Source organism: Macrosteles quadrilineatus, unplaced genomic scaffold, assembly GCF_028750875.1.
Source record: "Macrosteles quadrilineatus isolate MER2022 unplaced genomic scaffold, UCM_ALF_1.0 Scaffold_5__1_contigs__length_97177068, whole genome shotgun sequence".
In the NCBI taxonomy this organism is placed as follows: Eukaryota; Metazoa; Arthropoda; class Insecta; order Hemiptera; family Cicadellidae; genus Macrosteles; species Macrosteles quadrilineatus.
In genome coordinates, this window is record NW_026542598.1 from 63,676,717 (window position 1) to 63,798,682 (window position 121,966).

The 121,966-nt window shown below is 35.8% G+C and overlaps 3 protein-coding genes and 2 long non-coding RNA genes across 5 annotated transcripts; 3 read left to right on the forward strand and 2 right to left on the reverse strand.

The window, feature by feature from the left end:
• The first annotated feature begins 255 nt into the window (after positions 1-255).
• LOC128994759 (uncharacterized) lies at positions 256-1,402 on the forward strand. Its single transcript, XR_008490914.1, has 2 exons — positions 256-308; positions 972-1,402. It is a non-coding gene; the product is annotated as an uncharacterized LOC128994759 (long non-coding RNA).
• A 1,975-nt stretch (positions 1,403-3,377) lies between these two features.
• LOC128995652 (titin-like) lies at positions 3,378-89,844 on the forward strand. The gene is made up of 37 exons (XM_054420669.1): positions 3,378-3,393; positions 4,216-11,889; positions 31,989-42,908; positions 44,438-44,488; positions 45,626-45,739; positions 47,986-48,138; positions 49,535-49,707; positions 52,195-52,388; positions 54,008-54,323; positions 55,144-55,432; positions 56,060-56,575; positions 57,526-57,652; positions 59,528-59,707; positions 65,461-65,608; positions 66,234-66,342; positions 66,694-66,806; positions 67,000-67,156; positions 67,869-68,144; positions 69,089-69,200; positions 69,892-70,046; positions 70,579-70,730; positions 71,157-71,292; positions 71,543-71,787; positions 72,844-73,013; positions 73,607-73,773; positions 74,604-74,758; positions 75,521-75,650; positions 76,148-76,302; positions 76,633-76,780; positions 77,499-77,657; positions 78,040-78,180; positions 79,461-79,535; positions 85,161-85,265; positions 85,974-86,168; positions 86,796-87,001; positions 87,505-87,604; positions 89,232-89,844. Exons 1-37 carry the CDS (start codon positions 3,378-3,380, stop codon positions 89,432-89,434), a joined length of 24,435 nt encoding a protein of 8,144 aa, XP_054276644.1. The 3' UTR covers positions 89,435-89,844.
• LOC128994760 (uncharacterized) lies at positions 79,761-81,647 on the forward strand. The gene is made up of 2 exons (XR_008490915.1): positions 79,761-81,045; positions 81,537-81,647. It is a non-coding gene; the product is annotated as an uncharacterized LOC128994760 (long non-coding RNA).
• A 3,290-nt stretch (positions 89,845-93,134) lies between the features above and the next one.
• On the reverse strand, positions 93,135-96,874 carry LOC128994758 (exosome complex component MTR3-like). Its single transcript, XM_054419522.1, has 5 exons — positions 96,559-96,874; positions 94,981-95,234; positions 94,261-94,407; positions 93,474-93,602; positions 93,135-93,322 (listed from the first exon to the last, which is right to left on the reverse strand). Exons 1-5 carry the CDS (start codon positions 96,716-96,718, stop codon positions 93,158-93,160), a joined length of 855 nt encoding a protein of 284 aa, XP_054275497.1. The 5' UTR covers positions 96,719-96,874; the 3' UTR covers positions 93,135-93,157.
• Positions 96,875-99,132: 2,258 nt separating this feature from the next.
• Positions 99,133-120,507, reverse strand: LOC128994757 (negative elongation factor D-like). The gene is made up of 14 exons (XM_054419521.1): positions 120,250-120,507; positions 118,396-118,477; positions 117,620-117,735; positions 110,835-110,944; positions 110,426-110,535; positions 109,438-109,545; positions 109,031-109,180; positions 107,329-107,459; positions 105,441-105,628; positions 104,335-104,572; positions 103,110-103,320; positions 101,374-101,514; positions 99,786-99,915; positions 99,133-99,268 (listed from the first exon to the last, which is right to left on the reverse strand). Exons 2-14 carry the CDS (start codon positions 118,450-118,452, stop codon positions 99,234-99,236), a joined length of 1,725 nt encoding a protein of 574 aa, XP_054275496.1. The 5' UTR covers positions 118,453-118,477; positions 120,250-120,507; the 3' UTR covers positions 99,133-99,233.
• Positions 120,508-121,966: the final 1,459 nt, after the last annotated feature.

A 121,966-nucleotide genomic window follows, 5' to 3' on the forward strand; every position in this document is an offset into this window, starting at 1 on the left:
GTTTAAAAAAATAGCTTCAAAGAACGAGAGAGTAAAAGAAAATACATAAAATGAACTTCTTTGTGGAACATTCAACATATCTTATTATGAAATAACTGGGTCTGGGGATGGTGGTCTGGCATCAAACTCCTCTTTGCTTGTTGCAAGTGATAGATATTTAATCTATTGAGAACTGAGAAGGCCTCTTTAAAGCCTCCATAGAATATTATTTTCTTTATACAAATGTTTGATGTTTGTCGGGTATTTCAGGTGGTGTAGAAGAGTCATCTGTTACTCACACAGCACTGTCACAAAAGTACAAACTCAAGGTAAGTAATATCTTATTTTATAGGTTCTATGCTATCGGATATGTGCATAAGCGTTAAATATCTAGCAAATTTCATCAAATCAATCTGAAGTTGCTTTGATAATTAGGACAATCCTATAAACTTAGGATTATTGTATCAAAACTAGTTTTCCCAATACAGAAAAGGTTTTATAAAAATGCCCTCCAATATTTGTGTACTCATACAAAACCAAATATTATTTGAAGCTCAGAATAGGAACTGTTTTAAAAATATTTTATCAAACTGTGTTTTTTGTTGTTGTTATACCCTACAGGCAATATTCTAAACTTAAAATATTATAGTAGCGAGTAAATTTCAGTTGATAACTCAAGTGCCTAGGTTTTGTCCCTGTCAGCACTGTTCACTTTAAAATTTACTAACAGTGTACCAAAATGAATATTAAAAGATTTTCCTAAATATCGATTTAGTTATCTGGTCCGATCAATTGGTGAGAAAAAGATAAGTGAATACTTTAAAATAGAAAGAGAAAAAAACGTGGGTTTGGACTTTTCCCTTTCATAGGTCGTAAAATGTGTCCAACCTAAAAAAAGGTTTCATAAGAGTAAAATATTCAACTTGTTTGTACTATACACAAACTTGAAATTTTAGATTTTGTTTGATGTGTTTTATATGTATTTTTTCCAGAAGTAAAAAGGCAGGTGACTAGGAAGACAACAGAAGTGACTCGTGAAGAAGAACAAGGTGTGTTCATAGAACGAGTAGACTCATAACATTGATAACTCTAATGACTCTTAATAAATACTCTTTAAGATTAAGCTAAAGTGTTTTGTTTTGAAGTGAAATATTAAAATTAACAAAAGCTGTACATTTGCAATGTTGAAGTGGACAAGCTGTATTCATACATTTTAACTTTATTGATTATTTTTGTTTAGTTGTTGAGTTTTTAAATTTTAAGTGTAAAGACGATTTATTTCCAAAAGAAAATGGAGTGTTCCAGTGAATCATAGAGTTTATTTTTCAGTTTATTTTTGTGTAGTTGTTTTTTTCAACAACTTTGTCATTCAATAAATATATTTTTGTTGACATTTTTTCAGTATTAAAGGGCTTTAAGGCAATACTGTGTATATTTCAGGCATGGAAAATTCCCTTTACTGTTTAAGAATCTGCTATTTAAATGAGCTTTAAAGTAGAGTGCAATTTGATGTTCATTGGCAAGGCTTATGTTGGAAAATTAATTGTTAACAAAATCTACAGGTTTTATTTACACACTTTTCATATTTTGAAGAATATTTTAAGTAATAATCCTCTAAACAAGTTTTTTGTTTAAATAATTAATATTTTGTTTTTGGTAAAATAAGCTCACAGTAATCTTTTTTTTACAGATAGCATTCTAAGCAAATGATAAAATATTGTTTTTATTAGTGAAAAGCTACAAAATATATCTTTATATCACACAAATATGAACGATGAGCAAAATATGTTCCTTGAAATATTTAGGCAATTGTCAAATGGGAATTTAGTTTTGAGGGAAGTTAATACACCACACATTAAGGTTAGGAATAGGCCCCTTTTAGTGACAATCCAAATTCGTTTATAAATTAAGTTACTTTTTTATTTACATGTTTTTGACAATGATATACTCCACCATTTCTATTATTACCTTTTTCAGTATAATGCATCTGTAAGAATGTATATATTTTTCAAATTGTTTGAACATTGCTCTTTTTTTGGCATACATTAATAAAATCAATGTCTTGAAATTGCTTTTAATTTTAAAATGCATAGATTAACTCTTGTCAGTTTAGTCAATTACATATTTACATTTAGTATTTGTAAGTAGTTTAAACATTAGATCATCTAAATTTATATATGATCTCAGCTTCATAACTAATATGTTCCCAATCACATGTAATAAGATGCATTTTTTATACCAACCCACGAAGGAATTTTTTCAATTGTATCAAGACTTCTGTTGCTTTCACAAGGTGATAGATGGTATTTTTCTAATAATCTTAAAGTAATTACTTTTTATATATTTAAAACGAGGTTTCTTCCTTTTGCCTGTCCACTGCACTTGTATGTTTGAAAATATTTATTTATTTACTATTTGTGTAGCTTTTTTGCTTTCATTTGAAGCTTCCGATGCTTGTTGGTTTTGGCTTTTAGTTACGCTTAACAACCGCTTCAAGCCTTTTCCAGCTGTAACAATGGCTTTGGCTTGATAATTAATCTCAAAATGCTTTAACAAGGTAAGTATTTCTTGCTTTTTAATTGAATGGCTACATTATTATTATTGTGAATTTACCATTATAATCGCAGATAACTTTCCTATTTGTGATGAATATTTGTTTCATTATACAGTTTGTTTTAATAATGTTAATTTATTTTAGAAGAATTTAAAAATATTAAAAGAACCAACCAACTAAAACTTTTTAACTTGTATGTAACTGTCATGTTAAATGGATTAGTTAATTAAATTGTAATGCTGACATATAAAAGTTCAATAAAGGAAAAACCAAACAACGGAATCTTTTAAACTAAAATAAATTATGTTGCAAGTTTTCAACTTAAAGTGATTTTAAAATTTTCCATTGATAATTTTAAAAGTCCAATCAAAAATATGTTCTTTGTTTAAAATATAATTGGACCCTGTAGCACTTGGCATAAATAGTAAGGGTTTAATGGTTCCATGTTGATAAAATAACGTACTTAGAGATGGTATGTATGTATTTGTGTTACGGTACTGTAACTGATACTATTACTGTTTTCAAAGTCCATAATATAATAAAGAATTTTGGTTTCAGATTTATGACTTATGTTTCTAAATCAAAACTTATGTGGTCTAAAGATTTAAAAAAGATCTCAAACTTCTATTTTTGCTGATTTATCTTAAGTTAATTTATGTTAAAACTACAAGGTAGTGGCCCCACCTAGTGTATAGTCAGAATTTATTTTATGTTCTCTTTAATCAAATAACTGATAACTTGAAACATTGGGTTTAGCGAACATGTTGTTACAATAGCAAAGGTTAAAGGGATTTATTTGTTATCTACATTGTTAAAATACACACACAAACATATTTACGTGCTTATGATAATTTCAAGAGGTACGCCAATGTACCCTCTGGTATGCGATAAGTCTCAGTACCAAGAAACTTTACATTTACTCAGAATATAATTATTAAGGGGTTTTGTGAGTTAATCCATTTACTTGCATCAGGAAATGTTGTCTAAATATTCAAATTAAGATTTTGAAGAATAAAAAAATCTTAAATCAGCAAAAATGAAAATCTAAAATTGCCACTGAAAACTTGTGCAATAAAACCAAAATTTTGATTTCATCCCATCCCTTAAAAAAATGATGAAAAGGTGTTTGAACAAAATATTTTTTAACATGAGATACTATTGTATTGTAGTATTAAATCTACAAATAATTCAGTAATAATCATATTTAAGTTCTGGTTACTAAGTACTGGGTGGACGCCAATTATTTTCCTCTTATCTAAATTATAACATGCCTTATTTTTATGTAAAACTTGTTTTGAACAAATTTGTTTTGACAAAATAACCTTACGGTAAATATTAAAATTTTATCAATAACCTATTACATGTGAGACAGTAGCTCTTCATACAACCTGTCAATTTATTAAGTGTTTTCATAATTCAATGCTAATATTTGCTTTATTAACAGCACAAAATATATTTAAGAAAGATGCATTTTACAGCGCACACAGCATCTAGGCATATTGCTTGTAAGCTCAAGCTACATAGTTTTGCAATATATACATTGCTTTTTTACTTGTCTTGCTCATGCAACGCTCGCATAAACTGCACGATTGTCGCTAGCAACACTTACAGGCATTGCAGCACCTAACACTAACAGTGTGACGATTATTTCACATTACTCACAGAGAATTTACACATTTCAGAATTGGTAGAGGAAACACAAATTCGCAAAGAAGAGAACAAAAGAAGAGTTCAGCCAAAATCTTCAACAGAAGACGAATTGACCATAACTGATGTAACCGAAGATGATAAAACTCTTGCCACGATTTCTGAGACTTCAGTGGCAATAGTTCAACACCCTGAAGAAATTAAAAAGGTGGTGGAAGAAGTAAATATACAAGAAGATGTTACTGTTGAGCAAAAATCTAAATCTGGAGCTAAAATAAAGAGAAAAGTGGTCAAAACAAAATCAGAAGAAGAAATTGAAGTTGTTGAAGAGGAGGTTGAAAAGACCAAAAAGAAGAAAGTTTTAAAAGCTAAGAAACCTACTCAGGAGGAGACTCCTGTAATTGAAGAAATCACAGAGAGCCTGGACTCATTTCAAACTCAACCTGAAAAAGTTATTCCCTTAAAGACCTCATCCCAAGTAAGTGAAGCTACTCCTGAGGCTACTTGCAGTCTTATTGGGGAAGTCCCTAGAGCAGGAGTGAAAGGAAATGTAAGTGTTACAACATTTACTGCTATTGAAAATCATGAAGTGCAAGAAAATGAGAAAGAGGACTACAGACCGGAGGAACTTATTCCAGTATCAGTTAAAGCTAAGCCAGAATTAAGTACTGTTGAGCCATATAATGTTGAGCAACCTCAAGTTGAATCGATTGCAGAGGAGTTTAGTAAATCGTTTAAGTCTAAAACTAGCAAAGCCACCAGAAATATTCTACCACAGGAAAGTTTGATTGTTAGCGAAACTCGAGTAGATCAAACGGTTTCAAAATCTGAACAAATTAAAAAGGAAGAGGGTAAAGCAACTGTCTCTATGTTATTGCACGAGGCTAAAGTTGTGAGTGAGACAGAAACATCTTTGAAAGAAGGTGAATACGAAACTCTAAGAAAGCCTCTGCAAGTGTCTGCTAGTTCAGGGCTTACTCTGCAGGAATCTATCAATGTAACAGAGGTGACAGAGTCAATAAGAGAAGAAAAACTTGAAGATTTTACAGTTCAGAATTTGATCAAACCAAAGATTGGCATAAATGAAGTAGAGCCTGTAATAGTTAGTGAAGTACTGTCAGAAACAAAACCGAGTAAATATTTTCCGGAAATGTTTGTACCAACTGAAACAGCAACATCATCTATTGTAACTCAAAAAACAACAACATTTACTGAGGAAATGGTTTTGCCTGAAAAAGAAGGTGAGTACAAACCTGGAAAACTGCCTCAAGGTCAGTTCGCAGGGCTCCAGATATTACCAGAAGATTCTATTGTTGTTTCAGAGACAGCAGCTCATGAAAAAGAAATTCCTTTTGGCCCTGGCCAAAGACCTGGGGAAACTGTAGCTACCCAGGGTGTAGACCTGATGGAAGGGATTGTAGTAAGTATGGTGCAGCATCAAGATACAGAAAGTGTTCTTAATGTACCAAAACCTGAAATGAAACACATTGATGTCCAGTTCACTAAAAAAGAAAGTTTTATCACAGTAGAAACACATACAGCTGAATCAGAAAAAACATTTAGAGCAAATGAAATTCCAGGAGCTCAAACTGCTACTAGCTCAGTTACATGTTTAGAAGTCTCCGGTGTCTCTGAAACCATAAGCAGCGAGTTGACCGATGATTATATGCCTGGTAAAACTCCCTATGGTGCCAAAGCAGATTTAAGTTTTCAAGAGATAGAACCTTTATCCATAACTGAAATAAAGTCAGAAGATGCCCCTGGGGAATTGTCAGATATTTTAAAATATCGAACTGATGCTGCCTCTCCCAAATTTCAAACTTTAGAGTCAAAAGAAATAACAGAAGTTCAAGCTCAAGACAGCGAAACTCCGTTGTCTGATTTTACTACTCCTACCCCAGTAGAAGTAAGTAAAACGTATGAGTCAAAAGAAGGAATATCAGTGTACCAGACTGACTTGGTTGAGAAAGAGGGTGACTATGTGCCAGATGTAGCTCCTGAACTTCATAAGGGAAAAGCAGTGCCCACCCATCCATTACAATCAGTAATAGTTGAGGAAATAACACCAGATGGAGATGTTGGGAGCTTGTCAAAGAAACATCCCCAAACAGTTCATGCCAATTATGAACACACTATGTTCCAAGAAACAATTGTTGAAGAGACGGTGATTGGAGAGGGGTTGGCTAAGCAAAAGGAAGTTGTCAAGCCAGAAAGCAAGCGAGCTGATGTCAATATTTTGGAGGAACAGAGTGTTACAGTTACAGAAGTAATTACGGATTACAAAGAAAATCAGTATACTAAACCTGAGTTACCAAAAGAGTGTTTTGCATCACAATCACACTTACCACAAACAGTAGCGGTTAAATCTGAAGTCCTGACAGAGCAGACAACTTCTTCATTTGAACAAAAAACACCAAAAACTAGTGTAGCAAAATCAGACCAAACATCATTAGAAAGTATAGTTGTTAGTGCTGTTGAACTTGCAGAAAGTGAACAGGAATTTAAAAAGGACAGATCTCCAATTAAATCCAAAGCTATTGTAGAACTAGCAGACGAATTAACAGGTTTGACAGTTCAAGAAATTGTCAGTAGTGAAAAAGAACTTGAACACATTCCAATAGAAAGTCCATTAGGTTTTAAGGCATCCAAAAGTATAACACCTCACCAAACCGTCATTCAGTCTCAAACCTTACCTGAAATCAACTTAGGCAACATTCCAAAAGTAGAACATCCAACAGGACAAGCCAAAGTGGATAACACACCATTCCAAGAAGTAGTCATCACTGAAACAAACATAACAGAGATTGAAACATCTTTAGACACAATTAAACCAGATCTTAAGACCGCCACTGTAGGTATTAGGCCAGGAGAAACTTTCTTAGTTTCAGAAGTTGTTGCAGAAGACAAAGAAGGCGTATTTAGGAGTGATCAGCTTCCTGAAAGCAGAAAAGCTACATTGAATCTAACTGGACAAGAAGTTGCTGAACGTGAAGAAATAGTTGAACTTTTCCAAGAGGGTACATTAACAAGAGAGTCTCCAATCAAAGAAACTGCTCAGATGAAACAAGACACCATTCAACTGGCTGTGTCTTCAGAACAGGTGCCAACTGAGCTTGAGGGTCAGTTTGACTCTCCTGTAAAGCCTAGTGAAAAAGTTGCAGCTCTCTCATTTGTTGAAGGTAATGTTTTAAGTGTGACTGAATTGAATGTTGTAGATAAAGAATCTCCCTTTGAAACTGCAAAAGCTCCTATGACAGCTCTTGCAAAACCTGATATTTCTGGTCAGGATGTAGCAGTAACATCAGAAGTTGTTGTAGATATGAGTGTAGGAGATGTAGATTTATTAAAACCTGGCTTTTCAGAAGCCAAAATAAAACAAAGCACACATGAAAGTGTAATTTTGAATGAAAATACAGTTATTGAAAAAGAGGGTGAGTATACTGCTGAATTTCTACCTGAGACTAAAACTGCTAAACCTAATATTGTAGAAGGACACACAACATCTATTAGTAGTGAAGTAACCATTCAAGACAAAGAAAGCATACTTGAAACACTAGACAGACCAAAAGAGAGATTAGCCATCCCAAATATTACAAGTCATGAAATTGCAGAAAAAACAGAAATAGTATTAGACAGCAGTTTACACCCATTCCAACATATAACTCCTACAACTGCCCAAGCCAATGCAGAACAACTTCCACATCACAGCATTATTCAGTCAGAACCATGTACAAATGAGCTAGAAGCTCCTTTTCAGTTGCCATACAAACCAGAATCCAAAAAAGCTGATTTTGTTATTGAAGGTACACAGGCTATTACAGTTCTTGAAGTTTCAACCCAAGACGACACCAGTCAATTTATACCAGACAGTAAACCAGAAGATCACTTTGCCAAACCAGACATAATACCACAACAGGTTGCACAAAGTACCATCATTACATCAGAAAATATTACAGGTGAAGTAAAGCCAGACACACCTCACAAAGTTTCTCCAAATGTCGAATCAATACCATATGAATCTATATCAACAAGTTTTGTAACTACTTCCGAAAAGGAATCTATTTTTGATTCAAAAATTCCAATGGATTTGAAACAAGCACAAAAATCTTTTGAAGAGCAAAAATCAGTATTGGTTTCTGAAATTAATGTTGATGATAAAGAAGGGAACTTAATTTCTTTCATTAAACCTAACCAAGTAACCGCGTTCCAAGAAATATCAACACAAGAAGTGGCCCAAACAACTGAAATATTATCATCATTTGGTGTTACAGACATCCCACAGTTTGTAACCCCTACAGCTAATGCAAAGCCAGAACAGTTACCTTTTGAGAGTATTATTCAAATAGAAGCATCTCCTCAAGAAAGTGAGGGTGTTTTTAAAACTAAAGAAATGCCACCTTCAAGTGTTGTTGATATAGGAGTTGTTGAAGAAAAGGGAGTCATTATAACAGAAATAACAACTGAAGATAAAGAAGATATTTATGCTTCACCAATTCGCCCAGAAACCAGTACAGCTCAAGCTAACATTGTCCCAGTTGAAACCTGTCAAAAAGGAATTGTTATAACCGAAGATTCTTTGGGTGAGATGGTTGCATCTGTTCCAGAAAAATCGTTTGCAAAATCAATTCAAACCCCTTTTCACAGTGTTTCACTTCAACAAACTACCATTGCAGAGTCTGAAACACCACTTGAAAAATTTATTAAACCGTATGAAAAAACAGCTGAAACTAATTTTGAATCAGCAAAATCTGGAATTACTGTTAATGAAGTTTATATCCGAGAAAAAGAGGGAGAACTTACTGGTCCAGTGAAACCCGTCACAAGTGTTGCTGGTGCTAGTGTGACAGCCCGAGAAATAGCCAGTAAATCTGAGATTGTTGCAGAGTTAACAACAGAAGACTTTCAAAAAGAAAGCCCAAACAAAGAAAATGCAACAGTAGATCAAATTCCGTTGTATAGTATTATTCAGTCAGAAGTTTCTGTTGCTGAGAAGGAGGGGGATTACAATGATTTATTAAAACCAGACTCTAAATCTGCGGGGGTAACATTTCAAGTCGGTGAAACTGTCTCCGTAGTTGAAGTTGTATCAGGGGATTTGGAAAACACTTTTACTGCCGATGATGTTCCAGGAACCAAAAGTGCGAATATTACAATAAGTGGGCATGCAATAGCTGTTAAAAGTGAGGTCCAAACTGAAATTTCAGTAAGAGAAGATGATCAAATCTTTCAACCAGACGTTAAAATAGCGCAGGAAGTTGTGGAAGAGAGACAAAGTGTTAATGTATTATTGACTACATCTGAAGATAAAGAATCTTACTTCTGTCAAAATGAAAACCCAAAAGAAAGAAGAGCATCGCCATCGATTTCTGAGTTGGAAGTTGCTGAGCAGACTGAGCATACTCTTCATCACAGTGTTGGTACCCTTGACCAAATTAAGCCATCAGCCACTACAGTAACTCCTAAACATACTACTCTTGAAAGTTTAGTGCAAACTGAAACTGAAGTAAGGGAAACTGAAGGAACTTTTGAAAGCCCAATAAAGGTGGAACAAAGGAGAGCTAGCATAAATTATGAAGTTGGACACAGTGTAACCATTTCAGAGGTGTTTCCAGGTGAAACTGAATCAAAGCTTTCAAATATTTTGGAAACAAAAAATAATAGGGCTCAATTAGTACTTGACGGTACCCAAGAAGCTGTTGGGCAATTGGAAATCACTCTTGAAGACTCTATAGCACCACTCGATGAAAAAAAAGCAATCACACAGAAAGCTGTAACTGAACAATCAACATTAGAGAGTATTACTGTAACTGAAAGATTACCTCAAGAGAATGAAATTGAGTTGGTCGAGAAATTAATAACTGACACCAAACATGCTAATGTATCAATAGAAAAGGGTAAGAAAGTTCAAGAAATAATTGAAATTGTTCCAGAGTACCGGGAAGGAAGATTAGCACCCTTAGAGAAAACAGAAGTAAGAAAAGCTACTCCTGATTTGATAACTCGAGAAGTTGCAGAAGTTTCTGAAACTTTGACACAAATAAGTGTAGGAGAAATGGTGAGAACAAAAACAAAAACAATGACTGCTGTTAGGACACAATCTGCTTTAGAGACTTCTGTGCATGAAGAGGTAATATGTCAAGAAAGTGAAGAGTATTTCACTCAAACTAGTGCTAAAAGTAGAAAAGCAAGCTTGGCTTTCGAGGAGGGCAAGGGTGTAGTTATTACAGAAGTCATTGCTGATGATACTGAGGAACCATATTCAAAAACAATGCCAGAAACTCAAAATGCACTTCCAGAAATATCCCTCAAAGAGGCTACCCAAATAATGGAAATTTCATCTGAAATTCAACCTTCTAACATCGTAATAGAGTTTCCTGATGAAGTAAAAGCTAATGTGAACCAGAAGCCTTTATGTGGTATTCTACAGAGTGAAGTTGATGTCAGAGAATCTGGAACTGAATTTGAAAGTATGTCAGTTGAGAAGAAGATAGCAAATCGTTCATTTGAGGAAGGAAGAGGTATAAATATAACAATGGTTACTGCTGAAGATAAAGAACAACCTTTAAAACCTGTTGAAAAACCCACACCGAATCAAGCAGAGCCTAAAGTAACAAGTCAAGAATCAATTCAAGCAAGTGAGGTATTGCCTGAACAAACGGTTTGTGAATTAAAGAGTGCGACTCCACAAAAAGTAAAAGCTAAAAAGAAGCATGATGTGAAAGAAAGTTTAGTAGTTACTCAAAATGTTCCTCAAGAAAAAGAGAAATTACTTACAGAACAACCAATAATTCCATCCGCTGTGGCTAAAACAGAAACTACAGAAATGCAAAAGGTTGCTGAAAAATCTGAAATAATTCCAGGGTTTCATCCCCAGACCTTAGAGACAATAACCCCAGATAAAGCATATGCTAGTTCTGAAGCTATTGTGATGGAGGGAATCGTTCAATCTGAAGTTAGAGTAAATGAGATCGAAGAAACATTGGCAGAACAGAATGTACCAACAAAACGGAAAGCTAGTGTTGTAAAAGATATTCAAGAAAGTATAGAGATTTCACAAACAGTTGTCGCACTCAAAGAAGGGATTCATGAAACAAAGCCGTCCCCAAAAGCAATCAAACCTTTGGCTAAACTGGATGAACAAGAAACACTCATCCAATCAGAAGTTTTAGTTTCCTCTTCCACTGAAGAGTTGAAAAATGATAAAAAACCAGAAACTATGAAAGTCCATCCAGAAAATATCCCGTTTGAAACTGTAGAGACTTCAATGACTACCGTAATAGAAAAAGAAACCAATTTGGAATCTTTGTGGAACCCTTTGACATCTAAAGGTACTAAAACCATCCAAGAAACCGAAGGAGTGAGTATTACTGAGGTAATTCCTAACGAGAGAGAAGAGGAAGTAAAAGCAAGCAAAGTTCCTCAAGCAGTAGCAGAAACAAATTTTGTAGACCAAGAAGTGGCTATAAAAAGTGAAGTAGTCCCTGAGTTCCCAGTGACTCCTTTGGAAGTGGTTGCTCCAGCTACAACAGTCGCACAAAAATCCACACCCACACCAGTACACCACCTGATTACCACTGAATATGATACTGCAGAGCTAGAAGACAAACTACCAGAGTCCGTGGCACCTGATGCTAAGCACACAGTAACAACAGTAGAAGCACACAAACCAACTCTGACTGTCACACAAGTCCATCCACAAGAGGCCCCAGGTAAGATCTTCTACAAAATACTTGCGTTACTGTTTTACATATAATATCATATATATATATATATATATATACATTATATTTGTCTATATGAGTATGAAATTACAGTTTTAGCTGATTAGTCATATTTATTCCTTTAGGGTCTGTTTTTTATTACTCATGTGATACAGCAATAGTTAAAAGTGGCCTGACAAAAACACAATTTGATTGCAAAATGTTGTTCACTCACCCAATATGTGGCAAAATGTCTTTTTTGACCTCACATTATGTGGGGACAGCAGGTGCAAGTTAAAACTTAAGTATTGGTTTTAATTTTTTTATTATGCTTTGAAAACTTTTGGCTTATAAATGCTTTGTTAATTTTATATAAGGATTCAAACTAAAGAATATAAAATTTACCAAAACGTTTTTCAGATAAACTTGTCATCTATAAACAAAAATTATATAGTTTTAGTGAATAACTTCTTGATCAGCATCGTAGATAGTTTTAGTGCAATGATTGAAATTGTGCGTCTTTGCAATTTTTAAATGACTCCATATCCACTCTTGTTGTGCCATTTTTAAATACAGTACTTACTGTTTTTCCTCTCCTGAACCATAATCTCACACACTATGAGTTCATGTTTGAACTATGATGGCCTTACAAGGTACCTACCGGTCTGATTTATGAAAAAGGTGTAATAGATTTAAAAACAAAAAAACTGTGTATAGTGTTTCAGTAATTTTCATTTTAGTAATTTCAATATAGAATGCTTATTGAATGCCATGGGTTTTTAAATATTTTTCTCTATGTAGTAATAAAAAAGTTTGCTGCATAGTTGAATCAAATCCCAAGACTTAAAAAATATTGACATTTAATTATACGGTCAAAGTGTAAGAACACAATATGACATTACACATCGTGATTGAGAAAAAACTGTATTAAGAAGAAGAAGAAGAAAACTTAACAAAGTAAAAGTGATACTTGTATACTATATACAGGGTGTTTTTTTTAACTTGCATCTTTATTTATGTAAAAACTGCAATAGATAGAAATATGCAGTTTGCGGGAATCGTCTATTGACGTAGGGGGCCCAATTTTTTTGAATTCAACGTTACATTCACATTCCCCCCTTTCCCCCCCTGTCCCCAACTTCATTTTTTTAAATAGCAAGGTACCCCTTGTGACATATCAAATGAAAGAGCATGAAAAAAGAAAATGTTTGATGAAAAAAATTGAAAATCGGTTCAATTCAATTCAATTCAAAACTTCTTTATTCTGTCACATGTAAATTGTTTAGAAAGAATAGAGTCAGACCTAACCTAAATTATACATATTATTAATATCTAAAAATACATCATACAGACGAGTTTTCAGCTCTTAGGATATTATATACAACATACGTTACACACATCACTCCAAGAAATCGTGGAAAAAAATAGAATAAAATAACTACAACTGTTTCTTAAAAATTAATAAAAGCAATATTCATAAGTTTCATAAGGTTCATAAATTTGTGAGATATTCCCCCCCCCCTCCCCGGAACTTAATTTTTTTTTAATAGCAAGGTACCCCTTGTGACATATCAAATGAAAGAGCATGAAAAAGAAAATGTTTGGTGAAATTTATTTTTCATATATAATTACGCCCCAGCAGTAAGTAAGTAAGTAAGTAAACATTTTCTTTTTTCATGCTCTTTTATTTGATATGCCACAAGGGGTAGCTTGCTATTAAAAAAAATTTAGTTCTGGGGAGGGAGGGGGGGAATATCTCACAAATTAATATACCGATTTTCAATTTTTTTTCATCAAACATTTTCTTTTTTCATGCTCTTTCATTTGATATGTCACAAGGGGTACCTTGCTATTTAAAAAAAATTAAGTTGGTGGCAGGAGGGGAAAGGGGGGGAATGTGAATGTAACGTTGAATTAAAAAAAATGGGCCCCCTACGTCAATAGATGATTCCCGCAAACTGCATATTTCTATCTATTGCGGTTTTTACATAAATAAAGATGCAAGTTTTAAAAAAAAACATCCTGTACATAGTCCCACAACATAAGTGGGTATAGGGTCACTATGTAACAAAGAATGCACAATTTAATTTAGATCATGTAACTCCATAGATTTTTTTCTTTGTAAACAAGAAGTGTAAATAACAATAATTGATCAAATTTGATTGACAAATTGAATTTCTCTCTTTGTACTGCAGACTATTTCCAAGGCCAGCAGTGTTCTCGGTATAAAGTTACCAAAAATTAATTAATTTTTCTAATTTTTACTAATTTGCCTTTTTTACCCAAACATGACAAGTTGTTTTAGGAATTTGTAATATAAATATATAAAATAACTAAGCTATCAACATCTTTAGTTGGTCGGACTCCTAGAGGTTCCTGGTCAGCTTATAATTTGACTGATATAATAAACAATATTTCCAGTTATAAAATTAGAGAAACATATTAACTTAAAATGTCAATATACAATGCTTATTATGTATTGAATACTTAATGGTTTTATGTAATTTTCTTTTTTTACCATGTAGTAATATAAAAAAGGTGTGATTAATAATTGAATCAAATCCAAAAGACTTAAACAATATTGAAATGTTACTAATTGCACAATATTATTTATTTTACCTTTTTATATCCATACAAAGCTTTGAAAAATTAAAGTTATAAATAAAAAAAGAACAAAGAAAATCTTTATGCAATCTCCGCCCTACGCTTTTCAATTTATAATTTTTTTTGCACAATACTCTTAGCTTACACCCATACTTAGTGTGTACTTGTCCATATACAAAAAATACTTCATCCTTATCTTAAATCTGAAATAGCAAGAGTTGTTTTGTTTGTTGCACTATTCATATGAAAATGAATTAGTCCTATGAGGTGGAAGAACAATGTAGCATGCTATAGAATGCTCCAAGAATTTGATTTTCACACGAAGTTTTTGGGTTTGTTTATTGTTTGTATGTGTTATTTTCAGATTCAACTTTGTATTTGCAGTAAAATTTTATGGTTTGAAAAATTGTTTTTTGTAGTTTTAAATTTTTATTTGTGTTAGTTTTTAATAGATTGATAAATTCTGGGTAAGTTAAGTCTTGTGCTGATTGTTCTTATTTTGCTTCACCACATACACATTCCATTCAAACATAGCCCAAAATATTACAATTATGTGGCAATGGCTAAATGTTTGTTGAAATTTCCATTCATAGAGTAGTGCACTTTTTAAAGTAAAACAACAATTTCTAAAATAAATAGTGGTTGATAATTATATTTATATTAACATAAACTTAGTGTTTTTTTACCAAAGAGTAAGATTTTACATTTAAATTAACTCAAAATTGCAATATCTCTAATAGTGAAATATAAAATGAGCCTTAGTCATGCAAGCTGGTTTTCTTAAAAAAATATCTACGTTAAGGGAATCCATAATGACTCAGATTAAATATTAACCTAATTAGATTCCCATGTACATTAAATTAATTAAAATATCAATTAAGCTTTAATCCAATGACCAAAGACTTTCTTAATAACATTTTAGTTATCAAGTTGGATGACAAACTCATGAAGGTAGGGGTTCATTTTGTTATTTAAAATATGTTAAAATATATTCAAGTACAAATATTGTGTTATATATATGACAGTTTATAATCAATAAATACCATTTAATAACATATGCACATTACAGGTATATTCAAAGAGACTGGAACAAAACTGACACAGACACCAACTGAAAAGATACAAGAAACACCAATGAAAACGGCAACAATATGCACTCCTGACATCCACACAGAAAGACACGAAACAACACACAGAACAGAAAGCTTAGAACACAGACATAATAATCAAGTAAAATTAGACAAATCGCAGGTTAATGTTAAGAATATACAAAAAATAATTATTACAAAAAAGATCCGTTACGATATAATTGGAGGAAAGAAGGACGAAACACAAGAAATTAACGTGATACAAATAAGGAAAACAAGAGAACCCTTAGATAATCTACATTACAAGATAAGCATGGAATCTATACCAGCCACTGAAAACGAAATTGAAGAAATAAAATCAATACCCACCATCGGTCAAAATAACCCACCCATAATTGAAGTAATTATTATAGAAGAAATAACACAGACAGAAGAAGGAAATTTCCAGAAAAAAGTGAAACGTTCAATAAATTTCCCTGAATCTGAAGAAGAGTACACTGATAACAAGAATGAATCTCCTACATTGGATTCTGAAACATTGACAGAATATTTACAGAAATACAAAGTCAATGAAGAAATGCCTACAGAAGGACAAGTATTTGAAGAAGTGTCTGATTTAGCCCCAGTTGAACAAGCAGTTCCAATTATTACTGAAGTTGAAGACCTGGCAGATCATACAACTGTGGAAACAAAAACTGTTATTTCTAAGGATGGAGATAAGAAACGTGTGACAAAAAAGAGAACTGTGAGAAAGGTTAAAGATGGAAAAGAAGAGGTTCAGGTGTGTGAAGATACACCGAAAGAAGGCATACTATTTGACCAAGAATGTCAACCGCTTCCAGAAATTTCTGCAGTTGTCCCTGAAAAGGTCGAGGATATGCCAGATGAAGTGACTATTACCGAAGTTGAAGTCATGGCTCCAGAGGATAACAAAGTTAAAAAGACCAAAAAACGCACAATAGAAAAGAAGAAGGACGGTAAAAAAGAAGTTTCAACAGAGCAGTCAGTAGAAGTAGTCACAAAACAGATCAAAAAGAAAGTAAAGGAGTCAAAAACACCTAAGGAAGGCATAGTATTTGAGGAAGCGTCTGATTTAGCCCCAGTTGAACAAGCAGTTCCAATTATTACTGAAGTTGAAGACCTGGCAGATCATACAACTGTGGAAACAAAAACTGTTATTTCTAAGGATGGAGATAAGAAACGTGTGACAAAAAAGAGAACTGTGAGAAAGGTTAAAGATGGAAAAGAAGAGGTTCAGGTGTTTGAAGATACACCAAAAGAAGGCATACTATTTGACGAAGAATGTCAACCGCTTCCAGAAATTTCTGCAGTTGTCCCTGAAAAGGTCGAGGATATGCCAGATGAAGTGACTATTACCGAAGTTGAAGTCATGGCTCCAGAGGATAACAAAGTTAAAAAGACCAAAAAACGCACAATAGAAAAGAAGAAGGACGGTAAAAAAGAAGTTTCAACAGAGCAGTCAGTAGAAGTAGTCACAAAACAGATCAAAAAGAAAGTAAAGGAGTCAAAAACACCTATGGAAGGCATAGTATTTGAGGAAGCGTCTGATTTAGCCCCAGTTGAACAAGCAGTTCCAATTATTACTGAAGTTGAAGACCTGGCAGATCATACAACTGTGGAAACAAAAACTATTATTTCTAAGGATGGAGATAAGAAACGTGTGACAAAAAAGAGAACTGTGAGAAAGGTTAAAGATGGAAAAGAAGAGGTTCAGGTGTTTGAAGATACACCAAAAGAAGGCATACTATTTGACGAAGAATGTCAACCGCTTCCAGAAATTTCTGCAGTTGTCCCTGAAAAGGTCGAGGATATGCCAGATGAAGTGACTATTACCGAAGTTGAAGTCATGGCTCCAGAGGATAACAAAGTTAAAAAGACCAAAAAACGCACAATAGAAAAGAAGAAGGACGGTAAAAAAGAAGTTTCAACAGAGCAGTCAGTAGAAGTAGTCACAAAACAGATCAAAAAGAAAGTAAAGGAGTCAAAAACACCTAAGGAAGTTATAGTATTTGAGGAAGCGTCTGATTTAGCCCCAGTTGAACGAGCAGTTCCAATTATTACTGAAGTTGAAGACCTGGCAGATCATACAACTGTGGAAACAAAAACTGTTATTTCTAAGGATGGAGATAAGAAACGTGTGACAAAAAAGAGAACTGTGAGAAAGGTTAAAGATGGAAAAGAAGAGGTTGAGGTGTTTGAAGATACACCAAAAGAAGGCATACTATTTGACGAAGAATGTCAACCGCTTCCAGAAATTTCTGCAGTTGTCCCTGAAAAGGTCGAGGATATGCCAGATGAAGTGACTATTACCGAAGTTGAAGTCATGGCTCCAGAGGATAACAAAGTTAAAAGACCAAAAAACGTACGATAGAAAAGAAGAAGGACGGTAAAAAAGAAGTTTCAACAGAGCAGTCAGTAGAAGTAGTCACAAAACAGATCAAAAAGAAAGTAAAGGAGTCAAAAACACCTAAGGAAGGCATAGTATTTGAGGAAGCGTCTGATTTAGCCCCAGTTGAACAAGCAGTTCCAATTATTACTGAAGTTGAAGACCTGGCAGATCATACAACTGTGGAAACAAAAACTGTTATTTCTAAGGATGGAGATAAGAAACGTGTGACAAAAAAGAGAACTGTGAGAAAGGTTAAAGATGGAAAAGAAGAGGTTCAGGTGTTTGAAGATACACCAAAAGAAGGCATACTATTTGACGAAGAATGTCAACCGCTTCCAGAAATTTCTGCAGTTGTCCCTGAAAAGGTCGAGGATATGCCAGATGAAGTGACTATTACCGAAGTTGAAGTCATGGCTCCAGAGGATAACAAAGTTAAAAAGACCAAAAAAACGCACAATAGAAAAGAAGAAGGACGGTAAAAAAGAAGTTTCAACAGAGCAGTCAGTAGAAGTAGTCACAAAACAGATCAAAAAGAAAGTAAAGGAGTCAAAAACACCTAAGGAAGGCATAGTATTTGAGGAAGCGTCTGATTTAGCCCCAGTTGAACAAGCAGTTCCAATTATTACTGAAGTTGAAGACCTGGCAGATCATACAACTGTGGAAACAAAAACTGTTATTTCTAAGGATGGAGATAAGAAACGTGTGACAAAAAAGAGAACTGTGAGAAAGGTTAAAGATGGAAAAGAAGAGGTTCAGGTGTTTGAAGATACACCAAAAGAAGGCATACTATTTGACGAAGAATGTCAACCGCTTCCAGAAATTTCTGCAGTTGTCCCTGAAAAGGTCGAGGATATGCCAGATGAAGTGACTATTACCGAAGTTGAAGTCATGGCTCCAGAGGATAACAAAGTTAAAAAGACCAAAAAACGCACAATAGAAAAGAAGAAGGACGGTAAAAAAGAAGTTTCAACAGAGCAGTCAGTAGAAGTAGTCACAAAACAGATCAAAAAGAAAGTAAAGGAGTCAAAAACACCTAAGGAAGGCATAGTATTTGAGGAAGCGTCTGATTTAGCCCCAGTTGAACAAGCAGTTCCAATTATTACTGAAGTTGAAGACCTGGCAGATCATACAACTGTGGAAACAAAAACTGTTATTTCTAAGGATGGAGATAAGAAACGTGTGACAAAAAAGAGAACTGTGAGAAAGGTTAAAGATGGAAAAGAAGAGGTTCAGGTGTTTGAAGATACACCGAAAGAAGGCATACTATTTGACGAAGAATGTCAACCGCTTCCAGAAATTTCTGCAGTTGTCCCTGAAAAGGTCGAGGATATGCCAGATGAAGTGACAATTACAGAAGTTGAAGTCATGTCTCCAGTGGATAACAAAGTTAAAAAGACCAAAAAACGCACGATAGAAAAGAAGAAGGACGGTAAAAAAGAAGTTTCAACAGAGCAGTCAGTAGAAGTAGTCACAAAGCAGATCAAAAAGAAAGTAAAGGAGTCAAAAACACCTACAGAAGGCATAGTATTTGAGGAAGCGTCTGATTTAGCCCCAGTTGAACAAGTAGTTCCAATTATTACTGAAGTTGAAGATCTGGCAGATCATACAACTGTGGAAACAAAAACTGTTATTTCTAAGGATGGAGATAAGAAACGTGTGACAAAAAAGAGAACTGTGAGAAAGGTTAAAGATGGAAAAGAAGAGGTTCAGGTGTTTGAAGATACACCAAAAGAAGGCATACTATTTGACGAAGAATGTCAACCGCTTCCAGAAATTTCTGCAGTTGTCCCTGAAAAGGTCGAGGATATGCCAGATGAAGTGACTATTACCGAAGTTGAAGTCATGGCTCCAGAGGATAACAAAGTTAAAAAGACCAAAAAACGCACAATAGAAAAGAAGAAGGACGGTAAAAAAGAAGTTTCAACAGAGCAGTCAGTAGAAGTAGTCACAAAGCAGATCAAAAAGAAAGTAAAGGAGTCAAAAACACCTACAGAAGGCATAGTATTTGAGGAAGCGTCTGATTTAGCCCCAGTTGAACAAGCAGTTCCAATTATTACTGAAGTTGAAGACCTGGCAGATCATACAACTGTGGAAACAAAAACTGTTATTTCTAAGGATGGAGATAAGAAACGTGTGACAAAAAAGAGAACTGTGAGAAAGGTTAAAGATGGAAAAGAAGAGGTTCAGGTGTTTGAAGATACACCAAAAGAAGGCATACTATTTGACGAAGAATGTCAACCGCTTCCAGAAATTTCTGCAGTTGTCCCTGAAAAGGTCGAGGATATGCCAGATGAAGTGACTATTACCGAAGTTGAAGTCATGGCTCCAGAGGATAACAAAGTTAAAAAGACCAAAAAACGCACAATAGAAAAGAAGAAGGACGGTAAAAAAGAAGTTTCAACAGAGCAGTCAGTAGAAGTAGTCACAAAGCAGATCAAAAAGAAAGTAAAGGAGTCAAAAACACCTACAGAAGTTATAGTATTTGAGGACGCGTCTGATTTAGCCCCAGTTGAACAAGCAGTTCCAATTATTACTGAAGTTGAAGACCTGGCAGATCATACAACTGTGGAAACAAAAACTGTTATTTCTAAGGATGGAGATAAGAAACGTGTGACAAAAAAGAGAACTGTGAGAAAGGTTAAAGATGGAAAAGAAGAGGTTCAGGTGTTTGAAGATACGCCAAAAGAAGGCATACTATTTGACGAAGAATGTCAACCGCTTCCAGAAATTTCTGCAGTTGTCCCTGAAAAGGTCGAGGATATGCCAGATGAAGTGACTATTACCGAAGTTGAAGTCATGGCTCCAGAGGATAACAAAGTTAAAAAGACCAAAAAACGCACAATAGAAAAGAAGAAGGACGGTAAAAAAGAAGTTTCAACAGAGCAGTCAGTAGAAGTAGTCACAAAGCAGATCAAAAAGAAAGTAAAGGAGTCAAAAACACCTAAGGAAGGCATAGTATTTGAGGAAGCGTCTGATTTAGCCCCAGTTGAAGAAGCAGTTCCAATTATTACTGAAGTTGAAGACCTGGCAGATCATACAACTGTGGAAACAAAAACTGTTATTTCTAAGGATGGAGATAAGAAACGTGTGACAAAAAAGAGAACTGTGAGAAAGGTTAAAGATGGAAAAGAAGAGGTTCAGGTGTTTGAAGATACACCAAAAGAAGGCATACTATTTGACGAAGAATGTCAACCGCTTCCAGAAATTTCTGCAGTTGTCCCTGAAAAGGTCGAGGATATGCCAGATGAAGTGACTATTACCGAAGTTGAAGTCATGGCTCCAGAGGATAACAAAGTTAAAAAGACCAAAAAACGCACAATAGAAAAGAAGAAGGACGGTAAAAAAGAAGTTTCAACAGAGCAGTCAGTAGAAGTAGTCACAAAGCAGATCAAAAAGAAAGTAAAGGAGTCAAAAACACCTACAGAAGTTATAGTATTTGAGGAAGCGTCTGATTTAGCCCCAGTTGAACAAGCAGTTCCAATTATTACTGAAGTTGAAGACCTGGCAGATCATACAACTGTGGAAACAAAAACTGTTATTTCTAAGGATGGAGATAAGAAACGTGTGACAAAAAAGAGAACTGTGAGAAAGGTTAAAGATGGAAAAGAAGAGGTTCAGGTGTTTGAAGATACACCGAAAGAAGGCATACTATTTGACGAAGAATGTCAACCGCTTCCAGAAATTTCTGCAGTTGTCCCTGAAAAGGTCGAGGATATGCCAGATGAAGTGACTATTACCGAAGTTGAAGTCATGGCTCCAGAGGATAACAAAGTTAAAAAGACCAAAAAACGCACGATAGAAAAGAAGAAGGACGGTAAAAAAGAAGTTTCAACAGAGCAGTCAGTAGAAGTAGTCACAAAGCAGATCAAAAAGAAAGTAAAGGAGTCAAAAACACCTACAGAAGGCATAGTATTTGAGGAAGCGTCTGATTTAGCCCCAGTTGAACAAGTAGTTCCAATTATTACTGAAGTTGAAGATCTGGCAGATCATACAACTGTGGAAACAAAAACTGTTATTTCTAAGGATGGAGATAAGAAACGTGTGACAAAAAAGAGAACTGTGAGAAAGGTTAAAGATGGAAAAGAAGAGGTTCAGGTGTTTGAAGATACACCAAAAGAAGGCATACTATTTGACGAAGAATGTCAACCGCTTCCAGAAATTTCTGCAGTTGTCCCTGAAAAGGTCGAGGATATGCCAGATGAAGTGACTATTACCGAAGTTGAAGTCATGGCTCCAGAGGATAACAAAGTTAAAAAGACCAAAAAACGCACAATAGAAAAGAAGAAGGACGGTAAAAAAGAAGTTTCAACAGAGCAGTCAGTAGAAGTAGTCACAAAGCAGATCAAAAAGAAAGTAAAGGAGTCAAAAACACCTACAGAAGGCATAGTATTTGAGGAAGCGTCTGATTTAGCCCCAGTTGAACAAGCAGTTCCAATTATTACTGAAGTTGAAGACCTGGATCATACAACTGTGGAAACAAAAACTGTTATTTCTAAGGATGGAGATAAGAAACGTGTGACAAAAAAGAGAACTGTGAGAAAGGTTAAAGATGGAAAAGAAGAGGTTCAGGTGTTTGAAGATACACCAAAAGAAGGCATACTATTTGACGAAGAATGTCAACCGCTTCCAGAAATTTCTGCAGTTGTCCCTGAAAAGGTCGAGGATATGCCAGATGAAGTGACAATTACCGAAGTTGAAGTCATGGCTCCAGAGGATAACAAAGTTAAAAAGACCAAAAAACGCACAATAGAGAAGAAGAAGGACGGTAAAAAAGAAATTTCAACACAGCAGTCAGTAGAAATAGTCACAGAGCAGATCAAAAAGAAAGTAAAGGAGTCAAAAACACCTACAGAAGGCATAGTATTTGAGGAAGCGTCTGATTTAGCCCCAGTTGAACAAGCAGTTCCAATTATTACTGAAGTTGAAGACCTGGCAGATCATACAACTGTGGAAACAAAAACTGTTATTTCTAAGGATGGAGATAAGAAACGTGTGACAAAAAAGAGAACTGTGAGAAAGGTTAAAGATGGAAAAGAAGAGGTTCAGGTGTTTGAAGATACACCAAAAGAAGGCATACTATTTGACGAAGAATGTCAACCGCTTCCAGAAATTTCTGCAGTTGTCCCTGAAAAGGTCGAGGATATGCCAGATGAAGTGACTATTACCGAAGTTGAAGTCATGGCTCCAGAGGATAACAAAGTTAAAAAGACCAAAAAACGCACAATAGAAAAGAAGAAGGACGGTAAAAAAGAAGTTTCAACAGAGCAGTCAGTAGAAGTAGTCACAAAACAGATCAAAAAGAAAGTAAAGGAGTCAAAAACACCTAAGGAAGGCATAGTATTTGAGGAAGCGTCTGATTTAGCCCCAGTTGAACAAGCAGTTCCAATTATTACTGAAGTTGAAGACCTGGCAGATCATACAACTGTGGAAACAAAAACTGTTATTTCTAAGGATGGAGATAAGAAACGTGTGACAAAAAAGAGAACTGTGAGAAAGGTTAAAGATGGAAAAGAAGAGGTTCAGGTGTTTGAAGATACACCAAAAGAAGGCATACTATTTGACGAAGAATGTCAACCGCTTCCAGAAATTTCTGCAGTTGTCCCTGAAAAGGTCGAGGATATGCCAGATGAAGTGACTATTACCGAAGTTGAAGTCATGGCTCCAGAGGATAACAAAGTTAAAAAGACCAAAAAACGCACAATAGAAAAGAAGAAGGACGGTAAAAAAGAAGTTTCAACAGAGCAGTCAGTAGAAGTAGTCACAAAACATATCAAAAAGAAAGTAAAGGAGTCAAAAACACCTAAGGAAGGCATAGTATTTGAGGAAGCGTCTGATTTAGCCCCAGTTGAACAAGCAGTTCCAATTATTACTGAAGTTGAAGACCTGGCAGATCATACAACTGTGGAAACAAAAACTGTTATTTCTAAGGATGGAGATAAGAAACAAGTGACAAAAAAGAGAACTGTGAGAAAGGTTAAAGATGGAAAAGAAGAGGTTCAGGTGTTTGAAGATACACCAAAAGAAGGCATACTATTTGACGAAGAATGTCAACCGCTTCCAGAAATTTCTGCAGTTGTCCCTGAAAAGGTCGAGGATATGCCAGATGAAGTGACTATTACCGAAGTTGAAGTCATGGCTCCAGAGGATAACAAAGTTAAAAAGACCAAAAAACGCACAATAGAAAAGAAGAAGGACGGTAAAAAAGAAGTTTCAACAGAGCAGTCAGTAGAAATAGTCACAGAGCAGATCAAAAAGAAAGTAAAGGAGTCAAAAACACCTACAGAAGGCATAGTATTTGAGGAAGCGTCTGATTTAGCCCGAGTTGAACAAGCAGTTCCAATTATTACTGAAGTTGAAGACCTGGCAGATCATACAACTGTGGAAACAAAAACTGTTATTTCTAAGGATGGAGATAAGAAACGTGTGACAAAAAAGAGAACTGTGAGAAAGGTTAAAGATGGAAAAGAAGAGGTTCAGGTGTTTGAAGATACACCAAAAGAAGGCATACTATTTGACGAAGAATGTCAACCGCTTCCAGAAATTTCTCCAGTTGTCCCTGAAAAGGTCGAGGATATGCCAGATGAAGTGACTATTACCGAAGTTGAAGTCATGGCTCCAGAGGATAACAAAGTTAAAAAGACCAAAAAACGCACAATAGAGAAGAAGAAGGACGGTAAAAAAGAAGTTTCAACAGAGCAGTCAGTAGAAATAGTCACAGAGCAGATCAAAAAGAAAGTAAAGGAATCAAAAACACCTACAGAAGGCATAGTATTTGAGGAAGCGTCTGATTTAGCCCCAGTTGAACAAGCAGTTCCAATTATTACTGAAGTTGAAGACCTGGCAGATCATACAACTGTGGAAACAAAAACTGTTATTTCTAAGGATGGAGATAAGAAACGTGTGACAAAAAAGAGAACTGTGAGAAAGGTTAAAGATGGAAAAGAAGAGGTTCAGGTGTTTGAAGATACACCAAAAGAAGGCATACTATTTGACGAAGAATGTCAACCGCTTCCAGAAATTTCTGCAGTTGTCCCTGAAAAGGTCGAGGATATGCCAGATGAAGTGACTATTACCGAAGTTGAAGTCATGGCTCCAGAGGATAACAAAGTTAAAAAGACCAAAAAACGCACAATAGAAAAGAAGAAGGACGGTAAAAAAGAAGTTTCAACAGACCAGTCAGTAGAAGTAGTCACAAAGCAGATCAAAAAGAAAGTAAAGGAGTCAAAAACACCTACAGAAGGCATAGTATTTGAGGAAGCGTCTGATTTAGCCCCAGTTGACCAAGTAGTTCCAATTATTACTGAAGTTGAAGACCTGGCAGATCATACAACTGTGGAAACAAAAACTGTTATTTCTAAGGAGGGAGGTAAGAAACGTGTGACAAAAAAGAGAACTGTGAGAAAGGTTAAAGATGGAAAAGAAGAGGTTCAGGTGTTTGAAGATACACCAAAAGAAGGCATACTATTTGACGAAGAATGTCAACCGCTTCCAGAAATTTCTGCAGTTGTCCCTGAAAAGGTCGAGGATATGCCAGATGAAGTGACTATTACCGAAGTTGAAGTCATGGCTCCAGAGGATAACAAAGTTAAAAAGACCAAAAAACGCACAATAGAAAAGAAGAAGGACGGTAAAAAAGAAGTTTCAACAGAGCTGTCAGTAGAAGAAGCCATTATGAAAGATGAAGAAATTTGTACTCCTTCTGATAAAGGGTCTCTATTGGTAGACATACTGAAGAAGGTTCCTTTGCAAATCCTAAAAGGACCCAAAGATATCAAGAAGAAGCCAAAAAAGAAACCAGTTAACATTGATGAAAATTTAGATACACCACAAATTGGTTCTAATGACAGGGGCAGTGACATGCCTGAATTATCACCATGTATTTCTGAAATTCCAGGAGACATCGACCAATCTTCTCCAGTAGTTAAAACCCCTCAAAAAGTTAAACCTGGTTTTAATAAAAAGAAGAAAAAGACTGCTGAAAAGCCTTTTGATGGGAATTCCAATTTTCCTATTGAAGATGTATCTAGGGTACCAGAAAAGGCTAAGCTGAAGATAGAGAAAATGGAAATCAAGGAATTTAAACCTCAAAAATTAAAGATGGATGATAGAAAAGACAACACTCCTTTGTTTGCTACAATCAAGTTGAAGAAACCATCAGTTAAAGAAAAGAAAGATGTACAATCTTCATCAACATTACCAAAAGTCTTACTAAAGAGCAGAATCACTCGATTTCCTTACCCACCAGACATCCACAATGTACGTATATCTGAAATAAATGCTTTTAGCGACAATGGAATATTGTCTAGAAACTATGAAGAAGCAGCAAAAATTAAAAAGAAAAAGGTTAAAAAAGTAAAGCTTCCAGAATTGGAAAAACCAGAACTTGAAGAATATGTACCCTTTACTGATGATAAAGAAGACATTTCACCAGACCAGCCATTAGTCTCTAAACTAACTAAAGAGAAACCTTATAAAATTGAAGATAAACCAGATGTTGTTCCTTTGAAAATGGGAAAAGGAAAAGTGCCTGAAGAAGATAAAAAAGTTGAAAAAGTAAAACTGAAAAAAGTACCTGCAAAAGACGTGGAAGATGACAAGGAGTCGCCAATTAAGCCTAAAAAAGAAAAAGACGAGGAAGAAAAACCAAAACCTGATGATAAAGAGGTTGTTAGTGATAAACCTCAATTGTTACCATTTGAATTGGATGTTCCAGAAGAAGTTGATATCAATAAGTCTTCTCCATTAGATAAACAACCCGAAAAAACAACTCCTGAATCTAAAACTAAAAAGAAAAAGAAAACTACTGAGAAACCTTTAGTACTGCCAGAAGAAAAGAAACTGGTTCTAGGAAAGCCAAAAGATAAACTCCCAAAAGAAGAAGATGACATAACTTTAACATATAAACAAAAAGAGTTGCCTCAACCTGAAGATACAGAAGTTAGACTTAAACCATTTGAAAAAGATAACTTACCAGGCCTCAAAACTAAGAAGGAAATTTCTGGACCAAAAATGTTACACCCTAACGATAAAAACAAAGAAGATGACGAAGCAGTTCAAGAAAAGGGGAAAAAGGTCAAAAAGCAAACTATAATACCAAACACAAATGTTACAAAGACCGATGATGTGGGTGATGATTTTAATAATAAAGACTATGCAGGAAATGTAGATTTTGAAGGGTTGATGGAATACTCGCCATCAGAAACTGAAATTTGTCATCAAGAGATGGGTAAGCACTATGTTATACCGAAAACAAACTAATATTTTCTTTGTAGGTAACTTCATAATAATTAGCCTAACCCCATAGTGAAAATATTTTATATTCAAGATTCAGTAATAGTTTTCAACTGCTATTATGAACTTGTGTGTTTTATGTATTTTCTATCTGGATTATAAATATCACAAACCAAATTTACATTTGTTTCTTTAATATTATTAAATTAAAACTGTTAGGCCTACCATAAAATTAGTTTCTCATTATGCATATGGTACCTAGTATTTTTATTAGGTTTTAATCCTTTTTTTATAACTTTGATGCTGATACAATTATTGTTCAAAAGTTATAGTAACATGCTATTTTCCCATTAAATAACTAACAATACTTTCTCCTTATACTATGTATAGGGCGGGCAAGAAAAAATTGGATTTTAGAAAAAAATTCAGTTTTGATTAAAATTAATGTGTTATGCTCCTTATAATTCTAAACAAAATAATGAAACCCCCATTGCTGAAACAATTAAGGTTCAAAAGTTATTGCAACTTTTGTTATTTTCCCTATAAAATGTCATAGTTACTTCCCACTTACCCTTGTTGTAGACTTGTTGTAGCTAATGGGAGAATGTATGTGTCAGATTGCTGATACCGTTTATTTTTTACAAAGTGCTCTTACAGAATTGGGGTCAAAATTTTATCGTAGTATGAGCCTTCATTTTCTTGAAATAACATGATTAAAGCAACAAAACTATTATTTTAGTTTTACAAAAGGTTTTTAAAATGTAATATAATATCAGAAAGGAGAGTTATACTTGTAAATACATGACCAATTCTTGTCTTTGACCTAGATTATTACTGTTCAAAGATATTAAGATAATGAATTCATATAGTAATATGAAATCAAAAGTCTAAAGTGCTTCGTGGGACACCCTGATCATTTAAGTTTAACTTACAAAAGTAAACGTGTGTTTTAATTCAAAGTACTTTTTATAAATAGGTACTATACTGCTTATTGAACATGCTGTTCTTGGCAACCAATATCTAAGACTAATAATGATGGTACAATACCTCGTCAAAGTAATCCAAATTTGTGATGTCAGGTTAACAATCTACAAACCTGCACTGGGACCGTCCGCGTAGTGTGATAGGAATATTAATGTTAATTAAATGTTTGTTTCAATCTCATTATTTTGCTTATCCTCCCTTAATTTAACTAAGATTTTCACTCTATCATCACAGTTAGCTGAAGTTACATAAAACCTCAAGAGTAACCGTCGATCTCGACGGGTTTCCCCAAGTGTTAATTAAATGTTTGTTTCGTGTCTATTTATTGTGTCGTTTGCAGGCCCGTTTTTGACTTTGTCAGCGCCCTAGGCACAACTAAAATAGTAGCGCCCCTTTGCAACATATATAACATGGTGACCACCAACCGGGAAATCCGGGAATTAAGCGTGAATTTTTTGAACCGGGAATTATGCGTAAATTTTGTATTTCTACCTGGAATTGTCAATTTACAGCAATGGCACATGACAACAGTGACGATTACGTGACCGGGGGGGACGATATTATGTCTCAACAAAGCCGCGAGGGATGATCAGTACTTTGCCGCGATCGCATGAGACGATGATAATGTCTAAACGATCGAGGGATATGATCATGATTTTACCGCGATCGCGCATTACGATAATGCGATCTACAGAGCCGAGAATGATGATCAGGATATTGCCGCGATCGCTGGAGACGATGATAATGTCTAAACGACCGTGGAATATGATCATGGTTTTACCGCGATCTCGCAATACGATAATGAGATCTACAGAGCCTCGAAGGATGATCAGAATGTTGCCGCAATTGCATGAGACGATGAAATCTCTATACGACCGCAGGTTATGATCATGATTTTACCGCGATCGCGCAATACGATAATAAGATCTAAAGAGGCGCGAAGGATCATCAGAATATTGCCGTGATCACATGAGACGAAGATAATGTCCACACTACCCTGGGAAACAGTCAGAAATTTACCACGATCATGGAAGACGATAATGATCTCCACATGACTGCGGGATATTATTAACATTTTGCCATAATTGCGGGAGACGATTATGATGTCTTCTCAACCGCGGGAGACGATTACGATATCTTCACTACCGCAGGAGACGATTACGATGTCTTTACATCCGCGGGAGACGATTACGATGTCTTAACATCCGCGGGAGACGATTACGATGTCTTAACATCCGCGGGAGACGATTACGATGTCTTCACGACCGCGGGAGACGATTACGATGTCTTCACGACCGCGGGAGACGATTATGATGTCTTCACGACCGCGGGAGACGATTATGATGTCTTCACGACCGCGGGAGACAATTACGATGTCTTCACGACCGCTGGAGACGATTACGATGTCTTCACGACCACGGGAGACGATTACGATGTCTTCCCGTCAGCGAGATACCATTGTGATGTCTTCACGACTGAGGGAGACTACTACTACGATGTCTACAGGATCGCGGGAGTTACAATAATGATGTCTACTCTACACAGTTGCGAGGGATGATCAGAATTTTACCGCAATCACGTAAGACAATGATAATGTCTACTCAACCACGGTAAAGATAAGAATTTTGCCTCATTTGCCAAAGACAATGATGATCTCCAAACGACCGCGAGAGATGATTACCAGTTTACCGTGATCGCATGCAAATACAGCCACAATTTTTTTATTTTCCAATTTTATGGCGCCCCCCAAAAAAGCCAATTGCCTCGCGCCCTAGGCACGTGCCTACCGTGCCTATTCGGTAAATCGGCCCTGGTCGTTTGACATCAATGTCTTATATGTTTTGTAACCCCGACAATACCGCATTTACGGCGAAACATGTAGGTTGTTAACCTGACATCACAAATTTGAATTACTTGACAAGGTATTGTACCATAATTAGTCATATATAGTATTCCAGGGACCATAAACATAGAATTTAATATCTAAGACTGTTCTCAATATTTACAGATGCTCTCACTCCTTTCTACTCTAATACCTTTCTCATATTTGGGTTTAAATACATACGCACATTGTTGTTTTTGTCAACTCAATTGATGATGATTACTTAGATAATGTTACTTGTATAATACTTTAAAATCTTACTTTATTTTTTTACTCAACAAGTTGTAAGTTGTCCCACTACTTAACCTAACATGTACAGTCAGCAGGGCCGCAGCTAGGGCAGGCAAGGGGTCGTTAGCCCTGTACGCTAAATTTTGGGGGACGGCAAAATTGAGGTTGCTAAATAATTTGTTTTGTAGAAAAATAACTTTTTAAACAGCAAATTGTTTTCTAAATTTAATGATTTGTCACTCTCATGATAGACAAGATGATCATAGCCTCAGCAATCATTAGCAAGAGTCATCTCAATTAAACATAAAAAAGCGTCTTACATTTCATTTTCTGACACAATCAAGACGTTTGCTGTTAAACATCTAGAATAGTAAAATTTAATTTATTAACTTCATTATCTTTTTAAGGGAATTTATGTTTAGAGATCTGTATGATCACTGCAATTTAATAAACACGTATTACAGAATTTGTTTGATTTTTTCTCTTAAAAATTTTATTCTACCATTTACATGTTTAAGGGTTTCATAGTAATATACCAATTTTAAAAATTATTAAATTTTAATAACCTAATATTAACACAGGCTATCATTAATTGTTTAGGCCATTTTCTTTCAAAAGTTTGGGTGCCTCCTGTTAAGACTGACTGTAAAATGCCATTGACACTCAGAAAATCCACTGTTGGGTGGTGAAAGGGTGGCAAATTTAAGACTCCCCCCCCCTTTAAAAATGTATTGCTGCGGCCCTAACAGTCAGTAACAACACTAACTTTAAAATGTGTTTGCCAAGAAATAAATATGATCGGCATAAAAATTCTAGGCTTGATAGGGAACAATGCCCAACCAAGATGTTTTACAATCTTTTAGTAGGCCTACCATACGACAAGAACTTGAGTGAAGTGTGTTGCGCCTCAAGTTCCAATTATGACATTTTAAAATTAATTTTTGTGTAAAACCCGGCATTTACTAATAGTATTACAACTAGTAAACTATATTTTATTTTTGTGGGCTATATTTTAATGTATTTAACTTAAATACTTATGATCACTTTAGCTTTTATAAAATCCACATAAAAATGCAGGGCTATTTAATTTACTTGTCTAAAAATTGTAATATTTTGTAGTTTAGAGATCAGATTTATATGGGGCAGTATGAAAACAAGAACTGAATATATAGCAGAAAAAGGAATTACTGTAAACCACTTGTAATCAAGAACACTATGATAACAAACATTCCAAATATTGAGTATTGTATACTATGATTACAAACATTCCAAATGTTGAGTATTGTACACTATGTTAAACATTCCAAATTTTAACTATTGCACATACTGAAAACATCATTCCAAAAGTTGATTATTGCACACTATGATAACAACATTCCGAAATATATTTATTACACTGTTAAGTGATAACAAGTGCTTAAAATATAATAATAATATATAATAAGTTTTTTCATGAATAATTTCAAGTCCTAAATGAAGGGTATAATTTTTTGGAATTCATAATAAGCTTTTGATGATTTTCTGTAAAAGTTAAACAGATATGTTAGCTTTGAGGTAAAAATATTAAATCATTCCTAAGCTAAATGTCAGTGTGATGTGGTAACATTGTGTACACAGTAAGTATTATTGTTGATTGATGCAATGAAGTGCATGTTGTCAACTATTTGTGTGTTTACAGGACATCCACTTGAAGAGTCACATACACCCAAACACAGAGCCACAGAAGTTACAACTGAAGCAACACAATACAACAGTGTTACAGAGTCAAAGGTAGACATACTAACACAAAATACAACAATGGAAAAAACAGGTAAGACAACACCTATCACAACAAAAAGTGAAAACGCTACAGAAACAGATGAAAATATTACTCTTGAAAATGAAAATACAGTTAAGGTAATGCAGGGAGCAACATGGAAACAAAAAACACCTAAAGAAAGCAAACTCTTTGATGAAGTTGAAGACCTGCCAGATCATACAACTGTGGAAACAAAAACTGTTATTTCTAAGGATGGAGATAAGAAACGTGTGACAAAAAAGAGAACTGTGAGAAAGGTTAAAGATGGAAAAGAAGAGGTTGAGGTGTTTGAAGATACACCAAAAGAAGGCATACTATTTGACGAAGAATGTCAACCGCTTCCAGAAATTTCTGCAGTTGTCCCTGAAAAGGTCGAGGATATGCCAGATGAAGTGACTATTACCGAAGTTGAAGTCATGGCTCCAGAGGATAACAAAGTTAAAAAGACCAAAAAACGCACAATAGAAAAGAAGAAGGACGGTAAAAAAGAAGTTTCAACAGAGCAGTCAGTAGAAGTAGTTACAAAGCAGATCAAAAAGAAAATAAAGGAGTCAAAAACACCTACAGAAGTTATAGTATTTGAGGAAGCGTCTGATTTAGCCCCAGTTGAACAAGCAGTTCCAATTATTACTGAAGTTGAAGACCTTGCAGATCATACAACTGTGGAAACAAAAACTGTTATCTCTAAGGATGGAGATAAGAAACGTGTGACAAAAAAGAGAACTGTGAGAAAGGTTAAAGATGGAAAAGAAGAGGTTCAGGTGTTTGAAGATACACCAAAAGAAGGCATACTATTTGACGAAGAATGTCAACCGCTTCCAGAAATTTCTGCAGTTGTCCCTGAAAAGGTCGAGGATATGCCAGATGAAGTGACTATTACCGAAGTTGAAGTCATGGCTCCAGAGGATAACAAAGTTAAAAAGACCAAAAAACGCACAATAGAAAAGAAGAAGGACGGTAAAAAAGAAGTTTCAACAGAGCAGTCAGTAGAAGTAGTCACAAAGCAGATCAAAAAGAAAGTAAATGAGTCAAAAACACCTACAGAAGGCATAGTATTTGAGGAAGCGTCTGATTTAGCCCCAGTTGAACAAGCAGTTCCAATTATTACTGAAGTTGAAGACCTGGCAGATCATACAACTGTGGAAACAAAAACTGTTATTTCTAAGGAAGGAGATAAGAAACGTGTGACAAGAAAGAGAACTGTAAGAAAGGTTAAAGATGGAAAAGAAGAGGTTCAGGTGTTTGAAGATACACCAAAAGAAGGCATACTATTTGACGAAGAATGTCAACCGCTTCCAGAAATTTCTGCAGTTGTCCCTGAAAAGGTCGAGGATATGCCAGATGAAGTGACTATTACCGAAGTTGAAGTCATGGCTCCAGAGGATAACAAAGTTAAAAAGACCAAAAAACGCACAATAGAAAAGAAGAAGGACGGTAAAAAAGAAGTTTCAACAGAGCAGTCAGTAGAAGTAGTTACAAAGCAGATCAAAAAGAAAGTAAAGGAGTCAAAAACACCTACGGAAGGCATAGTATTTGAGGAAGTGTCTGATTTAGCCCCAGTTGAAGAAGCAGTTCCAATTATTACTGAAGTTGAAGACCTAGCAGATCATACAACTGTGGAAACAAAAACTGTTATTTCTAAGGATGGAGATAAGAAACGTGTGACAAAAAAGAGAACCGTGAGAAAGGTTAAAGATGGAAAAGAAGAGATTCAGGTGTTTGAAGATACGCCAAAAGAAGGCATACTATTTGACGAAGAATGCCAACCGCTTCCAGAAATTTCTGCAGTTGTCCCTGAAAAGGTCGAGGATATGCCAGATGAAGTGACTATTACTGAAGTTGAAGTCATGGCTCCAAAGGATAACAAAGTTAAAAAGACCAAAAAACGCACAATAGAAAAGAAGAAGGACGGCAAAAAAGAAGTTTCAACAGAGCTGTCAGTAGAAGAAGCCATTAAGGAAGATGAAGAAATTTTTACTCCTTCTGATAAAGGGTCGCTTTTAGCAGAAATACTTAAGAAGGTTCCTTTGCAAATCCCAAAAGAACCCAAAGATGTCAAAAAGAAGCAAAAAAAGAAACCAGTTAACGTTGATGAAAAATTATATAAACCACAAATTGATTCTAATGACAGTGGCAGTGACATGCCTGAATTAGCACCATGTAGTTCCGAAACTCCAGGAGACATTGACCAATCCTCTCCAGTAGTTAAAAGCTCTCAAGAAATAAAGCCTGGTATGAATGAGAAGAAGAAAAAGACTACAGAAAAACCTATTAATGATTCTGATTTGCCTATTGGAGATTTATCTAGGGTTCCAGAAAAGGTTATGCTGAAGATAGAGAAAATGGAAATCAAGGAAATCAAACCTCAAAAATTAAAGATGGATGATAGCAAAGAGAATACTCCTTTGTTTGCTACAATCAAATTGAAGAAACCAGTGGTTAAAGAAAAGAAAGATGTACAATCTTCCTCAACATTACCAAAGGTCTTATTAAAGAGCAGAATCTCTCGAATCCCTTACCCACCAGAAATGCACAATGTACATATATCTGAAATAAATGCTGTTAGTGACAATGGAATATTGTCTAGAAACTATGAAGAAGCTGCAAAAATTAAAAAGAGAAAGGTTAAAAAAGTAACACTACCAGAGTTGGAAAAACCAGAACTTGAAGAATATGTACCCTTTACTGATGATAAAGAAGACACTTCACCAGACCAGCCATTAGTCTCTAAACCAACTAAAGAGAAACCTGATAAAATTGAAGATAAACCAGATGTATTTCCATTGAAAATGGGAAAAGGAAAAGTGCCTAAAGAAGATGAAAAGGTTGAAAAAGTTAAACTGAAAAAAGTACCTGCAAAAGACGTGGAAGATGACAAGGAGTCCCCTATTAAGCCTAAGAAAGAGAAAGACGAGGAAGAAGAACCAAAACCTGGTGATAAAAAGGTTGTTAGTGATAAACCTCAATTGTTGCCATTTGAATCGGATGTTCCAGAAGAAGTTGATATCAATAAGTCTTCTCCATTAGATAAACAACCCGAAAAAACAACTCCTGAATCTAAAACTAAAAAGAAAAAGAAAACTACTGAGAAACCTTCAGAACTGCCAGAAGAAAAGAAACTGGTTCTAGGAAAGCCAAAAGATAAACTTCCAAAAGAGGAGGATGACATAGCTCTGACATATAAACAAAAAGAGTTGCCTCAACCTGAAGATACAGAAGTTAGACTTAAACCATTTGAAAAAGATATCTTACCAGGCCTCGAAACTGAGAAGGAAATTTGTGGACCAAAAATGTCACACCCTAAAGATGAAAATAAAGAAGACGAAGTTCAAGAGGATGATTCATTGGATAAGATTAAAAAGAAAATCAAAAAGAAAAAGCCTATTGATAAAGATACTGACAAAGTGGAATCTAAGGTACCAGAAAAGGTTAAGCTGAAGAAAGAAAAAATTGAAATGAAGGAAATTAAACCTCAAAAAATAATGATAGATGAGAGAAAAGAGAACACTCCTTTGTTTGCCACAATCAAATTGAAGAAACCATCGGTTAAAGAAAAGAAAGATGTACAATCATCCTCAACATTACCAAAAGTCTTACTAAAGAGCAGAATCACTCGAGTCCCTTACCCCCCAGAAATCCACAATGTACATGTGTCTGAAATAAATGCTGTTAGCGACAATGGAATATTGTCTAGAAACTATGAAGAAGCTGCAAAAATTAAAAAGAGAAAGGTTAAAAAAGTAACGCTACCAGAGTTGGAAAAACCAGAACTTGAAGAATATGTACCCTTTACTGATGATAAAGAAGACACTTCACCAGACCAGCCATTAGTCTCTAAACCAACTAAAGAGAAACCTGATAAAATTGAAGATAAACCAGATGTTGTTCCATTGAAAATGGGAAAAGGAAAAGTGCCTAAAGAAGATGAAAAAGTTGAAAAAGTTAAACTGAAAAAAGTACCTGCAAAAGACGTGGAAGATGACAAGGAGTCGCCTATTAAGCCTAAGAAAGAGAAAGACGAGGAAGAAGAACCAAAACCTGGTGATAAAAAGGTTGTTAGTGATAAACCTCAATTGTTGCCATTTGAATCGGATGTTCCAGAAGAAGTTGATATCAATAAGTCTTCTCCATTAGATAAACAACCCGAAAAAACAACTCCTGAATCTAAAACTAAAAAGAAAAAGAAAACTACTGAGAAACCTTCAGAACTGCCAGAAGAAAAGACACTGGTTCTAGGAAAGCCAAAAGATAAACTTCCAAAAGAGGAGGATGACATAGCTCTGACATATAAACAAAAAGAGTTGCCTCAACCTGAAGATACAGAAGTTAGACTTAAACCATTTGAAAAAGATATCTTACCAGGCCTCGAAACTGAGAAGGAAATTTGTGGACCAAAAATGTCACACCCTAAAGATGAAAATAAAGAAGACGAAGTTCAAGAGGATGATTCATTGGATAAGATTAAAAAGAAAATCAAAAAGAAAAAGCCTATTGATAAAGATACTGACAAAGTGGAATCTAAGGTACCAGAAAAGGTTAAGCTGAAGAAAGAAAAAATTGAAATGAAGGAAATTAAACCTCAAAAAATAATGATAGATGAGAGAAAAGAGAACACTCCTTTGTTTGCCACAATCAAATTGAAGAAACCATCGGTTAAAGAAAAGAAAGATGTACAATCATCCTCAACATTACCAAAAGTCTTACTAAAGAGCAGAATCACTCGAGTCCCTTACCCCCCAGAAATCCACAATGTACATGTGTCTGAAATAAATGCTGTTAGCGACAATGGAATATTGTCTAGAAACTATGAAGAAGCTGCAAAAATTAAAAAGAGAAAGGTTAAAAAAGTAACGCTACCAGAGTTGGAAAAACCAGAACTTGAAGAATATGTACCCTTTACTGATGATAAAGAAGACACTTCACCAGACCAGCCATTAGTCTCTAAACCAACTAAAGAGAAACCTGATAAAATTGAAGATAAACCAGATGTTGTTCCATTGAAAATGGGAAAAGGAAAAGTGCCTAAAGAAGATGAAAAAGTTGAAAAAGTTAAACTGAAAAAAGTACCTGCAAAAGACGTGGAAGATGACAAGGAGTCGCCTATTAAGCCTAAGAAAGAGAAAGACGAGGAAGAAGAACCAAAACCTGGTGATAAAAAGGTTGTTAGTGATAAACCTCAATTGTTGCCATTTGAATCGGATGTTCCAGAAGAAGTTGATATCAATAAGTCTTCTCCATTAGATAAACAACCCGAAAAAACAACTCCTGAATCTAAAACTAAAAAGAAAAAGAAAACTACTGAGAAACCTTCAGAACTGCCAGAAGAAAAGAAACTGGTTCTAGGAAAGCCAAAAGATAAACTTCCAAAAGAGGAGGATGACATAGCTCTGACATATAAACAAAAAGAGTTGCCTCAACCTGAAGATACAGAAGTTAGACTTAAACCATTTGAAAAAGATATCTTACCAGGCCTTGAAACTGAGATGGAAATTTGTGGACCAAAAATGTTACACCCTAAAGATGAAAAAAAAGAGGATAAAGTTCAAGAGGATGATTCATTGGATAAGATTAAAAAGAAAATCAAAAAGAAAAAGCCTATTGATAAAGATACTGACATAGTGGAATCTAAGATACCAGAAAAGGTTAAGCTGAAAAAAGAAAAAATTGAAATGAAGGAAATTAAACCTCAAAAGTTAAAGATAGACGAGAGAAAAGAGAACACTCCTTTGTTTGCTACAATCAAATTGAAGAAACCATCAGTTAAAGAAAAGAAAGATGTACAATCTTCATCAACATTACCAAAAGTCTTACTAAAGAGCAGAATCACTCGAATCCCTTACCCCCCAGAAATCCACAATGTACATGTGTCTGAAATAAATGCTGTTAGCGACAATGGAATATTGTCTAGAAACTATGAAGAAGCTGCAAAAATTAAAAAGAGAAAAATTAAAAAAGTAACACTACCAGAGTTGGAAAAACCAGAACTTGAAGAATATGTACCCTTTATTGATGATAAAGAAGACATTTCACCGGACCAGCCATTAGTCTCTAAACCAACTAAAGAGAAACCTGATAAAATTGAAGATAAACCAGATGTTGTTCCATTGAAAATGGGAAAAGGAAAAGTGCCTGAGAAAGATGAAAAAGTTGAAAAAGTTAAACTGAAAAAAGTACCTGTAAAAGATGTGGAAGATGACAAGGAGTCGCCTATTAAGCCTAGGAAAGAGAAAGACGAGGAAGAAGAACTAAAACCTGGTGATAAAAAGGTTGTTAGTGATAAACCTCAATTGTTACCATTTGAATCGGATGTTCCAGAAGAAGTTGATATCAATAAGTCTTCTCCATTAGATAAAAAACCCGAAAAAACAACTCCTGAATCTAAAACTAAAACTAAAAAGAAAACTACTGATAAACCTTCAGAACTGCCAGAAGAAAAGAAACTGGTTCTAGGAAAGCCAAAAGATAAACTTCCAAAAGAAGAAGATGATATAGCCCTAACTTATAAACAAAAAGAGTTGCCTCAACCTGAAGATACAGAAGTTAGACTTAAACCATTTGAAAAAGATATCTTACCAGGCCTCGAAACTGAGAAGGAAATTTGTGGACCAAAAATGTCACACCCTAAAGATGAAAATAAAGAAGACGAAGTTCAAGAGGATGATTCATTGGATAAGATTAAAAAGAAAATCAAAAAGAAAAAGCCTATTGATGACAAATCTGATGAACCTAAACCATTAGAAAAAGGAGTTATACCAGAATCTCAAATTAAAAATGAATCTATATCTCCAAATTTGACTCCTCTTAAGAATGAGAGCAAAGAGGATATACTAATAAAAGATATAAAGCCGATAAAAAGCAAAAAGAAACCGAAATCCAAGAACCCATCAGAAAGTATTTCACTTGAATCACCAGAACCACTGGTTATGACAATTGAAGAGCCATATGATACGCCTTCCACGTCGTTATTAGATCATGACGTTGAAGACAGCATAGGTCCTGAAAGATTAGATAGTGTCACATTTGAGGAGCTTGGTGATATTACAGCATTAGACACCCCTGAGGATTCAGGCCTAATTACAGAGGCAGAAGATAATTATTCGGTCATCACAACTGAAACAAGTGTCTTGTATGATAATGATTTAAATAAAAGTATATCAAGAAAAAGAGTTGTAAAAAAATATGCAAATGGAAAGGAATCTACTGAAGTTATTCTAGACTTTCCAATTGATGATGTGCAAATTGAAGAAATATCAGATGATAATCAAAGCAACCTTCTTGCACCCAAAGAAGTAAAAACTATCGACGTTGAGACTCTTTATACAGATAGTTTAGGCAATCAAAAAAGAAAAATAAAAACTATCAAGAAAATTATAATTGATGGAAAAGAAGAAATTTTATCTGTTGGTGAACTTTCAGAAGATAGTGCTTCATTTAATGATTCGAAAATCCCTGATGACGAACAAAAACATACACCAGATGAACCCGACAAACACACAAGTCCAAGATCAAATATGTCACAAAATGTAAAACATGTTCCACAAGGTAATGTCGTTAAGGTAAGTGAGTGTGACATGGATGAAATAAAAAAGCATGAGTTGAAACAAGATACTATTAGCATTAATGATATGCCCATAGATCATGCAAAACATGACACACACACAGAATGTTACTCACCAGCTTCAGAATCCCCTAGTGACACATTAATGATAACTGCACCAAGAGATAAAAAGAAAACAAAGCCTTTAAAAAGACAAATAGAAAGCACACCTGTGGAAAAACATCCTAGTACACTTACAAGTGAAAACCAACCTGAAACTGACACCAGTCGTAAAATCCCAACAGAAAACGTCCCAAACACAGAACAAATTCAGACAGATGGTACTCATTTTAATAAAGAGGGGTCTTTTCCAGGTCATAGTGAATCAACAAAATCGACAAAACCAACAACTATGGTAAAACCTTCAACAATTGATATTCCTGTAGAAGAAGCATCACCAATAACAACTGACAAACCTGATAAACAAGTTGTTGAGATTAAAGATGTGCCACAGACTGTAGCAGAAGCAGCTGTAACCAAACAGGATGTTTATGAGGTACCAAAACCAATCACTAAGAAGAAGACAATTCCTAAGAAAAAAGAAGCAGTAGGTGTTGCTCAAAAAGAAGAACAGCCAGTTGATGAAAACACCGAAAAATTGCAGGAAAGTATCATTGAACAACCAAATCATGTAGATGATACTATTCCAGAAAAGAAAACAGATAACATCACGGCCAAAATTCCTGAGAAGGTTAAACTCAAAAAAGAAAAAATTGAAATCAAAGAAATCAAACCTCAAAAACTAAAGATACAAGAGAAGGTAGATGATACTCCATTGTTCGCATCAGTTAAATTAAAAAAATCATCGGTGAAAGAAAAGAAAGAGGTTAAACCAGCTACAATATTACCCAAAGTTTTACTAAAAAGCAGAATCACTCGTATACCTTTCCCTCCAGCAGTTCACAACATACAGATAACTGAAATCAATGCAGTTATTGACAATGGAATATTGTCGAGAAACTATGAGGAAGCTATGAAAGTTAAGAAGAAAAAGGTTAAAAAGGTAAAGCTACCTGAGTTAGAAAAAACAGAACTTGAAGAATATGTACCCTTTACTGATGAGAAAGAGGACATTACTCCAGACCAGCCAGTAATATCCAAACCCATTAAAGAGAAACCTGATAAGACTGAAGATCAACCAGATGTTGTTCAATTGAAAATAGGTAAAGGCAAAATACCCCAAGAGGAAGAAGAAAAGTATGATGTGAAATTGAAAAAAGTACCACCAAAAGAAGTTAAGGAAGAAGATGTTTCGGTTGTGCTTCCTAAGAAAGAGGAGCCAAAAGAAGAAAAACCTAAACAGGATAAAAAAGAAGTTATTATTGAAAAACCTGATCTCAAACCTTTTGACTCAGACATTCCAGCAGCCATGGATATGGATAAGCCTCAATCAATGGAAAATAAACCTGAGGAGGTGAAACCTGAAACAAAATTGAAAAAGAAAAAGAAGACAATTGAGAAACCTATTGAACAACCTGAAGAAAAGAAATTAGTGTTAGGAAAACCAAAAGACAAAATTCCAGAACCAGAAGATCAAATTTCGTTAGCATACAAACAAAAAGAGTTGCCTAAACCTGAAGATGAAGAAATCAAACTTAAACCATTTAAAAAGGAAAAGTCCCCAGAACCAAAGATTGATAGAAAATTGGATGCTCCAGATGCGGCATATCCCAAGGAAGAAAAAACAAATGAAGAAATGGCACCAAAGGATGTTGAGGTGGTAGACAAAGGTAAAAAGAAAATCAAAAAGAGTAAGCCTGTGGAAAAACCTAGCAGTTTACCAAAAGATGAAACTGAAGACCAAGTCGTTATACTGAAGAAGAAACCAACCAAAGATAAAGAGGAACAAGTAAAAGATGACATCAATGAAGAAGTCACTATCACTAAAGTGAAACCACCAATTAATGATGAAATTGAAGAATCTATTGTCATTAAGAAAAAACCAAAACCTCTAATTGTTGATGAAGTATCTGAGGAAATCACAGTAACTAAACAAGTTGAAATTCCAAGAGAAGAGGAAGAACAGGTAGAACAGGTATTCATGAAAAAGGTACAACCAGTTCATGAAGATATTTCAGAAGAAATAGTTATAACTAAAAGGAAAACTAGTGTTGCACAACAAGAAGACATATCGGAAGAAGTGGTAATTAAAAAGAAAAAGCCAAAAGAACCATTTGTGGTACAAGATATATCTGATGAGTATACAATAACAAAAGAAGAACCTAAAGAATCAGAAGATGTATCAGAAGAGATTGTGATTAAACCAAAGAGAAGAAGCATTATTCCACAGGTATCCGAAGAAGATATTTCAGAAGAATTCATGATTAAGCCCAAGAGACCTAGTATCATTCCACAAGTAACTGAAGAAGATATTTCAGAAGAGTTTGTCATTAAACCAAAGAGACCTAGTATCATTCCACAAGTAACAGAAGAAGATATTTCAGAAGAATTTGTAATTAAACCCAAGAGACCAAGCATAATTCCTCAAGTGACTGAAGATGTTGAGGAAAACCTTGTGATGAAGAAGAAGAAGAAACCTAAAGCACCTACATTCGAAGAAGCCGCAGAGGAGTTAACAATTACTAAAGAGGCACCAGTGCCGGTTGAAAAGCCTCTTTTAGAAGATACTGAAAGAATGGTTGTAGTTTTGAAAAAAGCTGAAAAGCCTGAAGAGACTGAACAGGTTACTATTGCACCTCGTAGACGATCGTCTGTGCGTAAGCCATCAATCGAAGAACACCCAGAAGAAAAGTTTACTCTTAAACAAAGGAGACCTTCTTCAGAAAATATGGTTCCAGAGGAAGTTACGACGGATGTCACTTTTAAACCTAAGGTGACAAAACCCAAAGAAGAAATAGAGCAAGAGTTTAAAATTTCTCTTCAAACATATGAAGAAGAGGACATTTCAATGTCTGGTAAGGTCAGACTTCCAAGAAAAAAGAAAATGCTACCAACATCTGATGAAGCAAGTGCAGAAATTACTATTCGAAAGGAAGTGGAAGTAGATCAGAAACAAGATTTCAATATTCCTCTTCGCAGAAAATCATCTGTGTCTGCTTACAACGTAGAAGACATCGAACAAGAATTTCAAATAGGTTTGCGCCAAAAGCAACACAGAGCCAGCATTGTGTGTGAAGAAGAGACTCTTGACATCAAGGTGAAGAGGAAACCCTCCAAACCATCAATTCCAGTGTTCAGTCAAGGTAATTTGCATTATTGCTATTTTTTTGCTTGGAGATGCTTTCTTATATTTTTTAATTGGATGCTGTTAGTAAAAACGTAAAATCTCATTTAAATAGGTTTTTTTTTTGAAACGCTTATGCAATATTTGTAAACCATTGCTCTCATTATTGCTTGCAATAAAATCATGCTTTGCACATTTTGTCAGTTCATTACCTGTGTCAATCTTGTATATATGATGTCTGTTTATTGTGCTCATTGGTTTATGTCAGTTGTTACGCATCTGTTATACTATCTACTAGCTGTGTACCCGTTCTACGCACATAGTTAGAAAACAGTCATAATCTTCAGGAAACCAAATTAATGACTCTCTGTATTTTTTGACAACCAAAGAGAAAAAACCCTATTTTGTTTCAAATCCTAGATAATTCAAAATGTTGTAATGTCCTAAGAATACTAATTTTTTAAGTCACATTTTAGGATGAAAAACTGCCATAAAGTCTGATAACACATCTTGATTGACTTATAAGGGTTTTGCCGATTACTTTTCTTTACGTTGCCAGACCTAATGATCGCGATCATTGGGCTTGATGGCTTGATTTCATTGTATAAATTGCTTGCTTTGCTTTGGCTTATTTTTAACGCCAGCATATTGCTTCATCATTATTTGGGGCTTTATTAATCTAAGAATGTTGGTTTTTACAAAGTTTGTTATCAATATAGAATCGTTTTTTGTAAGTCATTGTGTGTTTTTGAACTATTTATACCATAAGTTATTGTTATTTTTTTATTTCTGTGAGAAAATCCACAGGTAAATCGGTACGATGCTAGGCCTATATTTTTGATTTTCTCTCTTACTATAAATAGTTTAAACAGCCCAAAAATGGTCCAATAGAATTACAATACTGTAGCTGTTTGTATCTCATATATAACTGTACTTATAATAGTTTTGCAACAGCATCAGATATCACTGTGCCATTTAATGTGGTCATCCCTATCTCTAAGTTTGTGGTAAAGCTGCTGAAATTTATAGCAAAAAAACACTGTCTGAAAATTCATTTTGATCACTTTTCCTCTTTCCTGTTATCACAGTTGTATTCACCAAATAAAACTTGTAATATTGAAATAGGAAATATTTCTCTGGTGTATGAAATCATAATTGCTACAAAATATACAAACTGGGATAGTTTTACAGTAGTTTTAAATTTTGAATTTTAGATTGGTTCTTTGGATCTTTGGCCTTTTAAACATCACCCGTTTCATTATCCAGCTGCATGGACTTGTTTAGACTGGCAAATCAAAATATACCTATAAACTACTGTATGTCAGTTTGTGTTATATGGTGCAAATCATTGTTTCTAGTAAATCTGCGTAAGGAAATTGTAATAAATTGATTAATTATATTTCCATTCGTTCCAGCCGCATTTAAAATGCACAAATGTATAGCCTAAGCATGATATTTTATCTGTCAATACTATCAAACCGTGTGTTGCTTATAAATGTTGTGATTTATGTCATTATTAATATTTCCTTCTTCACAACTTTTTTTCAGAATCAGCAGGACTTACAATCACGAAAGAAGAAGAAGTAACTGTAGAAAGAGGTATGTTCAACTGTATGTTGTAAACAGCATTGTTATAATTCCGTTGGGGAGCGAGCTGGTCTAAGTGGCTTCAGTCCCTGAGGACCCGGGTTCAAATCCCGCCAAATCACCAATGGATTTTATCATTATTTTATCTAAGTGATAATGCCTCAACCCCTAGGTCTAGCCTGAAGTAATGTGAAAAACAATCCCAGGCTCGTGCCTAGCGTCCAAGGACAAAAAAACACATATAATATATATTTATATATATAATTCCGTTAAGTTAAAAAGAAAATTATAAATGACTAATTTTCTGTACCCTGAAAAATGTGTTTTAAGTTATTTACTTAATAATTGTGTTTTATGAAAAGAAATGTTTAGAAACAAAATTTATATGCTTTTATTCAACTTAAAAATCTGCTACATTTTAAATAAGAGAATTAACACAAAACTGTAAACATTACATACATAAACAAAACAGTCTTAAATAAAACAGATGATGAAATATTTGACAGTACAATAGAAATCACATAACATAACATTCTGTCTAGCAAATTTGCTATTACGAGGCATGTTTTTTAAGTAAGTACCGTTTTTCAATTTCTCCGTTGCAGTGCTGCGATTGGCATTTTGGACACTTTCGCTGTATATGTGCATCTGTTGGCAAGCCCTAGCCGGAAATTCGACAACAATCGGCCGTGTTTACATCCGGTATCGAGCATTCAAAATGGTGCTGCCAATTGAGACTGCCGCCGAATGTGAAGTGCGCGCTGTAATTAGAGTTTTAAAGCCATTGAAATTTATCGACAGATTAGTGAGATGTATGGCAAGAACATTTATGAGTGACGGAATGGTACGCAAGTGTGTAAGTTCCAGCGAACACAGAAGGGCATCTAAAGACGGCCCCACCAACGTCCATCATGAGCAACGCACTGGGCAGTGTCCACTGTCCCCAGTACCCAGTGCGTTGCTCATCATGAACGTTGGTGGGGCCGTCTTTAGATGCCCTTTAAATCTTAAAATTTGTTATAATTTTTACTCACTTATCTATACTTAAACCGTCACTTCTTTACTATCCAGTTCATAGCAATGTGAAATAATTACTTTTATTGAACATAACATAACCTTGATTTACTAATTCCATCAACCCTTGCTCAGGTGAGAAGATTGTTGAGACCACGGAGGGAGACGTCCTCTTCTCCATCTGTTCATATGTTGCGGAGAATCCAGAAGCACTCAACCTAGTTGAGGGAGAGAGAGTATATGTTGTAGGTGAGGGATATATCATAACCTAATCAGTCGCTGTTATTTTTTTAGCTTTGTTCCATCATAAGAAACATTTATTGTAGTCAAAAACCAAAGTATAATCAGCGTTGGTACAGTCAGAAAAAACTTGGAAAAGTCAGGGAATTTTTTTGGTCTGGAAAAGTCAGGGAGTTATGAAAAAATTCTGGATTTTCTCCAGAAAGACTACCTTTTTACAAATATGCTAAATTTTTGCTCTAAACATGTTTTTGTTAGGGTGATGACTAATGGCAAAAAGATCGACGTAAGCACTGATGCACATTTGTATATCGATAGTTAGTTATCGGCAAGGGTTAAGAATCGATATGTATATAGTTTAAAACAAGTTTTGTATTTGGGAATGATTAAATAAGTTAAATATTAAAATTTTTTATAATATTTCTTGATTTTGATTAGTCGATATCGACTTACGGTATTCTTATTTATAAAATCTGTCTGGAAAACCTGGAAAAGACAGGGAATTTTATTTTAAAAATTTATCACCAACCCTGTAATAATAGATCTTGTGAACTTTTACTATATATAAACAACAATAAAAGGACAACACATATAGTAGCTTACCTTGTTACGGCTCAAAAATTAATGTAAGTGTAGATTGTGTCTTACACGAGGCTTTGATGGTTACCAAGCGTTATGACCGTTTTATTATTTTGATTTGTGTTATAGACACCGTATACACCAAGTTATATCGACCGATTAAAATTAGTTACAAATGACTCTGGTGATTGACCGAGTAATTATTATTAGGACACGTTTTACTTTGGTGTAAACCAAGTTCTGATTCTCGTTTTATTAAACCTCGTTAAATTATTCTGTCATATTCTTATTCGCACGTTATTTAATTCCAAATTCATATTTTGAGTGGCTGTGATGATCACTTGTGAAAGGTAATCTAATATAAGTTATTGGCATTGTTGTAATTTTATTCAGAGTCTGAGCCAATAAACTCGAAACAACAATTAATTAACGAACACGTTAGAATCCTGGACTATCTCATTGTAGGCTAGGCTATCTGGAAAAATTTTAAGGTGTGACTGCTGTTAGTATTATTCCACTAAATCCCGATATTAAAACCTAATATTGTCTCTCTACCCGAATTTTCCGTCATAACCTAACACATGTTAATGTTTATGTGTTGAGCATGGAGAGCATTAGGAATCAAATATAGCGTGCAAATGGACCTGAATATAGATACGATGGAGGAGGCGGGTAGTGGTAGGTTAAAGTCTCAATTAGTTAGTGTCGTAAATGCAGCAAGAGATAGCTGGAGAGCTGAGTGTTTAGGCAGAGCGCGTACTTTAGCTTATCATTCTCAATACCTCGTCGTTGACGTTAACCTTGGCAACAATAGCTTCTTGGAAACTGGTTTAGACAACCGAATCATTTCTTGGATAATAAAATGTAGAGGAGAGCTTTTAGATCTCAACTATAAACCGTGGATTGTTGACAAAAACCACACATGTTCCTTGTGTAATTTAAATGAGAATGAATCTGCTTTACACTTTGTGGCTAGTTGCCCTGTGTTCAATGACTTGCGTCTCTTGTATTTTGGGAAACAAAAAATACAATATGAAGAGTTTGTGGATTATTTGAATGGAAAGGATTGGCGGGGCCTTGTTTTTTAAAAATTGCATGGAAACATAGATGGGAGTTAGTTAGGTAATTTAATTTTTAAAATTTTGTATCTTGAAAACCATTTTGAATAGAGTATAGGCTACATATATGTGCATGTATGCATACATGTGTATGTGTATATATGTATGTATATGTGTTGCCTAAAGAAGTGTTATTTTATTTTGTTTTAGTGCTCAGTATGTTGATTTATGTGGGACAATTTTATTATAATATGGAATGGAAATTATGCCAACCCAGCAGACGGTCGTATGACCATTGTTGTATGTGCACTATGCATCAATCTATCGTATCCATTTCATGTACTGTACACAATATGTATTCAATAAAGCACTTTTCTATTCTATAATCCTATAACAAGAGAAACTAGAATTTAACACGTTCCCTACCGACCGTCACACTTCTCTGTAACTGAGGGATGAGTATAGTTGGTAGCTAATGTGTTAACACGTTTCCTACCGACTGTCACACTTTTTGTAACTGAGGGATGAGTAAACTTGGTAGCTAATGTGTTAAATTACAATTAGTCCGCTGACTTAATTATACTTTTATAATCATATATTCAACTGCCATGATTGCAGACAATACCAGCCAAGATTGGTGGTTCGTCACTAAACATCTCACCCAAGAGAAGGGATGGGTACCAGCTGTGTACCTCAGAGATGAACCCAGCTACACACTTTACGTTCAAAAGAAACTTCACGAAAAGATTGACAAACTACCTATCTTTGAGAGTAAGTACACAAATTATACTACATACTTGGCAATACGGATTTTTGTATTTTGTGCTTATTAATGCTTATATACTAGTACAGATTGTTCTTCAAATAGAATAAAGTATTTTCACTGTGTAAAGCCTGTTTTGAGGACTCAGTTATGTTTCATACTCTCTTTGGTAAATGTGCTTTAAGGCCGGTATTCACAGTGTGAGGCAGCTCGCTGCAAATGCCTCGTTGCGAATGCTCGGCTTTGCCTCGGACTGTGGATACCGGGGTTGCTCGCTGTGAGGCGCTCACGTCGCACAATGTGAGGCGAGCCGTGTACTTGTTGGTCTCAGAGCAGTGCTCAAAGAAAGGTGCCTCGCTCCGAGCTGTGCGTCATCATGGATAGTCATGACATGATCAAAGATTTAGTGAAGTGTTATGGAAAGCAAAGCGGGTGGTTCGCGTGCTCGCAGTGAGCATTCATGGTTACAAACTAGCTGCCAGCTAAAGAGCTCACCCTGAGGCAGATGGCACGAGGTATTCGCAGCGAGCAGCCTCGCATTGTGGATACCGGCCTTTAGTTTTCAAATGTTAACTTAAGTGAAATCTTTTTCTTCCGGTTGGAGCCGCGTCAAGTCAGTTGTGTGGTGCGTGCAATCTTCTCACTAGGGTGGTGCGTTAAAATTCAAGTTGTGAAATTAAAGTTTTTATAGTGTGGAAAAGTTGTATTTGGTACATAGAAGAAAAACAAACAACAATTTGAAACCAGAGTTCATCTTCCGATTGAATTATAGCAATTTTATTTGTTTATTTATTTATTTATTCATTACATCATTTGACAGGACATAAAGTCATAAACACAATAATACAAAAACTAAGAAATAACAAAAATGTCTCACTAAATTATTAATCTAACTTAATGTCCCTATTTAAATAACATTCGATTGAAAAAAGTTTTTGTTTTTAACCAGGTCTTCAGGGTGGATCTGAACTGTGTATTACAATCAATTTTTTTATGCGGGGTGGTAACTTATTGTAAACTTGTGGGCCTATATATTGGGGAGATAAATGAAATTTCTCTAATCTATGGGTTTCAGGCTTAATATAACTCTTAAATCTAGTGTAATGGGAATGAACTATAATGGATATAATTTTTTTTATGTTAAGCTGTGAAAAACTGTAGTGTAAATTATAATATAAAGTAAAAGTATACTAACGGTAACAATACATCTTTGCCAACTAAAAAAGCTCAAATAAAAAATACATACAAATACCCCTAGCTAGCCCATGTCACCTATACCGCTTTGGTACTTCACCTTCCTTAGATCACCCCACATTCCAGTAAGTCTATGGCAATGGTCAGTTGAGGGGTTTTAGTAAAAAATGTATGTATTTCAACAATGTCAGTGTGATCTGTTGTTGTCAGAGCCCAGTGGCGGAGAGGAAGTATACGCTCCCAGGTTCGTAGAGAAGCTGCAGCCAAAGCATGTGCCAGACGGAGCAACCGTGCAGTTTGAGTGCCAGGTTGAGGGAAGTCCTCGGCCACAGATCACATGGTTCAGACAGACAGCCATCATAAAACCATCTCAGGACTTCCAGGTAGAGACAATCAAGTAGAATAGAAAACTAATGTAAATTAAAATAATTGAAACATTTTTTTGGATGAGAAGAACCTAACAACCGAAACACTTATAGCTACCTACAGTAATAGCTACTTCCCTATAGGAAAATTCGCTAAAATCAAATTAAGAAACTGTACAAGTGCAGTAGTTAAAATTTTCTTGATCAATCTACATGTATATGTATATTTTGGACCTTTTACGTTCATTAAAAGTGTTATATAGCCTTACATATACTTCAGTTCATTTATATTATTTCTTATTTCCTTGTTCTGGCAAAAGTTTTGAAGTCTGCAAAGATATCTTGGTAATGGAAATGTTGACTATCAAAATTGAGTGAAACTAACTTCCCCCTTTTATTGAGCGGAGCGAGCGAAACTCTTATACATTGATTCCTATGCATTTCGTAATACGCAAACTCCTCCTAGACGGCTGAAAAAATGGTTTTCAAATTTTGCATGGTGAAAAAGACCATATTGGTGAGTGCCAACATCTATATGGCATTAAAAAAAAATCTCTCAGGAATCCACCCCACGGGGTCTCAAAGTTGCAATGTAATCCTAATGGAATCAGTATTTGTCATTTGACGAATAAACAAAGGCATAAGTTCCATTTTGTAGCCCCTGAACTGCGTAGTATAGACTAAACTTTACATACCTCGTCTTGCAGTTCAATTATAATGTTTGATGTCCACTACATATGTTTCGCCATATATGGCATTCTCAAGTGGTCAACAGAAACATTTTATCCATTGAAGTAACATGTTGACGAGTCCAAATTGGATAAAATGTTTCTGACGACCACGTGAGAATGCCATATATGGCGAAACATATGTAGTGGACATCAAACACTATATTTGAACTGCAAGACGAGGTATGTAAAGTTTAGTCTAAAGGCATAAGGTCATCTGACTTTTGGATGCAGTAGATCAAGAAATAGCTGATAGCATATATTATTGCACAGGTATTAGAACAGAAATGGTATGGGTTGTAAATATAATCAAATGACGACGCCAGCATGAATCTTATAATAATAGCCTTAAGATCTGGTTTGGACGTTTATTGATAGTTTCATTTTGAATAATAAAACAAACATGTTTTCTTTCGGTCCATCCAAATAAATTAACAGTTGATGTTGTGTTTGAAATGTTCCAAGCTTACTTGGGAGAAGCTTAAATGTATAATCTTTTTAGAAGCCCGTATATTAGCATTGAATTGGTTTGTTAATTAGTACAATATATGAATCTTGTGGGGGTTTAAAAAGCAACAGAACCACGTGTTTTAATGCGAACAAAGTTGCGGTGTTTACTTGGTAATAAGTACAGCTTTTTAAATAATCTTAGTTGATAATCTAAACAGTCTTAGTTGATATTGTGTTTTTTTAATGCTATAGGCTTACTTGAGAAAAACAGAATTTTTAATATTAGCTTTCATAAAAAAAAGTTATGAGTTAATGTGAATGAAAACCATACACATTAACAAAGTTTACATATCATCCATACACCGGTTCCCTTGAATAATTGTAGATTTTATGATGTGTTTGAAATGCCACTACGTAGCAAATAGTTCGATGATGTCAAGATCAACAAGGACTACTAGGAAGCACAACAATTTTAGCCAAAACTCAGCGGCTTAATCTTTGTCTTCGATCACTTTCCGATTGATTATACAAATTATTAACGTGTAACACATGGGGAGCAAGCTGGTCTAGTGGTTAGAGCGCGGGACTTCGGTGCCTGAGGTCCTGGGTTCAAATCCCGCCAAATCACCAATGGATTTTTTTAAACAAATAAAAATTCATTTAAGTCAATTTATACATTTTATATTTAAAAAAAAACATGTTAAATTTTTTAACTGAATATATTAAGATAGTTAGCTAGTTGGTTATGTTTTAGTAGTTATTATGAAGGTCTCAGATTTAAGAGAATGCTTTATAATTTGTGTTTTCACTTATATTCTCACCATCACATGAAATCATCGTATACAGTTATTAGTAGCCAAAATGGTAGAATCCGAAACTGTTAGGGTTGATTTGAACCGTACCGCCCTGTTTGAGAAAAAGTTGATGACCAACCCAGAGGTTTTACACTTAAAATGTAGGTCTCCGAAAAGGCCTGAAATTATATCTCTGTGTTATTTACTCACATTCACTACAAAACAATGTGTAGCAAATCCAATTACCCCAATATATATCTCTACACAAATGTTGTCTTCACTTAAAATTGTAGATAAAAATAATTATGAAGCTCGTTGGACAAGGTCAATAACAATATAATATGAACCCTGATGACTCCGGTATATTTTGTGGATGCCTCTGCGAATGCTACTTAGTCTTATTAAAAAAAGGTTCTTCTATACTAACCGAATAAGAGTATTTTTACTCAAACACTATGAACAGAATCTTTTAGAATTGCAGCCATTATTTACAAACTATTGAAAACTAGCTGTAATCAATACCATCATTACAGATTTTCTACGATGACGACAACGTGGCCACCCTCATCATCAGAGAGGTGTTCCCAGAGGACGCTGGGACGTTCACTTGTGTTGCTAAGAACGCAGCAGGCTTTGCATCCAGTACGACAGAGCTCTCAGTGGAGGCTCCACTGTCAGATCACGGCTCTGACATCACGTCTGGCTTGTCTCGCAAGAGCTTGTCCAGGTAAATATAGGAATTGTCTAGATCTGGGTAATTTTTTGTGATTTGTACACCTCGGTTCACCTTTGTGTATAGAATTAGTGCTTTATGAGAGTTTAGTGGTATAGGCTAAAAACTTAAACATTTGTATGATTATTAAATGAGTACTGTCTCATTTCTTCCGTTGTTGTGTGTGAGAGAGATTATAAATCCCGATTCATCTGCATAATGAGGCCAATTAGTGATACTAAATCAAACCTTCACTTTGCTCATTTTCTCTATCTTGGAACCAACTACAGTAAATATATTACTTACCCCTACTAAATCTATAAGACACTCTTTAACAACATTTTTAGCCAATATTTAACTGTGGGGTATTATAAAATACTTGTATATTTGAAAGAATTTAAAGGAAACGATGTTATTATAGAAGTAAGTCATCAGACTGCAGGTAGCAGACTGGTCAGGGTGTCCACATTCTGGAAAGTCAGGGATAGTCAGGGAAAGTCATGGAAAAAAATTCTGGTCATTGAAAGTCATGGAAATAGGCAAAAAGTCATGGAAAGTCATGGAAATCCCCAATAATGGATGGATTTGACAGGACTTAATGCTCTAGTCGGCCACAACGCCGACTATTGTAGCATTTTTCTGAATTTTTCATAAATTCACAACAATTAAATTTATTACAGCTTACAACACAAATACTATTACAACTCAAACTTCAATACAAATATTGTTATAATGTTTTGATTTGTCTTAAGTTATGTCTATTTTGATAACCTAATTTTTTGAAACACTGTAAACTCAATAAAAAATTAATAATAAAAAGTATACAGTAAGGAAAAAAGAAAGAGTAGAGAGAACTAACCAGCTATGGGGACGGAGTAGACTGCGTTTTCTTTTTTCCTTCCATATTTTGAATACCATATTATTTTTACAAAATTTATTACTCTATTGTTATCTGTTAAATACATATTTAAGTATTTTCTGTGAAATAACTTGTCTAGGCAGTATTTTGTGTGTGTATGTTACATTATAATTTTTGAGTAAAGTTCGTGAGTCATGGAAATCGATAGTAAATGGTCATGGATAGTCATGGAAAGTCATGGAAATCAATGAAAAATTTTCTGTGGACACCCTGCTGGTTAAAATTTTCCATAATTAAATCTGACAGTCGCTAGTTTCATCCTGAAATGGATGGATTCTTGGCCCAGCTGCCTATTTTCAAAATAACAAAATTATGTTTGAACCACTTCTTTACAACAAAAAAATAGCATTACTGGCTTTTAAGTTATCAGATGGAATGATTGTAAGAGGGTGGACTCATGGTCCAAGCACGTCAACCGAAGCTTATTGTGCATAATAAGCTCAGATGGAAAGTAAAATAGGCTATAAAATTATAAATCATAAAAAGATAAGACGAAAATTTCAACTAGACGGATAGGTAGCATTATGAAGTTGACAGATGTTAATTTGCAATTAGTTTTTTGGCAATTATTTGTGTTTTTTTACATTAACCAACTATTTAATACTTTTTAAATTTATTAAAAAAATATTACATTTGTTATTAATTATTATTATTTTTATAATATTTAAGGACAATTTAAGGAATATAAACTATAAACGGACCTTTTTTATTACAGGGAATCGTCGCTGGCAGACATCCTTGAAGGTATTCCACCAACTTTCTCCCGCAAACCCAAAGCCAAGATCGTGAAGGAGGGATCCGACGTGGTTCTGGAGTGCCGGTTGGTCGCAGTGCCCGAACCAGAAGTTACGTGGTACTACCGCGGTGAGGTGGTCAAGTCCTCGGACACCGTTAGTGTTACAACTCAGAGTGACATGCACATGTACAGCACCATGGTGTCTATGAGCAAGGTGACCAAGGGACAGGAGGGAGTTTACAAGGTGGTGGCGAAGAACAGAGAAGGTCAAGCTACCCTGGACATCATACTGAAGGTGAGGATTGGTTACAGATGTACTGCACTATGGTGTAGCGTACCCAATAACAGTGGGCCTTCTTATGTCACATATTCGTCTGAGGGATTATTTTATAATCAAATCACAAACAAAGTTTAGATGATCCTTGGAGCATAAAGAGGATTAAAGGTATGAAAATATGAATTCAGAAAGCAATAGACTTGTTTACAGTGAGGTAAATTCAATATTTACAGTTAAATCAAGGAAACTTGAATGCATGGTATTTACAGATATCATGCATGTTTAAAAAGCAAACATATTTTAAAGATAAATTAACTGTAAGCGTGATATTTAAAATGAAACCAGTGATTTATTTTGCTACTTGCACAATCAGAAGCAGGAGGAACCTCAGCAGAAGGTCAGAAGTAGTTAGATTTATCAATCCCCAAAAGACTATAAAAAGTTCAACAGTTATTCAAAATCTGCGACTCTGAGTCCACATCCTAAAAACACCAAATTAAATCCAAACTTACAAAATTTGATCTTGGATTAACCCAATCCTGTGATTAATCTACAAGCGTTTGAAATTAGGTGATGGCATGAAAAATACTACTTAAAGGGAAAAATTCGCCCCAAAAGACTGTTAACAAAAGAACAGTGAACTCCCTTCTTTTCCTGAAGTGTTTTAAAAAGCAGAAAAAGTCATGAAAAGTAAAAAAACTTCTAATTGTATGACATTATTTGCCAATACAATTGACAATTCTATCCAACAAGTCTCTGAATCTTTCTGATATGTTCTGCCAACCATATTATTTTACAAGCCATTTCAAGAGTTCTAACTTATTTGAAAATTTTCTAGGTAAAAACCGGAGAGCCAGAACCACCTCAGGTGGTCGAGCCGTTACAAGACGTGACGATCAGTGAAGGAGAGAGCGCCATATTGGTGACTCAGATCACTGGCAAACCAACGCCGAAGGTGGTTTGGAGTAGAGACGGCAAGCCAGACCCAAGTCTACCAGTTCAAGCCAAGGGCGAGACTTACTCCCTCACTCTCATCAAGCCTTCGCCCTCAGACACCGCAAGATACTCCGTCACAGCCACCAACAAACTAGGGTCGGCCTCCACGTCTTGCCAACTCACTGTGGAAGGTATGAGGGAATTTTTAAAAACAGCATGTTGAATAAGGCGACTAACTTATAAATGAAAATTAATTCAAATAGACCAAAATTTAGCTTAGCTTTATTAAAAGAAAGTTGTTTGTTGTAGAGTTAATGTTTTAGAAGTTACCTGTACGCTTTTCTAAATACTGCTTTGCTTATTAATTTTCAGATTATTTTTATTGAAAATTATTAGTGATTGGTTATAACTTAAAGACCTAAAAATGTTCCATTCCTGCATTTTTATCAAAATATCAACGTATGTTACAGTCTAAAATATCATTTTAGATTACAGTAAAGATGTGTTTGCATAAACTTTTCTGTACAAAATAGTTATCACTCTTTTCCTTATTATTTATTATTTAACGTTGTTTATGCCTAAGGGTAGTTCTTCTAATAATTTTGTCTTAGCACAAAATGTAGTTTTCAATTTTCAAATGATTTTTATTTTTACAAATATTTTTTAAATCCCTACCTTTGCTAGCTTTATTAAGTCACTGAACATCTGTTTGCCGACATTATGTAATTTATCACCAAATATTGTATTGTTTAGCTTCAGCTTTTAACAACTGCTAATATCTGTATACGCTTGCTGCTAATTGCCTTGCAATTTTCCAGATAGTAAACTAGTAAAAGTAGAAGGCGATGAATCTGCAACCGTGGCCCACTCCGGTGTCAGAGAGGGCAAACTACAAAAAACCTTTAGTTCACTTGAAACATTAGATCATAAATCAGTCCATGAAAGCCTTCAAGTTCAGCAGATCACAAAGAATGAGACTAAAAGCACAAAACCAATGTTCCAAAAACAAATTTCCAAGGACGATGTAAATATTGTTCAAAACTTGGAGATGATCGAAGTCAGCCTGAAAAGTCCTCAAGATTCGGAACTGTCGATAGATGAAGCGTCCTCAGAGGTTACAATTGAAATTCCTCAACGTATCAATATGCCTGACGTTGCAGCTAAACATGAGATACGCTTGAAAGAATATGAAGTAACTGAAATAACTGAGAATATTAAAACTTTGGCTCAGATTAAAGAGTTTTCCACTCATACTGAGGAAACTTCAGCACTTATCAGGCTTGATGGTTCTTTGGAAGGCATTGTAGATGGATCTGTAGCTGAAGATTACAAAGGTTTGCAAACTACTGACTGATTTAATGCACTTGTTCGTACATGGGTGGTTAAAGTTTATCTTCTATTTTACCATGTGATATGAACTCTTCTCCAGCTGTCTCCAAAGTTATATTCTGTCTGACCATTGTGTATTTCCCTCCCTTTTCTAGTGTTTATCTTTACCTCTCTGTATGTTGCTAGTTGCTACCTCATTTTTTTGTCTTTTCCTTTGTTGAACTATTTATTTTACCTTGTAAAATTTGCTGAACACATTTTCTACAAACCATCTCACTTCTGTGAATGTTAAATAATTTGGCTGTTAGTAAATGTGTTGGATGCATACTTTTTTCTGTTTTGTTTTTTATTGATTCTGTTATCTTCTTGTTGTTATTTAGAATGTTATTATTTTTTAACCTTGTAAATAATAAATAAAAAGACTACTTGAATTTTGTCTGAGATTTTTAAAATTATTATTACAGGATAAAAAATAAATCTTGACCATCACTAACAAGCAATTCAAACAACACAAATTAATTCAACTCCTTAAAATATATTATACAATATATTACAATGTATTAATTATGTCTTACTCAGTTTCAAACTCATAAAATGTTTACTGCCAGTTCTCAGAACTGAACCTGTTTTTTGATTATTTTGCAAGCAAGCATATCAACCATTCATCTACCCATACAAAATGTATGTACTGTATTAAAAACTCAGCTACCATTAGCACAGGAAATTTAACTACCAGTAGCTGTGTAACATAGTTTGTTCAAATAATGGTGCAATATGACAAAAAATAAAGTTCATCACATGGGAAAAAAGTGTCTTTCAACCCTCGCTCATTTTCCAATCGAGACGAAGCTCGGGTCGAAAAGAGTCACTTTAGGCTTAAGTGATGAACTATCTACTATTGAATGTGCAACTTTGTAATGTCTATTTTTCCTAACAGCTGATGTTGTTTTTGCAGCTGTTCCAGGACCACAAGCTCCATTGTTTGTTGAAAGATTTGAAGAGCAAAACGTCAAAGAAAAAGGAACAATCCGTCTTGTCGCCAAAGTCACTGGAAACCCTGTGCCAATGGTCACGTGGTTCAGGTAAGGATTTTGATATTTTAAAATATAACTTATATCTGGTATATAACACTACTTTAAAAAGTGTCTTAAATTGATTGTTTTATTTTTCTAAATATTAAAATTACAGTTTTTTCATCAAGTTCATTGATTGTTCTGTATTTGAGTTTGAGTATAGGGAAGTAGTTATGACTTTAGTCTTTGCAGTAAAACCTAGGGTCTGAAATCAATACACTTTTTTGTTGTAGGAACCCCAGAAGCTTACAAATATGAATTATTGAAACTATTGTAACACTCTTATTTGAAGGATGGGTCAAATGTTAATTTAATAAGTTTTAAAACCAGCCTAATCCGGTCATGGGGGTGGATTTGGAGTGTTTCCAACAAAACCTGTAGTTTTTTTGGGTTTTACACCATAACATTTTAGAATTTTCTACAATATTTCTCACTATTCAATTAAGTTAAAAAAATAATAATATGAAACTCAGGAAGACTAGGTATTTTGTTTTCACCAAAAATATCTTAATCGCCATATCTAGCCCATACCATTGAAATTTTAATGTTTGTAACAATACTGCTAATTTATGTCTTGATTTGTCTACTCTTACACGTCACATTTTTATTTTGCAAAACAAACATAACAAACGGAAAGGTTAACTAGTAAATAAACAATAAGATTAATATAGTGTTAATAATACTCATCGTCTGTTGAGAAGACAGTTACTAATCTGTGGTCACCTAACACTAAGGAAGGCTTAGGAATGCCTGGCATACACAACAGCCTGGCCAATACCCAAGCTACCTTCAAGTTAACTTCTGATTTATTTTTATATCAAGTGCACAATCAGTCTAGATTAAATAAACAGTTGCAACTGTAGATGAAAGATTGCAACATGTCTGATACTAGCTTGGACGAGTGAGTAATATTTTTATATGTGACTGCAAACTTGTATCATGTAGATATTAAAAGAAAAAACTTTCTACCTATATTTTAAATGTGTTTTTTTATTAAATCATTTAAAAAATATCTTCTGTATTAGACAAAGTAATAAATATGGGTTTTAATATAAATACAATATAAATATAAATACAAAATATATGGTAATAAATACTGGTATTTTACTGATTTTAAGTAACTGTTTTTAACACCTTGGTAAGAAATGGTCCAAACAGTTAGTTCAATTTTACATAAAGCTAAAGGAAGAGATAAAATTAACATTATGTGTTTGAAACTCAATTACTGTTACCATTAGATCAAAGATCAATTACCGTATTTAAAGCTATAGATAGGACTATTTTAAGTAAAATTAATAAATGAAATAAAGGTTAGGAAATTTGTTAAATGTTAACTTAACATCAATATAATATTATTTATAACGGTTATTAGTAAACTAAGTATCATAGTTTTAGGGTTTTGGTTTATCCCAATTATTACAATAATTTCAATTCCTTCATGTAACATTTTAATTTAATATTATTTAGTTCAATCTCTTTTAATGTATGTCTAACAAATCTTTCGGGCAATGTTCATTGATTCATATTATTATGTAAAAAATAGTTTAAAAAGTGATTGTAAACTAATAGTTTGAATTTATTTTGTTTTGATAAACAAATTATGATTCTGTGTATAACTTCTAAATGTGTGACAGTTATAAGTAAAATGTATGGAATACTTTAGAGAATGAGAACAGTTAAGGTGTGAGGAGATGTATTTTAAAAATTAAAGTTTAGGGGGTTCAAAATAAAGTGTAGAGTATACAATAACAATATATTTGCAAATAAGCTTGTTTTTGAAAGCGAGATTATTTTATATGTTTCCATACATACAAAATTAGTTTCCAAATTCCCTGATGTTTTTTTTATTTTTTTATTACTAAACACTTTTTTTCTCTTGAATAGAAACAACAAGACGTTGCTAGCGTCTCCAAAGCAGACTCAGTTATTTGATGGAGAGAACATTGTGCTGGAGATTAGAGATGCTGACTCGGAGGAAGATTCTGGAGATTATAAATGTGTTGCCAGCAACAGTCTGGGAACAGCTACTCACGGCGCTAGGGTCACTGTAGATGTTGAGAAAGTGTGAGTATTGTTGATTTGTGTTGCCGGAAATTATCAGTTTATAATTGGGGATGAAACTGTGGATTTTTCAAACGCAAAGTACAATCCAAGAGGGATTTGGTATGACTTGATACCTCCTAAACAATATGTGGTCAATGTAAAAAATCAAGTTTAAGTTTTTAAGGCGGTTTCACACTGGCGTCCGCGGACGATAATTTCGTCCGCAGACGGATGATATGATTCGGATGGATGCGCCCCCTTCACATTGCGAGCTACGTTTCAAACAACCACTCATTCGCGCATGCGCATATGGAGTTGGCCATTCCTACTACAATCATAGATTAAACATACTTCCTCTTACAACTCAGTGAAGGTGTGCAAAATGTCTGAGCCTTCTGTCCCATGGTGTCAACCCGGATTTTCTGTTCTGTGGCTTGATTCAAGTAGTGATGATAGTGACGACGAGGTTGTAGGCCCTACTTTTGTACTCATTATCAAAAAGGAGAAAGTGGGTTCATCCAATTAACAGTAAGCGGCAGCGATTTGGTGAATCATTGTAATAATGCAAATAATCAAAGTAATACAAATCTAATAATGATTTACTGTACAGTAATTCGTATAATATACATGGTTATTGGTTAGGATACTTTATTCTCTTTGTAATCTCTGTGGAGTGTAGTCGCAATTTCCAACCAAATTTTATCTTTCTCTTGTTGATCTCAGGGTGTCTAGTAGTCGGGAAAATCGGGAAAGTCGGGAATTAGTATTGAATTTCAAAATGGTCTTGAAAGTCGGGATTTAGTCTTAAATTTGATTTCAAAGTCGGGAATTTTCATGATTTTGCCGCGATCGTCGTCTTGCGTTTACGTACAGTAACCGCAAAAGCCAATGATGATGTCTACACGGCCTCGGGAAATGTTCACGATTTTGCCGCGATAGTGGACGACGACGATGACGTTTCCGAAACCACGAGAGACGACGATGACGTTTCTGTGACAGCGGGAGACTACGATGACGTTTCCGTGACCGCGGGAGACGACGATGACGTTTCCGTGACCGCGGGAGACGACGATGACGTTTCCGTGACCGCGGGAGACGACGATGATGTCTACACGGCCGCGGGAAATGTTCATGATTTTGCCGCGATCGCGGACGACGACGATGACGTTTCCGTGACCGCAGGAGATGACGATGACGTTTCCGTGACATTATTACATTACATTATTACATTTATTTGTCATGAGAGCCGAAGCCCCCTGACTGCATACCCGGTACCTATCCTTTAGGACATACCCGGGCCCCATGATGTAGGCCGAAGCTTACGCATCAACCTTTAGCACATCATGGGCGGATGACTTAAGGTCATCAGGCTCGCCGGCTGCCAAAGCAGACCCTTCGGAAGGAGGGTTGCCCCTCAATCCTAACCAGGGATTCCGGCTGCTTGTTTAAGCGTCACTCCACCTGGGTTCCACTAGGTCAGGACCCAGAGGTCCATGGTAGAGCGCCCCGACGCATTTAGTGCAAGCGACACTCGGGACCTATCTAATCCCTGACAGGCAGAACCCGCCATCAATAGCCAGGAGGAAGGGGACCGTCAGCAACCCCAACCTCCCATTTACACCACTACCCGATCGAGGCCTTACCCATTGCTGGGAAACCAGAGATAACCAGAGCGATAGATCCCCAGATACCCCTGGCGGGCTCGGACCCAGCACCCGATCTACTTTGTTTGCCCGTCAGACCCAACATCACTGCCAGGCCATCAGGGTTTCCCAAAAGGAGGCAGGTATAGAAGTGGGACCCACCCGGATGAACCTATCCACCAGAGGTGGCGACACCCTTGACTCAATTGAGGTTCCGGGAAGAACCCCCCACACTCAAGATAACCATACCGTCCGTACTCAGAGACGGGGATTGGTTTGCATAAGTGCCTACAAACCGTTGCCCTCACACTGCGGAAAGTTACGTTGCCCTTGAGTGTCCCCGTGAGCTACGGGTACTTGCCCGTTTTCACCTCCAGGAAAGGTTACTTCCAAAGTCGAGGATTTGCCCACTGAATGCTGGTCGCACACAACAAGCAGGCCGAAGCCCAAAGAACCACAGACACAGGTAGGTTAGAGATTATGATGTAGTGTCACGTTTCCGTGACAGCGGGAGACGACGATGACGTCCGTGACAGCGGCAGACTACTATGACGTTTCCGTGACCGCGGGAGACGACGATGATATCTGCTCGGCCGCGGGAAATGTTCATGATTTTGTCCGATCGCGGGAGACGACGATGACGTTTCCGTAGCCGCGGGAGACGACGATGATATCTGCTCGGCCGCGGGAAATGTTCATGATTTTGTCACGATCGCGGACGACGACGATGCCGTTTCCGTGACCGTGGGAGATGACGATGACGTTTCCATGACCGCGGGAGACGACGATGATGTCTACACGGCCGCGGGAAATGTTCATGATTTTGTCGTGATCGCGGACGATAACGATAACATTTCCGTGACCGCGGGAGATGACGGTGATGTCTAAACAGCCGCGGGAAATGTTCATGATTTTGCCGCGATCGTGGACGACGACGATGACGTTTCCGTGACCGCGGGAGATGACGATGACGTTTCCGTGACCGCGGGAGACGACGATGATGTCTACACGGCCGCGGGAAATGTTCATGATTTTGTCGTGATCGCGGACGATGACGATAACATTTCCGTGACCGCGGGAGATGACGGTGATGTCTAAACACCCGCGGGAAATGTTCATGATTTTGCCGCGATCGTGGACGACGACGATAACGTTTCCGTGACCGCGGGAGATGACGATGACGTTTCCGTGACCGCGGGAGAAGTTGATGATGTCTACACGGCCGCGGGAAATGTTCATGATTTTGCCGTGATAGCGGACGATGACGATAACATTTCCGTGACCGCGGGAGATGACAGTGATGTCTAAACAGCCGCGGGAAATGTTCACGATTTTGCCGCGATCGCGGACGACGACGATGACGTTTCCGTGACCGCGGTAGATGACGATGACGTTTCCGTGACCGCGGGAGACGACGATGATGTCTACACGGCCGCGGGAAATGTTTATGATTTTGCCGCGATCGCGGACGAGGCCGCGGGAAATGTTCATGATTTTGTCACGATCGCGGACGACGACGATGACGTTTCCGTGACCGCGGGAGATAACGATGACGTTTCCGTGACCGCGGGTGATGACGATGACGTTTCCGTGACCGCGGGAGACGACGATGATGTCTACACGGCCGCGGGAAATGTTTATGATTTTGCCGCGATCGCGGACGAGGCCGCGGGAAATGTTCATGATTTTGTCACGATCGCGGACGACGACGATGACGTTTCCGTGACCGCGGGAGATAACGATGACGTTTCCGTGACCGCGGGAGATGACGATGACGTTTCCGTGACCGCGGGAGACGACGATGATGTCTACACGGCCGCGGGAAATGTTCATGATTTTGCCGCGATCGCGGACGATGACGATGACGTTTCTGAGACAGCGGGAGACGACGTTGATGTCATTGATGTCTACAAGGCCGCGAGAAATGTTCATGATATTGCCGTGATCGCGGATGACGGCGATCACGTTTCTGTAACCGCTGCAGTCAATGATGATGTCTAAACGTACGGTACGTGGAAGATTTCATGATATTAAAAAAACAAATTTGCTAGTTAGAATTTTTTATTGCTGCATTATTTCTTTACTTTAAAACACCACATTATCATAATACTACTTTATGACAAAGACAGGGGTTGGTGTAGTATTATTCAGAAAATTTGGTTTAGCTATAAAAATTGGTATCGGTATCAAGAATCGAGAATCGATACATTTTGGTATCAACACACACTAATTGTTGAAAAAACTAGTCTTGAAAAATCTGGAATTAGTCTTGAATTTTATAATGGAAATAAACTAGACACCCTGTGATCTCTATAAATTTCTATAGTTGTATCCCAGATAACTGGGTAGGCACGGACAGCCTCAATTAATTCAGCCATAACAAACAACAAGGGAGGACACAAAACAACAACTAGATGAACACTATGACTGTAAACACAAACTACTGAACACTGTGATGCGAGTGACACATGCCTCGCTGAGAGCTACTGCTCTGTCTGCGCATGCGCGAGGGCGTGATCGTCCGCGGACGTTTTAGAAAAATCGCTCCCAGAGCGATTCCACCAAATCGTCCACGGACGAATTTCTGCATCCGCGGATGGACGCTACGTTTCAATGGGCGGTGTGAATGGTCCCATCTGATAACATGGGCAGCGATTTATTTTCGCATCCGTCCGCGGACGAAGAAATCGTCCGCGGATGCCAGTGTGAAACCGCCTTTAGAGAGGATATTTCTGTTGGTGCTTTCACAAAGTGTAGGACCTTCTCATTCAAACTCAGCAGCAGCAATTGACCACTAAAAGTAGGGAGAAAGCATTAACATATTGTGTTTTGGCCTGAATATTAGGTAAAAACTTTACATATTTATGTCCGTCCATACGTTCCTCCATAAGTGCCCCCCATTCACCGCCACTGTCCACATTTATCCATCATTAAATTAGAGGAAATAATAAAACCACAGGTTAAATTGTGTGTATGTCAAATAGTCAATACCTCTTACACTGTAAATGGCTGTACCTCGTCGTTAACCTTTCAGAGGGCGCATTGGTTTACAAAACGGGAGAGGGCACACCTGGAGGTTACTTCCAGGTCAATAAAAACAAACATTTATGAAGTAAAATTTACATTTTAGTGCACAAATTAAGTCTTATTTTTAATTTTAAACATCAAAAATATGTTAAGTGAACTCTTAATTATAAAATAACTTAATTAGATTATATAAATATAAAATTTAACTAACATTCTATCAATAGTTCTAACATAAAAGTATATGAATAAATGTTTTACAATATATTCAAGAAGCTAATTTAAATTTTACCACAATGTCCTATAATGTGATTCTAGATGATAACCCTCACAATACCTGATGTTTTAACTTTTAAGTAATTTTACATAATGGGTATCTTAATACTAAATGACTCTGTACATACGTCGTTCCTGAATCTCCCTTTCAGCCCTGGCTAAGAGTATTGCAATTCAAAATTAAACTTCTTCACTCATCTTGTAAAAACTATATATTTACTAAATAATGTCATGAATGGTAGAAAGTTATTATTTACAGTAATTATTTACACACAATAAATCAAACGCACACACTAAACTAGAGGTCGCACACAAAAGTTGCCTCCAGGCTGTACAAGAATCGGCAGAGTGCACACGGAAACTAACAAATATAAAATAGTAGGGGTGAGTTTTGACCTTCACTCTATTCTAGGAATTAGGTGCGTGAGGTACAGACAGTCACACTGCTGACACCACTCAAAGTAATACTGTATAATCGCGAAAAATTAAACATCCCTGGAGGTTACTTCTGTGATGCGACCTCTGGAAGGTTAATCGAATATTTGTGGCTGTGTTGTTAAATTTTTTATCTCCTCTTGGGTTTTTAAATGGTTGTACAAATGTGCTGTTATTAATTGTATAGTTTTAATATTTTCTACCTTTATACCTCATTATGTTTTGTTGTTATTCAAGAAATTATTTCAGAAATTTACCATCACGAGTAATAAAAACAAAATACAAGTTTTCATAACCTTCCGGGATTTGGAATCTAGAATGTCAGTCAGTTTGAAAAAGAACCACAAATTCAATTGTTGTTCCCACTGTGCTTTACATTGAATACAATGTTTACAGATCGTTCACCAAACAGCTTGAAGAACGTGTGGAGATGAATGAGACGGAAACAGTGACTTTGGAGTGTGAGACTTCTCACACTGTGTCAACAAAATGGCAGCACAATGGAGTCGACCTGAGTGGCATGGACCACCGCGAGCTAGTCCAGGTACTCATCAGATTGTCACTTACACTGTTGAATCAGCAGAGATTGGACTTAACAACAGCTATGGCTGGTGCTTTATTTGTACAACTAGGGGTACCAGTATTGATATCTAGTACAACCATTGGCTCCTAATTCCATCTTCCAACCTCCCTCTACTTCCCTCTCCTCCATTGATCATTGTGCTTTACAGTAGTTTGAGTTTAACAAAAACAGTAAAACATCAAAACCTCATTCCACACTAGCATCTATTTAAAAAATGTTATTGAAATTAATTTTAAAATATTTTTTCTACGACCCACACTCTATTTTCCCTCCTAATATCAAAAATCAAGCTCTGTATTTTTTTATAGAATTTAAGTTTAAATAAATTTTAATTAAATAGCAATGGTACGAAAATAATATTCAATTATTTTATTGACTAAAAAGATTGTCTCAACTTCACAAAACAATCAGAATCCTGACAATTGTGTGATCTCCAAAACACAATATCTTACTTCTATCTTCCTTACTATCTTTCTATCCAACCTTCCTTGGTGATGATAATTTTTTTATCACCCTGAATTATTTTAGATTATCCATTATCAACAGTTTATTTAACTAGTTTGTTGAAATTAAAATTTGTTATCAGGAGGGCCGCAGCCATCGTCTGATAATCAAGCGAGCTACCCTGCGAGACGCTGGAACATACACTTGTAGTGTCAAGGGACAGATCACCACATGTGAGGTTACGGTTCATGGTGAGTGTAATGTTTCATAAGTCTTCATCTTAAACTGTTCCCGTTTATGAGTTTTCTCTGAATTGTAATGAAATGTCTAAAGCTAATATTACTAGAAAATTGCAATATTGATGGCTTATGTTTAAAAATCCACAAGGGTCAGGTGTTCAGTTTGAATCCATTTTAATGCAAGAGGTACTTTAATTTATTTGAAAATAAGGGATTTGAGTATTTTTTTAAAGTTATTTTAAAAATCCCTCTTGTTTTCCGTTATTTTACATATGGTTCTGGTTCTGATAAATTGTGTTTGACTGTTTGTCTATTTACTAATAATGAATGTTTAAGGAAATTTACTTTTTCCTTTTATTTTAGGAATGAAACCAGACTTTGTCCGCAAATTAGAAGACTTTGAAGTGAAAGAACAAGAAGTTGCCATTCTTGAAGTAGAAGTGACATCAGAAACTGCAGACGTAGTTTGGAAGAAGGTAATATAGGTTTTTATAGTACATTTTTGTTTTTGAATAGCTTGTCACTGGGTGTAGGTTTTGTATTATTTAATTTTGGAACGTTCTAAATTAAGTTAAGTATATTTATACATATGGCACATGTGACCCTTACAGTGCTATTAATCTTAAAATCCATGTATAAATTTCAATTTTAACCAAGTTTTATTCACAGGACGGTCTTCCTGTTGAATGTATACCTGGGAAGCTAGAAGTGGAGAAGAATGGTAATGTCCGCAAATTGCTGATCCGTAGCACCTCAGTACATGATGAGGGAGAATACACCTGCTCACTAGGAGATCAGGAGTGTGCGGCGGAGGTTACTGTCATCGGTGAGTGTGTCATCTGTCTCAGTAGCAGCTCAAAAACTCAGCCGGCTCTAAAGCACACAATGGGATCCATAAAAAGCCCACAATTTGGCTAATTCACCTTGGGACACAGTCTTGCCCTGTACAATCAACCAATTGACTATAGGATGACCACTTAGAAAGCGACCTCCTCTTACATGCGAGACAAATGCTCGCGCAGGTCGCTATCTGTCCGGCCGACCTATAGTATTTTAAGGAATGATCAATGATTACCTTGGGAGTATTATGTACAGGGATAGGGATCAGCTAGTTTACCTGGTAGATAGAGTCCACATTGGCTTTGGTATCACACACAAAACACATAACACAAAACAGTAAAACTTAATATTTCATCCCTGTTAGAAGACTGGCAGTTAAGTTTCTTCCACCCTCTGATGAAGCTCTTAACAGGGACAAAATATTATGATTTACCGTTTTGTTTTATGTGTTTTGTGTGTGGTACCAAAGATAATCTGGACTCTGTCTACCAGGTAGGCTAGCTGATCCCTATCCCTGTACATAATATTTCTAATCAGCCAATTGGCTTTTCCTTAATTTCTAACCAATGATTACTTTGGCAGCTTACTCTATCGAGGTCAAACCAATACCGGTACGCTATCATGTTGACTCACAACAACTATTCTACTACCAATTAACTTAACTTTTTTGTAATTGGCTTTATATTTATCTTCTCCAGAACTGCCGCCCCAGATACACACCAACATGCAGGACGTGACGGTGACCAAGGGTGAGAAGGCAATCCTGGAGGTGGAGCTCACCAAGGGAGACGCCCTGGTCCGCTGGTTCAAGGATGACAAGGAGTTGCACTTCTCAGAACACGTGCAGCTCTCTATCGACGGCAAGAAGCAGAAGCTGAAGATCTACCAGGCGGAGACTGCGGATGCGGGGATATACTCGTGTCGCGTGGGTGACCAGCCCGACCAGGTGTCTACGGCCAGAGTCACCGTGGAAGGTAAGAAAACTTTAATTGAATTTGTATTGTTATTTGTTTAAAAAGTTGTCTATCAGGAAATATATGCTATGCATTTAAATTTGTCTTAACTTTTAGGTATCCATTTTGTAGGAATTGTATCCTCCCCATATAGATCTGTGCATCTTGAATATCTCAAAATGTCACAGAGCTGGTTTATTAATTTTTATTTTTTTTTTTACAACCGTGAAATTTCCAAGTAAAGGAGGTTAGTGCAACAAATTATGGGAAAACAAAACCAAATGTTGAACTTCTCCTCTGTGTTGCAAATGCATTGCATTTGTTTTTATTTTCATCCAAACTGATATCAGTTCAGATATCAGAAAACAACGATATTCTTAATATCCTTAACCTATCTTAACCTTCTATATTAACCTTCTTATTTGCTTGAGTTCTTAATGTTATAGTCTATTGCCCTTAGTAAAGTAAATATGGGGAAACTTGAAATTTAAACACTTCTGTGTTCACTAACCTTAAAACTTGTAATTTATATTAAAATTCAAGTTTAAGAAATCAATTTTAAAACTACCTTCCTTTTCAAAGATTAATAGGCAGGTAAAATTGGCTGCTGAATAAGAGGCTACATTTTTGTCTCCAATGCACACAAGCGTCAAGTTCACTTTCATAGAAGCCGAATTCAAAAAATTCTGTATCTAAAACACTCTCCTGCCATTCACAATTCTGCAGCCATATTTGGCAGCTGAGATTAGTAGCTTGAAAACCCCACCTTAAATTCTACTCAGTCACTGAAGTCGGTTTCGCCCGTACAATACTGACCGAGCATTTCACTAGGAGTAGCGACCAAAGGCCAAATATTGACAACTCTCCATTACAAATGCATTATAACTATAACTGACATTCCCCGTGTCTACCTTCTACAGTCACCATGATTAATACTGTAAAGTAATAAGAGAGTTGTGTTTTAGAACCGTTGGTGGAGTTCATCACCAGACTGCCTGACGTCACTACAGTACCACTCAACTCCGACGCAGTGTTCACAGTCGAGCTGTCACGCCCAGTTGAGGTTAAATGGCTTAAGTAAGTATAAACATACCTTGCTGTCCAAATAATTGTTGTCACAATGTTTTTGTCTAAAAATCACAAAATAGCACACCAAGATACCCAGTGTAAATTTTAAAAAACAATTTTTGCTACTAAAAACTCAAAAGTATAGTAATAAATAACAACCAAACATGTATTAATACATTAATGTAAAAGTCCAAAATGGACTATCTAAATATTTTTTTGTACTATAAATACATTGTTTTTAAATTATTTTAATTTCAATGCTAAACAGAGATTTGCACCAGAATTTTCTGGTATCCTACAAAAATAAAAAAAATTCTTACCAACCTTTAAACAGGGTGTAATGATGATTGTGTAATTGAATTGGCAAAGATAGAGGTCAATTGTAAGTTATTTAGCCACTATCTTTGCTAATTCAACTACGAGGTCATTTCCTGGTGACAAAAATTAACAGCACTTTGATTGGTGGGACCTACCATCAAAATTAAGCAATCTCTTAGCGAATCGATATAAGTAGTGAAACATTTTATCAAGAATATACATTATTTTACCTTGTTTTGAGAATCTTGTAAGATATTTAAGTCCTTGTTATTGTTTTGAGATATTGGGTGAACGAAAACATATCCTGTAAACGTGTTAGTCTGCTCTGAACGAATCTTCACCCTCCCAAACACATTAAAACAAGAAACGTTGTTGATTTCAGGAAAGGAAAAGAAATTAAACCATCAAATAGGTACATCATTGAGGCAGATGGGGCGGTCCACAAGCTAACCATTAAGAAGGTTACTACAGAGGACCAAACGGAGATTGCATGCACTGCCTTCAATGTTAAAACATCTTCAAAACTGAAAGTGGAAAGTAAGTATCCCAAGACGTCAAAAGTCAGGAACCAAATTTACTGTAATATATCAATAGATAACAAATTTTCATGCAAGTATGCAAGTACATTTCAATAAAGTGCAACTCCTAGAAATTTAAGTGGGGATGGTTCTCAGATCATGGGACTATGGGCTGAAATTCAAACAATCATTTTCATTACAAAAGAGGATTCGTAGTGAAAGACTTCTCTTTACGTGCATTACAGGTTGAGTTAACTCAAATTAAAAACCCAGATGAAGCAGCGCTAATTAGTTTAAGAAGGCTAGAGTTGACTTTAAGAGGATGATGCAAGAAATGAACTTTAAAGATTTGACACAGGCCACTTGGCTACAGATATTTTAAATTTAATTAGGTTAGTTGTAACCAGCTACAACTCAAATTAGTTGTAGCTGGTACCACTCCACACCAAGCTAGCCTAGGTTAGGTCTATCTCACATTTTCTAGATGAAAATTTGAAAAGATTTTATTACCGTTAATGATTCTTCATCAAATGATCTTGTTATTTTTACAGAGATCGAGATTGCTCCCAGGATCAAGGAGGCGCCCAAGGAATACAAGGTAAAGAAGGGTGAAGATGTCACGATTGAGGTCAAGTTTACAGCCTCCCCTCCTCCCACTGATGAGTGGACCGTCAACGGAACTCTCATCAAGAAAAGCAAGAAGGTCAGTGGATGTGTAGACACATAAGATTTGTCTTTAAAGAAAGCTATGGAGAACGTTTTGTCAGAGGTATAAAGAAAGGAAACCTCTCTTGTAGAGATATTTGATTCTGAAGAGTCGGAAAAGTAAAGCTTAAATTTAACTTTGTATGACCCATAGTTTTGCTGTACAAGTTTTAGGACCTGATACCAGTAAACACGTTCAGTACTTGAAAACACTCAACCAGGTCCATGCGTCTGCACGAGTTAATAAAATATAGATCTTGGCGTGTTCTACTTTACATTTGGAATAATAAAGCTACAGCAATATGTAGGTGTATATAAATCAATAATATTTTACCAAGTTGTTTAATCTTCTTTGGGTGAAGTTTTACATAGCTAATTGATGTATAAACATATTTTTTGTAATTATTTCTTATTCTTTTTACAGGTTGACTACACAATATCTGAAGAGTCAGCTTCTCTGACAATCAAGAAAGTGGAGGAGGTGGATGTCGGGTCTTACACACTTCGTCTCAAGAACACTATTGGAGAAGCGTTTGCAGAAATGACGCTGATCATTATGCGTAAGTGCACTATATGAACTAAAACAGCTAACTTCAAATTATATTTACAAATTTTTGCAAGAATAATTTTACCTTGCAGTTCTCTTAAAAAAAAGTAAAACAAATAAACTAATTATAATTCTCATGTTGTCGTCAAATTAGACACATCTGTTTTGCTTTCTTCACATTTATTTAATCAATTATATTACATACTTGCATTGAACTCCAAATCATGCTAGAACTCATGCTGTAACATGTCTGTCATGTACAGAGGTTCCCGGAGAGCCTGGTACTCCAGACATCTTGGAGGTGACTGATGACTCCGTTACACTCCACTGGAAGGCTCCGGAGCAGGACGGCAACTCCCCCATCACCAGATACATCCTGGAGTTCCATGACAAGGAGGAGTTCATGGAGTGGCATGAAGTACAAGAGACCATCACAACCACCACCCACAAAGTTACCAACTTGACTCATGATGCTGAGATCATGTTTAGAGTCTCTGCTGAGAATGAAGTGAGTCACTGCACTTTGGATATTGATAATTTTAGATGTGTTAAATAATTTAAATTGTTTAGCTACCACCAGACAGGGTTGCAACCAACCAGAATATTTTATGAAAGTTTTCTCATGACCACAACTTTTTACCTAGTTGCACCTAGATTGTAGTTTTTATTTTTCCAAAGATTATTAGTAGACGTCACATGTTTACTTTTGCTATCTAAATATGCCTAGGCAAGTCAGTGACTCAGTTGTTACAGATACTTTGGGCCCAAGTGATGTTGTGGGTTCAAATCCTGTTACCTGACAATATTTTTTATCAGTACTGTATCCCCTTGTACTGTATTGGCTAGCCACTTGCTAAGCTGGATACGTTACATGCACAGGCGTAAAGCCTATGTGGATGTGCAAATTTGAAATTAAAAGGATAAATATTGGGGCTACTGTTCAAATACCAGACATGTAAAGGGAAATTATCAAATGATCCATTAAAAGGAAACCTCTCTTCCCTACAGGGTACCAAAGTCACTTTAAAAATACTTGTATGTATGAAATTCTACCAAGGGTACATTGACTAACAATCAATCTTTGTTTTATAAATGGTTGAAATTATGCTAAACCTTGAGATGGTCACCAATTTGTAGGTTTAGATAGAGACATCTAGCTATTACAGTTTCTTTACTTGTGGAAAAAACTTTTACAATTAAATTTTAGTCAATGGGGTTTACATTATACATTTTTTGGCTCCCACAAAGAAACAAATTTTGGGTCATGGGCAATAATCTGTTTATAGATCCTCTATTAAGATTGTTCAATTGGAGTTTCCCACTTTCTGCTCAAAACCTCCGTCCCTCAATATTTTTAAGGTCAACATACTCAAGTGTGAAATCAACAATATCTAGAATGTGTTAATGCTGGTTAAATGTTTTCTCTAAGGCTAAATTATGTATTAAAGCTATGCAAGTAAAGCCATAAGCTCATGAATAAATTTCAAATTCCTTCTGCGGTAGATTGATATTTAGATAAATGCTGTCGTGCTTGTTAAATTGATGTACAACCATTTGCTCTCAGGTGGGCCGAGGACCCAAGTCTCCCAGCACTAAGTACGTAAGGATCACAACACCTGTAGCTGCAGAGCCCCCGGTGATACAGGAACACCTCCAGGACACCACAGTAGGCCTGAACCAGAACATCACTCTCCAGTGTGTAGTCGGAGGAACACCACTGCCGGAGATCAAGTGGTAAATAATCAATGGTTGTTTCAGTAGATTAAATATATTTGACAAGTTGGTTTGGAGGTCTAGGGTTATAGTATCCTCTCTCTCTCTATACCAGTAGTGTAAGGCGTGGGAATTTGTGATAAAAATTTAATAATACCTTACTTTACATTACCTTTTTAAGGTATTCTAATTTACATATTTTTATTAGACCCAGAAATAAAATAATTAAAACAATTTAAATGTTTTAATACTTCAAAATTGGAAGCAACAATAGATGAGTCATATGTTGTTGTCTGAACAAAATATGTTGTTTAGTTGATTTTTAAACTCTCACAATTTGCTTGGTGTTCAATCAATAAAATTGAAAGAATTTCTCCCTTTATATAAACTTGATAAACTTTAGATAAACTTGGCATACTATTTATTTATTTATGTTGTGTTTGATAAAAGGGCATTGACATTTCACAGATTTATATTTTTTAAGGCAACTGGTAGATATACATTTGCTAAGTTAATAAGTTTTTTAAGATCAACTCAATTATTAGTTTGTTTGATAAATTGTGATTTTATCTAATGGTGAAACAATTAAATATAACCAAACTATGCAATATCAGGTATCGCAACGGAAAGCCAATACCAAAGTCCAAGAAGATGACTTACGAGAACCGTGTGGCTACGTACAGTATGGAGAAAGCCAGTGAGAACCATGCTGGCACTTACGGCTGTAAAGCATCCAACTCGGCTGGAACTGCTGAGACGACCTGCAAACTGCTGGTACAAGGTAGGTCATCCCATCAACCCATCAGCTAGTAAATGTAAAATCCCTTCCCACACAATAAAAAAACACCTGAGACATAACTTTGTTAACTATTTTTATAGCGTCGGATCATTAAAATATATATGGCTAAGATTTTTCAGTTTTGTATTACGTTATCCCATGTATTTTTTTTTCAATTTACTGTTTGGGTAAGTTTTAGTTTTTTTTATTTTTTCCTCTACTATTGTAGTCATAGTCGTGTTGTCTTCTGACATCTTCAAGACATGTTGTCATGTCAGTATATTTTTTGTAAACAATCTTACAGCTAATGTAGTGAGCTGTGTACTGTATGTTGTATAAACATAATACAAGAGCATTAAGTTTAGAAAGTTAAAAAACAAAACACAAGTGTTGGAAAACAGTGTAGAACAGGAATTACACCATACTCTGTTTCTATCGTGTCTAGTTTAACAGTTAGAATGCAAGACTTTTCTCCTGGAAACCTACATTCAAAATCAATAAAGCTAATGGCAGGTGGTTTTTAGTTATTTGATAATATAGTGATTTGGTGATCAGTGCCTGCCTTAGACTCCAGCTCCACCAATTTAGAAAACTTTATGATAGGTCAATCACATGAAAACATTTCACATTGTTGTACTCCCTCTATGAAAACCACTTGATTATTTTCTGTTTGAATCTTTTTTTCTCTTGGAATAAAAAGTCTGTAAGAGAAAAGAAATCTTTTTATGCAAAATTCATGCTTTTGAGTCCCGTACTCAAAGCCATATTAAAACCAAGCTTTTAAAGCTTACAATCTTCAATGGCAGTCCTCTGTATGTTGTATTGTGTACCAGATGTGCCCAAGCTGGAAGTGCCCGAGGCAGTCCAAGACCAGAGACTCACCTTGGCTACCCAGTGGAAGCCCGAAGTCACATTCAGTGGCTTCCCCCGCCCAGACATTACCTGGGAGAAGGACGGGGAAACTATCATCTCGGACAAGAGAGTTAAGGTAACAGACAGAATGTATGGTGGTTGAAAACAACATTGTTGTTGGACTTAGATCACTAGTTCTTGGGGATAATTCACTGTAAATATTAGTGTTATTTTCATCCTGTAGAGTCCCGCTATTCTGAACTAACTGGGACCAAACCCTGTTCAGCTTAACAGGAATTTGGAATAAGTGTATTTCTGAAATAGTATATGATTGCAATTGCCGATGATGTTCACGATTTTGCCCCAATTGCTGGAGATGATGATAATGTCTCTGTGACTGTAAAAAATGTTCTCTATTTTACATTAGCGTTGTACTAACATAATGAAAAAGAAAATATACATTTTGAATCTTTGGTTCGGAATAGGCGGATATTTGAAATAGCGGGGTTCGGAATAGCAAAACTCTACTGTAATTGACTAGTTTGTGGTAGTTTCAACCATTGACTATGATTACCTTAAGTATAATTCCCTTCCTATTGTTGAATTTAAAACCTGCTTGATATCCTTATGCCTGTCTTTAGCTAAGGATGAGTATGTCCAATCTATGGTTCAAGCCCCTTCAAGCTATAGGTTGTATTTGTACATGTATAGATAAATATAAACAAAAACATATGTCTCCTCTTTATGCAATCTTTGTTGCATCAGAAAGACTTACAACATTCATAATCATGTGGAGACTGAAAATGTGTTTTCTTATTACGCACTACAAAATTCTTATGGGTCTTCCAATAGTGAGTGAGCTATCGCCACAGCAAATTAACTTCTCTGTTATTGGCAGATATTCATTGATGAGACAACCACCACCATTGCCATCTACAGTGTAGAGAGAGCAGATACTGGCAGATACACAGTGCGAGCCTCCAACATAGCTGGAGAAGCTACGGCAGACCTTACTCTCAGAGTCGTAGGTTAGTGTGGGTAGGGGGGCTCACCTTCCCTAGTGGGGTTAATAATTTATATAGACTTTCACATGGTCAGATAATTAATTTTACTTTTTAATAGTTTTGTAGTAGGCCTATATGAAACTAGTGGCAAATATTTCATAAGTTTATTAACATAATGTAATCTTACTTTAGAAAACTTGGATCTATTAAGAGAAGTATTCTTATTTTTTCAAACGTTCAGTAGAATATATCTTACTTCATCATCAGTGATACAGAAACCTCTATGATCACCGTCTCTTTTTATAAAGTCATATGCAATAAATATCTCTATAATTTGACTTACTATGTACCTCCTAGATTCAAAATTTTAATAATTTATTCTCTAGAAGGTGAGTATTGTTCATATAGTTCAAATATTTACTTCTCAACTTTAAACCTTACTTGTATGGTGACTGTTCTACCTTTGAGATTTAATTTACCGACCTACACTTTTATACTAAATGATTTGTTTAATATTGCAGAAAAGCCAGGCAGGCCAGAAGGTCCAGTCAAGTTTAGTAACATCACCAGTGACTCCATCACCGTGTCATGGTTGCCTCCTCTAGACAATGGAGGCTTGGATCTTACAAAGTACTTGTTGGAGAAGTGTGAGGCGACCAAGCAGATATGGACTAGGGTACGAAAAGTATATGCCTATCTACGCTAATTAAGTTGGGGTTGACTTTTCATAAAGAAAACTTTTCTTTTAATGGTTGAAAAATGTAATTATAATACAGTTAAGTGCTTTGAAAATATATTGGTTTGCAAGATACATAATTAAACAATTAATTACACAACTTAATTACTTTACATTTCCTGGTTGTCCATTGAAACATAATATGGAGGTTTTAGCTCACTTTTCTTCCGCTTAAAGTGTCCTTCTTCCTTCTGAGCTTCCTTTTATAGTTTTAGTCCTGTAAATTATCATGTGCATATGGTGTTTGAACTGTATTATTTATTGTTACAGGCAGCTGAGGTGGATGGTAAAACGACCACTCACTCTCTACAAAAGCTTATTGAGAACACAGAGTACATGTTTAGAGTGTTTGCCATCAACTCGATTGGATCATCAGAGCCTCTAACTAGTGAGGCCGTCGTTGTCCGGACTTACTTCAGTGAGTAGCCTGTAACTCACCTACAGCAGAACCTTTTGCAGCCCTAGTTTAACAGTTTGTCAGAAAAACTGTTTCTCCACCTCACATTACCATCATCAGATTATTTTTTTCTGTTTACATGCACATCAATCTCTTCTAATATTGTGTCCAAAAACATAGGCCTAACATTTTTGTTTTCTACAAAAGATATTAGAAAAGAAAAGAAATAAGTAAAATGAACAATTATTTATGAAATCAGGAAAAGTTAAAAGATTCATAAGTTATTCTAAATGGACAGGAAGAAATGGTGTTTGATTTTGGTTTTATTTGTATAATTGCTTTTGTATTGAAATTTATTTATAATTATGTTACCTTTGACGGTCGTCAATTCTTATGGTTCTACACTTTCATCATCGTAAACGATGTTGACAAGTAAGATGGAAAATTCTGCAATGAAGCAATCTAATCTTAAGTCCTCTATACTATTGTCATTGGAAATATGATAAGAGAATGATTGACAACGGTAAAAGGTAACACAACCTATTTATTTACTAGTTATTATTTTTGGTTATTTGAATCCGAGAATATATTAGGACGTCTAGTATTTTATTTTAGTCCATAACACTTTTGGTTTGATAATTTTCTATTAAACCCTAATAATGATTTAATATTCAACATTGAATACAATTTTGGTTAGTAAAACCTTTGTCCATTTTATCACCTCCAATTATCTTTTCAGACAAGCCCTCGCCGCCCCGGGGCCCGCTGGAGGCCACTGGCATGACGGAGACGTCTTGTACGATATCATGGCAGCCGCCCGAGGATGACGGGGGCACCCCAGTAATCGACTACACGGTCCATCGCAAGGACACATCCAAACGCACCTGGGAGTCACTAGGTAATTACCAATGTCTAACCAAAACTAAATTTTCTATATTTGTGGGTACAAGGGTTAGAACATTGGTTAGAAAATATTTCCACCATTTTGTGATTTTTACTTTACCTTACCTTATTTTTGTGGATTCGATCTAGGCTAGAGGTAGAGCACCTTTGGACCTTGGGCTTTGGTACCTGAGGTCCAGGGTTCAAATCCCGACAGACTCCAGTGATCTCAGCTATGTGATGATGTCGTAACCCTCTGGCCTCAGGGTAGTGTGTAAAACGGCTCTGGACTACAGCCTAGTGTCATAAGAAACTAAGGTAGACTCTAAAGAATGTTGCTTACTCCAAACATCGGTAGTATAATTTGACGATGTTAACTGTACCATAACTGTGACCAGGAACCACTACGGAACTTTCACTCAGTGTGTCAAATCTGGTGCTTAACTCTGCCTACACATTCAAGATCGTGGCTCGTAACAAAGAGGGAGACAGCGAACCCTACATCAGTGAGGACCCGATTGTGGCCGGACGCAAAATCAGTAAGTTCACTTTACATTTATTTATAAGAATGGGTAGGCTTGCGCTAAGTAGTATCTCAAAGTAAACAAATTACAACGATAAAGTGATGACAAACCTCTTAAGGCAATTCACAATAATTATTATGAAACGGTAGACTCTCTGTAGCCTGGGCGACTCAATCGGACCCTTGATTGGACAAGAAATTTGCTGGAGGTATTCTATTGGTATACATTAATGCTCACTAAGTACCTATCTAAATTAAAACCACCTATGACAATTGTATACATAAGTTCAAAAGACTTGCCAAAGTGGTTCGGTTACCATCCACACACACTTGGTGAATACATCCTTTAGAGGCTGACTGGACCATCGGAGGGCCAAATGAACTGAGACTAGACTAGAGAGAGTCTACTATAAGACTTAAGTTTTTTCAGTTCATTAAATCCTAACTTTTTTTTTGTTTTTATTTTGGTACGCTTTGATGCAAGTAACAATAATTAGTGTTTTGCTAAATAAAACTTGTCTTTACAATTTGATGTAAAAACAGTTAAACAATGGAAATAGATTTTTCTGCTTTGTAATTGATGCTTGTATAATGGCTTGTTGACACTATTCTGCTTTGGTAGTGTTATTTATTATTATATTCAGAAGCAGTAGCTTGTATTTGCCTACTTAATGCTTTGCATGGTTCTAAAGCTATGCATTTCCTGTTAATGTTATAAACCAAAGTATTTAGTGGAACCACATACCTCATTGATGAATGTAAATGTTTTTCTACACATACCTTTAATTTTTGTATTCTCCCTCATGATTAAAACAAGATCAATTGATTCTAAATTATTTGTTTGGAATCAAAACTTTTGTAGTATTTGAAGGTTAGTATTCAGTTGAATAATTTGGTATTTTTTGCTATACTTGCACCATTATTAGGTTTAAATAATTAACTAGTTATGTGGATATTCTTTAGGTTGGTTACCCAGTAGTTAAGCTGCTTTTACTTAGTTGTTACAATTCATTGGCTCTTGCTTTCCAACAACAATAATTCTTATTTTACACTCATTTTTTGTTTGCTTTTTAGTTTTTACTGTTATTTTTTACTCTTACTTGCTTGACTTTGGAAAAATATACTTTTAAAACCCATAATACAATGCAGTCTTCTTGTATCAATTCCAATATTTGTATAAGAAAACAGCAAAAACGTTAAAATAATATATTGGAAATCAAAACTTGCTCTCATGTAACGCTTATGCTTTTAATGCTTCAACTAACATGTTGTGTCTGCTTAATTTGCTGACTACAGGAATGAACGAGCTGACTGAGCAAGCTCTTTACGCTTTGCTTGGCATATACCCTCCAGTGAAACCCGGAACATATTGTAAGTTGTATTTGGTAGCTTTATGTACACAGGGGTGCCCACAAGGGGGGGCCGTGACGCAGACTGCGTCATTGAAATTCTTGGGGGGGGGCTCAAAAAATTCAAATGGGGGGGGGCTAAAGTTAATTGCAACAGTGTTCAACGTGACGAAAATCCAAAATACATTACGAAATCGCCAGATAGAAAGTGGATAATTAATGACAATAGTTATATTATTGAATTAAATTAGTTAAAATAGGATTTTAGGATAGTTTAGGATTCGTGTAGAAAGTTATTATTTAAGATTAGCAAGACGTGAGATCTTCTAAGCGAGGGAGCGCACGGGATAGCTAAACTGCTGTGATAGATAAAAGATAACGCATGGTACAGACACGTCCAGCTACACCACACAGCAGAACGCTTTGTTGACATAAAGCTCGTTAAAATACAATCAAGTAGCAAGTAGCATAGGCTACAATACTTTACACTATTGTGTATACTCGATTACCTGAGTTAATAGGGAGAGGGGGGAATGAAAAATAGGTTAATCCAATATAGTATAAAAACAGATGACAAACTCATTAAAACGCTGTAAACAGCCATTAAGTCACGATTTACATTTTTATAAACAAAATTCAATATTGCACAATCATTATTATTGTAAATTTCAAATCATTTATCTTGGTTCAGTTGTACAAACGGCAACGTTTAAAATTGTAGCTAACTCAAACTCAACTAATCACTAGCCAAACATTACATTGCTATAAATAACGTAAATATTAAAGGAACCTTTAGAAAGTGTGTTATAAGGTACTGCTCATGATAGACAGATAGGCTACCGATGCTGTATCACAGCATAGGAATTGATAGATAAGTAATAAAAAAGTGTAAAATTATATTTAGAGATAATTAAAACACTCTTAAAAAAAGAATGTAACGAGAACAATCTTGTTATTCTCTTTCTTTGTTCTTCTGTTCATTAATAGGTTTCTCTTCAATACATACACAAATTCAACAAGTCGCCATATTTAGACCTACTCATTGGCCAATCACAGCCTTCCCAGACAGCACGTGAGCTTGGACCAAACTTGGTTTTTACATATTTCTGAATTGGTATGACAAACTTGGAGTTTGGAACCCACAACAAATTTAAAACAGCTTTGGTTAAGTGAACTTGTGTGAATGCACCAAAACTAAACTTGTTTTATTTACATATATAACCTGGTTGGCCAAGTCCACAATTTAAACACCTAACCAGACCCACGACAAGCTTGTTCATGTGAGTCTAAAGTGAGCAGTGCCATATGACAAAAGAATTTTCCCTCCACCCCTACCCAGAACGCTCCTAAAACCTGTTTCTTTGTGCTGAACCACCATTTTTGTTGGATTTAGACTTCCTCACTCTCAGTTGTCAGTTCTCACTTATCTAGTTCTGGTGTTGTGAGTTACTCGTTTCGTTACTAGTTGTGAGTTTTGTTTATGGTTTTGATACCAAGACGAAGCAAAGAAGAATTAAGGGATTCCTGTAAAGGTAAGATTTAAACTCCATTGATAAAAAATATACTTGTGTTGGTTAGTCTATGATGATATAAGTAAGCTAAGTTAAGCAAACAATTAATTTCATTGCATCAAGAACCCGTAGAATTTTGTTTATAGCCTAAACCTTTTGTGCTTTAACCTTTGACATACTCAGCGCTTCACTGAATCGACAACGTCTACTGCTGAACTCAACAGAACAGTGCCAAAATTTGTGTTTAACCTTAACCATTATAGTCAATGCCTTAACCTAGTCTACAGATAAAAACAGGCCAAACCATTAGTTTACGTATAAAAGTAAAATAGTAAGAAATAAAAGTTTGATAACAATTTTAAAAACAAAGGTAAGTTAACACCCTGTGTTTGCAACACCAACAAATTCCAAATAATCAAATAACTATAATAACAAATAAAAATAATGAAAAATGATTTAAATTATAAATTTTAATAAACCAAATAATTCTAATGCAATTGTATTTTTTATAGATCTTCTGAAGCAGGCGGTGGAGTTGATGGGTTCAGAAAAGAAGTTGAAGGTGAAGTGGAAGATAGTGGGCATTGTATTTATTATATTAATAAATTGTCTTGAAATGTGAATGTCTTGCTTTCTAAACCTCATATATAACCAATATTTTTTCAAGATCACTCATAAAATAGGCTTCATTTTATCATAAATCTTTCTTGGTAAAAAATTAATTATAAGAAAAAATGTGGGCTAGCAAATGAATGGTGTGAAACAGCTTATATGTTAAATAGGTATAAATTATATTACTATTACTATAGCCTATAATAATAATAATAATTATTATTATCTCTGATCATGACAGTAATTGAAGTATATAAAACTTCGTTCGTACCAAGTTCTGAGTATGAGTCTATAGGTGTGAGCTTGTTTGCCCAAGTCTAAAATGTGCTAAAACCAATTCCAATATGAGTCTAGGCCAAGTCCAATATGAGCCTACTAAAAGCGGGCTTGGGTCTCCAAGTCCCGAACAAGTCCATAATGAGTCTGTTTAATTTATCAGTGTGAGCTTGTTTGCCCAAGTCTAAAATGTGCTAAAACCAATTCCAATATGAGTCTAAGCCAAGTCCAATATGAGCCTACTAAAATTGGGCTTGGGTCTCCAAGTCCCGAACAAGTCCATAATGAGCCTGCTTAATCCATTAGACCCATTTTGTATCCATCATTCCAAGCTTAGAGTGGGTTTGTGCCCATGAGTTCACTGTAGGTTTGGGGTTGGGACTTGGGTTGGACTTGGGGAGCCAAACCCATAACAAGTTGAACAACTGCCAACTTCGGTCTCTAAAACAAGTCAAAACCAAGCCTACAGACTTTGGTCCCTGAGTCTAAACCAGGCTTGGGAACTTGGGCCAATGGACTTGGAACAAGTTCCCAGCAAGCCCATTGTGCTGTTGGGGTTACTAAAGGTACCATGGTTATCACTCAATCACAGTGTACTAAGCATTATATCGTCATCATTCCCCAGCTGTTGTATCTGAAATCTGTTGTAACATAGCGCACAGCAGACAGAAGTGTATAACGGAGCAGACGATTGTTGGCGCAAGCGTTGTTTCCATTTCATTTTCATCAAAGGAGCTGTGATGTTTCTAAAGGGAGGGAGAGAGGATCGTTATATCGAGAAAGACGCTGACAATTCGTTATGGATATTCTGGCAATAAAAAATTCCTTAAATTGAGGTGACTTATAAAACTCTAATTTTATTTATATAGAAAGATAAGTTTTCCAGTCCTGTACAACACTGATTCACGGTCTTTTCCCTGTAATCAAATTCAAGTACAACTTGATACACACAGAATCTCTGGTTCCCGACCTGGATGATGGCTAGTTATTTAATTTAATTTACAGTTACATATAGTACTCGTGATAAATCAAACCCGTTATGTAAGCCAAAGCCACACGGTTATTAATCTCACTTGGTTTTGGATTTGCTTACAAACGTGATCGGAAATGGTTAGGGCCTACACAGTATTCTTAAAGAACATTTATGTAAACATATCAGTGACAGCTAGGAAAAGAATCTTTATCAAAACAGCTGTTCGTAATTTCATATACAGGGTGACAAAAAAGTCTGGAAACGGTCCTAATATCTTTTTAACTAAATTCGTTAGAAAATTCAAACATTTTACATCAAATTATATGTATGAAAACTACTTTTTGCAATCATTGCCATTATTTGACCTTCACCAGGGGACGGCCCACGAGGAGTAGGTACATAATCTTATGTACATCATTTTAAAGGTCTGGTCAAGTGGAGTTCATTGCCGGAAACCGCGTCCAAAAAGGTTCATCCGTTACAAAATGGCAGCTGTCCAAAGTTCTTGTGAAATATACCTGCACAGGCCTTAGTATGGGCAAATACTCGTATTAAACATTAGTTTGAGAGCTTAAACTGTATTTTAAAGTCAACTAGCTCATAGAATAATAGTATTCAATCTTCAAAACAAATTTAACCGGGTTTCAGATTTCCCTGCTAATGTTGACTATGAGTATTTACCAATACTAAGGCCTCTGCAGGTATATTCCGCAACAACTTTGAACTGCCGCCATTTTGTAACAGATGAACCTTTTTTGACGCGGTTTTCGGCAATGAACTCCACTTGACCAGACCTTTAAAATGATGTGCATATCAACCTATGCTTACATTAAAGATTGTGTACCTACTCCTCGTGGGCCGTCCCCTGGTGAAGGTCAAATAATGGCAATGATTGCAAAAAGTAGTTTTCATACATATAAGTTGATGTAAAAGGTTTGAATTTTCTAACGAATTTAGTTAAAAAGATATTAAACCGTTTCCAGACTTTTTTGTCACCCTGTATAACGTGTTCTCTTAACAGATTATTAGTATTTCATAAATTAATGACGTATGTAGTAAACATGGAGAAAATAAACTAGAAAAATCACACAAAATTGTATTTTTGATCGTCCGTTATTTTATTTCCAAAATAGTGATGTCATATTTTAATGGCATAAGGACTCTCTCGCCAATCCTGTGGATACATTTAAACCATTAGAATCATAATCGGTACTCTAGTTTTCTTTAGAGTAGGCCATGAGTAGGCTGCATAAAATGCCTTCTGGGCCGTGACAGACGGACATAAATGGAGATAAGACATGTTTCAACTTCTTCAATGTATAAAACATAAATAACCCAAAATATGTATAATTCTGAACAATGTACAGACAAAACTATAACTTTATTGATATAGATTAACTGGGTTTGAATTTTAAATATCTGAAAAAAATTATAAAACTTCTTTTATAGTTTTACAAATAGTGCTGGGCGGGGGAATAATGTTTCTCATTTGTTGTGTACATCATTTATGGGGGGGGGGGGCTGTTGCTCAATTGGGGGGGGGGTGCGTCATGAGTCTAGGGGGGGATGGGCACCCCTGATGTACAAGGGCTGATCATAAAAGTAACAGACATTTTAGTCTAGCTTGTCAGTAGAAGAGGCCAGTGCCATCATCTTAGAGCTACATTCAATACCTGTCTAGCTGTTGTAGTCTGTGGACCATAATACTTTTATTTCAATTTGTGTTTTGGTTTAATCGATGTTCACTATGAATTATGAAGCTATGTAAGTAAGCCTAATCGTGTAACTAATGAACTGGTAGCAAAAGTCAGCATGAAATCTGTGAAGATGACGTTTGACAGTTATGAATCTCTTTGAGTATTTCCCAAAACATTCACTTAGTTTAGATCATGGAACAATAGTTCAGATGTGATGTGTTGCATTGTTACATGACTTAAAATGGTACATTAATCTTCATATTTTTGGGTTTAGCAAAATTTACTAACTCAGGCTCATCATAAAATAACCATAATAATATATCCTCGTGAGCTATAACTTGAAATGGATTCTATTACATGACAATTTCAGACCTAACTGGTTTCAATTTTCCTTGTTTTTAAATAAATATGGGGTCACGCTCATGATATAAATATAAAAAGTTGTATTTTCATTTGTAAAAGTGGTTTATTTGCCTTCATTATCTTAAAGTCAAAATTACATATTGATGATTTCCCCAACCCCATAAACATTTCATTGTATATATTTTTTGAGTGCTAACATTGATATTGTGTCTTAGCACCTCCATCTGCTCCGCTTAATTTCAATGCCATCGACATCACCAGCAAGAGTGTTACCCTACAATGGCAGCCTCCGGCCAGCACTGGCGGAACTGAGCTCACCGGTAAGAATAAATTCTTAAAAAAGATTACTTTTTTTTACATTCGAGCAATATACATATTTATAGTCGGCATTGCCATTTCTTAAGATTGTCGTAGCCAACAACCACATTATACGAAATTGGGTGCAAGGAGTTAGAACATTTTTAAATAAAATGTTAGAAAAGAAAACCATGTGCTGTGAACCTCAATTAATTCTTATGTTGTATACAGAGGACCATAACTTCAGAACCTAAGTTGTAGTTTCAACCTTTATTTTAGGGTGTGAAGTAAGCAAATATACAATTGTAGAAATAATTTTGACATTTCAGGTTGGACTTTACTTTATATAAGTCTTTCAGCTCCCAATAAAATATATATTCTTTGTTTTAGCATACCTAAAGTAATATTATTTATTTTTAGGGAGAGAAGATTATTAGAATTTCATAAAAACATTTATGAATTACATTATGGGTTTGTACTTATAAAACATTAATTTGTATATTGCATAAAACACTGAAATGGAACAACCTGCATAATTAAGAGAAAGACAACTCAACACTGTGATTTTGATCATTTCTTAATTGGTTCAACTTCCAGGGCAGATAAGATAACCTTTTAAATGTATCATTTTGTTATCTCCTTATTAGTATTTCATTTTTGAATTTACCCTGCAATGTACTTGAGATTTGTCGTCTTTTTTAAGCTGACAAATGTGTTGTATTTTGTTGCAGGATACATAATTGAAAAGCAGTACGGCAACAGCAAGAAGTGGTCCAAGGTGGTGACTTTGGACCCTGGACATCTGCAATATTGTGTTGAGAATCTGAAGGAGAAGTCGGAGTTGTACTTCAGGATCTACGCTGAGAACATGATTGGGCTCAGTACTGCGGCAGCAACCAGCGTCATCAGCCTGCAGACTCATGCCAGTGAGTACAACTACCAGAACGTAGAAAAACCTTTTGGAAGGTAATCCAACCTGTTGGAATCAGATTACCACGTTGGACTTCCCTCCTGGAGGTGGTACTTCCTTCTGGTTGAAAACCTGTCAATCACCAAAAGACTTTAATTTTGTGAAAATACTGTGAGGTAGTTTGGAGAAGTCAGCGACGCTACCCAATAGAACCATAAATTGATTGGCCATTTAGGCAAAAAAGCCCCCTCTTAAAGCATGTCTTCAAAAGGTCATGTTATAATACAAACTTTTTATCAATTACTACCACCTCCTCCAAAATTCTTAAACTTATCCATTATTTTCTAAGAGTTAATTGTGCAGAGTTTTAAGCTTTTAAGATACACTTTTAACTTAGTAATAATTACCGTCTAGTATGTATGCTAACAATAAGGAATTGATGCTTCAATTATCATCATGCTTTAATTATAACACAACATTAACAGGTTGCACAAGGCCACGAAAAAAGAGGAGTGTGGCCGCTAATCTCGAAACTTTTTATTATGTTCACTGCCATTTTACACAAAAACCTACCACAGAAGTATGACAATGTGATGGGAGGAAAATTGTGACTAGCTTTAATGTGATTTCTTTTGTCCAACAGCTGTTCCCTCTCCACCAACAGATCCATTGGAGATCCGCAGTTTGGGTCCGAACTCCATCATCGTAGAGTGGGGCGTGCCCGAGACAGATGGAGGGGCGCCGCTGGAGGGGTACAAGATTGCCATCCGCGACGTCAAGAAGACCATGTGGATGGAAGTGGGTCAGGTGTCTGCGGAAGTGCAGAAACTCACCATCAAAGACTTGCAAGTAAGAGTTACGCAGTGGTGTAACGGGGTGGAAACTCGGTTCCCATGCGTTTTTTCCAAGAATTCTATGTATTTTAATATAATTTTTTTTTATGTATTATGGTTAGACCATACAAATATACAAACATACAAACATACATTGGATTTTATATATGTACCTCTGAGGTGATACTAAGCCTGTGATTGCACTAAGCATTTTTCTAGTAGATCTGAATGGCGATATTAAGACAACTTAAAATATTATCCGATATCAATGAAATTTAGTACAGACTGTAAAGGCTTTCTAGCAAAGTTTTTTTTCTACTGTACATGACTATAAAAAATTATCAAAAAAATTATAACAACTTATATTATTAAACTGTAAATAAACTACTTTGACTGTACAAACAAACTGCAATATTTAGAATTATACTGTATCTTTTATAATTTTGATTCAATTTGCCATTCATTCATTTTTATATCAACCTTAACAATGTACACTATATATATTGTCTTTTTATCTAGGAAAACCATGAGTACTTGGTTAGAATCTTTGCTCGCAATGAAGTAGGCCTCAGTGATCCTCTGGAATCGGATGAACCGTTCCTGGTCAAGAAGCCTACAGGTATGGAACTGTGTCTAAGGTCTTTTAGGAAAATAAACAACAATGATCATTTATCAGGATATCAGATCAAAACATTTCTATAGATCAAATTTTATGCAAATATAGATTTTATAAAAAACAACAGTTATAAAACTGAACGCAATAGACCAATAAAATAAAATATATTGCAGAAAACCACTTCAAGGTAAATACAGTAGAACCTCTTTAATCCGAACTAATTGGGACCATGGGTAGTTCGGACAATTGAATAGTTCGGATTACAGAACATATTGTTGTTTTTACATAACAATAGCTAAAACATGGCTAAAATTGATCAACATTATTTTGGGAAAAGTGAAAAAATGTTTTATAAAGTAAAATACAGTGTTTATTTAATACAGTAGTTAACATGGTGAATAAACAGTACTGTAAATAAAATACAGTATACAATAAAGAACTGCTGTACTGTGTATAGAGTACAGGAATGAGGGGTTCGGATTAGTGGACGTTACATCAAAATGTGAGATTTTATACTCGCAAAAATTGTCTGATAATCATGAGTATGAAAATATTTTAAATACAATTCTTCGTCAATCCTTTGTGGTAATTGGTAATTTATACAATTTTGTTTTGACAATAAAATCACATGAATATGTATGTTTAGTAAAGGTCCTGGGAGCAAAAAAAAAAGTATTCAGAGGTATTTTGAAGTGGTGATAAAAGTTTTGGAAATTGTCGTCTAAAGCCCCCCATACACGGGCGAGCATGTTCGCGAGCCTGTTGGCGGACACGCTCGCGAACATGCGAACAGTCCGACGAGCCGAGCACCGAGCCCAACATGCTCGCCGGTACGAAGGCTTGCAGAGCTCACACACGGGCGAGCATGTTCGCCCCCAACACCGTCACGAACATGCTCGCGAACATGTTTGCCCGTGTATGGGGGGCTTTACTTTTTATTTTTACAATTAATTGTGCAGCCTACTTAAAAAAACAATTTATGTCATGCAGGCTGACCTCAGTTTGCTTAGCTACTTTATTTACAACAATAATATTACACTTGGTAAAATAAAATATTCGTTCAACAATATACATTTCTTTTAAACTTTTTTTATTGTTAACTATTAACTAAGATTAGTAACAGGTTACAGTTAGGCCTATTACCTTTTAGCCCTTATTTTATGTTGAATTCAATTACATATTTTTATTCATTGTTGAATTTAAATTTAATCACAGAGAAGTAATTCACAGAAGAGACTCAATGATACACTTATTTGGTGTCTAGCACTAGTCACCGGTGTCTAGGGCAAAGCCCAACACTCTCTTGCCATTATATACTACAACGACAACGGTAGACGAAGACCCTGGAAGATAGGATTTCCGTACATGTTTGCCTTTCAGGCTCATCCTTGCATGTCACAAATATATTTCCGGCAACAACATAGGTACTGGAGCTGAAAGCGCACGGATAAGTGAGTTTTCTCTGTACCTTACTTCTCTGCGATTTAATCAAACATGAACATGATGTTTGCATACATCATATACAATTTTTCGTTATGTGTCAATAAATCATTGTCATTAGATTTAAATTTGCAAACCTGTTAGCTTTTTTGAGTTGAAGTTTGAAGTACAATGTGAGTGATGTTTGTAGGTATGGAGGAGGCCGATGTGGAAGAGCGTAGTTTGTTGGAGAAGGACACACCGTCACTCAGTTTCAGTACAGAGAACACCTCCTCGTGGATGCGAGAGGCAGGCATGGATGCCGACATCCACTGCTACGCCAAGGGCTCGTTGCTCCGCCGCAGCGAGTACTTCTTCCGCATCTGGTATTACGCTAAGCATTTGTTCAAGTAGATCCAAATGACGCTACCGAGACAGCATTCCCTGAGCTGACTCGATACCGACATTACTACTTTAAGGACCAAGACTGAATGTATACAGAATTTTTGATATTGTACATTTCCCTTGTTTATATATATTGTTAATTATACGTGACCACGAAGATGTCATAGCCACGTAACTTGACGAGTCATTAGCTTTAAGTAATTTTTAACGAACCTGTGATAAAACATGTTTAGTCATGTCAGTCACTATAGACTATGTTGTTGAATTTATCATTTTTGAATGTAACTTTGCTCTAGTGTGTTTTGTTTTGAACCAACAGGTTATTTCGATAACAGGGAGAAAATATAGGTGCAATAAAAAAATTGTTGTCGATTTTATCTGTTGAAATGTTCGGAAAATAAAGATATGTTATGATTTAATTGTATTGTTTCCTTTACATTTTATTCCATTTCATTTTCAAAGGATAAAGCATGTTAGTTTTAATAACTTTTTAGAGTTGTTTATTATAGCAGGGTTGCAGAGTGGGTATGGTGCTTAGTAATCTAGAGGTCGCTGATCGATCCTGAGAGAAGTCATTAGCTCGTTGATGGTTCAAAACTGGACTCAGCTGTCCACTATCATTGGCAGAATGATCCCTGGATAAGAAACAACTGACCTTTGTCAGTAACAAAGCTACACATACCATCTCATTCATATTAACACCAAGTGTGCGTCACTATCTTGTATTGAATTATTTCCTGAATTCTAAAGAGCACAATTTATGTTATGTGGTTTAGTAGTTCATTCCTTGTAGTGTCAAGATTAAATTAAAATATCCATTTTCTGGCCAAATATCCATTAACTTATTGAACAACAGTCCACATATATTTACAGTACTAGTGATCTTTGGTTGCTTTGTTAATGGACGCACAACAATGTATTTTCACTATATTGGTTATAACATAAAATGAATGTCACATTGCAACAAACTAGTATAAATTTAAACTTTATTAAACATCAAAGTTCTAAAGTGCTGTCTGTCTTCATTCCATGAGTTCACTGCTATATTGATATAGGAATCAAAAATCATGGGATCAAGAGCTAGCAAAATTTTACTGCCTTGGTAAGACACTTTTACTAAAAAAAAGTAGGGCTTGGTAAAGTCATTAATCAAATTACCAACTCTGACAGCTTGGACCACGTACCTTGCCATAAAAAACATACAAGTTCACAGATCAGTGGAGGAGTTAAAAGTTTTAATAAAGGGAGGCAGCCCTAAGGATGGACCACCCTTTATATAGTCATGAAGAGTTTTCAAACACCTAGTCCAAATATTTCTTTAAAAAAGTCTAATATAGGACTCAAAATGTCATTATAGAGTCCTACAGGAACTCTAGAATAACACTTCAAATATCAAATGTCATTCAAAATGTGCTACACCTACACGTTTTTCAAGGTACAGTCCACTCTTGGTAATTCAAACACTTGATAATTCAAAACTTTCGATAATTCAAAATGAAGGCTCAGTCCCTAGAGAATCTCTCAATATTTCAAATTTTTACCATGCATTTTGATACACTCGGTATTTCAAAGTCCAAATAGAGGGCAGGTCAATATGTAACACGCAGTAATTCGAAGTTTTGTCGGAAAAACACTCTATAATTCGAAGTAACTCAGTAATTCGAAGTTTCGTTGGTTAACACTATAATTCGAAGTCATGCTGTAATTAGAAGTTTCGTCGAAAAAACATTCTATAAATCAAAGTCACGCAGTAATTCGAAGTTTAGTCGGCAAAATACTCTATAACTCAAAGTGATCTCTTCCTGTTATAACAGGAAACTATACAGTACAGTACATCCTGTTCCCATGGTAGGCTAGTGTTGGACGTTTTGATGTTTGTTTAGTTAGAGCAGTAGTCTGAGTTAGTTCGCTGACTTGTTTTTCTAAGTTTTCAATCCGATCACTAGATTGCGCGACATCTCCTTGAGCACAAACGTAGTTGTCGACAGCTGATGGTTCAGCTATTTGGCAAAATATATAGCGCCATAGATTAAAAGAAGTAGATATACATGTCTATACTCCTTTTATCTATGATAGCGCTAAATAACAGATTTCTTTGCAACTACAGTAACTGAAAAATAAGCCGTTGATTGTTTAAAAGTGTACTAAAATACTGTATGATGTTTTATCGTAACGTGCTGTACCTTTGTATGTATTAAACAAATGAACTCTCTTTAATTCGAATGGTTTATTTTTCTCCCGATAAATCAAACTCTTGATAATTCAAAACTCTTGATAATTCAAATTTATATGCTTGGCCCACCAATTTCGAATTATCAAGAGTCTACTGTAGGTAAGCATTTTCAGGTTATGTAACATATTGATCATCAATCATTAAGTTGGTGATGGAAATGTTATTTAACACAGATTTGATGAGTATTGTATACCTGAATCTATATAATTAATACGCTACATGAAACTTTGTCGGTTGAACTCCTCCGCCATTTCTTAACCGATTTTATCCATTGACATCTCATTGGAAAGAGTGTGTCGCGTAGATTTGCAAACTGGCCTTACATTTTTGAAATAGTCCCTTGGGCTCTGCCCCAGTGGCTTTGAAAGTTCCCATGTTATCCTTATGAAGAACATAATTGTTTACATGTTGGTCAGCTGTTTAATTTAATTGCTGTTATATATTTTTCAAGTCAATGAAACCCATCGAGTACATTTATTTACTATTTGAGTTTGTGTAAACATAACCTCCAAGACGAATTTTGTTAGTATGGTTGTACAGTATCTTAAATTTGTGTATTTATTTATCGTTGTTTTGTGTAGCTATGACGGATCGTGTTAGCACGATTGTAACATTTATCGTTGTTTTGTGTAGCTATCATTTGTTTATTTGTTGTTTTTTTTTCTTTTATATGCCTCCGACGTGACGACAACAACACATATAGACAGGAGGCGTAATCGTGATAACGACCGCAGCTCACAGAACAGTGGCGAGTATTAGGCTTAACTCATCACAGTCAGCACCTGACCCTGGACAATCTCAACTATTAGGTTACAAATGCCCCCTAACACTACCCCAAAACGACTTTTCGTTCTCAATTGGCCCTCTATAAATGACCTGTGTTGCCTGTACAGCGAGGCATTTTGAGAAGGAGAAAACCGGCCCGAATGCTTTAGGTTTATCAATAACGAAGATAAACATAGTCTGAGTTACACCATAGATAAAAGGGTTACACACCGGTAATCTTTGAGTTGACTCTTTTAAATTCGTTGTAAATATGACTGTTATTCGTTTTGAAATATCTTCTGTAATATTTGCAATTGCTCGAATTCGAGCAACATGTACACTAGTAAAGCTTATTTTGGGCCATAGACTTAATACATTATCAGTATTAAAGGTTATTCAGTTGAACACAGCTGTAGTATTCACCCCTCTGCTTGGTTTAGTCTTAGTCCTATAGCCATTCCAAAACTTAATAACTTAAGTAGATGGTTCCCATAAGGGAGAGTATCACCTAAACATCCGATTTGATTTCTGTACTTGTCACGGTAAGTTGTTTCAAAATTTAGAGGAAAGGAAGATAATCAGCTGGACAAGACTAGCTTAATGTAAATTTTCTTGTTTGTCCCCAAACATAACATTTTCTCTACCAAGCCATATTAACTTATATACTGTGTCCAATAATAATCAAACAGAAACAAGGTAAAGAAAGTCAAAATAAAAAAAAAACATTATAAACTTTATTGGTTAGCACTGGCAGGGCGATCTTTGAAATGCTTTTTCACACTGGCTGCAAGACATTGCTGCACAACTAAATACACCTCTGTCGCTTGTTTCTCCAGGACTTCCGCCACCTTCTGTAATTCCTCCACCTCCATCAGTCCTGACTGACACAGCTCCGTCACCTGGACACAACATTGGAAACTTCAGCAATCAGCAGACTACCAACAAAAATGATTTAAGACCACAGGCAGATAATAACAACAAATATGACTATTAATGTTTAACACTAATTTGTAGTATCACTAGTATCACACAAGAGTTTCCTGCAAGTACCTGTTTAAGACTGGAGAGATATGCCAGAGTGACGACTCCTTGGCTGCTGCTGTCTCTCGGAGTCACCGTCAGACAGACATTCTCCTCCTCCACTGTAGGATCCATCAGTCTCCGCTCTCCGTGGACTCCCTGCCACATAACACAGAGATAGCGTCCGCTGGTTAAAGAACCTTGGAAATCCAATCTCCTCAATACAGTAAACACCATCTCATTTGGATTTTTGGATAGTTTGGACGGCCACCTGAGTATGACACTGACTGCCTTTCCCAACGTGTAAACAAACAAGTCACAGCCCGATTGTCTAGTACCTTTGACTATTAAGTACGTTCCACTACATCCAGATGTTATTGTTGTATTTCTGTATAGTTTGGTTAAAATCTAGCTTCTTCTCTGGTATTGTACTATCAAATAGTAAAATATACATTGTAACAACTATGAAATAAGACAAAAATACCGGTAGTTAAATCATCCAACTTGAGCGTAAACAGACATAAAACACGTCAAGCAATGGCCTGTCAATATTACTTTTTTTTACAATACATAAATATTTTTCAAATATAATATTTTACTGGGAACCTTTCAAAACACTTCTTTGAGAGGTTTTACTTAAGACCATCCAAGGGTTTGATTTAAATCTCTTGCTATGTTGATTAATCAGAAGGCAATTTCACTTTAAGGCATTTTCAATACTGAACAGTTCATATACCAAATATTTAGACAACTAGGCTTTAGTTACGGTTAATTATTTGTCTAGGTTTAAGATAGGCCGAATGTTGATGTAACCTACCATTGTAGAAGCACTTATAAGATCATACATGGGCACACTGGCATCCGCCAGCGCGAGGCCGGCACAAGTGATAGCTGCAGCAAGGGCTGAGCCGTCATTCTCTAGCACCAACACATAAACATCCACTTGGAAATTTGGAAACTCGTGCTGGAAAAAAAACATCTGATGTAAACCAAACTGGTAAAACTAGGTTGACAAAATACAGAGTTATGTTTTTTTTTACAGAAATATTTTTGCAGTATTGCCCGGATGAAAAACTTTGGCTGACAATTAATCACAGCTGAAATTAATTAAAAGTAAACCTATTAAAATCACAAATATAATCAATATACAAAAAGTAGCGTATAGATGGGGACAGTAGGGACGGCAAGTTGCTGGCTGCAAGTTCTGTCCATCACGTCACTTGCCATAAGTTTTCCTATACACCGGGTAAGTACTGTCGGCAAGTGACAATGAAAGAACTTGCAGCCAGTTGGATTAAAAATATTTTCAATTTTTGTTTGAAAAAATCTGTGCCCGTGTTGGCGCCCCCAAAAACTGGCGCGCGGGGCTCACGCCCCGCGTGCCCCCCCCCCCTAGTTACGTCCATGATTGAATATTATATCAAATTATATTCTAACTACTATAACTTCATTTTAAAGGGATGTTCCAATCCAATATTACGATCAGTACTTATCTAAGTAGGCATACATAACTGACAATTATTTTTTAAATGCTTACTCTGCAAACTGCAGGTTCCAAGGCCCTTTTCAGACTAACACTGAGTTCTTTTTCCTCAACATCACGCACAAAGTGTCTTCTTTTTTTACAAGAAAATGTTGCAAATTTAAATTCACAGTATAATTCTCCATTTACACTAAATTCTGATTTATTGGGAATTTCTCTTGGATCAAAAACTGAACAAATAACTTTGGTATTTTTCATTTCAATGTAAGCAGACCCTTTTGCCTGGCTGACGACTCCGGTTTTCACATCTGAAAACAGATAATAACACTTAACCGCAAGTATCAAATACAATATAGATTATTTTTAGTTCTAAACTAAGAGTGACCTACAATGTTATAAAATATTACTAATTCAAAAATATTTTATGACTACCGTACCATTGATTCGTTTTAAACTCAATACACTGTTACAATATATTGACAATGTATTGTGTGGATTTTGTTTATTGTTAAAATTTAGTGATTGTTTGTTGGTTTTGTTGTTAAAGATTAAAGCTGATCTCTCTACAATTAATGGGCCTATGCCTTCCAAACACTTTTATGACCCGATTAAGTTTTTTTTTTTCTAGGTTAGATTTTAAAACTTTAAATGATATAAAATGGTGTGAAAATAATAACACACAACTCCTAATGCAAGGCTAAATAAACCATTTTTTCTTCAATTTAGATTGCTTTTTAATGCTTAGTAAGTTACACTGCTTACAAACTAGAGTTCCGTTGTTGACAATTAGCATTAACCAAAATTTCAACAAAGAAGAATCTAGGTACATACAAAAAAGGCCATAAAATAAACATACTTGTTTGTGTTAGTACCGTAGGCCTAGTTAGTTTATGATATCTAACTAGTTATTTAGGGATAAGTTAGGCCTACTTTTTATGATAATGCATAATCTCTTTCAATAACTGTACTGATAGGCCTACTTAGGTTACCGTAACTTACTGCATACGGTATTTTACTATCTTTCAATAAGTTACCGCTTAAGTAGGCTAACTTATTGCTTAATCCAAATCTAAACCAATAGGCGTACCACTGGTCAAAAGTAGGCCTAAGGGGTAGACTTTCATAAGTGGGGCCAAAACAAACTGTAATTTTAACTTATCGATTATTTCATTCGGTTAGTTAGGTTCTAGAAACTTGATATAGGCCTATTGAATGAAATAATTTATATATTCATTCGGTTGTTTATGGCCCCACATATGAAAATCTACCCATGAGGGGTAGACTTAACTTACCTATCGATATCTACCGGTATCGATAGTATCACAATGTCCCTAGTTTTGGGTTTAGACCCCTTGCCCTGACAAAGTTTGTAAGGCTGTATTATAGGCTATAGGCCTGTCCTTTTAAAAAGTACAGAAGTAGACAATACACAAATTCTGTTCTGAAGTTTTTAATTTAACTCTTAAATACTTCATAGGCCTAACTTTTAGCCTAACCATCATCAAAATTATATCAACAGGAAAACTAGCTTTGTCTGGAATGTTGTCCTGAGCAAACACGGCTTATAGCCTAGGCCTACCTCTTAGCCTAGGTCTGGTACAAGTTTAAATTAAATTGAAAATGTGTGCTTACAGATTTTCCTAGAATCTGTTAGTTTTCTTCCGTCTTTTCTTCTATTATTTACATCACAAAGTTCTTTTTCACATTCTTCATACGTCTTTTTTTGTTTCAAATATAATTGATATTGCAAGGTATTTTCAGGTCCTGCATTTCTTCTAGAATCTGATGGCATTTTATGATTATATTGTATTGATTGTCTTATGCATTAAATAATTGATATTGCAAATAAGTTGATAGAAATAGAATGATCTGTAGTACACGGACTTTCAATAAGAGTAATGACAAACAACGGAAACACATAAACAGTAAGTAACACTAGAACACAGCACACGACACAAGACCAAGAAGGTATGGTATAGAGGTTATGTTTATAAAATCGTGACATTTGCCCTTTTTAAGTTATCACTGAGGCTGCTGGTAAAGTGGGTTTTAGTTTCTTAACCATGCAACTGCAGAAATCTTTCTATTTTAAATTTCCCTCTTTTTGTTGTATCGTTGATTATAAATCTCCCTCCGAAGTTTGGATATGTAATCAATAGTAGCATTACTGGCATTATGCTAGTTTTTGTATTAATTTTGAATAACAATACTACAATTCTATTTTGAATACACATGTAGTTTTCTCGTCAGGTGGGACTGTATCCTCTGTAAGATAACTTAAGTGAAAGTACTATGGGGTCAATGAAAACTCAATTGAACCGTTGAGATCGTAATTGGGGGGGGGGGGGGGGCAGCAGATCACTAATGTGCATAAGGCCTCACTTATAGTAGTGCATCACTGACACTGAGTGCTTCCAGGGCAGAGTTTTTGTCTCTCATCTTTCTGATAATTATTCATGATATTCGAGATAAGTTTAATGAGGGTGATTGTCAGCTATGACTCAGAGAAGTAAAAAACGGATGATACATTCAATGGTAAACTTAAATGAATGGTGACTAGCACAAATCGCTGGTGTCTAGAGCAAATTCCAGTCCCATAAGCTATTTTTTTCGGCATTTTGCAACGTTATTGTATTCTTATTTATTTATTTGTATGCATCTTTTAGTGTTAGAGTATTTGTGTAGAAGCTGGTTTATCTTTTATTTTTGAGCTAGTCCTGCTGTTAATTAGTAGTGTATGCTAAACTGTACAGTGAGGGAACGCTCACCATCTCTAAGAACTGGCGTCTAAAAGACAAAAATTTAGACTGGTCTGGGCATGTGAACCATGTTGTTTGTAAATCATCTCTAAGGGTCTTCTGAGGCGCCTGGCTAACTTTTTCAGTTAGAAACATCATACAAATTGACTATTTCTCAGTCATAGAATTCCCAAGCTAAGGGATGACCTTCTATGGGTCAACCAAATAAAAAATATCTTAACATTGAAAAAATAAGCTATTTGAATAAGTTTAGGAGTAATGACTTCTGGAAGTTTCAACAGTTTTTGGACAAAACATTTTTGATAGGTACCATTATGACCGTTAAAGAAAAAAATACCAAAAACCGCTCACGACACCATCCAAAATTAGAACTTTAAAATGTATCCATTATTTTCTGGTAAAATAAACACGAGGAAAATTCCAAACAAAAAAAAGATATTCATTAGCAAAGAAAGGTTGTGCACATGTGGAGGCAGAACAGCCGTTCAGCTCAATTTGTGGAGCATATTTTCCTTGGGCCGAGGGTAGGTATGAAAAGACTCCCGGCACAGAAAAATTGTTCACCATCCATTTTGTGAAAAGTAGACAAACACAATAAGTAAATATTTGCAAGCTAATTTTTCACTTATGTAATGTACACTCAAATAAATTTAATAACTTTCCCATAGTTTTTCTTCAAAATGTAGTAGGCCTAATTACGGTAGGCCTACAAACAGTTTGACTATCAGCAGAGACTAACCCTAAGGGAGTATGTTTTATCTATGCTATCAGTTATCAACTTATTTTGTGAGTATAACCTTTGAAGTCAATGATGTAACTAATCCTATAGGACTATAGACTAATTAGTAAATTACTAACTGCAAATGAAGGAAAAAAATAACAATCTTAACTTCAGTGAATCATTTTTGTTCTGAAAGGTAGGTGTAATTAAAAAAAAAAATGGGATCAGATAGGTGTAAGGCATGAGTTTTTGTAGTGGAGGGTTTCAATATGGAGCACATCGTCAGGAAGGAAGTACTGTCTTATTGCTTTCCCTGCAGAATTGGATAGTCTGGTTTTCATTTGGCTCGGTAAAGGGAAGTATTTTTGTATATATGTATTTACATAAATTCACTAATTTGATGTTAATCACCTAGTTTTTCTCTTTTGATGCTGATTTCATTTGTATGCAATGTTTTGTGTTGCCTGTTCCTGTTAGTTTTTCAATTCACAGTGGCAGCTAAGTAAGAAATTCATCCCATCTATGTATGATTATTTATTGAAATCTGTTCAGGCAAGTGAGTCATTAAAAGAATCAATAAGGTAACAGAGCTAGTTTTTGGCAAGTTAACCATTCAAGACATTTTAAATTATACCCAGAGAGGGTTGTTAAGTGAGGCATTTGTGAACCTTTTTTATTTACCCAATATACTGAAGTTGAATCCAAGGAAGTAACATAGTAAACAGATTATTTAAAAACATATATTTGGGTCAAATATGTACAAAAATTATAAAATACACTCTGAAAAATTGTATAAATTAATACTACACTGAAGAAACTTGATTCTTTCAGTGTACAACCATGTAATGGGCCTTGCAGTAAACTGAAAAATAAAAATAAACTATTAGCTTCAAAAATATGAAAAGATACATATTAAGATATCACTTGATCAAAGCGTAATCACATAGCTAAAATCCATTAGTGATTGGCAGGATTTGAACCCAACCCTTGTCTTGAAAGACAAAACACCCGGGCTCCACCACTTGCTTAGCCGTATGATTAATAATAATAGTCAAGGTCAACATGCGTAGCATACTTTTATTCACACACTCCTGTATGGAATGGATATGAACTTGTATGATGGTTTTCCTCTCAACCCTAAGAGCTACAAGAGTAGGACTACAGGCAAAGTGTTCAGTTCATGATTTAACATGATTGAATATACAAACAACAAATGAGTTCATATCATACTTTAATAATTTCAATGACTCTGCTCAAAGTTCTAAATTAATTTTGTACAGTCTGTACAATTTTAAATAATTCATAACTCATTCAATTTAGTTGTGTAGTATATTTATGCAAGATTTTAGGAAGTCTTTAGATCCGCAAAATGTCCTCACCAATAAACTCTGATACGGGATCATTGTCTCCATCGCCCCTCATCGTTCCTGTGATCTCTTCGTTCTCTACAATTGGGAGGAACAACTGCACAAACTCTGGTGTGTAGGGGGGTGCAATGGCTTCCAGTACCTGTGCAAACATGACTGTACAATTTGGGAAACTTGTCATAAAAATAATGGAGGGTTCTAAAGTACCTATATAGTTAATAAAAGAGTTTTCCCTGTAAAAACACTTTTTAACCTACTCAACCAATTTTTACGATTTAGGTGTAATTTTAAAGCTTATGATCTGACAGGGGACAATTTAATTTATTGATTCCCCCCCCCCCCCCACCACCACATCTGATTATTCTCATTTATTTCTAGAGTTCACTTTCAAAGATCCAGTGAAACTTTCTTTACTACGGTTTTACATGTGAATTGTAATTTAATAACAGCTGATCCTTCAGTTGAATGTTTAATAGTTTTATGCACCTAATAACTCTTTTTGATTCACAAACAAAATCTTTGGGAGGTTAAAGGATATTGCATTAAGCCGGGTTTTCCTAGGTGCGGAACACGGAGTGCGGCCTCCTTTGCTTTAGGTAATTTAATGTTACTGTTTCCCTAGAAGCGGAGCTGAACACCATGTTAATCGCTTTTATGCACTCCATTCTCTGCATTCTGCTTCCTCGGCTTTAGTAATTTTGCCTTGGAAACAATTTTTGAACACTAACACAAACAAATTTGATCAATCTCAATTTTAGTTTATTTAATATCAAGCTATAGATAGTTTGGGTTTATATATTATTTTTGTCAAGTGTGTGATAATAGATAGTGGAGCCACATAAAAACACTCTAGAGATTGATAGAATAAGTTTCAATCATGTAGTATATGAAAATGTTAAGAATTACTTACAGGCAGCATTAAAGTGAGTATAGAACGAACACAACCTTACAACTTACAATTACTCTGATTGGTTCTGTGGGAAGTAAGAGATTTTGTTTTATTTTCAGAAAAGTCATAGTCGAATTTATAAAGGTACTATGGACTAACAAATTTAACGAATAAAAAATAAATTATATTATTGACTGTTTTTACACAAGGAATATTAGTAAATGCTTGAGGATAGCTGTAGGTTAAATATACCACTGATATGAACTAAAATAGGTTACACCTTTAGGGCAAAAAAAGTGAAGATAAAGTTGTATACCAATGAATATTTTACAAACAAACTACTGACAATCTGTTAAGTATGGAGATTAAACATTGAGCTGGTTTGAATAGCAAGGAGGTCAGGGTCTCCCCTGGCTCACAGACTACCACAATTTTACCATCCATTTTAGACAAGTAGAGACCCAAAATTTCTAGATTTTACTAGATCAATTTAGACTGATGTTCTAATAACCTAGATCTGTAATGAATATCTCTGACACGGATGTGTAAAGATCTTCCTGGTTAAGCCGCAGTCCCTGATTTGTGGTCTCCTGGAGTCGACCATGTCAAAAATTACATTTTAATGTATTTGGTTGGATTCTTCTATAGGCCTACTTAGAAAAGCTACGAGACATTAGTGATTGGCAGGAATTAAACGTGAGTGTTACTAACCTCAGTTACAAAGTAGCGAATTAGAGATATGTCAGTGTCCCCACGTTGCCAACACTGCTTGATATACTTGACCACAGGCATGACACAACCTCTACTGAGAAGGTTTACCATGCGGTCCAGCAACATTTTGCGCATCTCCAACTGGAAGCAGAGGAAAACTTTAGGAAACAGTATGCATGCTGCAGTTGATGGATTTATGATACATCCCAAAACAATTCACATTGCAATAGATGTATGGTGAGTTTCATGCCTTTTCATCATTGTTAAGATGACGCCTGAGCAATACAATACACCCAAACCAAATCCAATATTAAAGTGAGCTAGTAAATAAAGTAGTAAATTAATTCAGTTGTGCTAGTACATCTGAAACAATGCAATAACAAAATTTTTTATGTTACCCTCTGGATTGCGTTGAATATAAATTTGTGTAAATACCTGCCTCGTTGCAATCCAAAATGTTGCTAGTGTCGCAACTAGTTTTGACTTTCTGCGAAATCATCTTCATTCTTCAGAAGTCAAGCATGTCATGTTAAAACATATGATCCTGATCAAATAGAAGGTCGTTGATACATATTAAGTACATAAATAAATATACACAAACACGGACATTGAGCCGGTAAAACGGAACAGTACATTTAAAAGGTTTAAAAACAAATAAAAAAAAGTACCTAACTGCAGTATGGAGAAGTGAGTCTTCTTCCATCCAGTGGTGACGCATCATTCCCCATGCTGCAGTTACTGTTTTATACTTGTTTTTAATCGTTTTAAATGTACCGTTCTGTTTAACCGGCTCAATGTCTGTGTTTGTCTATATTTATTTATGTACTTAATGTCTATCGACGACCTTCTGATGAAGTGATCATATGTTTTAACATGACATCCTTGACGCCTGAAGATGACTTTGTAGAAAGTCAAAACAAAACTAGTTGCAACACTAACAATATTTTGGATTCTAATCAGATGTTTGCAGCAATTTAATAATAAAAATTAGTTCCTACCTACATGAATTTCTGCCTATCGCTACCTAAGGTGATATTACTCACATGATCCAACTTTAAATTGGAGGTGCGCCAGTAACTTGATTTTTGAGCCGGGCCAAACATAGCCAAAAAGCTAAGATATAACCCCAAGTCAAAAAATCATGCTCAACGTGAGCTATTATGATGACGTTTCCAAAACCTGTCTGTAAAGATCCTTCGATTGACAAATTCACGCTTTTGCCACAATAATTGTGGATGACGATGACAGAGTTTCTATGATTGCAGGAGACAATGATAATGTCTCTCTGCAACTATAGAAGATTTTTCAATATTTTTCTCTGGTTCATACGACCAAAGAAGTTATCCAGAATTTTGCCGCAATCGGGAAAGACGATGATGTTTTGTTGACGGCAGAGATGTTCAGGATTTTCCCGTGACCGCAGAAGATAACGATGATGTCTCTGCAACCTTAAGAGGTGTTAAATACCGCAGGAAATGTTCACGATATTACAGTGATAAAAATTATTTGTTTTTCTGTGTGTCATTGTGACAGATGCACATTACAGTAAATATGATTACTAAATTTAAAACTACTTGTCTAAACACATCATAGAATTAAATTGCATTTTGAAAAAAATAGTTGTGCCACACTAATTTGTATGGCATTACCTGATAAAAAGCTTGGCTCCATCAAAATCTCAGGCTCGCACACCTATACTTCAAATTGATAATCTAAAATATCAATACCTAACTCACTTGAACAAGAATCTCCAGCTCATCTTGTTTTGACTCAAACAGTTTGATGAAGAGTTGGAGAACCCTATGATGTAGCAGTGGATGACATGTGACTACTTCATCTAGAACTGCCAGGTGTATGGGTGTATGTTCTGTACACAGCTTGAAGTAGCTAGGCTCAGTCACAGTACACTCCACCCAGCGTACTACGCCCACTGACACTACTGGATATCTGTAAATAACATATAGTGAAGTTTAGTGGATGAGACACTACTCCATCTAGAATCGTCAGTTGGATGGATGTGCATAGAAAAGTAGCTGGGCCCAATCACAGTACTTCCACCCACCTTAATAGTTCATTTTGAGAATAGCAAGGCTGTAGGAGCATATCTAGATGATGGCTCTGTTGGTAGCCCAAGGTACTGTGAAACTAAATAAGTGATGTCTTGGGTTTGCATTCCATGCAGTCATTGAAAGTTGGCAGTTCAGTTTATTCTTATATTTTACATATTCATTCCGTTGTTATTCTTGATTGAGGGTTTCTTTAAATTACTGTCTCCATCGATCTACTGTCATAGCCAAGCGAGTTAGATCAAATCTGAGACTAGCTTTGTGTTATGTACTTCATCCACTACCGTCGTGGGTGAATCTCGCCCGTAAGGGACGATTAGTATCATCAAAGAAGTTGAAAATGTTGTGAAGGAAAAATTACTCACCCGCCAAATATAAATATCATTCTCGCTTTAGGTTTCTGAGGGATGGGGTCAACCCCGATTAAAATTTGTTGCCAATTAATTGAGAAGAGTGTATTGCAGAAAAGTGTGAGGACGACAGTTCAACTGACAATAGACTTCAATAGTGGTTGAATCCTCAAACAAGAGATATAAAATCACAGATTAATACTTGATTATTACTTGATTTTCCTTCACATTGTTTTCCGCTACGATGACTAGACTAGTCTCATAATGGTAGGATTGATTTAGAATGGTAGTGGATGAATTAAAGAACTGTGTAGTAGTATCAGATCTGAACTAGCTTGCTTGGACGCTACTGGAGCTTGAAGAAAACCTTAATTTATGGACAATTCTTGTATGTTCAACACTTGATATGTATATTGATATGAGGCTGATGTGGATGAGCTCATGTGATATTAAAGGTTGCCAACCCCGTTTACTGTCAAATTCTGACACTCTACTGAACATCTTTAACAACCACAAATGCAACATAAATTTTCCCAGTTTCTCACCTGATACAATGGTAGAGTGTGTTGAGTTCTGCTATCAGCTCTGAGGAGCCTTTGATTGTGCTGCAGATTGTGTGAACCTTCTCGATCGCCCCCATCGTCATCTTCAGCTCTTCTTTGTTCAACGTCTTCTTATTAGCTTCAAACACACTCGCACCATACGCCAAGAGGAATATGTATTTTGATTTGTGCTCTGGGTTCAGCTTGGTTCCAGGTTTGAAAAGTGAATCCACGAGTAATTCTGTAAATCCAAGATACTAACTATGTAATATTGACATGTAGCTAATTAGTTCAATTTTTTTTACACTAGAAACCGGAGATAAATAAAAAGTAATTTGAATAATATTCTACTATGAGTTACTCTTTCTTAATTAATTGGATCCTTTTCCTCTGAAGTTAAGTACCGGTACAGAATTAGTAGCATCTGGATTCTATTTTTTGTCTACATTAAATAGCTTTACAATAATGATAATTGAGCAAAAAAGAAATAACAGTGTCATGTTTTTGTAGAAATGAGAAAATATGTGAACTTGCTTAGGTAAGAACTATTTATGTAGGCCTAGCCTAAAAGGAAACATAAAATTGGAAAATAAATTAACATATTCATAGTGTGCTTTAGCCTAAGAGTGCAAAAGTAAGTTTCATGGTAAAACACAATGTTTGCAAGTTTCAATGTTTGTTTTACAATTTGTTTTTAAGATAATTTAATCCAACCATTGTCTAACATTGTCATCATTGACAATGGTGGTTTAGCCTTTACACAGGAAGATTTGCGGTTTTGTTTGGATAGTCCAAGTTCTAATTAAAATTATGAATGTTGAACTTTTGAGAGGGCTGTGAAGTTGAGTTATACAGGTCCCCTAGGAATCACAAGGTCACAGGTTCGATCCATAAGTCAGAAGCTTTTTGATGGATCGAACCTGGGCCAAACTGTACTTGATCATTATTGATGGTCCTGACTGAAGAAAACAGCAAAAAGAATCTCATTCCAAAATTCCATTTGACAAACATACTTCAGTCAAAAATGTGCAAATTAATGTTTCCATCTTGTTAGTTATGTAATGTAACATTTCATAAAAACAACTGTGTGAAAAGTAGAATTACAATACCTAAGAACTGAGGTATCCTTATGAGGTCCAGAGGTGGGGGTTCAGGAGCGCTGTAGTTGCGATACAACACAGTAATGTCAGCAGGGTTGAGAGTGTTTCGGCTCAACATGGACATGAGAGCCTGCTGGGCCTGAGGGTGAGCTGCCGCCCCAGACAGGGCCATTGTGATGGGCGTCACATCATGCCGGCTGTCAACAAACATTCATCAATCAGCAATCTGCTTAGATACAACAATGTGACATCAGCAGGTGTTGTGACTCAACATGGACATGAGAGCTTGCTGGGCCTGAGGGTGAGCTGCCGCCCCAGACAGGGCCATTGTGATGGGCGTCACGTCATGCCGGCTGTCAACAAACATTCATCAATCAACAATCTGCTTAGATACAACAATGTGACATCAGCAGGTGTTGTGACTCAACATGGACACGAGAGCTTGCTGGGCCTGAGGTTGAGCTGCCGCCCCAGACAGGGCCATTGTGATGGGCGTCACGTCATGCCGGCTCCGGCTGTCAACAAACATTCATCATGTCAATGTGACATCAGCAGGTGTTGCGACTCAACATGGACACGAGCGCTTGCTGGGCCTGAGGGTGAGCTGCCGCCCCAGACAGGGCCATTGTGATGGGCGTCACGTCATGCCGGCTGTCAACAAACATTCATCATGTCAATGTGACATCAGCAGGTGTTGCGACTCAACATGGACACGAGCGCTTGCTGGGCCTGAGGGTGAGCTGCCGCCCCAGACAGGGCCATTGTGATGGGCGTCACGTCATGCCGGCTGTCAACAAACATTCATCAATCAACAATCTGCTTAGATACAACAATGTGACATCAGCAGGTGTTGTGACTCAACATGGACACGAGAGCTTGCTGGGCCTGAGGGTGAGCTGCCGCCCCAGACAGGTCCATTGTGATGGGCGTCACGTCATGCCGGCTGTCAACAAACATTCATCAATCAACAATCTGCTTAGATACAACAATGTGACATCAGCAGGTGTTGCGACTCAACATGGACACGAGAGCTTGCTGGGCCTGAGGGTGAGCTGCCGCCCCAGACATGGCCATTGTGATGGGCGTCACGTCATGCTGGCTGTCAACAAACATTCATGTGACATCAGCAGGTGTTGTGACTCAACATCAACACGAGAGCCTGCTGGGCCTGAGGGTGAGCTGCCGCCCCAGACAGGGCCATTGTGATGGGCCTCTTGTGAGCACACAACCTTTTAAGCGAGCCACAAAGGCGAGCTCCTCTATAAAACTTATTGCAACTGGTGATATTCTGTCTAGCTGAAACTACTGCAGCGGTTCTAGGAACATATTTTTGTGGGAAACAGGAAGAGATTGATCATTATATTTTTTATCCGGACCCGTAATTTTTTACAATAGTCGGGTAAGCACCATAACAGAGCCGAGCAAGTAACAAGGGGCAGAGCAGTACATTAAAATATTTTCATTATATTCACAATTCAAGGTGATTAACGATGTGAATTTATTAATTTTTGAAATAAATATTTTCAAATACAACATGTTTTGTAAATTTTTATTACTGATTTTTAGTGTAGATGATGACATAATTATATTTGTTATATTCCAGTTTCTAACTACAGAATTACAAAGAACTGTTTTATGAATGTTAACAATCTATTTTTTTTTTTTTTTTTTACAATTGCATGAGGACGTGTACAAATCAAATGGATGTTGAAAATGGTATTGATTTATTAGCATTGTAAATAGCTGATTGGGTTTACAAGAAGGTTTTGTGTGAAAGGGCATCCACCGTGGTGTATGTAGAACCTAAATACGTACAGAAATCTCTATCTTTCTAGGTGGGTCAAGTGAGTCACCGCTCCACTACTGAGTACTGAGTAACATTTGACAGTTGGCCTACCTGAGCTGAGCACATCTGGTAATCTCCTGAGCGAGCCGCTTCATGTTTGAGCCTCCCTTGTTCTCTCGGGACAGAACCTGCAGCAGCACCAGGCTGTAGACATACGTGTGTTGTCCATGACACACCATTTTCTGGAACAGGGTAAGGCTTTAAAGAAATAATTAGTGTGTTGGACAAATTAATATATAGTCATTAAAGAACTGATTAAAATTATGATAACGCCAAAATAGTAAGAACCAACTCTTAATCAGTTATCAGCTACAAATTGTTCTTACTTATCTGAGTGTATTATAATTTTAATTTTGTTTCCTTTTTTGTTAACAAGAAATATTTTAATGTTTTTTTGGCTAATTTTTTTGGCAAAGAGTTTTAATTGCACCAAATAATTGTCCAAACTATTTCAATCGGTAACAATTAAATCTTTAAATTTAAACAATCTTTCTACTGCATTTTCATAGACTTTACAAAAGCTTACGACAGTTTAGACAGAAAAAGAATATGGAAAGTAATGGAAAAACAGGGAATTCCAAAAAAACTTATAAAAATGGCCTCATTAAGTGTCCAAGACTCAAAATGTAAAGTAAAAGTGGAAGGACAAGTGTCAGAGGCTTTCTCAGTAGACACTGGAGTGAGACAGGGAGATGGAATATCCCCAATACTTTTCAACATTGCTCTAGAAGAAGCACTACAGAAAGTTAAAAGTTCAGAGGTAGGGATAAAGATAGGAAAGAAAATAAATATTTTAGCCTTTGCGGATGATGTTGCGATATTAGCACATACAAAACAAGACTTAGAAGATCTAGTCAGAATATTGATTGAGGAAACGAAAAAGGCTGGCCTTGAAATAAATGATAGAAAAACTAAATATATGCAATGTGGTAGACGAGATGACCAAGAAGAGGACAATGAAGTCCTGCAGATAGAAAACCATGTTTTCCAAAAAGTGAACAATTTCACCTACCTGGGAGTCTTATTAACAAATGATAATAATGAAGAACTGGAAATAACTAACAGACTCAATGCTGCAAACAGAAGCCTCCATGCATGTAACAAAATTTTGAGCTCAAAGCTGTTATCCCGCAATACTAAAGTAAGAGTTTATAAAACTATAATTAGACCGACACTAATGTATGGATCTGAGTGTTGGGTAATGAGCAAAAAATCAGAAAAACGGTTAGTAACTTTTGAAAACAAAATTCTTAGGAAAATATATGGCCCAACTAAAGAAGATGGATTCTGGAGAATTAGACATAATTTCGAAATAAGAGAGCTATATAAAGACCCAGATATAACAGCTGAGGTAAAAAGCAGACGCATTAGGTGGGCGGGTCATGTCCTCAGAAGAGAACATGGCACAACCTTAAGCAGTGTATTAAGGAACGACCCAGAAGGCAGAAGACCACCAGGCAGGCCTAAACTGAGATGGAAGGACCAGGTGCGACGGGACTTGAGGAAGCTGGGTAGAAATGAAGACCAGGCGCAGGACAGAGAAGGCTGGAGGCAATGTGTAGGCGAGGCCAAGTACCACTTGGGGTACCTATGGCCACTGCAAGAAGAAGAAGAAGAAGAAGAACAATTAAATCTTATAGTATCTATACCAAAAGGACTACTTTGCAAGCAATTGAAATGTCCAATATTTTATATGGCTTTTATAAAAACAAATTAGAATTAATTTGTTATAACACGCTATTAGGTAACTCACGGCACACTCATCGATGCTTGACTGCCAGTCATCGGTTGATTGGAGGAAGCCAGCAATAGCTGTCTTGAGTACTCGCGAGAACACCTCAATCTGCTGTGCTGCGGTGCTGATGCTGGTGATCTCCCCTTGGAAACCTGCATCTGAGATTAGCTGTTTCAAACAAACACAGAGACATCAACCAATGAGATAAAAAATATTGAATTTCGAACTTTGTGTCTTTTTTTCCTTGTGAGATGCAAACAAGTTAATGAGCCAGTTGTTGAGTTATTAAGTAACTTAAACCTCGCAAAATAAGAAAATAAGTCAATTTGAAAGACACATTATGATAAACATACAGATAATAGTAAAAGAGGATGAAGATCAAATAATCGGGAATCCTTATTTGTTTTACTATGGAAAACCCTTACCTTGATGGTAAAATTCAACATGAGACAGTCTGGGTATTCCTCGGCCAGACGGTAGATGAGAGAACGCCATGTGGGATGTTCTATCATTTCTGTTAACCAGGCAGGGGTCTGCAACCACAACATAGACTTGCTAAGTTACTACTTTGTATAGGATGGAGAGGACACAGCCTTGCAGCTGCAAGGTTGAGACTTCTGAAGAAGTAAGTATTATTATGTGTGTGTTTTATGTGTTCTTTGACTCGTCTGCAACCTTTCATCAGGTGAGTTAGCTGTGTCCTCTCCATCCTATATATTTATTTAATCCAAGCTAAATGTGTTTTCCTAAAAACATAAGTTACTACTTTGTAGTAAAGTTTATTGAGGGAAAAAATGTTTACTCATTCCATTGACAATAGCCACCATCTATCTACGTCACAATCCTTTGATCACGTCACAATCCGCTTTGATCCACGTCACAATCATCCCCAGTCTTCTTTAACGATTGCTTTTTCACCTCAATAGCTGACTTGCAAGATTATATGAGGATTTTGAAGCAAAAATGTTATGTGACGACTTAGGCGATTTTAACTTCAATCGTGCAATTGATTACACGTATGAAAACTACCGACTGTCAACTGATGTCATATTTGCATTTTTATCTTACGATACATTTAAGTAACTCATACTGGCCTATTATTAATTGTTCCAAGCTCGATTGGGTCAGTTGGGATGCATTAGACTATATGAATTTGAACGTATGGTGATTTTGGCCTTTGAAATACAGAGGAAAGGCCCGGATACACGCATAAAAAATTGCACAAACACCAAATGAACATGAATTATGCATTTACAGGACCAATACAATGTGCTGTACTTTTTGTTGGTGAGAGACTACCTGTTCTACAGCTAACCTCTTACTGAGCAATGCAAGTTGGTAGTTAAGAGTGTAACTATAGGTGCAACTGTGTTAAAACGCCAAATAAACTAAACATAAGAAATCTATACCAACCTCTCCCTCTTCTGTGAAGATGGTATCAGCCTTTTTAGGATCAAATGTTTTCAATATCATGTCTTTGAGATGGTTTTCAACCATAGCTTGAACTTCTGTCACCTTGACTCCTAAAATGCAAACAAATTGTATTTTGGGGTATGACAAAATTCTATGTTGACCAATGTCTTTAGAATCACAAATAGATAGTTAACATAATACCAGCCAGCTTGATAGGTTGATGTTGTTCCAAAGCCACTACTTTTTATTTTCCAACCACCAACCATAAAAGTCAATTTAGTTAGGAAAACATTTTTTTCAAGTTGGAACATGATAGTACTAAGTACACTAACTATGTTAGTAACAAAAAGGTAGGTAATGATATCAAAATAAATTTTTAGTTTAAAAAAATAATAAATTGGTTGCATACCACCCAAAATGAGCCACTCGGCCACCAGGTTAGCCATTTGAGCCACAGCTTTATAGTTTGCAGACAACAGCTCTATTACTTGCTCTGGACTGCCTCCTGCCTGGAAATATCTAAAAAAAAAACGTAGTATCAACAACCATAGTGTAAATAAAAGTCATTTCTTAATGAGTGTTGAATAAATTATCAATATCAACATGTCAAGATTAAATGAAATTAACAAGAAAATGGTATCAATAAATCACTGCATCTTGACAATTTTCAAGAGGGAAAATGGATATTTTCCATTTTGTGCTAGATGCAAAATAGACATTGTCTCATTATAAAGAAGTATATTTTTAAGGCGAGTTACACACCGGTATCTCCGACATAATGTCGCCGATATTTATCGTGCTGGCGACATGCCTCTCGAAAACCATCCTATGTTAACTTATGGAGCTATACACACCAGTGTCGCAGCGAACCAACCGGTTGGGGTTGAACAGACATGTCTCTTGTCTCTTGGGCCCGCGCATGTGCAGAACACGTTTCTAGTATATTGACAGCCTTTCTTCAATGCTAATTGATTACCGATAGTTATTATCCTCGATGCTACACTTATCTTTGAACAGCTCGCACAGTTTTTTAAAGGTTTTCGGTTTCATCCTATGAAAGTTTTCAAGCTTTTCAGGTTGTTGAAACAACTGCCTTGTCGAAGTAAATTGACTGGACAACTGATTGTCTTTACAATAAGGATGGGTCCAGAATTCTCTTCGAACATGTATTCTTCGTCACCGTCTTCTTCTTCTCCTCAACACCAACAGCAACAACACGTCATCTTCTTCTGACGATGACATTATTAAAACTGACAAATTTTGTAATTCCTTCACTTTCATGTCGCCAGCACGTGCCTCTTCCCATGGTTGTATTTTATTATACGTCACAGAGATCATGCCCGTGACATCAGAAATATCAGCGACATTATGTCTGCAATACCTGTGTGTAACCCGCCTAAACATAGGCCTAACGTGGAGAGAGAAGAATTTTTGAGTTTCATGAATGAGAAGAATAGGCATTTTTTGGGTAGGTATTTCAAAGAAGCTTGGCATTTTAGGTGGGGATTGGGAATCAAATTTAATGTAGCCTACCTATGAAATTACTTTAAATTTTAATACTTGAATCCAAAATTATATTTGAGAGGCAATGTATTAACTTTTTTCTTAGGGGTGGGTGTACTTGTTAAATAAACACAAATTGCTTTGTGTTTATTTGTGAACTACAGTAGCTTTTTTTTATTATTTTAGTTACATATGTATTAAAAATGCATAGTTAAATTATTTTTATTTTCTTTCTTATATTTTTATTCTATATTTTTTTTTAGCTCCAAGTGAATATGTACTATTGTAAATATGTGGTTTCCCTGGACACTAAATTAAAATACCTAGCTCAATAAAATAAAAGGGCAAACTGAATTATTAAACTCAACACTTTTAATTGAACCAACTAAAGAAGACATAGATTAGAACGATTATTGTTTTTAACAACACATTTAACAATTTAACCATCTGGTATTCATCATTGAAGTATAACATTAAAAACAGACATGTGGCAAATATTAAATTGCACTCAACACCCCTCCTCAATTTAATAATTTTACATTTGACACAATTAACAAACAAACAATCCTAACATCTTTCTCAAATTGCCAAACCGAGGTGCAGGCAGACTTTTTGTAAAAATGTCTGCAATCTGATTTTCCGAACATATATATTCTGCAGACATGATTCTCCGCTGGTGAAGTTCCCGCACAAAATTGTATTTAACATTCACATGTCTCAATCGGCGATGCTCCCACTTCTGTAGAAGTCGTATGCAAGATTGATTATCTTCCAGGATGCGGATTGGTAACTTAAGCAAAATTTGAAAATCTTCTATCAGATACTTCATCCAGAGTAATTCGGCTGCTGCTGTTGCCAAAGCTACATATTCCGCCTCTGTAGATGATAACGCAACACTAGATTGCTTCTTTGTTGCCCAACTTACAGTACTTCCAAACACTTGTATGAGATAACCTGAGGTCGATCTTGAATCTCCACTTTTATTCCAGTTTGCATCAGCGTAAGCCAGAATAATGTCATCTTGTTTGCTCTTTCGATAACATAATTTTAAGTCGATTGTTCCTTTTATATATCTTAGGACTCTCTTCAAACATTTCCAGAGTTCTTCTGTTGGGTCACTTTGATGCCTGCTTAGGAAATTTACTACAGCACTCAAATCTGGCCTTGTACCAAGCATTGCATACATTAAGCATCCGATTACTTCTCTGCACGGCTTATCAGTCTTTTTTCCGCCTTTGATTTCTAGTTTTACTTCCATTGGCGTTTTGACTGGGCAACAATCTTGCATGTTAAATCGTTTAAGAAGACTCTTTAGGTAGGCAGTCTGACTTAAGTACATTTCCCCCTCACTCCTGGAGATTTTGATTCCCAAAAATGTTTTTGGTTCTCCCAATTCCTTGATTTTAAACTTCTCATTCAACTTTACTTTAATTTCCTTGATTTTCTCCCTATTATTTCCTGCCATGAGAATATCATCAACATAGAGCACAAGATACACGACAATATCATTTTGTATCATAACGTAAAGACATTTACGCCATACTACATTATTTTGACGAACTTCCCACGCAAGTATTTAGTCCAGAAAACAGCTGTTTGCCGCCAGCTTATTCAAATGGAGTTTCATTGCGTACTACTGTGCTGCAATGAGTTTTACCGGACACCAATCAGCTGATTGTACTGTATTTAGTATTTAGGTGGCAATGAGTGGTTATAAACAAAAACATAACCTCTCAATGACTAGTGATTTTTAGTCCTTTAGTTGGTGGAAATATATAAGGATTTGTACAGATTTAGTAGTACGGCGTAAACTATCGTACGTCACTCGTCCAAAATGTGTGTACCGGACTCGTATGGTAATCCCGTACTCGACTTCGTCTCGCACGGGAACGACCACACTCGTCCGGTAAACACTTATTTTCAGGACTAGTAACGTAATATACTATTGTCGGATTCTGATTGGGTGAAACCAACTGAAATGAGAAATGAATGAATAGCTTGATTCCATGCTAATGGTGCCTATTTCAAGCCATATAGCGCCTTTTGCAATTTGCAAACGGAGCCGGATGTTCCTTCAACTCCTTCAGGAATGGACATATATATTTCCTCCTTCAGTTCACCATGAAGAAAAGCATTGTTGACGTCAAATTGCATTGTCTAATTGTTCAAGAATTAATCCACGTTCGTTTGCTACAGCCAGCAACACCCTAACTGTTGCAAGACGAACCACTGGAGCATATGTTTCTTCATAGTCAAAACCCTTTCTCTGTGAACATCCTTTGATAACAAGTCTTGCCTTGTATCGTTCAATATTTCCGTCCATGTCTTTCTTCAATTTGAAAACCCATTTACTGGAGATAGCTTTCCTTCCAGGTGGTAGTTCAGTGTAAGTCCAAGTTTTGTTTTCCTTTATAGAGTTAAGTTCTTCCTTAACAGCTTGATACCAATGATCCTTATCATCACGTGCTGCAATATCCTTGTAACTTTGCGGTACATCATCGACAAAAGATTCAGCATTCAGAGCAAGAACTGCATAATCCTGTAAGTATCTTGGCACATTCCTCTTTCTGGTAGAGTGTCTTATTGTTTCTTCTTCACTTACATGATCTTCAATTTCTTCTTCCTCTTCTTCAAGATCTGGTATAGAAATTCTTTGATTTTCATCAGACAATGATCTGGGTTCTTCTTTGTTCTTGTCTTCCTTTTTACTCGATCTGGATTCATGTACATGATCGGGAATCCAGTCTTCAATTGGTGTGCTCTCAAAGTTAAATTTTTCCTCATAAAACACAACATTTCTTCCAGTGATTATTTTTCCTTCTTCAGGACACCACAGTCGATAACCATTAGGACAATATCCAGTAAAGTAACACTTCAAGCACTTGCTGTCAAATTTACTCGATATTAATTCCTTAGGTAACAGCAAATATGCTGCACAGCCAAAAACTCTTAACTTACTAAGATTAGGCTTCTCATTGTACCATAAAGCAGCAGGGATCTTTCCTCCTAAAGCTGATGTCGGACTTCGGTTGATTAGATATACAGCAGTTCGAACAGCTTCTGACCAAAATGTCTTACCTAATTCACAATTAAGTATTAAACAACGAGCCCTTTCAACAATAGTCCTGTTCATTCGTTCTGAGACACCGTTCTGTTGAGGAGTATATCTGATTGTGAACTCATACTGAATTCCTTGCTCCTCAAAAAACTGCTTCAACTCATTTGACATGTATTCACGACCATTGTCACAACGAAATCTGCTAATCTTTAGATTGAAATGAGATGTAGCCAAAGCATGATACATCTTGACGTATCGTGTGACTTCCGCCTTCGATTCTAGAGCATAGGCCACCGTGAAATGAGTAAAGTCGTCAATAAAAGTGATGATATATTTCTTACCGTCAAATGAAACTGGTGAGATTGGACCACACAAATCACTGTGAATCAACTCAAGAGGTCTGGTGGCACGTCTCCTGTTCTGATTGTAAGGAAATTGTGATTGTTTCCCTTCAACACACTTTGAACACTTTTCTAAGGGTAATGTTGAAGTATTCAACTCCATCCCATCTACCTGCGACCTGAGACTTTTAATACAACCATAGCTCAAATGACCAAGCCTGTTATGCCACAGTTTCATTTCTGTTTCAGTTGAAGAAGCTGACAAAGCTTTTTGTTGCAAAAAATTTAACATATATAACTGAGAATTGTTTCTTTTTGCAACCGCAACAGTTTGATTATCTTTCTTAATCAAGCCACATGAATTTTGAAAGATAACACAAAAACCATTCATTTCCAATTTTCTTACTGAAAGTAAATTGTAACTAATTCCAGGTACAGATAAAACATCTTTGATTGTTATTTTAATTTCCTTCCCTTCAACAACACTAGTGACATACAATTCCCCTTTACATTTTGCTTCAAGATAAGTTCCAGACTTGGCTACTTTGATTTTAATAGGCTGTTCTAATTTCTTAAAGTTAGAGAGACATACCTCATTACTGTTAACCAGATGTTCTGTTGCTCCAGAGTCTAATATCCAATTTATGGTATCTGCTGAACAGTCTTCACTTGATGCTCCAAAACAAAATGCGACATCTTCCTTTTTGGTGTCGACCACGTTCGCAGAATTATTTGTCTTTGATGGGTTCTGTGGTAATTTGACTCTGCAGTTAGCTCGTTTGTGTCCAAGCTTTCCGCATCTGTGACAAGTGAAATTGAACGAGTTGCCAGAAGTTCCTTGATTTCCTGGAAAATTTTTCTTTTTCCCTGGTTGAGACTGGAAGGCAGTAGGAGGTGATGTACAATCAAATTCAATTTTTCCAACGCCCCTCCTCTTTGTCTCCTCTTCCAGCAGTCTGACCTTCACAAAGCTTAGAGATAAGTCCTTCATTGATAGAGTCTCTATGGCCGTGACAACGACGTCATATTCTTTGGGCATGGTCAGTAGTAGATGACAAACAATGTCAGATTCCTCGACAGTTGCTCCTGTAGAACGTAACTCTCTTATGACTTTGTCAAATTTCAGAAAGTGACGATTTAAAACATCATTCTTCGCATCAAACTTCATTGTTAGTAACTGCTTCCTTAGTAGAAGTTGGCTAGCTATTCCTTTCCTTTCAAATGTGTTGCAGAGAGATTGCCATAGTTCAAAAGCAGTTGCCTTGTCTTTTGCATATTCCAAATGGCTGTCGGCAATACGCTGTATAATCTGCGACTTGCACTTTTGATCTTGTTTCGCTAATTCCAACAACCTTGCTTCCTTCCTCTCTCGTTGTTCATCTGTGTCTTTATCCAGAAATTCAACTTTGGTAACATAAGATTCCTTTACAAAAGATAATAATTCTAATTCCTCCAGCAGAGTTTCAATTCTAAATTTCCAATTGCTGAAATTGGTTCCATCAAACAATGGTATTCGATACTTTTCATGTTCAGTTGCCATATTAATTCAATTTGATTAGCCAGGTAAAAAAAATATTAACAAATTCCGTATTTAAACAGCCCTGGGCCCATAACCTGTAAATATGTGGTTTCCCTGGACACTAAATTAAAATACCTAGCTCAATAAAATAAAAGGGCAAACTGAATTATTAAACTCAACACTTTTAATTGAACCAACTAAAGAAGACATAGATTAGAACTATTATTGTTTTTAACAACACATTTAACAATTTAACCATCTGGTATTCATCATTGAAGTACTGTATAACATTAAAAACAGACATGTGGCAAATATTAAATTGCACTCAACAACTATGAACTAAACAAAAAAATCTGCCAACCACATAGACAGGTTAAATGTACCATAACAGTTGGGTGTTGACAAATGAGGCTTCCTACGAGGAACCTAAGTTTGTAATAGGGTTTTTTGTTTAATTAAGCACATTTTCATTTTTTATTAGACCTAGGCCAAGTTCACTTTTTGCATCTGGTTTTTATTTTTGTTTAAAAACTAAGATTTCAGATTTGGTTATCTTTGAAGCTAAAAAAATAAAGAAAACTCTTTAAAAAATGTCTTCCTATTTAACTGGATAGAATGAGAAACTACAACAAATAGAGTTGAAACAAATACACAAAGATACATAGCTCTTAGAATTATATGAGTATTTGGATCTTAGGCCTACATTGGGATTTAAAAGCCTGTAAGATTGAACCCGGGTTCTGAAACATCATTTTCATGACAACTAAACTTACTTTTTCAGTTGGGAAAATATTCCTGGTTCCATAATATAATCAGGAGTGCTGAATTTTTCTAAGCATTCTTTCAGCACTTCCTGCGGATTTTCCATTCCATCTTCTCCTCCATCTGACTGGAAAACAAACAAACTTACTTTTGCTGCAGTATATTACTGTAGGTCTCATGATAGGCATTGGGACCAATTTACTTTTTTGTTTTAAGGTCCCCAAAGGCCAAAAACACCATTCATAAAAATTTATATACCTAAGTCTGTTAGCACGATGGATTGAGTAATATTAACATGATTTTGATAAAATTGATATGTAGGCCTACAATCTTGAAAACCTACGTTTATTCAAACAAGTTAGCGAACCAGCATGACTATAGAAACAGAGGGGTTTTCCCATTCCGCCACATTTTGTATTATGTTGTTACCCTAAAAACATAATACTTTTTTTAATTATTTTATAAAGCTTAAAAAACAAATAATTTAATATATTTAAGTGTTGTTGTTTGCCAAATTACAAAGAAAAGCTCAATAAACAGTAAATTCCCATACTAAGTTTATAGGCTAATAATAATATGATTATTTATTACAGTAGGCTACTTACTAGCCAACTTTGTATTTTGGAGATAGGTAGCTAGCTATTAAAGCCTATTATTAGTATATTAGAATAGACTTTTGGTAGATTTTACAAAATTTTAAATAATGATTGAACCATGTTAGATGTTAACTAACACTGGTTTTTTAGGCCATAGTTTAAGTACAAAGTGCAAATACAAAAATACTTACTTCCAGTTCTCCCATATCCCCTTCCCAACCCTTCTCTTCTTCATAATCTTCGTCCATGATCGAAAAGTATTAGATCAATTATCTGTAAAATTTAAAATTCATAAAAAATAATTGTAAAACTTCAAGAATAGTTTCGAATTTAATACCTATTCCAAAAGATGCCAGGCAAAATGAGGTAGGCCTATTATTGTCTACAAGTTGGCTCATCACTTATTTGTAATTGTATTTTAAAACCTGCTTGCATTTTTGAAATTATTATATTTTCCCCAGTGTTTTAATTGTGCAAAAAAGTCTGGAGATAACATGAACTAACAACTCGGTTCATTAAGTAACCTAACACCTAACCTAACCTACCACTCACTAATATAATAAATAAATCCTTACAGCAAGGAATTTTTCCAACCGCTCTAAAGACAGCTAAAATATACCCAAAATATAAAAAAGGGCCACGAAGTGAACCTAGCAGCTATAGGCCAATATCCCTGATCCCAACATTCTAAAAAAAATCAAAAAAAATTTACTTGCTAGACTCCTAAACCATCTTGAACGGCATAGCCTACTCACGAATAAACAGCTTGGATTCCTCAGGGGTAGATCAACAACAACAGCCCTGATACAGCTGACAGAACACATCATAGACTAATTGGAGGAAGGATGCTCAGTGACCAGCCTGTTTCTTGACTTAAGCAAGGCCTTTGATTGCCTCAATCACGACCAGCTACTACAAAACTAAGGGCACTAGGAGTAGGAGGTAAAGAAGCAGAATGGTTTGAATGCTATCTCAAGGGAAGAAAGCAACTGGTAGAAATAAATCACACCCAAAATAACATAAACTACAAAATCCAATCTCCAACAACTGGTGTAAAAAGAGGGGTTCCACAAGGAGCTGTACTGGGGCCAGTGCTCTTCCTCCTCCTCACGAATGACATGCCAAACTGCATGGATGATGCCTGCTCCATTATAATGTACGCAGACGATATACCATGCTTACCATCTCTAATAAAGCTACTAATGAAAGGCTTGAAACAAATATGATCGCATGCCTCAACCAAGCTAAACACTACTGTAGGCTATTAACAATGAGTCTTAAATAAAAACAAAACAGTACAAATTATTTTTAACACAAAAAATAAAAGTACAAACTTAGCACCTCTCCCCAGCCTGGAAGCAAGCAACATAACCAAATATCTAGGTATCACAATTGACTCAAAATTGTCATGGAAGCAACACATTGACCAACTTGGCAAGAAACTCTCGTCAGGTACCCGTGTAATTTGAAGGCTCAAACAAATAAGTGGCCTGGAGATAGCTAAAGTTGCCTACTTTGCTCTTTTTGAAACCCACTTAAGATATGGAATAGTGACATGGGGAGGAACATCAGCATCCAATATGGAAAAGATTCTTACCCTACAAAAACAGCTATCAGATGCCTAGCAGGACTACGCTACCAAGAAAGCAGCCGGGAATCTTTTAAACAACTAAAAATCCTCACAGCAACCTCACTCTACATCCAGGAAACCATTCTGCATGCAGTCACCTCACAACAGTTAAGACATGATGAACTACATAAATAAAACACAAGACATGCCACAAATTTCACCCTAACACTACACCGCAGACCGTGCCTATTCGGTAAATCGGCCCTGGATGTGTACCCATCTATATATCCATCCATCTATCCGAATGTAAATCTATCCAACCTCGTTGGTCAAAGATGAAGAAAGCTAAGTATGTAGCCTATTTTTTTTTTTTTTTCGAAGGATATTAAGGTGGATTAGAATACCTATTATACCAGAGCATATTAGAAATAGGCCTAATTCAGTTACAATAGCCTAGAGTAAAGTGGTTCCTCACCTTCTATAAATACACCATACCCTTCACAACTGGAATGATTATTTCAACTGTGAGTATACATAACTCATAACTGATTACACATGACAAACACATAAATGAAAGAATGGTGCTCAATTAACAATTCGCAGGATGGTTGGTGTTGGTGTTTTGTTTTCCGTTTTGTTATTAAACGAAACGGAACGAGCAAATTATTACGATGATGATTATAGGTTAACGAACACACAGGTTTTAAGAGGTTAACATTTAACAAAATGAAAATACCAAATACAATAGACTAGACCTATGTTACAATCACTGAGTTACAATACAACAAACGAACAAACTGACAATTAAAAGTGACAACTCGAAACTCGATTGGCAAAACAGGATGATGGGCCTTGTAGGTTGACATGTAGCTTAAATGTAGCAAAGGCTTGGGACGATAGCTGCTAGCTTTGTTGGGGACTCTAAACGGTAATATTTTTACTCTAAGAAAGAACTTACAGTACTCTCATTCCAAAATTAAAAATAAAATTCAGTTGGGTAAAAAAAGAAAAAAAATAATTTAATCCATGACCTCCCTGCAACAACACAATTTGAAAATTTCTAGAATTCTACAAATGTTTATATTTTTTCATTGTAAATAGTGTGAAACTTAAGAATTTTTTATCATTATTTGCAACCACGGCCGTCTTTGGGCCCATTTCATAATAAATTACAAACTAATATTATTAGTAAATCAGCTGATTCAGAGGTGGCCGTGGCTGATCGCCCAACGCAAATCTAATCTAATGGAAATTACAAATTAAAATTACGGTTTTGCATAATAAAACTAGAATGGAAAAAGAGTCGTATCGAACATATCTATATAAATAAAATTAGAGTTTTGTCTGTACATTGCTTAGAATAATGAACTTTTTGGTTATTTTTACATTTCATAGGTCAGAGAAACCGAATCAAACCTTATCTCAATTTCTGTCTGTCTGTCTGTCTGTCTGTCTGTCTGTCTATCTGTCATTCTCTTGGTAACGCTAAAAAAATACGCACTTTATTACAACTACTCCTCAATAACTATAGCACTGTCCCGCCTGAAACTTATTTTCCAAATACTATACATATATGAGATGGTTTTAGACGTATTTCATCGAATATGAGACAGTTAGATATTTAACAGTAAACCCTTGAAAATCAAGTTTTTGTCGATTTTTGACGTGGAATTTCTGGAAGCCCATGTTAACCTTATGAGAAATGAAATTATTGAATCTTAACAGCTGTTTCAATTAAACAAGTTGGTTCTGTTCTGTGATGTTCAATAGCATTAAAGTTACAAGGATTACCAACAGGGTGCAGCACTAGCACTATTATTTCTTTTACATTTATGACAACAGCTAATTTGCAACCTGGAGGCGAGTGAGCGTAGCGAACGAGCTAACCTGAAGGCAAATGAGCGTAGCGAACGAGCTAACCTGAAGGAAAGTGAGCGCAGCGAACGAGCTCCAACATACAGGTGAGTGAGCGTAGCGAACGAACTTCAACCAGGACGTGATTGAGCCATGCAAACGAGATCAGATAGTAAAAATAAAAGTAAGCCTACCGTTATAGGATCGACCGGCAGACACAGAGGTAATTTAACCTTTTATTGATTGTCATACCGATCCGGAACAACAAAAAACAACATAAAATGAAGCTATGTATAATAGTTTGGCCAGCATATCTTAAAATATGCAAACCAACTGCT

Excerpts from the sequence above, each read along its gene's own strand:
- LOC128995652 (XM_054420669.1), top strand. Across the intron at positions 55,433-56,059 it reads TTGCCAACTCACTGTGGAAG|ATAGTAAACTAGTAAAAGTA; the intron begins GTATGAGGGAAT and ends GCAATTTTCCAG. Across the intron at positions 67,157-67,868 it reads GGCGGAGGTTACTGTCATCG|AACTGCCGCCCCAGATACAC; the intron begins GTGAGTGTGTCA and ends TATCTTCTCCAG.
- LOC128994758 (XM_054419522.1), bottom strand. The coding sequence starts at position 96,718 with ATGCCATCAGATTCTAGAAGAAATGCAGGACCTGAAAATACCTTGCAA. Across the intron at positions 95,235-96,558 it reads AACAGATTCTAGGAAAATCT|ATGTGAAAACCGGAGTCGTC; the intron begins GTAAGCACACAT and ends ATCTGTTTTCAG. Across the intron at positions 94,408-94,980 it reads TGGAACCTGCAGTTTGCAGA|CACGAGTTTCCAAATTTCCA; the intron begins GTAAGCATTTAA and ends TTTTTTTTCCAG.
- LOC128994757 (XM_054419521.1), bottom strand. The coding sequence starts at position 118,452 with ATGGACGAAGATTATGAAGAAGAGAAGGGTTGGGAAGGGGATATGGGA. Across the intron at positions 103,321-104,334 it reads ACACTCTACCATTGTATCAG|ATATCCAGTAGTGTCAGTGG; the intron begins GTGAGAAACTGG and ends TGTTATTTACAG. Across the intron at positions 101,515-103,109 it reads AGCTGGAGATTCTTGTTCAA|TTGGAGATGCGCAAAATGTT; the intron begins GTGAGTTAGGTA and ends CTCTGCTTCCAG.